Raw genomic sequence first — 144,179 nt, forward strand, 5'->3', positions numbered from 1 at the left:
TTGTAGATCATGTCATTGAAGCAAAAATCATTTCTAGAAAAAATGTAGGAAATCTAATTTACATTCCAAGAATGTCTTTGTCTCTATCGCAATCACCTCGGCCTTTCAAACTTATCAAAAGACAAATTCCTTTAATTGTCTCATATGCTATGACTATTAACAAGTCTTAAGGGCAATCACTTAAAAACATCATATTATACTTGCCTAAACATGTATTTAGTCATGGACAAATTCTATGTGGCCTTTTCAAGAGTCTAGAGTAAGAAATGATTAAAAATACTAATACATGACAAAGAAGGAAATCCATTAAAGACACCATGAATGTGGGTAATACCAACTATTATACTACAAATTCTACTGATAAATAGTTAGAGATATACATTTGTGCTGACACTAATTAGTCAATATTCAAATTTCTGATTACATAAAACACTAATTTGCTAATATAATTTGTCACTAGGTACCACTTTACCATAATAGATTCTGTAACATCCCAATTTTTCATGTGAGTGGTAGACAATGTTATTGCTTTGTTATGCGACTGGGTAGTGTTTTTAGACTATTGAAATGGTAAAAAATGAGATGTTATCATAGAATACCTAGACATGGTTAAACTCTTAAGTTTTTAAGAAAAATTCTAAAAAAAATAAGGGTAATTCAGAGAAAATTCTCTAGTCAAATAATGGTCAACTCATTAATGACGTAGACGTTAATAATTGAATTTTGGTCTAGAAATAGAAATTATAAGTTTGAAAGAAAATTAGTATGTAGGCCTAAACACTGTTTTTCTTTCTTGTTTGTTTGTACGCATCCGTTGATGCACGTGGCACGAGGGCTATGCATGTGATGCAACAACAACAATCAAGAGGATTGGATAGAGATTAAGGAACCATTGGTTCTATTTCCTTCTGTGAGAAGGTGAGGTTGTGCTGAGGAAGTGGATGATGTACAGAGATACATTGGGGTGTAGTGGGCGGAAAGGTTCAAAGAACCTAGAGGAATTAGCGAGTGGTAACTACTTGACATTTGGTGCACTCATTTAGCACGGGTAACTCACAGGCCTCACTTTGCTACTCTTGACTGGCTTCGAACTATGCTTTTTGTTGGGAGATGAGGGGTCGATGTACAATGTATCTTTATGTAGCGATCGCTCTCGACTGTCATCCACATGATTTTGTAAGACCATCAAGACCTGAGAGGATTGATGACAGTGATTTGACCCAATGGTGAATTAAGAGTGATAGTAAGGATGCAAGAGTGTTGTTTGTTTATATAATCACACATAGTGGTTACGTAGATTGTATGTTTTCATTTTGTTTTACTATTTCCTATTGTTTGTGGCGTTCAAAGAATGGAGAACTCACCCCTACAACCAATAACTTTTAGGTACTCATGGTGCGAGTACACCAAGGCGTTTGCAGGCTCAATGTAGCTCGCAAAGAGAGCAGACCTTGTATCATTACACGGATTACACGTTAGTATGTTACACTTGCCATACTCGAGTCCACATAGTGCCAACTGATAGATCAGATACAATATGCATCGAGTACACCAAGCGACGGTTACAGAGGACCGAGGTGACCATTCAGACATATCGTCCAAGGAGATGGAGGAGTATTGGAAATTACTGAGGCAGTTGGAATCTACGTCTAAGGAGGAGAGTGACGATTCTCCTAAGGACACGTCTTAGTTAGTTTTACACTTCTAGTGTAATAAATGATTTGCTCTGGTCCTAGTTTGTTTATTGTTTTGATATATTTTGAGAGATATTTTCTCCACATACACTTGTATTTTGTTGTAGTAGGGATGAAAAATGTATTTTGTTTATCATCACACTATTATGGACTATATCTATATATTTCGTTGTGACACTACAAGTTTATCATCACATTATTATGGACTATATCACATTTTATTTTAAAAAAATTATAATAGGATGTTTTTATTATTTACAAGTAGCAGTAAAAAAAGAAGTGACACATATTTTTAAAATAAATTAAATTAAAACATTTACAAGCAATATTTTTAATTTAAAATTTGAGATATTACAAATTTGAGTCTAAAAAAATTATATATTGACCAACTTTTGTCAATTTAAATTATAAGTTTTTTTAAAAAAAAAGGTTTGTAACATCTATATTAAAATATTTAAATATAATTATAAGCAATATTTTTAATTTAAAATTTGAGATATTACAAATTTGACTCTAAAAAAATTATATATTGACCAACTTGTGTCAATTTAAATTATAAGTCTTTTTTTTTAAAAAAGGTTTGTAACATCTATATTAAAATATTTAAATATAATTATTTGTTAATTTATTATAATAAACGTAGTTAGGTAATCACTAACAATGTATATATATAGACAGCTATGTTACGCGTGCGTATCGGGGTATCGTACTAGTTTTGATTAAAAAAAAGAAACTATCCAAAAAGACCCTTTTAGCACATGTACGTACACAGCATTGGGGTTTATTGTTACGAAATTCCTGAAACGTCCTCTTCCGTGCGCGAGCAACCCTTCTCACTCAAAAAGTCACGGTTCTTCACATTCCTGACTCTCACTATATATACACTCACAGACACTAATTCTTTCTTCGTCTATGAATTTCTTTCTTTTCTGCGTCTTTACCTACCTTTTAGTACAACAATGACTCTCATGACTCCTCCACCGATGGATGTAACCGATTCTTTCTTTTACTTTCTTTCCTTTCTTTTCTGCTTCAATTCAATTCGATTGCATTCACCGTACACCGTTCTTGCATTTGATCATTTTTTCTTTTTTTGTGATTTTTCTATTGCGCGATTTCTAGGGTTTTTGATGTTCGATTTTGTTGTGTTGTGTGCAGCAGCAACAGCAGCAGCAGGAGCACGATGAGATGCTGGTTCCTCGCTCTGACTTGCCAGAAGGTCCTCAACCTATGGAAGGTAATTGTTGAATTTCGGTAATGCTTGTTGTCGGAGACTCAGTGAATGATCGTGTAAACTTCTATTGAATTTATTTTATTATTATACGCGAATTTAGTTTTTTTTTTTGTTTAAAGTTTATCGGAGGTGGCTGGTGCAATTTTTTTCATGAATGTTTGGAAATAGGAATTGGAATGAAAAACTGAAAATAAAGTGAAATATTTTGTAATTATAATTGAAAACCAAAACTATATTTTGTTTTTGAACCGAGTAGGTCCTCAGATAGTGGGGCTGGTGCCTGGCACCAATTGAGGTACAAGCTTGTTGTATGACAGTTAAGAATCAGAGGCCATGAGGGAAAGGGATTGAAAGCTAGAGAGCATGTGAGAAAGGAATTCTCAGAATATCATATTTGATTAAACATTAAGAATGAGTACAGCATTGCTCTTATTTACAGTGAATGGTTAAACACTAGAGTGGGCAACTGATTGCCAACTAATTAGCCCATCTTAAATAATAAACTAACTAATTTAACAACTATTACATTATTAATATCTCTGTTAACCTGTTTATAGGGTTGGTTGTGTTGAATGAGTGAATGTAATAGAAATGCAAGCAATGGGGGGATGGTGATGTTCTTGTCTTTTGTTCATTTTGTTGGGATTAATGTTGTGTATTGTCAAGAAGCATTGGAGTTTCTATGGTTATTGGGGCTTGGGTTGAAGCTTTATTTGAAGTGGTGCTTCATTTTGATTGGGATAGATGGGTAATTTGAATTTTGGGATTCTTTCTTTGGTTTTTCCACGTGGTGTGTGAAAGCGAAAATATTTCTTTTGGTGAAGATGATTTAACTCTGTTCTGATTTTTTTTTATTTTTATATTTGGCATAGCGAAGAGCCTCTGGGCAATGGGGTACGAAGTTTTTATATTTGGCATAACTGAGTAATGGCTAGGTTTATTTTTATTGTTTTGCTTCTTGGTTTTTTACCCTTTCAATTTCAACAGCAGACCAAGCAGAAAACATGAGTACAGTGGATGCTCCAACAGTGGATGATACACCAGCTGCGAGATTCACTTGGACCATTGACAATTTTTCTAGTATTCCCAAAAAATTATTTTCTGACATTTTCTGTGTTGGGGGCTATAAGTGGTATGTCCATTTCTACCCCTATACATCAATGCCTATGTTAATTACTTATGTGTATGGGTGCCAACTGCCAAGTAGTTATCCTTGTTACGAATGTTGGTTCTAACTAACATTAATTGAAATGATCAGGCGAATACTTATATTTCCAAAGGGGAATGGTGGTGACCATCTGTCAATGTATGTGGATGTTGCAGATTCAGCTACATTGCCCTATGGTTGGAGTAGATATGCCCATTTCAACTTGACTGTTGTTAATCAAATTCATAGTAAATATTCAATAAGAAAAGGTAATTTCTTTGCAGCTGTTATTCATTGAAAGCTTTTCTCTTTACTAAGTTGAATAAGTAACAAAGGAATTATATTCTTTTTATATGGGTTGTTATATGTTTGAGAGAAGTAGAGAACCAATATAATGGTTCTGTTTGTGGACATTAAATAATTTAAGCTAGGAACTGATGACCCGATATGATAGGAACCCAACCCTCAAGGTTCCTAAACCTCTTCAGGTTTATTCCTGAAAGCCCAAGAATAACTAGGCCCATAATTCACTGTATGCAAGAAGGTAGTGTGGGGAGTGGGGAGTTAGTTACAGAAAAATAATAAGAGTAATCTGTTATATAGGAAAGAGGAGAGAGGAAAAGGGTATTGGGAATGTTTAATGGAATTTTTAGGGGCCAGTGACTCATCTCTATGCTTGAGAGCTTCTGCTCTTTCTGTGATTTCTTCTTCTCAGATTCACATTGCAGTAAAAAATACTTTTACTGATAGTGTTAGCCTAGGTTGTCAAACTCGAGAGTTTATGTAAACTCATGGAGGCTCCATAAACTCGTAAGAGTTTACTAAATATAAAAAACTATATCAAAATATTAATAAATAACATAATAATTCAACATTCCAACTCCATTATAAAGCAAAATAACTATGTTTGTTAGTACATGGTTACTAGGTTATTATAATAATAAATTATTATTATTATAACAAGTTAAAAACCCACCCATTTAAAAATATGCCAATGAAATGTTGGACAGTCACAATTTGAAAACATTGGTCATTGGTATCAATCTTGTGAATGAGTTTACAAGGTTTTTTCAAGAAGACTATAAAAAATTATAAGTGCTAAAATATCTTATGAATAACATCAAAATTATACTTCTAGACTTCCAGTTAGTTCTTACATTTAAGCTATTTGTTTTTTTTTTGCTCAGCAAAATTAGGAGTATTATATATATATAGAATAGTACCAGTGGTACTAAGTTTACATATGATTAGAAAGGAACCAGCTTATCCAATGATGGGACAAGCTAGAACAATCTAATGTGTTACATAGTTCTACCATCACCTAGCCCCCCCAGTTACAGAATGTATCCCTCATGCTAGAAGACCATTGGTTAAAGTGTAGAGTGAAATCCTTCTCCATAGCTTTGAACCACGACCATAGTAAGTAATGCATCCTCCAGCACCTTACTTCCATGGAAGGTTGCATTTTGGAAGACCACCTTGTTTCTATGTTGCCAAATTGTCCATGTTAAGGCAATCCACCAGCATTTCCACCTTTTAGATTTGAACCCATCAGCTATGTCAGTTCCATACTGTAAGAAGTGGTGTCTAGGAATTTGTGGCATTGCTGTCTTCAAGTTAACCCAAGACATTGACTCCCACCATAGAGGGAGGGTTTTGGTACAGTTAAAGAATAAATGTGCAGCCCCCTCTTCAATATTTTTGCATAATGGGCAGAGCATGTCTTATTTAAGCTATTTGTTAACTTGTGTATATATTTTGGATTTAGGCCCAAGGTCCACCAAATTAGAAAAGAGAAAAACACCCTAAACCCTAAAGACCTGACCCAACACCACCTTAGTTAGCTAGTGCTGCCCAAGTGAAAATGAAGGTAACTTTGTCAGAGTTTCTAGACTAAGAGAATTGAGAGAGAGAGAGATAGAGAGAGAAAATGAAGAAGTAAAATATCATTTTATTGATTCAATGAACTTCAGATTTACAAACAGTGTATATAGACAATTCTGTTAACAGAATTGGCTAACAGCTAACAGAATTGGCTAACAACTAACTAACTACTTACCACTGACTAGCTTCTACTAGAAGTAACTAACTAGCTTCCACTAGGAGCTAGAGGAGACTGCAGTTGAATAACTGCTGCTCCTTATAATACTCTAATACCACCTCTCAAACTCAATGAGGTTGAGACTTCGGAGGAGGTTCAAGGACATTGAGTTTGGATCTCAAGAAAAGAAATCTGGTTGGAGATAGAGCTTAACGGAAGGAAAGTGGTAGAAGGCTTGTGCTGGGCTTCGATACTCAGCCTCAGTACTTGATCTTGCAACAATCTGTTGTTTCTTAGACCACCAAGATATAAGATTAGGACCAAAATAAATAGCAGCTCCTGAAGTAGATCTGTGATCATCAGGGTCAGACACCCAGTCTGCATCACAAAGGCCCTTAATGGGAATGGGAGGAGTGGCAGCTTTGAGAAGTAGGCCATGGTGTAAAGAGCCTTTGAGATACCTGAGAATTGTTTTCACTGCTGTCCAGTGAGATTCAAGAGGGTTGGCCATGAATTGCCAGACTTTGTTTACAGCAAAACTTAGTTCAGGTCTGGTTATAGTGGAGTATTGAAGAGCTCCAACTACTGATCTATAAAGAGTAGGATCTGAGAAGAGGTCTGCTCCTGTTTTAGTAAGCTTGCATCCAGAAACCATTGGGGAAGCAATAGATTAAGCCTTAGCCATTTTAGTTTTCTGTAGGAGATCTCTTATATATTTGCCTTGAGTTAGAAGAATAGAGCCATCAGTTAAGGTCTTGACTTCAATTCCCAAAAAATAATCCAGTTTCCCAAGTTGTTTAAGGGAAAAATTAGAGTGAATTTTGACAGTGAACTGCTGGACTAAATTGACAGAACTGCCAGTGATTATAATATCATCAACATACACCAAAAGATAGACGATATGAGAGGTATCTTTGAAGACAAAAAGAGATGGATCACACTTGCTTGCAGAAAAGCCAAGATGCAAGAGTGTAGATTTTAGTCTATCAAACCACTGTCTTGGTGCTTGTTTAAGCCCATATAGAGCCTTATTCAATTTACAAACAAGAGAAAGATTGGGATTTTCAAATCCAGGGGACTGCTGCATATAGATGATTTCCTCTAGAAAGCCATTTAAGAAGGCCATTGTTAACATCAAGTTGAAAAAGTTCCCACTTATTGGTTAGGGCCAAGGTGAGAATCAACCTTACTGTAACAGGTTTGATAACAGGGGAAAAGGTTTCACTGAAATCAGAACCAGCTACTTGATGAAATCCTTTTGCTACCTGTCTAGCTTTGTATTTATTAACAGTCCCATCTGCATTTTCTTTGACCCTGAACACCCATTTTCAGCCCACTGCTTTCCTATTGGGTGGAAGAGAAACCAAATCCCAGGTCTTGTTATTCATCAATGCCTCATGTTCTTGTTTCATTGCATTAAACCGTTTTGAATCAGCCAAAGCCTGCTTCACAGATTTGGGTTCATTGTGAGCAAGTAACAAGGTTGGATTAAGTTGGTAAATGAATTCCAGACTTTGATCTGGTCTGCATAGGATGGGAATTAACTGTAGGAACAATCTCCAATGCTGCACTGTTAGATACTTCAGAGGGAGACAAATCTGATGAATTGTCTTGCACAGAAGTGGATCCAGCATCAATAGTAGGACTCAGCATGGACAGAAGGACTAGGGATGGAATTTGAATCAGTTGTAGTAGGATTAATAGAAGTAGGACTAGCAACAGAAATGCTAGAGGGGGAAAGAGAAGCAATAGGTTGAGGAACAATACGGGTAGAGGGAATGAAAGAGATGGGGTTATTAGGATGTGAATCAGACTTAGAGGAAGACAAAAACAGATCTGAATAAGGAAATTTGACTTCATTGAAAACAACATCCTTAGAGATAAAGAGTTTTCCAGTAGGAGAAAGACATTTGTAACCCTTATGAGATGTGGAATACCCAAGAAAAACACACTCATGAGACCTAAATTCAAGCTTGTGACGATTGTAAGGTCTAAGGAAAAGGAAACAGGAGCAACCAAAGGATCATTGACCAGAACCATTTCCTTGACCGGAATACTGATTTTGACTAAAATTGTTAGTCTGAGTATTTCCTTGATTTGATGGGAATATCATTTTATTGACTCAATGAACTTCAGGTTTACAAACAGTATATATAGACTATTCTGTTAGTCTCTAACATGGCTAACAACTAACTAACTACTTACAACTGTCTAGCTTCTACTAGAAGTAACTAACTAGCTTCCACTAGAAGCTAGAAGAGACTGCAGTTGAATAACTGCAGCTCCTTATAAAACTCTAATACTTTGTGAGGCTGTGACAGAACACAAATGGAAGAGCAGGGTACTGGTGCGAAGGAGCTTGGATTGGGAAGCTTAAGAAAGTCACGGCGGTGGAGGCAATGGAGGAACGAATAGCCTGGGAGCTAGGGTACAACGTTTGCGTTAAATTTTTAGGAGACGATATGATTCTCCTCTCTGGGCTGTCGAACGAAAAAGTGCAGGAGATCATTAACATGGAGACCACTACCGGAAACACGCTCTTCTATGCCCTGGAGAAGTGGAGACCGGGCTGTCGGACCAAAAACCGGACTGTTTGGATGCAACTGTGGGGCTTCCCGATTGAGGTGTGGGACATGCAGCACTTTAAGACAGTCGTATCTACGGTCGGCGACGTCGTTGAACCTGACGATGACACTGAAGACCGCCGGCGTCTGGACAGAGCTCGCTTGTTGATTCGAACCCCCTCCCGCCGGCGATTTCGAAGGAGGTCCACGTGTGCGTTGATGGCATCACGTATAAGGTGTGGATGGTGGAGGAGGTTGGGGGCGATGTGGATTCGAACTCCAGACGAACCCTGCCGTCCGACGCATGGTCGGAGGAGGTAACGTCGGAGGAAGGCGGCGAGGAAGATCACCCTGATGAAGATAGCGACACAAGCTTCTCCTTCTCGCTGGAGCTGTCGTCGAAGAAGCTACCACTGGCTTCGAACCACTGGTCAGATGACAAAACCAGTGGTCATGACAGCATAATCGGACCTCAGCTCAGCCCGCTGGATATTAACCACCTTGACGACACATGCACAGATGGACCAGAGGACAAACCCAATAGCTCGTATAGCCCCAAACCAGCAAAGGCCGATCATACAAGCAGAAAGGATGAAAAGGCACATGAAAGCTATTGCACAAAAGGGGTAATTTCAAACAAAGAAAAAGCTGCTTCTCGGGAGCATGTTCACGACCCTGCAGGAAAAATTTTGAATTGTGAAGATAGAGAATCAGAGGCTCAGGGTCCTTATAAGGAAAACTTGGGAGATATAAGGCATGCACCCCTTCCCCTAAATTCACCTCCCCCGCAGAACCAAATTTGTAATGGGCCAACTGGCACCTTGGGCCCATTTCGGGAGAAGAACGGGAGTAATAAGGCTGGTCTCTTACCCATAGCCCATACCTTTAAAACAAATTCTGAAATGCATTCTAAAGTCTATGTTAGACAAAAACATACCAAAGCCAAAGCCCAAGCTCTCGAACCTGTGGAAGAGGAACCTCAGTTACTTAAAAGTGATATTGATGTGGAAATCATGCCTGCATCTCAAGATAAAAGCTCACAGCAGTGCAAGAGTGAAAGTGATTCAGGGAGGGGCTTAAAAAGCACAATTGAGTGCAACACAACAGTGATGGAGGAAGCCCAACAACAGTGGAATCTCGGGAAAGCCCTAGGCCTTGAGGGTGCCACAGACCAATCTATCCATATCCAAAATTTTGCCAACATGGAAATCCGTGATAGGGAGGAAGCTCTGCAGTTGGGAAATAAAAAAATTAACAGATGAATATCCTCTCATATAATATTAGAGGGATGGGCAGGGGCATCAATGGGCCTCTATTAGGCACCTGGTGGGCAAGTATAAGGTTGACCTTCTTTGCTTACAAGAGACAAAGAGGGAGTCCTTTGATAAGGCTTCTTGTCAGGCTTTGTGGGGTGATGCTGACCTTGTGTGGGAGTGGCAGCCTGCTGTTAATGCTACAGGGGGGTTGCTGTGTGTCTGGAACAACAATAATTTTCAGGTTGACTTTAGAGTCTCTGAAAAGGGCTTTATTATGTTAGGAGGGGTATGGGTGCCTGATATGCAAAGGGTAGTTGTGGTTAATATATATGCCCCCTGCGACATGGGGGGCAAAAGGCAGTTATGGCAGGAATTGAGTAGAAGGAAGTTGCACTCCCAAGACCTGTGCTGGTGTCTTGTTGGGGATTTTAACTGTATCAGGCATCCCTCAGAGAGAATGGGGAGCAATCGTGGTAATTCAGAGGCCAGCATTATGTCTGAATTCAATGATTGGCTTGCTGTTATGGAGGTTGAAGATATTCCTTGTGTAGGTTGAAGCGACAAAAGCCCGGGTCCAGATGGGTTTAACTTAAGATTCATCAAACATTTTTGGAAGGAGCTAAAACCTGAATTTTTAAGGTTTATTGCAGAATTCTATGTCAATGCTTCATTCCCTAAGGGCAGTAATTCCTCTTTTATTGCTCTCATTCCTAAGCTAAAGGACCCACAGTCTATTAGTGACTTTAGACCTATTTCCCTCATAGGTTGTGTTTATAAAGTCATTGCTAAACTGCTAGCTAATAGGCTGAGAGAGGTCTTATCTCACCTTATTGATGAAAGGCAATAAGCCTTTGTAAAGGATAGACAGCTGCTGTATGGGGTTTTGGTTGCTAATGAGGTAGTGGAGGAGGCAAGGAGGACCAACAGGTCTTGCATGGTCTTTAAAGTTGACTTTGAAAAGGCCTATGATTCTGTGTCATGGCAGTTCCTTTTCTATATGTTGAGAATAATGGGTTTTCATGAGAGATGGATTAGCTGGATCAAGGGATGCATTACCTTAGCTTCTGTGTCAATCCTTGTAAATGGAAGCCCAACCTCCGAGTTTAAGCCTCAAAGAGGCTTGAGAAAAGGGGATCTTTTGGCCCCACTTCTATTTGACCTGGTTGCTGAAGGACTAATAGGTTTGATGAGGGAAGCAATCAGCAAAATCTGCTTCCAAAGCTTTCTGGTGGGGAAGAATAAAGTGCCTGTTAACATTCTCCAATATGCAGACGATACTATTTTTTTTGGAGAAGCTTCTATGGAAAATGTCAAATCTGTGAAGGCAATGCTTAGATGTTTTGAGATGGTGTCTGGCCTGTGATTCAACTTTGCTAAAAGTCAATTTGGAGCTATAGGGAAATCTGAGGATTGGTGCCTATCTGCTGCTGCCTTCTTAAATTGTGCTCTGCTCAACTTTCCTTTCTGCTATCTTGGGATTCCTATTGGAGTTAATCCGAGAAGATTGGTGGTGTGGGAACCTATTATCAGAAAATTCGAGGCTTGGCTCAATAAATGGAAACAGAGAAGCATCTCTATGGCTGGCATAATTACTCTAATTAATGCTGTCCTAACAGCGCTGCCTTTGTTTTATTTGTCCTTTTTCGGGGCCCCTACAGCAGTCATTAATAGGCTAACTGCAATCCAAAGGAATTTTCTCTGGGGTGGCAGCTGTGAAGGGTAGAAGATAGCTTGGATAGCTTGGAGTAAAGTCTGTGCCTCTAGAGCTATGGGAGGATTGGGAATTAAAGATATTAAGGCACTTAACAATGCTCTGCTAATTAAATGGAAATGGCTGATGTGTTTCACCAATCAGACCAGCTTTGGAGCAGGATTTTATCTTCCAAATACAAGGGATGGAGAGGCTTAGACCAGGGGCCATCAAAGAGATATTTTTCCCAGTGGTGGTCTGACTTAAGGCTTGTTAATCAGCACCCGGACATGGAGGATGTCTCCAAGCATTTCTCTTGGAAGGTGGGTAGGGGATACCAAATTTTTTTCTGGGAAGATTCTTGGGTTGATGGAGGGGTTCCTCTTAAAGAGCCATTTCCAGAGCTTTACCAAATTTCTTCCCAAACATTTCATGTTGTGGAAGACATGGGGCACTTTTCTGACTATGGGTGGGAATGGAACTTCTCTTGGAGGCGTAACTTGTTTGACAGTGAGATGGGGGTAGCTTCAACTTTTCTGGACATTATTGCAGCTATCTCAAGAGGGTATCAAGAGAAAGAACTTGCAAGAAGCTCTATGGGTAGCAGCAACTGCTCATGAATCGCTGCTGAGACAAAAAGCAAGGGCTAGGTGGATTAAGGAGGGCGATTGCAATTCTCGTTACTTTCATCTCATGATGAATGCTCATCGCTGAAAAAATTATATTAAAGGGGTCAGAATTGATGGGGATTGGTGTGATGAGCCGCAGAAGGTGAAGGAGGAAGTTAGGAATTTTTTCCATTAAAGATTTCTTGAATCTGATTTCAGCAGACCTACTTTGGATGGTATAGCTTTTCAGACTATTAGTCAGCAGCAAAACTATTTTTTGGTGGCCCCTTTCCAGGAGGAGGAAGTTAAGGAAGCTATTTGGGACTGTGGGAGCCAAAGAAGCCCAGGGCCAGATGGATTCAATTTCAAATTTATAAAGCAATTTTGGGAGCTGCTGAAGCCAGATGTGCTTCGCTTTTTGGATGAGTTTCATTTAAATGGTGTGTTCCCTAAGGGTTCTAACGCGTCTTTCCTAGCGTTAATCCCAAAGGTGCATGATCCCCAATTTTTAAATGATTATAGGCCCATATCTCTTATTGGGTGCACGTATAAGATAGTTGCTAAATTGCTGGCTAAGAGATTGAAGAAGGTGATGTCGTCTATCATTAATGAGTCTCAATCTGCCTTCATTGAAGGAAGACAGCTTCTTCATAGTGTAGTCATAGCAAATAAGGTTATTGATGACGCTAAGAGAAGCAATCGATCATGCCTAGTGTTCAAGGTTGACTTTGAAAAGGCATATGATTCGGTATCTTGGAGTTTTTTGTTTTATATGCTGGGGAGAACAGGTTTTAGTCCGCACTGGGTTAAGTGGATTGAAGGATGTGTCAAATCCGCCTCTATTTCTGTTTTGGTGAATGGAAGTCCGACTTCTGAATTTCTTCCTCAAAAGGGCCTTCGCCAAGGGGATCCTTTAGCTCCCTTTCTCTTTAATATTGTCGCAGAAGGTTTGAATGGGTTGATGAGGAGGGCTGAGGAGGAGAATCTATTCAAAGGCTATTTGGTTGGTGCTAATTATGTGCCTATCAGCATCTTGCAGTATGCGGATGACACCATTTTTTTTGGTGAAGCTTGTATGGAGAATGTCGAAGCTATAAAAGTCATGCTAAGGTCTTTTGAGCTGGTATCAGGACTGAAGATTAATTTTGCTAAGAGTTCTTTTGGTGCTTTTGGAGTATCAGCTCAATGGAAGCACCTCGCGGCCAAGTATTTGAATTGCAGCTTGATGGCTTTTCCTTTTGTGTACCTGGGTATTCCCATTGGGGCCAATCCGAGGCGGGGTAGAATGTGGGATTCCATTATTCACAAATGTGAGAGAAAACTCTCAAATTGGAAGAAAAGGCATATCTCATTCGGGGGACGAGTGACACTGATCCAATCTGTTCTAACTTCCATCCCTATCTTTTTCTTTTCTTTTTTCAGGATTCCTCAATCGGTGGCAACCAAATTAGTAAAGATTCAGCGTGTATTCCTTTGGGGAGGGGAGCATGATCAAAAGAAGATAGCTTGGATAAGTTGGGAGAAGGTTTGCTTACCAAAAGAAAGAGGAGGGCTTGGTATTAAGGATGTCAAAGCCTTTAATATTGCCTTGCTAGGCAATTGGAAGTGGCATCTCTTAAACCATCATCAGGAGTTGTGGGTCAAAGTAGTGGAGTCCAAATATGGAGGGTGGAGGGGTTTGGAGGAGGGGGATAGGGCTGCCTGCCAGTCATTATGGTGGAGGGACTTAAAAAGGGTTGTTTGTCAATCATATCAAGGAAGGAGCATTCAAGAAGGATTCAGATGGAAGGTTGGTGCTGGTCATAGAATTAACTTTTGGGAGGATAGATGGATAAACCAGGAGGTGTCTTTGGCTGAAAAGTACCCTAGGATGTACCTTATTTCAATGCAGCAACATCATACTATAAGGCAGATGGGGCAACATAAAGATCATGGGTGGGAGTGGCACTTCTCTTGGAGGCGAAATCTGTTTGACAGCGAAGTAGATTCGGCAGTCAACTTCCTTGGAGAGGTAGAAGGGCAGATTATTCAGCATCAAGGTGAAGATGGTTGGGTTTGGACCGGTCACCCTTCAGGTATCTACTCATCTCAGTCTGCTTATCTCATGTTAAGGGAAGGGGGAGCAGCGGCAAGTAAGGACCAAGCCTTTGTAGAATTATGGAACTTGAAGATTCCCAGCAAGATAGCTATTTTCGGGTGGAGATTACTTCAAGACAGATTACCAACAAAATGTAATCTGCGAAGAAGGCAAGTTCAGATCTCGGATGCTTTATGTCCTTTTTGTGGTGTTAGGGATGAGGAGGTGTCCCACCTATTTTTTCACTGCACAAAGATTTGGCCTATTTGGTGGGAGACTATATAATGGCTGAGTATCACTACAGGCTTCCCTTCCAATCCAGCTCAGCATTTCCTTCAGCACTCCTTTGCTCAAGTGGAAGGGTTAAGAAGAAGTAGGTGGCAAAGTTGGTGGATGGCTGTGGTCTGGTCTATATGGAAGATGAGGAACAGAATTATTTTTTCCAATGATTCTTTTAATGGTAGTAAGCTTGTAGACGATGCAGTATATTTAGTGTGGACATGGCTCATAAATCTGGACAAAGATTTCAAACTTCACTTCAACCAATGGTCAACTCATATTAGAGAGGGATTTTTGTTTTAATTTTCAGTATCTCACAGTAGGAGATGTAGCAGTTCTCACTTATTGTAGCCATACTATGGTTCCTCTTCAAACTTCTGTAGTTTTATTGTGGGAACCATGAGTATGGATCTACCTTTTGTACGTTTTAGTACCTCTGGTACTTCTATCAATATATAATACTTTTGCTGATCAAAAAAAAAAAAAAATATTCACCAAAAAGGAGAAAGACAACTTGACAAGACAAGACATTCTGTTGTCTTCTACTACAAGATAAGCAGGAAAACTAAGAAAGCTAAAACAGAAAATCTATCAAGAGATACACATGATTACAACACTTCCCCTCAAGCTGGAGCATATAAATTGTATGCACCAAGCTTGGAACATATAAACTGAATCCTAGGCCCCCTTAAGGACTTAGTCAAAATATTTGCTGGCTGATCATTAGAATTAATGAACTCAGTGATAATTTCTTTGGACAGTAGCTTCCCCGAATAAAGTGACAGTCAATCTCTATGTGCTTGATCCTCTCATGGAAGACTGGGTTTGAAGCAATGTGAAGAGCAGCCTGATTATCGTAGTATAACTTCATTTGCACCACTTTGCAGAATTTCAACTCTTCAAGAATTTGTTTACCCACATAAGTTCGCATGTAACCATAGCCATAGATCTGTATTCAGCCTTTGCACTAGATCGAGCAACAACAATTCGCTTCTTGCTTTTCCAAGAAATAATATTTCCTCGAATGGAGACAGACACAATATCCTGATGTGGATCTCCTATCCATGGGATAGCCAACCCAGTCTGCATCACAATACCCAGATATTTGTGTGTTACCTTTGTCTTCATAAAGCAATCCTTGTCCTGAAGCTCTCTTTATGTATTATCTAAGAATACGTATAACAGCATTCCAATGATCAGCATGGGGGTTTTGCATAAATTGACTCACCACTCCAACCTTAAAGGAAATATCAAGTCTTGTAATGGTGAGATAAATGAGTTTTTCCACAAGTCTTCTATATCTCTCGGAGTAAGGATAAATTTCACTTTGATTTGCCATGAGCTTCAGATTCGGATCCATAGGGCTATCAACAGGTCTACAATTCTGCATGCCTGTCTCCTCCAAAATGTCAAGAGCATACTTCCTCTGTGAGATCACAACACCATCTCTTGACTGAGCCACCTCAATACCAAGGAAGTACTTCAAATATCCTAGGTCTTTGGTCTGGAAATGACTGAATAAGTGCTCCTTTAGCTGGGCAATCTTAGTAGCATCATTCCCTGTAATCACTATATCATCAACATATACTATCAAATAAACACATTTCCCAGGGGATGAATGACAATAAAAAACAGAATGATCAGCTTCACTTCGTTTCAACCCAAAGAGTTGAACAATATGACTGAATTTACCAAACCAGGCCTGAGGAGATTGCTTCAACCCATAGAGAGATCGACGCAGCTTACCCACAAGACCACACTCCCCCTGAGCAATAAACCCAGGAGGTTGCTCCATATAAATCTCCTCCTCAAGGTCACCATGAAGGAATACATTTTTAATATCAAGCTGATGGAGAGGCCAATGGCGCATGGCAGCCATAACAAGAAACAGACGGACAATAGTGATCTTAGCTACTGGAGAGAAAGTGTCACAATAATCAAGGCCATATATCTAAGTATAACCTTTAGCTACTAATCGAGCCTTAAGCCGATCAATCTCACCATTAGGTCCAACTTTAACTGCGTAGACCCATCTACAACCCTCAGTCTTCTTGTCAGGAGGAAGAGGAACAAGTTCCCAAGTATCACTTTGTTCAAGAGCCTGCATTTCATCAATCATAACCTGTCGCCATCTAGGATGACTAAGGGCCTCATGAATATTAAAAGGGACAAAATGTGAAGATAGAGAGAAAACAAAGAAAGAATATGAAGGAGACAAACGATGATAACTCAGAAAGTTATAGATAGGATGAGGATTACGAGAGGATCTAGTACCTTTTCGGATGACAATGGGCCAGTCTGAATTAGAGGTAGCAGGATTCATGACTTGAGGATTGATTGAAGAAGGATGAGAATCATGAGGAGAAGCTTCAGGTACTGTAGAACCAACAGGCGGAGATGGAAGAAGTGGTGGAGGAGCAACTTCAATCGGATGTGGTGGAGAAGATGGAACTTCACTGACATCTTGGTTTGAGGTACCTAGAGGACACAGAGAGGGAATTGGAAGAACAATCTGGATGGAAGAAGAATGGTCTATAGATGATGGGAAGAAGGGTGTGTCTTCAAAGAAGGTTACATTTGCAGACATATAATATCGCCTGGTAGATGGAGAGTAGCATTTGTAACCCTTTTGAAGACGAGAATAACCTAAAAAGACACACTTGATTGCTCGGGCAGAAAGTTTGTCTAAACCAGGAGAGAGATCATGGACAAAACAAGTACAACCAAACACTTTAGGTGGAACATGGAATAAGTGATCATGAGGAAAAATGATTGAGTGAGGAATTTGATTTTCAAGGGAAGAGGAAGGCATTCTGTTAACTAAGAAACAAGTAGAAGCACCACATCCCCCCAATGGTGTGTAGGAACATGAGAGGCTAACATTAGTGATCGTGCGGTGTCAAGAATATGACGATTTTTCCTTTCTGCTATACCATTTTGTTGTGGTGTATGGGGACATGTAGATTGATGTAGAATGCCTTTTGAAGATAAAAAAAGAGAAATCATGAGAGAAATACTCTTTGGCATTATCACTTTTGAAAATCTTAACTGTTTTTTCAAATTGGTTTTCAATCTCATTGAGGAAGGACATGAAGATAGACAAAAGTTCAGATCTGTTTTTCATTAAATAGACCCAAGTACATCTAGAAAATTCATCAATAAAGGTTACAAAATATCGAAAACCAAAAGATGTAACACGGCTTGGTCCCCAAATGTCAGAATGAATGGTAGAGAAAGTTGAATTACATCTTTGAACAGTTTGTGGAAATGATGACCTAACATGTTTTCCTAGTTGACAAGACTCACATTCTAGGACTCGAAGATTCTAGACTAGGGACCATCATTTTCAGCTTTGGTAGACTTGGGTGACCTAGACGATCATGCAAAAGTTTGGGATTTGAAGTTGCAGAACAAGAAACAGAAAAGTTGGACTTCAAGTAGTAAAGTCCTCGTGATTCACGTCCTTCTCCAATCAGTTGACCCGGGCCATGTTCCTGAATAACAAAGGAATTAGCGGTAAAGGTTACTGAGCAATTTAATGAACGAGTTAACTGACTCAATGAAATTAAATTATAAGGACATTGAGGAATAAATAAAAAGAATCCAACTTTAATGTGGAAGATAAAGAGACTTGACCACTTCCTTGAGTTGTAACTTTGGAACCATTAGCTACAGTAACAAGATGAGGAATTTTTGGAAAAGAAATGGATGTAAAAGAGGACTTGTTACCAGAAATATGATCAGAGACACCTGAATCAAGTATCCAAGGACTGGGACCGTCAATAGATTGAGAAATACATGCTGTCGAATAACATGGTACAGAGGAAGATGAAGCCTGACTGCTGGATTTCTCAAATTTCAGCTTCAAATACTCTTGATACTCTTTTTCAGAGAACTTAGACTCTGATTTTTCTGTCTGAGCTACCTGAGCTACTTTGTCTGGGAAGCCATGCAAGGAGTAGCAATTCTCTTGAGTGTGGCCCATCCTCTTGCAATATGTGCATTGAGGACGTCCACCTCTTCCACTACGACCTCTTCTGCTGTTACGACCTCTCCCTCTCCCACGAGGTGCAACCATGGCTGATGTTTCCACTGTATCAACTGGATTTTGTTCTTTCAGTGCATGAGGCACACGAAGCAACCTAGTGATAAGAGAATCCATCGATGGAACTTGATCTCTAGCAAGAAACTGATCGCGCACATGATCAAAGTTTGAATGTAGACTCCTCAAGATAAAAACCATGTAGAACTTATCTAGTTTTCTATTCACTTCCTCTAACGAGTCAGCCACTAGAAACCTCTAAGCTCTTCTATTGCAGCCCGAACTTTTCCTATATGAGCAATCATGTCATGGCTGGTTTGCTTGAGTGTTGTAACCTTCATGGTTGCATCAAACAAACTCTGAATATCATTGACAAAGATTTCTCGGGCCTTTTTCTAGAAAGAACAACACGTTTTGAATGATCTAAGGATCTCCAAAACGTCTGGCTCAGCCGATTGCCATAAAACAGCACAGAGCTGATAATCCAGCTTCTCCCATTCAGGTCTTTTATCAATTGGAACCGCCTCAACACCTTTCTCCAAGTGGTCGTGGTGACCTTGGCCGAGAAACCATAGCTCCACTGAAGCAGACCAAGATAAATAATTTTTCTAGTTGAGTTTTGCTGTTGTGATGGTTGGAGTTCCAGAGAAGGAGAGAACTGGACCAGCCGAAGCCATTTCTACTCAAGAACACAAAATCCTAAGAGTAAACGGAGATATAAGCAAGGTCGACACGTTTCGAGTGTCGAAACCAAAAACTGAAGGTTGGAATGGACTCAAGACGCGCCGACGAGACGACTGGCGTTGGTCTGGCCGGATTCCAGCGCCAGGAAGACGGCGCGTGGCGGCCACGCGCCAAGGTTGGTGACGGACGGCGGAGGCGCGTGACGGCGCGTGGGTGACCTGTTAGTCACGCGAGTTGTGGGGTTGGGTTGCGCTTCTCGAGGCGCACCAAACCCTGTTGTTGCCGGAGAAAATGGCGACAAACGGCGGCGGCGCGGACGAACCTGGCTCTGATGCCAAGTTGAAGCTTGAAATTGAGTGAGGAAAATTGTTTCTCACTTAGCTTACTTTATTACATTCAAACAACACATGTATATACACCAAAAAGGAGAGAGACAGCTTGACAAGACAAGACATACTGCTGTCTTCTACAACAAGATAAGCAGGAAAACAAAGAAAGCTAAAACAGAAAATCTATCAAGAGATACACATAATTACAACAACTCGTATGAGTTGACATGCGATTTTGATAACCATATAGCTATCAAGATAACCTGATCCGATGAACCAGAACAAGGTTTCACTGGAGAACAAAGAAAAAGAGAAAGAGAGTGAGTTTGCTTGAAACCAGAGTCTGGGTTGCCGAAAGTGATGGCTGCGAAAGGGGAGAGTGGGTTCAGCTGTTCAAGAAGAGAAGAACGAAAACGTAAGAGAAAGAAGAGAGCATTGGTGACTTTTCTCTTCTAAAAAGCCCTATAGGCTGTGAAAAAACAAAAAAGCCCTTAGCCTGCCCTTTGCAATGTGCAATTTTTTAGGGCTTTTGGGGCCACCTCCCTTGGTGTGGGCTGTAACACATGTCAGGTGTGATTGCGGTCATTACCACTGCACCATCAATCTTTGACGTGCTGGCTGGAGAATCGTGGAGACCCTCTACTCTGCCCTGCACTGTTGCTTTAGAGCTCACATCATAGGTGTGATTAACACTTGGGTTTTTCTATTTGGACCCTTAACAATGAAGAGGTACATGACTCAGCAGCATTTTAGTGTCTTCAAATTTCACATGCCTACTCTTGTGGTTTTCAATTTCTTTTTTGTGAGGACCTTATTTTTTGTTAGGACCTTTTAAAACTTCAGTAAACACTTGTGCAAGTTGTGCTGGACCTGAGTTCTAGTTTGTTAAGCCCACATTTTAATTCCATCATTATCATACCATATGACTATTCTTCTTGTACCCATTACAGAAACTGAACTATTCTTTTCAGTCATCGCCTCTACAATTCCTCCTTTCATGTCTGACAACTTAGTCGCTCAGATAACGTTCTATTACTTTTTTTAGTTCTTTCTTTTTCTCTAATCTCTTTCTAATTCTATTTTTTTTACCTTTGTTTCTTCCATAATTTTAAGTTTTGTTTTTCTTATTTTTTTCTTCCCATTCCCTTTTTATATAATTAATTGCTCTTTACAAATTTCTCCTATGTTTTTGTATTTTTTTCTCTAATTGTTGTTCCTCTAATTTTCTCATTCTCTTACACACACACACACATATATATTAACTGCTGTGTAACTTCCTCTATTTGTCTGTGACGCTATTTTCTATACAATATAGTGGATCTTTTCGATTTTCCAAACACACTTATTTTTTCTTTACCAGATTTCCCTGTGATATTCACAAAAGTTAGTCAGTTTATGTTAGATTTTGTCTCTTTGGTTTTCTACTTTAATTTTAACTTGTTTTTGTTTTTGATATTATCTTATCATCCTCTCTTGGTGCATTTTTTCTTGCTCCCTCCCTCTCTTCTTTTTTATTCAGAAAAATAAATTTGGTTGCCTTTTCTTATTCCAGATTCACAACATCAGTTCAATGCACGTGAGAGTGACTGGGGTTTCATTAATTTCATGCCACTTGCTGAATTGTATGATCCTGCTAGAGGTTATCTTGTGAATGATACATGTGTTGTTGAGGCTGACATTTCTGTGCGTAAAGATATGGATTGGTCATATGATTCAAAAAAGGAAACTGGTTATGTTGGACTGAAAAACCAAGGAGCTACATGTTATATGAATTCTCTGCTTCAAACATTGTACCACATTTCTTATTTCCGAAAGGTTAGCCAGTAGCATATAAACTTTGTAAGGTCTTATTTTTTTTAAAAAAGGTAACAGCTCATGTATAAAATTGTTTGTTCAGGCTGTGTACCATATGCCCACGACTGAAAATGATATGCCATCAGGGAGCATCCCTCTGGCATTACAAAGTTTGTTTTACAAATTGCAGTATAGTGACACTAGTGTGGCAACAAAAGAGTTAACAAAGTCTTTTGGATGGGATACATATGATTCGTTCATGCAGCATGATGTCCAAGAGCTTAATAGGGTTCTTTGTGAAAAGCTAGAAGGAAAAATGAAGGTACTGATTTTTCATGATATCTTCGTATTGTCTTCTTAAAATAGCTTTTACTATAGATACTTGTGTATTTTTATAATGTCTTGGAAGATTATTTGTTGGGGTTTCATCTTGACCAGGGAACTATTGTGGAAGGCACTATACAGCAATTGTTTGAAGGACACCATATGAACTATATTGAATGCATCAATGTGGATTATAAATCAACAAGAAAAGAATCATTTTATGGTATGATTTTTGCCTTTAGGATTGTTTACTACATCGTTTCATATCTTGGACCTTAAAGAATATTGGATATTTGGTTATAGATCTTCAGCTTGATGTCAAAGGCTGTAAGGATGTGTATGCTTCTTTTGATAAGTATGTGGAAGTGGAACGACTTGAGGGTGATAACAAGTATCATGCTGAGAACTATGGTTTACAGGTAAAACCTGAACATGTGTTTTTGCTTTTTGTTGTCAGGCTAAACTTCAGTATGTGCATTAACTTTTGTTAATTGTTTGATATCCCTTTTGTTGGTTGTTGTTGTTGTTAATTATTTTAGAATGGTTATTTTCCTTGAATGTGATTATGATTACACTTTCAGGATGCTAGGAAGGGTGTGTTGTTCATTGATTTCCCTCCTGTTCTTCAGCTTCAGTTAAAACGGTTTGAGTATGATTTTACGCGAGACACTATGGTAAAGGTTAGTATTAAATTCAAGAACCAATAAAATAACCTTTGCATTGTGAATTTCTCTTGCATTTCAACTATTTTTTTCCCACATTATATTTTATTCAGATCAGAAAGGAAGGATTTTTTTTTTTTTTTTTGCTGGTTGCCTTTATCCTTTTTTCTTCTATGCAGTTAAAGACACTTTGCTTATTATTAAACATACGATACACTGCATTTAATCTAATTTTATAAATTTTGTAAGAGTAAATGTCGTTTTGGGGTTCCCTTTGATTTTTATCAAGTAATCTGTTGCTCCCTATTCTTATTGTGGGGGTTGTCTCTTGCTCTGATCCAGGAATTTTTGTCCTATATTGTTGAAATAGGAGCATTTAATGTTTCCAAGTAGTTGAGTTAGTGTTTAGCTTAGTTCATTGTACCTTAGGAAGTTGTGACGTTTTAGTTGTTCTCTTGAAAATATTAGTAGTTATTTATTATCTTTGTAACCATTCATATTATAAATAAATTAATCTGCTGAGTGGAGAATACACCGAATCACATTCAGAAAATTTTCTTTCTTGTTTTCTCTCATATATCCTGTTGTATACCTTGTTTAGAACTTAAAAAGCGAGGTGATTTACTTGAAATTTGAAACATACGATATAGTTGTTTTCTGTCTTAGTATATGTGTATTTTTTCTGTCTTGCATTGATTATTTTTTTGCCATTAGACAGATACTTTTATGATAATTTTTTTCTTGGTTTATTATTCCGTTCGTAATATTTTCTTTTACTTTTTGACACCTCTTTTTGGCATGGCCATTAACTTGATTGGCATCAGATCAATGACCGCTATGAGTTCCCCTTGCAACTAGATCTTGATAGGGATAATGGCAAATATCTATCTCCTGAAGCAGACAGAAGTATTCGCAATTTTTATACACTTCACAGGTATCTTAAATAATGTATCTACTGTGTCACCAACCTTTTCTATGCAATACCTGATATGAAACTGCATGATGCAATACTGCATCAGGAAAATCTACAGTTATGCTTCTGCTTGAATTGGTGAAAATGGGAAGGTAGAACATTTGGAAAGAAAAGCTGCTTCATACTCCCACAAAAATTTAGTTTGAAAGTGGAGCACAACTCACTTTCACTCTACCCCACAAGGTTTTACCAAATCCTAAACAAGACAGTGTAACAATGACTCAATGAGTGAAAATCAAAACCTTTTTGTCCTATACTTTCCATTTTGCTTATTTCCCAACAATTTAAGCAAGTATAGCCTAAATCAAATAATTCATTAGTAGCCGAGTTCTGTTTTAGGCTTGAAAAGACTGCAGCTATTATGTGTTGAAATGAGAAATGGGAAATGGGAGAGGGAAAGAAAATGTGTTGAGATGATATATATATCTATCAACCTACCTACCGACTACTATATCAAAAGGATATAAAGTCATTTAACATTATACATTTTATTTCCTCATTTTTCTTCCCAACCAAACAAGAAGAAAAATAATCACTTCCTCTCTTTTTTCTGTTCTCCCAAACAAAAGAAGAGGAAATAATTTTTTTCTTTATCTTCTTTTCTTATACTTTCTTTCTTTCGTTTCCTTCTTTCTTCTCATCTAAACAAAGCATAAGTCTGTACTTAGCAGTGTTAAAGAAAAAGGGTTGAGAGAATTAAATTTAAAGATGCATGCCATCTTGTGTTGGTGAAGTGGGGTGTTTTGTTTCCTGTATCTATCAACCTACCTACCAATTACATGGACTAAATTTATAATTGATCTATTTGCATAAGATTGAAAATTTGAAATTAAATTTACATGTTATATTATATGAGTATTGCACTATTTCATGAGGTGGGGTAGCCATGAACTGTGCAGCTGTTTGCTGTTCCTAAAAGTTTTGCCTCAAATTGTTAATATCCATGTGTACCTTGTGTGCTCTATTTGTTTGCAGTGTTTTGGTTCACAGTAGTGGGGTGCATGGCGGACACTACTATGCTTACATTAGACCAACACTATCAAATCAATGGTACACTCTTTTTAAATCTTTCAGTAATGTTCATATCACTATTAATTGTGCACTTGATTATTTGTCATGAAACAATTAATGTGATGAAATTGATTATTGAGGACAATATTGGCCACTATGAAACAGGAAAAAATCAGAGTAATATCTATTGATGTGCTACAGTGCTAGTGATGCTAGAACAGAAACATGACTAGTTAATCACTCTGACTCAATCAATTTCATTGCCATCAAATTTATTCTGTTGTAATTTTATCATATTTATTATATTTAATAGATAGAAGGTTTGGAGGTACAGAGGATAAGGCTTTGAAATTGATAAACAACTATTTCCAGAGATACAGTGGTTTTGTAAGATTATTTAGATGATTTGTTGGGTATCATTAATCAATATTTTATTTATCTGTGATATGGTAGTATCAGAGGGCATTGTTATTCAGTGTTGTCAAATGGCGGCCATGGCGGAAAGGCGTGGTGGATTTTTGAAAAAACGCCACCGAATAGCGGTGGCATGGCGGGTTGCGAATGGCGGCGCCATGGCGGTCATGACGGTTATGGCGGCATGGCGGAAAATAGCGGATTTTTAGGTTTTATTTTTGCGATAGGAGTTGGGCTGACCCGACCCAACCCTACCCGCTATTTTGTTCAAAAGCGCAGCCCTACCACAATGGACAGCACAGAACGCAGCCCCTCCCATGCGACCCAGCTGCGACCCCGCACCCAGCCGCAACCCTGCACGCAGAAAGCAGCCCAGCAGCGACGACCCTGTGTTCCCTCCGCACGACCACGGCGAACGGCGACGGCGACGGCAACGGTGCTACAGTCTGCGACGGACAGCAACGTGGTCCTGTTTTTGTTTTCCTTTTTTTGCTGTTGTTGTTTTTGTTCTGTTTTTTTTTTCTTTCTGTTTGACACCCCCTTTTTTCTGTTCAGCCCTTTTTTTATGATATTTTTCTGTTTGACACCCCTTTTATTTTTTGTTCTGCTTTTTTTTTCTATTCAGCCCTTTTTTATGATATTTTTCTGTTTTACACCCCTTTTTCTGTTTTTATGCTTTTATCCTTTTGTTATTTTGAACTCTTGAATGAGTTTATTTGGTGTTGGTATTTGGTTATTATGAGAACTCATGAAACTTTTTTAGTTTATTTGAATGCAATCCATTATTTTTTTTTATTTTTTATCTATTGTTTTGTTAATATTTATATGTATATATAATTATATATATATATATATATATTTTTTTTTTTTTTTGTCCGCCATGACGTCTGCCATTTTCCGCTACGCCATCCGCCATATTTTTATGGCGGATTTTTGGCTTTCCGCCATGAACCGCCATCCGCCATTAACAACACTGTTGTTATTTGATTATCCCTTGTATTTTGTTCATTCTTTATTTCTGTTTTAATTAATCTCTGGCTAATATTGGAATGTCAGTCACAGTTGTGGATACTGCTCTATTTAAATATTCTCTTTTGTAATGACATTTTTTTCTCCTGAACCAAATTAAAGATCACACTGTTCCAACATCTGTGTTAATGGCTTGGCAATATATTGCTGTGTAAAACTGTCCTTGTACCTTGATTAGTTAGTAAAAGTTTCGTCAACTGTGTTTATGGTTTTGGGATGCCTGTGTGAAAGTGTCGGTATATCCTGACCACACACTTTGATGTATTTATGTTCTTATATTTTAATATCCCCATATTGTCGCTGATTTAAAATTTGAAAAGGAAAGCACAACTTGCTTGTTTTGGTGATCCAATATTCCAAAATGTCTAAGCTGTTAGGCAACATTTGCTTCAGGTTTAAATTTGACGATGAACGAGTATCAAAAGAAGATCCAAAGAGGGCTTTAGAAGAACAGTATGGTGGTGAAGAAGAGGTAATACTCAGTAAGCATTTGTTGGGCTTGTCTCTTATATTTTTTCTTGATAGTTGACTTGGTGGAACTTTAATTTTTTGACATCATCATGCCCTTTTTTGTTTGCTTCATTTTATTTTTATTTTGTTAACAGTTACCTCGTATAAATCCTGGCTTCAACCACTCTCCTTTTAAATTTACAAAACACTCGAATGCATATATGCTTGTCTATGTACGTGAGAGTGACAAGGATAAAATAATTTGTAATGTGGATGAGAAGGACATTGCTGAACACCTTAGAGTAAGATGTTTGATTCATTGATGTCATATTCTTTTTTGGCTTAATTGAACTTTTGTTCCCTTAATATTGACAATTCATAAATCCGCCACCTCATCTTTTTTCCTTTTTGTTAGTTTAATCCCTTACTATTTTAATTTAACATCCAATATTTAATAAAATTGTTGACGTGACAGTGCAGTAGAGTGCTGTGTTAGCATGTATGTGCTGATTTGATAGCATAATAGTGTCATGTAAGCATTTTTGTTAAATATTGGGTGTCATGTTAATGGATGAACCAAAATTGCACTATTAAAGTTGTGGGAGAATCAAATTTGCGAAAAAAGAGAATGGATTGTGAAATGACAATAGTAGAGGGACTCAAAGTGCAATTAAGCCTATTTTTTTAAAACATATTTTCAATGTAAAAATGCTTCCCTTTAAATTTCAACTGTACATTTTAGATGAGATTAAAGAAAGAACAAGATGAAAAGGAGCTGAAGAGGAAGGAGAAGGCTGAGGCTCACTTGTACACCACCATAAAGGTTACAACTCTATCTTTCTTTTACTTCTCTGTTATTTTTGGCCCCGTTAAATACTTTGTATGATATTGGTATGCATAATTGATAAGTTGAGATTCAATATTAAGTTATTGATTCATTGGTCCCAGGTTGCTTGTGATGAAGATCTACGTGAACAGATTGGAAATAATATACTCTTTGATCTTGTGGATTATGATAAAGTACGAAGTTTTCGTGTTCAAATACAAATGCCTTTTATGGTTTTCAAGGTAAGAGCTTTGGTTTTATCTTGTAGTTACCAATTGGCATACTATCTTTTTTTTTTTGCTCGGCAAAAATATATACTTTGTATTAGATGAGTACTAGAGGCACAAAATTTTACAATTAATGGTGCCAAACACATGGTTCCAATATCAGACTTGAAGTAGTCTAGATAGGAACTAGAGTTTGGAAATCAGGATTACATATTGTGTAATTACTGTAATGTGTAACCCTCCACTAACAAATAAAACCTAATCTGAGATTGCTCGACCAATGATTATAGCTGGTCCCAAAATCCTTCTCTAAGTTGCGAAGCCATGTCCAAAGTAGAAAGGCTGCATCGTCCATGATTTTGTTGGCGTTGAATGCGTAATTGGAAAAGAGTATCTTATTCCGCTGTTGCCATATGGACCATGTCAAAGCTAACCATCAACTCTTCCACCTATTGACCCTCACACCCTCTGCCAATCCATAGATAAATTGGAGGAAATGATGCTTTGGGATTTGCGGGAAAGGGCCCACAATTTTTACCCAAGACATCGATTCCCACCATAAAGGGGTGATTTTGCTGCAGTGAAAAAACAAGTGGCCTGCGTCCTCCTCCAATCTGTTACAAAACAGGCACCTCCTATCATTTACTTCCACTTGGCGTTTGTGGAGGTTTGCTCTTGTGGGTAGACGATCCCTAAGTAACCTCCAGGCGAACGCTAATACTTTACTTGGTGCCTTTACCTTCCACAATTCTTCAAAAGCTGAATCCTCTGTCCCTTCATACAGAACCTCCCTCATCATGCTGTAAGCGCTTCTTGCAGAATAATGACCACTAGAATCTGCCTCCCACACCCACGCATCGCTTCTTTGTGGATGAATTTGCTTACTGTCCACGTCATTTAGAAATGAGATTGCCATGCCTACCTCAGTATCGAACAACGGTCTCCTCCAAAAGAACTCCCATTCCCACTCATGACTGTTGGACATCCACTCCAAAAGAACTGTTGGTTTCAGGATAGCTCTTTCAAAAGAATTGTTCATGACTGCTGGACATCCACTTATCTAGGAGGGTGGGGTGGATTCGTGCTTAAAGAGAAGATAAAACGTCTCAAAAGAAGATTAAATGAATGGAACAAGGAGCATTTTGGGGACACCTTTAAGAAGTTCAAGCAGATTCAGGAGGACCTAAGTAGGTTGGAAGAGACTACAATTGATAGACATCTATCCCCCGAGGAGGTCTCGTCTAGAAAGCAGCTACAGGAAGCTTTGTGGGTAGCCGCCCAGTCACATGAGTCTCTTCTCAAGCAAAAAGTTAGATCCAGGTGGATTAAGGAAGGTGATTGTAACTCAAGGTTTTTTCATTTGCTGATGAATGCGACTCGTAGGAATAATTTACTGAAAGGTGTCATGATTGATGGGTCTTGGGTTGATGAACCTCAAAAGGTGAAGGAGGAGGTCAGACTGTTTTTCCTTCAGAGATTCCAGGAATCTGATTTTCACTGACCAACATTAGATGGAATCAGCTTTCAGACACTCAATCAGTAACATAATGAAATGCTGTTGGGGAGATTTCAAGAGGAGGAAGTAAGAGTGGCTGTGTGGGATTGTGAGAGTGAGAAAAGTCCAGGTCCAGATGGTCTCAATTTTAAGTTTATCAAGAGCTTCTGGCACACCATCAAGCCTGACGTCCTTCATTTCCTGGATGAATTCTACGTCAATGGCCGATTCCCCAAGGGATGTAATGCATCTTTCATAGCTTTAATCCCTAAGAAGGTGGACCCACTAGTCCTGAATGATTATAGGCCTATTTCACTAATAGGTTGTGTCTATAAGATTGTGAGTAAGCTGCTGGCCAATAGATTGAAGAAGGTGATGTCTTTCCTTATAGACGAACGACAATCAGCATTTATAGGAGGTAGGCACCTATTACATAGTGTCATTATAGCAAATGAAGTGGTGGAGGAAGCTAAGAGAAGTCATAAACCTTGCCTGGTGTTCAAAGTTGACTATGAGAAGGCCTATGACTCGGTTTCATGGGAATTTCTGAAATATATGATGAGAAGGATGGGGTTTTACCCCAAATGGATTCAGTGGATTGATGGGTGCCTATCATCTGCGTCTGTTTCAATTTTGGTGAATGGGAGTCCATCGGCTGAATTTATCCCTCAGAGAGGCCTTAGACAAGGTGACCCACTTGTGCCACTCCTCTTTAATATTGTTGCGGAGGGACTAAATGGTTTGATGAGACAAGTTGTGGAGAAAAATATTTTTACAGGATATCTAGTGGGGAGCCAAAAAGTGAACATCAGCCTGTTACAATATGCGGATGATACAATATTTTTTGGGGAGGCGGCAATGGAAAACACTAGGGCAATCAAATCAATCTTGAGGACCTTTGAACTTGCATCAGGTCTTAAAATAAACTTTGCAAAAAGTAGTTTTGGTTCAATTGGCATGCCGGAATCGTGGAAGCGAAGTGCGGCTGATTTCTTGAATTGTAGTTTGCTGTCTATCCCTTTTGTTTACTTGGGGATCCCCATTGGGGACAACCCGAGAAGATGTCAGTTGTGGGATCCTATCCTTAAAAAGTGAGAGAAAACTAGCAAAGTGGAAGCAGAGGCACATATCATTCGGGGGGAGAGTTACACTTATACAGTCAGTTCTAACTTCTATTCCCATATTCTTTCTTTCTTTTTTCAGGGTTCCTAGAAGGGTGGTAGAAAGAATGGAGGGTATTCAGCGCCGATTCCTATGGGGAGGTGGACCCGAACAAAACAAAATTGCTTGGGTCAAATGGGAGACTGTATGTCTTCCAAAAGAGAAAGGGGGGCTGGGAATCAAGGACATCAACAGCTTCAACCTAGCATTGCTTGGCAAATGGAAGTGGAGTTTGTTTCAAAATCATAGTGATCTATGGGCTAGAGTGCTGGAGTCGAAGTATGGTGGATGGAGGAGTTTAGATGGAGCATTACGGGATTCTAATGATTCTATATGGTGGAGGGATCTGAAATTGGCTCTCCATCACCCGCAACAAGAGATGGTTCTTCACAGCGGAGTGGTGTGGAAGGTGGGGTGTGGTGATCGAATTAAGTTCTGGGAGGATAGGTGGATCGATGGTGAGTCAACACTACTAGCCAAGTACCCGAGGCTATATCTCAACTCATGCCAACAGAATCAACTCATGCAGCAAATGGGAGATCATAAAGACACAGGATGGGAATGAGATCTCAAATGGAGGAGACACTTGTTCGATAGCGAGGTATCTATGGCTGACACTTTCCCACATGAGGTGGGACACATTCGCATCCATCCTCATAGTAGGGATGATTGGGTCTGGAAACTAGACTCAAGTGGTCAATACTCAGCAAAAAGCGCCTATCATGCATTGAGGGGACACATAACAGAAGGGGAAGAGGTTGCAGATTTTGAAGAATTATGGAAGTTGAGGATCCCGTCTAAAGCTGGAGTGTTTGTTTGGAGATTACTTCGGGATAGATTGCCAACTAAGGTAAATCTGCGGAAGAGGCATGTCGAAATTAATGACTTACAATGTCCATTCTGCAGGAGAATGGAAGAGGATGCAACACATTTATTCTTCCACTGCAGCAAGATTACACCCCTTTGGTGGGAAGCTTTGTCTTGGGTCAGAATCCTCAGTGTATTCCAGCAGCTCCCAAGGCAACACTTCTCCCAACATATGGCTGATAAGGTGGAAGGAATTCGGGGTAATAGATGGAGGGCTTGGTGGGTGGCTTTTACTTGGACTGTGTGGCAGCTGAGGAACAAGATCTTATTTTCAAATGGCACTTACAACGGCAACAAACTGATGGAGGATGCTATATTCTTACTTTGGTCATGACTCAGAAATTCTGAGAAAGATTTTGTAGTCCCCTACAACCATTGGTCTTCTAACCTTAGGGATGCTTTTGTTCTTAGTTGAGGGTAGAGGTCATACTTAGTGGTAGCTATACTATCTGATTTCCAGTTTGGTTCCCATCGAGTCTGCTGTGTAGTTTGATCTCTGGAACCATTTCACTGGATTTATTGTAATCATGGTACCTCTGGTACTTGGATTAATTTCTTATATATAAATATATCTTATCTTTGCTGACCAAAAAAAAAATTCCCACCCTAAATCCTTGCAAACCCCCATCTGCTGAATGGTGTAATTTTGCTAATTAGAAATGAGATACAACCTGAGATATTTTGTTGCTAATGCTCCTCCTCCAGCAATCCATTCATCCTCCCAAAACTTAATACTGCCACCACATCCCACCCTCCACACTGTGCTCCTCGCTATTGCCTCCCCATGATCCGGATGATGAAGGACCAATTTTAAATCTCTCCACCAAGTGGATTCTTTGTTGTCTCTAGGTGCCTCGTGCAGACTCCTCCATCCTCCATACTTGGACTCCAATACTTTAGCCCATAGTGTGCCTTGCTGCTGAAATAAATTCCACTTCCCTTTTGCAAGCAATGCAATATTGAAAGTGTTTATATCCTTGATTCCCAGACGGCACACTGTGTCCCATTTTACCCAAGCTATCTTGTTATGATCCTTAGATCCTCCCCATAGGAATTGTCTCTGTAAGCGAACCAGCTTGTCCATCACCATTTTGGGAACCTTGAAAAATGAAAAGAAATATATAGGAATGGATGTTAAGATAAATTTTATGAGAGTCACTCTCCCCCCAAAAGAGATGTGTCTTTGCTTTTATCTCGCTAATTTTCTCTCACACTTGTTAAGTAGAGGATTCCACATGAGACTCCTTCTTGGATTTGCACCAATAGGAATGCCAAGGTAGGTAAAAGGAAAGGACAACAAGCTATAGTTGAGATAATTTGCTGCTTCAAGTTTCCACTGCTCAGACATGCCAAATGCACCAAAACTGTTTTTTGCGAAATTAATTTTGAGTCCCGAGACAAGTTCAAAAGCCCTCAATATTGCTTTGATTGCTTTTATGTTCATCATGGTAGCCTCCCCAAAGAATATTGTATAATCTGCGTATTGAAGGATACTGATGTCCACATTATTTGAACCCATTTTGAATCCCCTGTACAAGTTTCTCCCCACAGCTGCTTTTAATAGCCCATTTAAAGCTTCAGCCACAATATTGAATAATAGGGGTGCTAATAGGTCCTCTTACCTTAGGCCTTTTTGCGGGATGAACTCATGCGAGGGACTACCATCCACCAATACTGAGGTAGAGGCGGATTTTAAGCATCCCTCAATCCACCTAATCCATTTGGACCCGAAACCCATTCTTCTCAGCATATATAACAGGAAATCCCATGACACTGAGTCGTAAGCCTTCTCGTAGTCAACTTTGAATACGATGCATGGTTTCTGGCCTTTCCTCGCTTCATCAACCACCTCATTTGCTATGACCGTGCTGTGTAGTAAATGCCTTCATTGAAGGCAGATTACCTTTCGTCAATGATTAAAGGCATGACCTTCTTCAGGCGGTTGGCCAGTAGCTTTGCCACTATCTTGTAAATCCATCCTATGAGTGAAATAGGTCTGTAATCGTTCAGAATTTGTGGCTCTGACACCTTAGGAATGAGGGCTATAAATGATGTGTTGCAACCCCTTGGGAAACATCCATTGGCATAAAATTCATCCAGGAATCTGAGGACCTCAAGTCTGATTAGATACCAGAATCTTTTGATGAATTTGAAATTAAGACCATCTGGACCTGGACTTTTCTCGCCCCCACACTCCCACACCGCCCTCTTTACCTCCTCTTCCTTGAAATGTTCCAACAACATATCATTTTGATGACTTTCTATGGTCTGAAAGAGTATACCATCCAGTCATGGTTTGACTTGTTCTGGTTCTTGAAATCACCGCATGAAGAATGATCTTACTTCCTCTTTGACCCTTGCCGACTCTTCAATCCAAGATTCATCAACCAACACTTCTTTTAAGCAATTGTTTCTACATCTGGCATTCATTATCAGATGGAAATATCTTGTGTTACAGTCTCCTTCTCTGATCCATTTGGACCTTGCCTTTTGCCTAAGTAAAGACTCATGTGATTGAGCTGCTCTCCACAGTTCTTCCTGAAGATGGTTCCTGGTCTCCATTTCAAGAGGGGTTAGATGTCTGTTTACTGAATCAATCTCTAACTTGTTCAACTCTTCCTCGAGTTTCTTGAATTTCTTGAAGGTGTCCCCAAACTGTTCCTTATTCCATACCTTCAGCCTTTGCTTCAATCTTTTATTTTTTTCTTTCAACACATACCCTCCCCATCCACTTTGCTGAGTACCGTTCCATGACTCTTCTACCACTTTCCTGATTGATATGTTCGAGAGCCAACAATCTAGAATCCTAAAAGGTTTAGGACCCCAATCAACACATTTGGATGTGAGCATAATTGGACAGTGATCAGAGAAGTTTCTATTCAAGGTGTGCTAGGTACTTGCAGGCCATTTGGCTAGCCATTCAGGTGACACCAGGAATCTGTCCAACTTACTCCTAGCGGTACCATTCGGCCTGAACCAAGTAAACTGACTACCCACTCATGGCACTTCCTCAACCTCCAAGTCTCCAATCCATTCATTAAACTCATTTATGTGGCTTTCTCCCCACCCCCTAATACAGATGCCCACTCTTTCTGACTCCAATCTGATGTTATTAAAGTCACCCTGGATACACCAAAGCCCCCCTTGATTCTGAATTTTCAGCTGTTTAACATTTTTCCATAGGACTCTTTTGTTCTGGATATCACACAGTGAGTATAATGTGATGATATGAATTGGTTGTGTCTCCTGCTGCCATTTCCCTACCAACATTATGAATCCTTGTCCTATGACCTTCCTTTCTAACTTGAAGCTGTTTTTGCTCCACAGACATAGAATTCTGCCTGCTGAATTCGATGCTTCTTGTGCTTCCCAACTGACTTCAAAATTCCCCCACAATGCTTGGCCCATGGATTTGTCTATAACCTCCTTTTCTGTCTCTTGTATACATATCATGTCTATGCTTTGTTTGTTGACCAATCTTCTAATTGCTGGCCACTTGATCCCCCTCCCCAACCCTCTAACATTGTATGTGATTATATTCATTGTGAACCCCTCTTACATTCCAATTTGTGCGCTTCTTCTTGATCTCTAGTCTCCATGTCCAATATTTTTCCTGCGAAATCCCCTTGCGAAGACCCACTAGTGACCCCCAATGATTTTACCAGCTCCCACATGTCTGCTGCCTCCTGCTTCTTAGAGTGAATAAAATCTGCCTCTTCATATTGGAATTGTGTTGGTCTATCTTCGATGTTTACTGTGTTTGCAAGTTGTTCCGAACCATATTTGTCTTCAGCACCATCCGTTGGCTGGGATAAAGTTGGGGTGATTGGCTCTGGATCCAATTCAGCAATTAAATCTGGTCCATGTACAAGGCCCGGAGTAAATTTCCTTTTGGAGCTCCTTTTTCGCGAGTATACTTGCCACTTACTTGTTGATGGGCTTAAAATCTGTTGTGGGTGTGTGATATGGGAGGTGCGGATAGAGAGGCCCAAAACATCAGCTGAGTCCCCCTCATGATCACGTGACCCATTTAAATTTGAAAAATGAGTCCCCACAGTCTCATGCTGCGCTTCCCCTTCAGGCTTTCCTCTTTCAGACTCCAAATCCTCCTTTGAATCAGGGATTGGAATCCCGATTGTGCCTGCAACGCCAATTCCGTGAAAGTTCCCTTGTCGCTCACATGCGGGGTAGGTGGTGCCAATGTCCAATGGGCATGTACCGATGTTCGATGACTGTCCATTATCCGTTGGACTTTTTGCATGGTGGATAATGGCTTTACCCTTTGGGCTAGCATTATCCCTTTGCCCGCTGGATAAAGTGGCTTCAACGGGATTCTGGGTTCCGGATGGGGGAGCTTGTGCTCCGGCCGTCGTTGCGGTCACGGTGGGTGCGCTGACCGTCTTGTCGTCGTCGAACTCCTGCGCTTGCATGTGAGACTTCGATCCCGCCGGCGAGACGGTGCTATTTGGGCTTTGCACCATGGCGTTTGGCAAAGTTGTCGTGAACTCCGCCTCCTCATCGGTCATCCACGCGCTACTGTTGACCCCCTTTGGCGTTCCGGCGTCATTGTCTTCAGATTCTAATTCTTCAGATGAATCATATGCGCTCCCCTTCCGGCCATAGCAGGTGTCCGAGTTGCTGCCATTTTCTTCTACAACGTGCACAATATACACCTCCCCGTGTATGTGCACGTTGATTGTGTGTTGTATGTACAGCTGCCACGGGGTTTTAATGAGAACCCGTACCTTATCCATCCTTCTAACCAACTCAATGGCGTCATCCACATCCACCATGTCTTCGATCGCGGCCACTACCTTTCTAATCTGGTGCGTGTCCCATGCCGTGAGTGGTAAACCCTAGCAGTAAACCCATGTCAGTATGTATCCTATGCGCAACTTAGGATTCCATTTCTCCAAGGAATGAAATGGAGTAGCCCCTCCCTCTTTTTCCTCCTCCATCATCTGCTTTGCACCTTTGTCGGAGAGGCCATGTAGCAAGACCATGTCAGCACCCATATACTTCAGCGATATGTCGGCGCTGATATCCCAATTGATGTAAGCTCCATTGGAGCTTGTAGGCCTAGGATCTTCATCAATGAATTCCTTTGCTTCTTGGAAGATGAATGGCAGCGGAATGGAGAAGAAAGAGGGAGAGAAGATGCCACTTCAAGGAGAAGATGAGTCTAGAAGAAGCTCACCACCACAGGAGGCCATGGATAAGAGCTTGGAGGAAGGAGATGAATGAAGGGAGAGGAAGAGAAGATCACGGAATTTTGTGCTCTAAAAGAGCTCTGAAATCTGAAGTTTAATTTTCAAATGATCAAAGTTCAAAAAAGTGCACACACATGACCTCTATTTATAGCCTAAGTGTCACACAAAATTGAAGAGAAATTTGAATTTCTATTCAAATTTCACTTGAATTTGAAATTGAATTTGTGGAGCCAAATTTTGGAGCCAAAATTTCACTAATTATGATTAGTGAATTTTAGCTATGGTTCAACCCACTAATCCAAGATCAAGTCCAAGATTCTTCACTAAGTGTACTTAGGTGTCATGAAGTATGTAAAACATGAAGGACATGTACAAAGTGTGACTATATGATGTGGCAATGGGGTGTAGCAAGCAAATGCTCACCTCCCCCTCTAAAATTTAATTGGATTGGACTTCTCCCAATTCAATTAAATTTATTTCTCAACACTCACATCAAATATTCACTTAATGCATATGAAATTACAAAACTACCTCTAATACAAAAACTAGTCTAGGTGCCCTAAAATACAAAGGTTGAAAAATCCTACATTTCTAGGATATCTTACCTACATTATGGAGTCCTAAATACAAAACCCAAAAATAATGAAATCCTAATCTAATATGTACAAAGATAAGTAGGCTCATACTTAGCCCATGGGCCCAAAATCTACCCTAAGGCTCATGAGAACCTTAGGGTCTTCTCTTGCATCTCTAGCCCAATCTTCTTGGAGTCTTCTATCCAATGCCCTTGGGGGGTAGGATTGCATCACCAATATAAGTCATCTTCGACCCTGGCTAACATGGCGAGATTTTTCAGTCTTCCCACCCACGCCTCATTTGCCCTCTTCATCAGCAGTTCCGGGATATCTAGGTACACTGATGACCATGATCTTCCACTATTGCCGTTGGCAGTGCCTACGACTCATTGGTTAGTTCTCGCTACTACCTCCGCATACGACCCATGGTGCGTAATCGAGGTAGGCTGTGCATAACGAGACTGCTTCTTCCTTATGCACGTCATGCCTCACTTTGTTCGCTTCTGAGATTGGCTTAGTGACTTTGTTCCTTCCGAATTTTGGGGTATTAACATGCATCTTGAGCCCGCCAAAAATGATATTGTCTAGTTTCCACTCCAGCTTCTGTGCGTTCTCCACACCTTCAAATTTGACAAACCCGAACCTCCTACCATGCTTGTTCCTATTCTTAGAAATGAAGATTTCCCTTACGGCACCGAACGCTTTGAAATGATGCCATAATTCTTTCTCCGTCGCGTCATCAGGGAATCGGGTAAAGTAAAATGATGTTATGTTTTTTCTGCTCCTCCAATTAGCTCTACTGTAGCTCTGTCCTTGCCCATGCCTATTCTCGGCTTGTCTACGATGAGGATCCTCTCTCACCTTCTCACTGTCGCGCTCTTTGGTTTGATTCCTATGCTTAACTCTCACCCACCCATTCTCACCTTCTCTCTCGCTCTCTCGGTCTCTCCCACTCTCCTTCTCTCTCTCACTCATCTCTCTTGAATACAAAATCTGATTTCCTATCTGCATGACATTGACTGTATTGGCATACTATCTTTAATTTGTTTGACTATATGCGTTTCAATTCTTTTCATTTGGCACGCTTGTTTTGCATTAAGGTAATGGTATAATAAAACTGGACCAGAATATGAGAAAATTGAATAGTCATTATTGCAAGCTATCAATCCTTGTACTATTGTTAGCATAGAACAATGAGACTTGAAAACAAATTTTTATTTCTGAATGATCTCTGAAACGGGAGGGTTTCCTCAGCAAGAAACAGACCCAACACTACTGAGACTGAAAAATAAAGATGGGAAATGGAGCACTACTCCTTAAGATATTGGGAAATTAGAAAATAAGAAAATATGACCATGGACTGAGAGACTATCCCTCTGCTCGACCTTCAACTGAAACCTTTTTCTAAAATTGAAAACAGCTACAATCTTCACCCACTAGATACTGCATTTATTGCTGATAATCTGATTTCCTAGCAAAACAAGTTGTTGCAAGTGCTTATATAGAACATTGAGTTATGGCCCCTAGCCACTTGTAAACTAATTTGGTTCAAATAGTTGCTCATGCTCAAAGAACTAAGGTTTAGGGAAGTTGCATAGATGACACTCATTTGTTAAAAATTTGGAAGCCCTCCGTATTCTCTCAAACCCAATATCTTAATAGAGACATTAGCACTAAATTCGTCAATTCAAATGATCAACTGGTGGATGTCCTCACAGTAGGTTCTCAAATTTGTTATATATATAAAAAGCTCGAGGAATGTGATCTATATGCTCCAACTTGACAGGGATTGTTAGAAATTACATAAATATTGTAATTAAAGATTTTATGAGTTGTATGCAATTATGTAACTTAGGGTAATGTTATTTATTGCATTTATGACTCATTAAAAATAAGAGCTTCCACTGGGTAAATTCCACATGGATTTCATCACGTCTCTTGTTTTTTCTAACATTTTTGTTTCCCTTTCTGCCTCAGCTAACCATGTGACTGTGACCCATTTGACAAAAGTTTAGGAGTGACATATATAATAATTGAATGTGTTCTATACTGTTGGCTCCACACTTGATTCTTAAATATATCTCTTCTATGTTCATTGTGTACTTTCTCATCTAAGTGATATTGTTGATTGACCTATTTTAGCTTCTGATATGCTATAAACGTATTTTAAATTTACCTCTCATTTTTCTGACAAAAAAACTTTTATCAGGAAGAAATTGCCAAAGAGTTCGGTATACCCATCCAGTATCAACGTTTTTGGTTGTGGGCAAAGCGCCAAAACAACACATATAGGCCAAATAGAGCACTGACACCTCAGGAAGAAGCACAATCAGTAAGTACATGAAAGAACTTCCAATGCACTGTCTTTCATAAATAGCAGGGTTGACATGTCTTAATAAGCTTGATATTAAGTATAATAACTTCATTAACCTTAATTTTTTTGTGATTTTGAAGACCAATGGGTCTGTGTTCTTCGATGTTGTGGTTGCATATTTTAATGAACCTATGTCCCCAACATGCCTTGTGTTCGCAAACATGAAACAAAAATATTTTTTCTGATATCTTATAATATAGAATAGGATAGTTTCATTATCAATAAATAGTGTGCTAAAGTTGTGGAGTGACCTTCCACTGCTGCTGGACTTCTGTTGTGTCATGTTTTTCAGCTGTGGCAGTAGCAACTGTTATCTTGACAAATTTTGAATATCACAGCTGTTACCTTAATCAGAAAAATCCCATCTTTACCCACCTGTTTGTTTTTCTTTTTGATGATTTTTTGATTTTCCTTGTTTTTGCATCAGAAACTTTTAGGGTTTTTGTTATGATGCAAAACATGCGATGTGACCTCTATTTCGTTTTTGGCTATTGACCCAGCTTCCCGCATCATTGTGGGCCAACCCTGGCATTTTCCAACACACCTACTGCTCTCTGCCTCTCTGGCATTCAGATCTCTGTTTTCCATTTGGTCTCTGTTCATGCATCAAAGCACACTTAATTTAGTCTCTGTCCATGCATCACAACCCATGTCGTTTGGTTTCTGACTGTTTGTATCCATTGCTTGCAAGTCTCTGTTTTATTTATTTTTTATTGTGTCCTTCATGCTTTACTGTTCATAATTTATGCACTTTTTAAAAACTTTTCCCAGTTTCTGCTTTGGTCTTTGTTAAGTGTTAACATATGTAATGTGGTCTACTCATCCAAAAAAACAAAATCTAATGTTTTTTTACCTGTTAATTCCATTTTTCGATTTCATTCCTGTGTTCTTATTCTATTAATTATGATAATGTCATTTGTTTTGAGCATTTATATATGCATAGTATAAATTGGTTATCTCGTATCTACAATCTTCAGGATAATGGCCATTGTGCTATCCACTATCCCAAAATAGCTTTTTTGTAATCAGCCACTCCAGAGTGCTCTGTGAAAAACTATTCAGTGTTATTATGTTTTGACCTATTCTGTAGTTTATTATTATTTTTTAAATAAATATGATGGAGCTTTGGACTATGATTCTTGGGATGTAGTATTATGAATGTAAACTACTTATCATATAAGCCAGATGCTTTTCTATCTTTTTGAAGTTCCAACCAGTTGTATTCTTTCTTTCCAAATTTCATTTGAATATGACATAATAATTGTGGTCAATAACAGTAGATGATAAAAATGACGTCTACTACTAATAAAGAAATGAACGAAAGATAGTGAGATTGGAAGTTTCATTTTTTAAAGTGCTTTCTCCTATATCCTGTATATTTTGTGATTATTTTTCTAATAATGATTTGTGTGATATGTTTGTGCTGTGGCAATTGTAGGTTGGACTGCTAAGAGAAGTTTCCACTAAAGCAAATAATGCAGAGCTGAAGTTATTTTTGGAACTAGAAATGGGGCAGGTAATAATTTACTCAGTAATTTGGTCTTCCTGGATAGTATGGTTGTGACCATTAAAACATATATATTCTTCCCTACCCTTCTAAGTGAGCTACAACTGACATGGATTTGTTACTTATAACTTGCTCAATGAATCAGGATTTGCGCCCTATTCCTCCTCCTGAGAAGTCAAAAGAGAATCTCTTGCTTTTCTTTAAACTTTATGAACCTTCAAATGAGAAGCTTCGGTACTTGCTCTGCCTATTACTTATCAGAGGTGAATCTGCATTTTACTAACAAAATGTATTTTCCTCTGTTTCATCAGGTATGTTGGGCGGCTTTTTGTGAAGAGTAGTGGGAAGCCAGAAGATATATTGGTAAAACTAAATGAAATGGCTGGATATGCTCCTGATCAAGATATAGACATGTTCGAGGTTAGTCAATCTGCATCTCATGTACAATTATGTTCCATTGTTGCAGTATCAATAAAGTGCAATAATGCTTTCATTCTGTTATGCATGCTCAGGAGATAAAATTTGTGCCTAATGTCATGTGTGAACGGGTTGACAAGAAATCCACATTCTTTGGGAGTCAGGTATACATTATGAGTGACTATCATTATATTGGGTTTCCATTGCTTTCGAGTATGTTTACTTTATATTTCTTATTCCGACTTCAGGCACATATTACATTGTTTTAAGTTTATAATAACTAATAAATATTCCCACCTATGGTTGTGACTTTTGCTTGTACCGTTATAATTTGAGCAGCTTGAGGATGGTGATATTATTTGCTTCCAAAAGTCCGTCCAAACTGGAAGTGGAGAGCGATATCGCTATCCAGATGTTCCTTCTTTCTTGGAATATGTGCACAACCGTTTGGTATGAACTGTTTAAATTGCTTATAATTTCTTGTTGGGTGTTGAATTCTATGTAAATTTGAACTGTTGTGTCCTTAATTTCAATATCTCCTGCTATAAGAAGGAATCATACTGCATCAATTATGAAATATGAGTTCTTATCCTTGGGTTCTCTTGATGTGTTAACTTTCCTTGAAAAGTTAGTTTCTCATCCAAGTGGTTATAAAGTTATTAGTCCCCTTTGCATATATAATTTAATCATCTGTAACTATAATATGTAATATAAAAATATAAGTAATATGCTAACAATAAAATATAATTGTATTAATTAATAAATTATGAGACTGCATATTTTATCAGGTAAGATAAATTGATATTAAGTTTTAAAATTTGTAAAGACACCCTTTTAATTAAATAAATTTTTTGAAAAAATTATATTTATTAGATAAGTTAATATGTAATTGTAAATTATATTCAACAACAACAACAACGCCTTATCCCACTAGGTGGGGTCGGCTACATGGATCAACTTCCGTCATAATGTTCTATCAAGTACCATACTTCTATCCAAATCATTAAGTTCGAGATCCTTTTTGATAACCTCTCTTATAGTCTTTTTGGGTCTTTCTCTGCCTCGAATTGTTTGCCTTCTCTCCATCTGGTCTACTCTCCTCACTACAGAGTCTACCGGTCTTCTCTCTACATGCCCAAACCACCTAAGTCTATTTTCCACCATCTTCTCTACAATAGGCGCTACTCCAACCCTCTCTCTAATAGCTTCGTTTCTAATTTTATCCTGTCGAGTCTTACCACACATCCACCGCAACATCCTCATCTCCGCTACACCTACTTTAATCTCATGTTGGCTCTTGACCGCCCAACATTCTGTTCCGTACAAAATCGCCGGTCTTACCGCAGTCCGATAAAACTTTCCCTTTAGCTTGATCGGTACCTTTGCATCACATAACACCCTCGATGCTTTTCTCCATTTCATCCATCCTGCTTGAATGCGATGATTCACATCCCCTTCAATTTCTCCATCATCCTGTATTACAGACCCAAGATATTTAAACCGTGTGACTTGAGGGATAATATGGTCTCCTATTTTCACCTCTGAGTTAGAAACCCTCCTTTTGTTGAACTTACATTCCATATACTCCGATTTGCTTCTGCTTAGGCGAAAATCATGTGTTTCTAGATCTCGTCTCCAAGTTTCCAACCTCTCATTCAACTCCTCCCTCGACTCTCCAAGGAGGACTATGTCATCTGCAAAAAGCATGCATCTCGGCGCTATCTCTTGGATTTGTTCCGTGAGGACATCCAGAATTAAGGTAAAAAGGTAGGGGCTAAGGGTTGACCCTTGATGCAAACCAATTGTGATGGGAAAATCGTCTGACTCTCCACCCTGTGTCCAAACACTAGTCGATACCCTATCATACATATCTTGGATAGCTCGAATATATGCAACCCTAACCCCTTTCTTCTCTAGAGCTTTCCACAAAATCTCTCTAGGCACTCTATCATACGCTTTCTCCAAGTCAATAAAAATCAAGTGCAAGTCTTGTTGGTCCATGCGATATTGCTCCATCACCCGCCGTATTCATTAAATTATATTCAAGAGAACCCAATAAACCCAATAAATTATATTCATTAAAGTTTATTTTAATTTTGATTAGATATATTTATTTGTGTATATAATCATGTTAGTTTATGTAAATAGCAAAAAAAAAAAAAGAATTGTAATTTATGTAAATAGCTACAAGAGTAAAAGAATTGTAATGAAAATAAAAGAAACATGAAAAAAATGTTACTGTAGATGGATGGGTAATATTCCCGAGTAGCTGACAGGTGTCCAAGAAAACCTTCTTTAATTAGAGGTCGAGTCATCACTTATATATGGATGGGTAAACCTCTTCCTCAAGAAGCCAATTGAGGAAAGCATTGTTGACATCAAGATGGAGTGATCACTTATAAGTGAGAGCTAGGGTCAAAATGATGTGAACAGTAACTGGTTTAATGGCTGGAGAAAAGGTCTTGGTGTAGTGATAGCCGAACTGTTGATGAAATCCTTTTGCCAAAAGTTAGGCCTTGTATCTATTTACTGTACCATCAGGGTTTTCTTTTATTTGAAATATCCATTTATTGCCAATGGGCTGTCTGCCAGGAAGTAAGGGAACAAGGTACCACATGTTAAATAAAGTATGGAGAAAAATTTCTGGGCATTAAGGTTCGTACCCTGGTCTGATACCATGTTGAATTTCAGTGGTATAGAGAGAGAATTGTAACTTAAACTAACAGAATATTAACTGAATTAATTATGAATTGATTGAACCATTACAGGAGGTTGAATCATCCATATATAGATGATGTAGGACAGCTAACTAACTAGGCCCAAGGCTCAAACAGTTGTTACTAGAACAAACAGTATTCAGTACAAAATAGAGAAGGTACATGTTATACAACTAACTTTAATACTTTAGAACCATGTGTAGGAATTCTCTTTAAAGATTAAGCTATAAGGTGAAGGCTAATGGTAGTTTTATATCTTAAACACTCGCTGATAAGATGGTGTCTAGACTCCATACTGGAAAAGCCTTTTTGGTGTTCAAGTTGAAGTTTGTGTTTTCCTAATAAAATCACATGTTTTGTTGATATTCAGCTTGTGGTTTATTTTGGGGAAGCCACTGATGATTGTTTCTGTGCACATTGGATGTTGTGTTGAATTCCTAATAAATGAGTTGTTTTGATCTTTCCTCATTTTTTTTTCCAATTATGAAAGACATAAAAAGCAAACAAATTCTTTAATTGATTTCATTAGACTTCCACGTGTAAAAATTAAAATATTCAACATAGTGTCACGGTCTCAGTTGCGACTAAAGAGTCCTGCTTTGTGGACATTATTTCTGTATTGTCAAGTAATTTGACCTATTCTTGTGATTCAATTATTGCCCTTTTATTATGTTAATATATTATCCTTTTTGGCCTTGAAAAAAAAAAAACTATTTTGATCTATTCAATTATTTACCTTGCTTTGATATGCAGGTTGTTCGCTTTAGGACTTTGGAGAAACCAAAGGAGGATGAATTTAGTCTGGAGCTGTTAGTTTCTTTTAAATCTATTATTCTCTTTCTACTATAATCTTATGATTAAAGTATATCTGATAGTTCAATTTTGCTCTTTGATCATCTAGGACAAAGCTTGACACTTATGACAATGTTGTAGAAGAAGTTGCTCAACATATTGGTTTGAGTGATCCTTCTAAAATTAGACTCACATCTCATAACTGCTACTCCCAGCAACCTAAACCACAGTCTATCAAGTACCGAGGAATGGAACATTTGTCAGACATGCTGATTCACTCTAATCAGGTCTGTTGTTTTCCAGTGCAAAATTTTTGCAATTGATTTTTTTACATTCTAAAATATTTGCATAATGTTGCACGGACTTCAAGTTGTTTGGGTTTTTATGCATAAGCTTCCAATATGCTAAATTGTTGCCTTTTGGTTTTGTTTCTAGACTTCTGATATTCTATACTATGAAGTATTGGATATCCCTCTGCCAGAATTGCAATGCCTAAAAACTCTTAAAATTGCTTTCCATCATGATACCAACGATGAAGTAAGCTCTGTTAGTCGTCACTTTCAATTTTTACTCAATAATTTTCCACCAGTCTTATACTTCTAACCGAGTTATCCTTTTTCAGGTTGTGATTCATACTATTAGATTACCGAGACATAGTACTGTGTCTGATGTAATTAATGATCTTAAATCAAAGGTATGATGGTAAACCCACATAATCAAAGTTGATAAATTTTGTTGAGGCACATGGATTTATAGACACATACTGTAGACACATTGAAACATACCTTTTGGCTTGCCTGCCTATTTATTTTTTATTATTATGTACTAGAGAGGTTTTAAGACGGATAGTTACCATTAATAATTTGTGTGAAAGCAATTCAATTTTAGAACTTTTCATATGCTTATAGTGTGACTTTAATGCAACACACCAAAAACTGGAAGCCTAATGCTATAAAGCTTTTACTATGTGAATGGTTTTGGGATGGGTCAATGCCCAAGACTCCTCCCCATCTGCAACACACATAACACATCACTTAAATTTTGTATACAGAAACTCACTAAATTTATAGGATTTTCTGTTTCTCCATCCCATATGGAATAATGGAAGAACAGGAAAAGGCGCATTGGAAATTGTTGAATTTGTGGAGTTATAGGCATTGGCGGATAGAGAACAGAGAAAGGCACTGTATAATATTCTATTATATAATCAAATGTATTACAATCTGTTAATGTGTGTATAAAACGTAGAGCACTAATCCGTATTTATTCTAATTGTTATTGTCATCATATCTCCTTATCTTATCTAAATGTTTTTACAAAGGGTTCTGCTAATTAGTTAGAATTATGATTAGTATAATAAGGCTTCGTGTTTTAGGTTTTATGAACATTATGTCTTTATATATCAATTAATATCAATTAGTGTTTCATTTTCTTTAATCCCTCTACCTCCCCATACCTAAAATCACATAACTGCAACATTGATAACAGAGTATTGCCATCTGCTGCGACATGTCCCATAGTTTCTTTCAGGGTGTAGAAGTCCAAAGATAAGAGAAAATCTAATGATGAAACTGAAATTTTCTTAGAATGAAGCATGTTATTAGAATGAATGTATAAAAATAACTGTTACAAACAGTTATTGCAGAACAGTTAGGACAGTTAGTATAAGCTAACTACTTTTCTTTCACTAACAGAATTCTGTTAGTTAGTTGTTAGTTAGTTTAACAGAATTCTGTTAGTTAGTTTGTGATTAGCTTCAAGGTCTAGAGGTTTATAAATACCTCCTTTGTGACTGCATTAATGACTAACTTTTCTGAATCAATAAGATCAGTTTTCTATTCTCTGTTTTTGTTTTTTCCCTGCTCTTAAACTACGATATGGTATCAGAGCTCGTTTTCACATAAAATTCACTTTCCTCAATTTACTGAGCTTCATCTTCACGATCATGGCTTCTGCATCTCAGTTTTAATTCACATTCATTTCCGACAACAATAGCAGAAAAATTGGATGATTCCAATTATCTACACTGGCGACAATATGTTGAGCCAGTCATCAAATTGCATAAACTGCAGTGGTTCGTGGTTAATTCGATTGTTCCACCTCAATTTCACACAGAGGATGATCGGATCATGGATCGCGTTAATCCTGAATATGAAGCCTGGGAAGTGCAGGACCAAATGTTGCTTGTTTGGCTTCAGTCAACACTCTCGAAGTCTGTCCTTTCTCGCATGCTAGGCACGAACCACTCCTATCAAGTATGGGAGAAGATTCACGAGCATTTCAGTCTTCACACCAAGTCTAGGGCACGTCAATTGTGAATGGCAATGCGTGCTGTCTCACTCAAAGGGAAAATGATGGACAAGTACCTTCACAAAATCAAAAACTATGTAAACGAGCTCGTCGATGTTGGAGTTCCGGTTCGCCATGAGGAGCATGTTGATGCTATTTTTGAAGGTTTACCTTAGGATTATGCACCGGTTCCCACCTGATCCACGGAATTTTGTGCTGATCAGACGCACCCCCCCATAGAAAGTTCCTTTGTAATCTAATTATCTTGCCTACCACCTGCCTAGGGACCCTGAAAAAAGATAGAAAATAAATTGGAATAGATGTTAGCACGGAATTTGAGTCACTCTCCCCCCAAAGGACAAATGCCTTTGTTTCCATCTCGCCATTTTTCTCTCGCATTTAGTGATTACGGGTTCCCAAGTCTGACATCTTCTAGGATTAGCACCGATAGGGATGCCAAGGTAAGTAACAGGAAAAGACATCACTCTACAATTGAGATAACTGGATGCACCATAAGTCCACTGATGAGGTACCCCAAAAGCCCCACAGCTACTTTTGGCAAAATTTATCTTTAGCCCCGATGCCATCTCAAAAGCACGAAGTATTGCTTTGATGGCTCTTACATTCTCCATAGTCGCCTCTCCCAAAAATATAGTATCATCTGCATACTGAAGCAAGCTAACCTCCACCTTCTTTGAACCCACTAGGAATCCCTTATATAGTCCTCCATCAATCGCCTTTGACATTAGGCCACTCAAACCTTCTGCAGCAATATTAAATAAAAGGGGTGATAGCGGATCTCCCTGTCTGAGCCCTTTCTGCGGGTAGAACTCCTTGGAAGGGCTCCCATTAACGAGGACCGAGATGGAAGCTGATTTTAGACATCCCTGAATCCACTGAATCCACTTCGGACCGAAACCCAAACGCCTCATCATATAAGCCAAGAATTTCCAAGACACAGAATCATACGCCTTCTCATAGTCCACCTTAAAAACCATGCATGGTTTTTGACATCTTTTAGCCTCTTCAACTGCCTCATTTGCAATCAGCACACTATGGAGCATATGTCTACCTTGTATGAATGCTGACTGACAATCACTAATGATGCCTGACATAACTCTCTTCAGTCTATTAGCCAACACTTTAGCAAGAATCTTATATGTACACCCTATGAGGGAGATAGGCCTGTATTCATTAAACCCTTGAGGGTCCGCCACCTTCGGGATTAAGGCTATGAACGATGCATTCAAGCCCTTCGGGAAGACTCCATTGACATAGAACTCGTCAAAGAATCTAAGGAAATCTGGTTTGATGACTTCCCAAAACTGCTTAATGAATTTGAAATTAAGCCTGTTCGAGCCCAGGCTTTTATCACTTCCACAGCTCCACACCGCCCTTCTTATCTCCTCCTCCTGAAAGTGCTCCACTACCATGGCATTCTGCTGAAAATCAATGGTATTGAAACTGATCCCATCCAATGTTGGTCTGTCAAAATCTGTTTCCTGGAACCTCTGAGAAAAGAATCTCCTAACTTCCTCTTTGACTTCTGTTGGCTCATCCTTCCATATTCCATCAACCATCACTCCATTTAAACAATTGGACCGCCTCCTGGAATTTATCAGCAAATGGAAGTATCTCGAAATGCAATCTCCTTCCTGAATCCACCTAGATCTTGCCTTCTGTTGTAACAACGACTCATGAGTTTGGACTGCCTCCCATAACTCTTGCTGAAGCTTCTTTCGAGGTATCCGCTCGTTATCGTCCAACTGCCTATCTGCTGATTCCTCTTCTAGTTTATTTAGATCTTCCTCTATCTTCTTGAAACGGCTGAAAGTGTCTCCGAACTTATCTTTATTCCAAGTTTTTATCTTCTGTTTTAGAGCTTTGATTTTGTTTTTTAATACATGACCCCCCATCCACTCTGAGGGTTGGACGACCAACTTTTGGACACCAACTTCTTGAAAGAGTTATCAGCTAACCAGCAGTCCAATAGTCTGAAGGGTTTTGGGCCCCAATCAATACTTTTGGATCTAAGTAATACGGGGCAGTGATCCGAGAAATTCCTGGCCAGCGGTGTTTGGACTGACCCAGGCCATTTGGAAAGCCTCTCTTGGGAAACGAAGGCTCTGTCCAGCTTGCTTTTAGCTGTATCGTTTGGTCTAAACCAAGTAAATCTCTTTCCCACCCAAGGCGCCTCTTCTAACTCCAACTCCTCTATCCAATTGTTAAATTCCCCAATGCTCCCATCCAGCAGCCCCCTCTGTGAGGACCCCAATCTTTCTCCACGAGTCCTGATGTTGTTAAAGTCCCCTAGGATACACCAATATCCACTCGGATTCTGGTTTTTCAGCTGAGAAACTTTATCCCACAGCACCCTTTTATCTTGCAGATTACAAGGGGAGTAGATATTTATGACACGCACTGATTGCGATTCTTGGCCCCATTTCCCTGACAGCAAAATGAATCCTGCTCCAGCTATTTTACTCTCCACCTTAAAAGAATTTTGATTCCATATGCAGAAAATGCCACCGGCTGAATTTACTAATGGAGCATCCTCCCAAGAGAAATCAGAATTCCCCCATAACGCCTGGCACATGATCTTATTAATACTTTCCTTTTTTGTTTCTTGTAAACATAAAAGGTCAATACGATGCTCTTTAACCATTCTTTTGATTGTTGGCCATTTAACCCCCCTCCCAAGCCCTCTTACATTATAAGAGATGATATTCATGAGATCATTCCCCTGTCTCCCAACCTAGCTACCTCTACACCATCTCTAACCTCCATGTCTGACAGCTGTTGAATATAATCTCTTTGAGATGAACCTGTTGTCAGCCCCAGTTCATTGATCATTCTCCACACACTTTCTACGTGAGGATCAGATTTTTCCTCCTGGAGCTGATTTTCGTGCTTTTTATCTGATGATGGTATTGCTGTTTGCATTTGGTAGTTAGCTGATCCATGTCCGTTATTATTCTGCTGAAATGGCCCATTTTGAATACGCTCTGGGCTTGAGTCATCTTGATTCGAAGCAACATCAACAATGTGGGCTTTTGCTTTTTTGATGTTCCCTTTACGGGAATATACTAACATAGGGGTTAAAAACGGTGCAGTCTTTAAAACTGGGCCTATGTTTTGATTAGAGCATGTTTTAAGGGGGGTGTCAATGGCATGGCCCAGCTCCACCAGCCCCGTCATCTCCTTTCCACGTGACTTGGGTGAGGGTAATTCAAAACTTCCTTTATCTTCCTCGTACGCGTCTCCTCCAACGTTTCTTGTCTCCCCCCCTATATTTCCATTTTCGTTCAAACTGTCCTTGTCGACAGAGCTGACACTCCGCCCTAGGTAAACTTCATCCTCTAAGTTGCTCCTCCTTTCTCCCTGCGACACTGGTGCCTCTTCCTCCTTGCTCTGCATGCACTGAGCACCTGTCAACGTTTTGTTTTGTTGTTTGACGACCCATCGGACAATAGCTTTATCCTGTGGGTCGTGTCCTCTACTCTGCGAAGTCTCCTCTCTGTTTTTGCCCGCGCCGCCTGATCCCGGCGACGGTTCTTCTGTCCGAGCCAGCTGATTGAGTTGCCGTCCGTCCTCCGCGCATCGCAACCTCTTCTCGTTGCCACCCCTGTCAACTGCACCATCAACAGTATCCATTTGGACTCGAGCTCTCCCTTGGGTCTGTGACAGCGAACTATCGCCTCTCCCTCTGTGGGTCTTGTCGTCACACCCCGACATCCCTTCCACCGCCGTGTCCTCCATAGCTTTTGCCTCCAAGGTCACTCCCCCCGTTGGTGCTCTTGTGTCCTCCATCACGTTCATTGCTTGAAATTTGTGCCGCCACCCTTGCATTTCGCCTGCAGACCCTGCTTTGTCATCGCCTTCATCGGAATTGATCTCCTCTGATGAGTTGAGATCATACTCTCTCCTTATCTGCCTCCTGGCTCCTATAGGCCCACTCTCCTCCGCTATGTGCACCGAAAATTTCTCCCCCTGTATCTGGACATTTACCGTGTGTTGGATCAACGATTTCCATGTCGTTTTGATTAGTAACCGCGTAACATCGAACCTCCTTTGTTCCTCTATACTCTCTTCAACATCCACCAGCTCACCTATACCCGCGACAATCTGCTTAATATGGTTCATATCCCATGCCACCAAAGGTATTCCCCAACATTGGAGCCAAGTTAGTCTAAAGCCAGGGCGACGATTTGGATTCCACTTCTCTATTGAGTAGAACAAGTTTCCCCATCCTTCATCTTCTTCGTTGAGCATTCTCTCTGCTTTCTCTTCTGTGAGCCCCAGTAATAAGACCATATCATCACCAACGTATTTTGGTGATATGTTCTGTCCATTATCCCACCATATGTCTTCTTCTATACTATCGAAAACTGCTAGGTTTTTCAACCTACCCACCCAGGCCTTGTTGAGCCACTGTTTGCCCATGATCGGTATGTCAAGACTCACTTCAGAAGTGGACTTGGAGCTTGTGTATTCGAGTGTGTCTGGTATTCTCGTCTGTGCTGGTGTTCGGATATTCCAATTGAGTACCTCCGCATACGACCGTCGCTGGACTCCCATCTTCCTTCCTGATATCCTGCCCAGGTACATTTCTCTGCTCCCTTTTTGAGTTTGTCTGGTCTCTGCTCTTCCCCTCTCTACTGTTTGTTGTTCTCCCTTCTTTGTTCTCCCATATTTGGGGACGTTAACATTCATCTTCAATCCTCCAAACACCATATTGTCCAATTGCTGTTGAAGCTGGTGCATGTCTCTCACCCCCTTATACCTCACGAAATCATATCTCCTTCCTTGGTTGTTTCTTTTCCGGGGTATGAAGACCTCTCGCACATCTCCTTTCTGTTTGAAATGGCTCCACAACTCTTCTGCTGTTGCATCTTCAGGGATCCTCGTAAAGTAGAAAGAAATGACGTCCTTATGGTCTCTCCAATTCGCTCGCCTGTATGATTGACGCTGTCCTGTTGTTATCCTTTCAGTAGTCAGACGGGAACCCTCTCTCGTTCGTAACCTGGCACTAACTCTCCTCTCTTTCCTAATCCTAACTCTCTCCCACCCACTGTTTCTCTCTCTACTCTTTCTCTCCATCTCTCATTCTCGTAAGGTGATGCAATTAGTAATGTGACAGCAGTGCATATGTTGTAAAGGCTATTAGTTTTCTCTAAATTGCACCCGAGTACTTACATTCTGTTAGAAGTTAGTTAGAGGTAGTTAGAGTTAGTTTACATTCAGTTGGAATTTAGTCAGAGGTAGTTAGAGTTAGTAGTGGTTAGTTTCTCAAGTCAGAATTCTTTAAATACCTCTGTTGTATCGAACTCATTGAGTTTTTCTTTCTGAGCAATAATATCAGCTTTATCTTTTTCATTTTCTCTTCCACTCTCACTAAGTTTATCGAAAAGTCTTCAACTGATAGAATTTATATTTCTAAGGATGTTTTGTTTAATGAGTTTAAGTTTCCATATTTAGATCTGTTTTCCTCTCCCTCTAGTTCAACACAAAATATTACTTCCTATTTTAGCCTCAATCCTGACCTATCTCCTGTTTCAGCCTTTACACCTTCACTTTCCCAAATACCTTCCTCCAATTCCCTTTTAGTTCCCTTTGTTCCTCCTGGTTTCTCTGCTACTGCCTTAAATCAAACCTCATCTGAATCCACCTCCGCTCACCCTCAATCATCCAATACAGTGTCATCTAGTGAATCTATATCAACTGCACCCTCTCCTACTCATCCTCAATCATCAAATACTATGTCTCATAGTGAATCTGTGTCTGCATCAACTCTAATTCCCATTAACACTCATCCTATGCAAACTAGGTCTAAATCTGGAATACACAATCCTAGGCTGCATCCTTCATTATTTCTTACTCATTCTGAACCTAAAAGTATAAAGCAGGCCCTGGAAAGTTCAGAATGGTTTGCAGCTATGCAAAAGGAGTATAATGCTCTAATGAGAAACAGAACTTGGGATTTAGTTCCATTATCAGCTGGTAGACAAGCTATTGGATGCAAGTAGGTCTTTAGAATAAAAGAAAATGCTGATGGTTCAATCAATCGGTACAAAGCTAGACTAGTTGCTAAGGGATTTCTTCAAGTTCATGGCTTTGAATTTCATGAAACATTTTCTCTTGTGGTAAAACCAGTTACAATTAGAGTAGTTTTAACTCATGCTCTCTCACAAGGCTGGGACTTATTTCAGCTTGATGTCAACAATGCATTTCTAAATGGATTACTTGAGGAGACTGTCTATATGTCTCAACCTGCAGGTTTAGAAGTTGAAGGAAAATCCTTGGTTTGTAAACTTAACAAGGCTCTCTATGGGTTAAAGCAAGCTCCAAGGCAGTGGTTTGATAGGTTAAGGTCGACACTAATACAGATTGGGTTTGTAGGAAGCAAGTGTGATCCCTCTTTGTTCATTTATACACATCAACAACACACTGTCTACATTTTAGTTTATGTACATGATATCATCATCAAAGGAAGTTCTAACTCTCTCATTCAACAGTTAACTTCAAAATTGAATACAACCTTTTCTCTCAAACAGCTAGGTCACTTAGACTATTTCTTGGGTCTAGAGATTAAGTATCTCCCTAACAGGTCTATTTTGATGTCTCAAAGCAAGTATGTCTGAGATCTACTTCATAAAACTCAAATGGCTCAGGCACACTCTATCTCTACTCCTATGGTTACAAACTGCAAACTGTCCAAACATGGGGCTGATCTATTTCATGATCCAACTCTCTATAGGTCAGTAGTGGGTGTCCTGCAGTATGCTACCCTTATTAGACCTGAGATTAGTTATGTTGTTAATAAGGTTTGTCAGTATATGGCTAATCAATTGGATTCTCATTGGGCTGTGGTCAAAATGATATTAAGATATCTCAAGGGTACTATATTTCATGGTTTATTCCTTCAACCTGCTTCTGTTTCAAAACCTATGGCACTCTATGCTTTTTGTGATGCTGATTGGGCATCAGATATTGATGACAGACATTCCACATCAGGAACAACTGTCTTTCTTGGCTCAAACTTGATATCCTAGTGGTTCAGGAAGCAGAAAGTCATGGCAAGGTTGAGCACTGAAGCTGAATATCGAAGCTTGGCCCAAACATCTACTGAATTAACCTGGATTCGAACCCTTCTCACAAAATTACATGTTTCTTTTCAAACTCCTGTGATTTACTGTGATAATCAAAGTGCAGTGTCCATAGCTCACAATCCAGTGTTCCATAGTAGAACAAAGCATATGGAAATTGATGTCTTTTTTGTAAGAGAACAAGTTCTGGCCAAACAACTCTCTGTTGTGCATCTTCCTGCCTTAGATCAATGGGCAGATGTCTTAACCAAGCCACTTTCCTCAACAAGATTTGAAGTACTACGGGACAAACTCAATGTGAAGCATTTTTCTTTAGAAAAACCTTCCCCTTGAGTTTGGGGGGGGGGGGGGGGGGAATTAGAATGAATGTATAACAATAACTGTTACAAACAGTTATTGCAGGACACTTAGTATAAGCTAACTACTTTTCTTTCAATAACAGAATTCTGTTAGTTGTTAGTTAGTTTAACAGAATTCTGTTAGTTAGTTTGTGATTAGCTTCAAGGTCTAGAGGATACCTCCTTTGTAACTGCATTTAAGACTAACTTTTCTGAATCAGTAAGATCAGTTTTCTATTCTGTATTTTTATTCTTTTCCCTGTTCTTAAACTTTGATACATGTGTATGCGTGTGTGTGTACAGTTAGTTGGAATCATAACTAACATAAACAAATCAATATCTTTCATGCCCGTTCAGCATGACAGAGACTATAACTTGCAGCTATTACAAACACAAGCTATTATTATTACAACTTATACTCTAACGCAGGGGATCAGTATTTTGGACGTGCAAAGAGATTGGAGAGTTCTTTTACTCTGATTACAGATTACTTTTATAGCACTGCTGTTGTTATTGTATTTGTTGTGGTTTTTTCTGGTCTGTGAATTCCTTAATCATTAACCTCTACCTTTTCTTTCAAATTCTAATTTGACTTTGTAAAAAATGATATGGTTTTGGGTCACATTTTGGTGGGGTAATGTATGCATACAGTTGTGATTTCTGCTTTATGCTAAATTTAACTAACATTTTTTGTTTTGTGAGACAGGTAGATTTATCACATCCTGATGCAGAACTTAGATTGCTTGAAATTTTCTATCACAAGATCTATAAGGTGCGGAGAATTTAGTTTTTTAATTTCACTTTCAGATACAAGTATTATCGTATTAGTAGTGAAAATGATTTCTCTTGCTCTTCATGAGGTGAAAAGTGAATTCATATGGTATTCTTGAAAATGTGATCAGGTGCCCAGGTGTTTCAGGCTTATCATTGAAGCCATACAGCTAGTCCGTAAAAGAAAATTGCAAACATAATTCAAATAACACAAACATGGTTTTAAAAGTAGTGCCAATATTTTAAAAATGATTGAAAGAGAGCATACATAATGATTAAAAATGTGAGTGAATAACTCTTAATAACTGTATCCACTGGGTTGTTAGTTGTACTTTTCACTCAGTTGTAACTGTCACTTTCAGACAGTTGTAACTGTCACATCAGTCAAGCTTCTGTAGTATATATGGATGTTGTCAACAGAAGCTCTTCCATTTTGTAATAACTCATTAATCAATCTCATTCTTCTCTGTTTTTCTCTCTATAGTAAGTGCAGTTAATAAAATGCAAATTGAATTTTGGTGTCATGAGAAACAAAGTTCTAATGCATAAAATAACAAAATTAAGCAAAGTCCCAAGAGAAGTATACAAATGACTTCTCTTTTATTCTAAAACTTTACCCAAACACATGAACAAAGAATGAAGCAACATTGATTGGCTTATACTTACTTGATTTGTCTGTTGAATTTTTTATATCTTTCCCTCTTATTGGTTGATAACGCATCTGGCACAATGAAACAGCTGTGCCTTGTCTGCGAGTTTTGGTAGTTAATTTACAAGTCATTTTATATGAATAGTCTTTTCAAAGTAATATGCTTGAGTGTAATCTTGCATCGAAATGCTGAATGTATTAGTGGGCGAGGCTTGAATTAGAATTCAACTTGTACTTCGTCTAGAGTCCTAGTATAAATGGAGTTTTGAGTGTTATGTATTGAAATGTTCCGAGTAATTAGTATAATATTGTTTTCTTTATCTCATATCTGCTCCTGGGGAAAATAATGAAACCCTCGACTTATGAAACCTTGTAGACCATATGCTTGAGCTGTCTGAAATTCTGAATGAGTACATCAAATATAATCCTTAGCTTGATCTAATTGTCTAATTTAATATTGAATTTTTCAAAGTTTATCTTTCTTATCTCAATGCATTGACAAAATATTACATTGCTAATGGTAGCCTTTTAATTTAGGCATTTCAACCTGCTTAACCTACTTCCAGCAAGTTATGTCTGGCTGTTTGCTTTCTTTCTAACTATGAGAAAATGTTCCAAATTTTGGGTAGTTTTGTTCATACTCTTGTGATCTATCTTTTGCAGATTTTCCGTGTCAGCGAAAAGATTGAGAACATTAATGATCAATATTGTGCTCTACGAGCAGAGGAGGTAAATATTTGTATATATGCTGTTTTATATTAAAATAATGTTTAATAGTTTGGATAAGTTGTTATCTATTAGTATTTTGTTGGACCTCTAGCTATCCACATATATGCTAGAAAGAAGAAGCATGGGTTTAAGTCTGAATGAGTGGGAATGGGGATTATTGTTACAACAGAATAATGAGAAATAATGATGAGCAAGAATAGATAGGATCATAGTTTGTTGTCAGTTGTATAACAGAATGCAAGAATAAGATAGGGTTATGTTCTTTTATAACAGAATTAGTCTGAATGAGTGGGAGTGGGGATAAAAAGTTTATAGATCCAATTAAGTATTAAATATATGAAATTAATCTCCTCTTATTTATTTCTTCGTTTATTGCTTTTTCTTTTTTTACAATTGTAATAGAACAAGTTAGGAAAGGGAAAGAATAAGGGTTAATTTGGCCTCATTAAAATTTGCAGTGAAACTAGGGATCTACTCCAAGCTTCAATGGAATTAAATTATTAATTTAATTCCATTTCTATTAATAATAGAGTGAAAGCAGAAATTTAAATGGAATGGATAGGGTGGGGGCAACAATATAATAAAAAATACTTAATGAAAAAAACTAAAATACTGTATGGCAAGTCGAAACAAAATATAGTTTGAGAAGATAAGGGAGTTTGTTATTGGGTAGTTAGTTAAATGTAGAGGGGAAGGCTAAGGGAAGGGGGATAAAGAGGTATTTTAGTTGGAAAGGGGGTTGCAGTCCCTTGAAATGCTGCTTATCCTGTATTTTCGTTTCTTTTTTATTCCATTATCAATTCCTTGTATGGTCTAGTTCTTCCATTGTTCACCAAATATTAGTCGCAGGAAGGGGATTTTGCTATATTATAATAATTTCAGTAAGACATCAGTTTGCTTGGTTAACGACGTATTTGAATACAGATGTTGAAATGACATAGCCCGCTCATGGAGCCTGTTCAAAGCTATCATTTTTATAGACTATATTCCATTTGATCTACTTTTCTTACTTGAGAGAAGGAGCTGGAAGCATAAAGGTGGAGGAAAATCAGGGACGTAGTATAAGGGAGGGAATTTTCAGACAAAAATTACAAATCTGGAGATGAAAAACTAGATCAATTGGCGTCATTGGGCTTGTCAAACAACAAGCATTTTTTGAAAGACCATCCTCCATCTGATATACTTGTTATATTTGAGATTAGGACCTGGAGTTACATGGTAAAAAAACATAAGGACATGGAGCGAGGGAAAAAAATAATAAAGTTTTTTGACAAATATATTATAAAGATAAAGGAAAATGAAGAGCAGGAAAGTGATGCGACATTTTTCAGACAACCATTCTGTTTTTGTTGGGGACCAATGATACTACTCATTACCGGTTAACTGTGTTTTGCCAAATTGGAGAAGATACTTGTAGTATGCATTGACATCCTTGTTGGTTCTTGGTTTATAAGTTTGAAAAATTGCATATATTATCATTATTTTTTAGTTAATATTTAAAATATTTATTTATGGTCACTTTAATGGTTCCATAATTGGTTAGGATACTCCTATTAAGAGGGGGTCTATTTTAGTGGGAGGACCCAAGTCTCTTGAATTACTTGTAGGATTTGTACTGTTCTTTTTTTGTTAAATGTAAGTTTCTTCTATTCTCCTTTTCTGATTCAGTTTGTATCAAACTAGTATAAGTGCTTTCTCTAATGGAGAGTGTTGGAGGGTTGGACTGTGGACAAAGACACGCATGAGATTTGGTTCAACCTGCAAAACACCCATCATAAAAAATTAGTGGAAATTATGGGAAAAATGGTTGACTGGTTGGTGCAAAACGAAGAATTATGGAATCTTACCAATGAGGAAAATTGATTTGGATACGACAAAGTACCCGGCAATACCATTGGAGAGAAATGGCAGAATTTGAAGATACCCATTTTTAATAGAGAAGACGCTTACAGTTGGGCTGGATAAACAAGTTAGATAAATACTTTCATGTTAAAGGCATTACTGATGAAGAGAGGATCCCTTGACAGACAATAGTTATCGTGGTGGCTTTTGAAGTACAAATGCTCGGTTGGTTGGTTATACTAGTGGGAATCCTAAATCCTAATCCATCTTGGCAAGGGTCCAAGAGCACTGTAATTTGGAGATTTCAACTTTCAATGATACAGAACCCATCAATATTGGAGCAAATTCACTCAATTGATAAATTCATAGTGAAGTTTGAGAGTATTATAGTTTGAGAGAAAAGATAAGAAACAATAGGTTGAGTGTAATCTGATTATGATAAGCTTACATAACAAGATAGTACACATGTTTCTATATAGACAGTTACACAGATGTTAACATCTCAACTAACTCTAACTAATTAACAGAAAAGAAGCAGTTGAACAAACTGCATACTTATCTCTAATAGAGAGATATGCGAGAGCTTTGAGTGGCGTGGAACAAAATTTGATAAGCATGTTCTTAAATGGATTAGGATGGTGCTTTGAGTGATGAATTCATAGTGAAGGTATTTTGGCTGAAGTCAAGCCTTTACGAACGTAACTCATTATTGGAAATGATTAGGATGGTGCAAATGGTTGAGAAGTGTATCAACCAACAAGATCAGGTTGTTCTTATAGAAGCACATCCATCATTAGAATTGTGATAGTAGATGCAACTTCATTGAGGAGGCCAAGGGAAAATGAGAAACTAATGGGAAAAATCACTAGTGGCTGAATTGGCAATAGCATGGGAAACTTGAACCAAAATGAGGGGTTCAAAAAGATTGACCAATGAGGAGTGGTAGGAGAAGTACAAGAAAGGAATGTGTTTTTGTTGTAATGAGAAGTTTAATCTATACCACATTTTAGAATTTGGGCATAGAGTCTAACCTAATCCCACAAAATTGACATGAATGGTCGGGATTGCTTGAGCTTTACATGTACTACTTAAGCCTTATCTTTAGTTGATGTGGGATCTTAACTTCTTAAGAGTTCACATTTTGATGGTTGCACACTACGATGCTTCACTCCACCTTTCTAGTCAGTCCCTTCATAGGTAGTCTTTTTCGAGACATTCAAAACCAACTTTGATAGGCCGCAATTAAGGCAGGGTAGAGGTGACCACAATTAAGACGATTTCCCAACACACCCCTTTATGCCCAGGGCAATGATCTTGGAGTGTGACAATTAAGACTCTGATACTATCTTAGAATATGGGTTTTGGGCCTAACTCAACCCTACAAAATTGGTAGCCTTTTCGAGATGACCCACGACTCTTCATTCAACCTTTCTGATCAACCTCTTTGTTGATAGCCCTTTTCGAGACGTTGATGACCTACTTTGATAAACTGCAATTAAGGAGGGCTAGGGGTGACAACAATTACGGTGACTTTCCAACACCAAATATGTAAAAAAACAAACTGTTCCACATGCTGTTTTTATAAAACATGGCGTTGAAGGTGATTGTGGAAAGGTTGAAGAGGTAGAGAACGAAAAAAAGAGTGAAGACTCTACTAAGGCAACATGAAGAGGTTGGAATAGGCTAAGGTGAGCAAGGCTTTTCTTAGAAAGCCTATCTTATTTAAAAATTCAAGGCTTAAGCCTAGTCTGTTACCTGTCATAGACTTTTTCTTTTAGGCCTAACCATGTCTTTTCAAAAGCCTGTCTTGACCTATTAGCCTAGTTAAAAGCTTATTTCATATTGTGTGTGTGTCTGTATTATACTGTAATATGTATGTGTGGCTTTTGGGGTTGAGTTAGGCCCAAACTCACATTCTAAGAGTGGCCATACAAGACAAGATATAGAATGGTTGTTTATGAGGAGAGATTGGTGTAATACCGATTGAGGAAAAGATGACAAAAAACAATTAAGGTAGTTAGCATATGTACCAAGAAGAGTAGTTTGCAAGGTTTAATTTTTGGGAATAGAAGGAGGTTAAGGACATTGGAGGAATTTGTCAAGAGGGATCTTATGGTATGGTTTAATTTATGGTAAATTATATCACTGAAACTTTGGTCTTTAGCAGAGTTGAAAACTTCATAACAAATATCCAATTAGTCAATTGGCCTATTGAGATCTAATTTGACATTCATTACAACTTAAAAGCCAATTTTGCAGGAAAGCTTCTATAGGATCTAAATTTATCCTTCAATAAGCTTTTATCAACTTGACTCTTTATGTAGGTCAAGAGGCTTAACATTTAAAAAGAAAAATAAATCGTATATTTAAATACATCATGACAAATTTAATACTCCCTGCTGTCCTATATATAGAAACAAGTTACTCGTTCGTCAAGACCAATAAAAATAGTTTAGTTAGTTAGTTTTAATTAATAATGTCAAATTTAAATTTTATTCAAAACATACCCTTTTAAGGTATTTTGTTTGAGAAGTAGTTGCATTTAATGACATGAGAAACAGTGTAATTTATATTTTTAATAGACCAATAAATGCATGAGAAATGAGTAGTTACCTCATTAATGGATTTCACAACATGAAGGGTAAAAAAGAAAACTAACAATTAATACATCTTAAAGTGGGTCTATGTTTCTTATAATGAGGACAAACAAAGAATACCCTTTTGTTTCTTATATAAAGGACTGGAGGGAGTAATTTTTTTTTTTTGATCAGCAAAGATAATATATATATATATATATAAGAGGTACCAGAGGTACAAAAGATACATAGTTTTGATAGTCTATTCCTTTGGTTCCAAATATCAGACTTAATACAATCTCGATAGGAACCAAAAGCTGGCTACATAAATGAATCTATAGACTACCTTCGCTGATAGCAAAACCTTCTCTAAGGTTACTTGACCATTGATTAAAATGGATTACAAAATCTTTCTTGATATTTCTAAGCCATGTCCAAAGTAAGAATATTGCATCATCCAACAGTTTGCTGCCATTGAAGGTGTCGTTGGAGAACACTATGTTGTTCCTCTGCTGTCATATGGTGCATGTCAGAGCCATCCACCAACACTTCCACCTGTTAATCCTTATGCCATCATTCAAACCATTTACATGTTGAAGGAAGTGTTGCCTTGGTTTTTGTGGGAAAGCACCTAAGATGTTCACCCAAGACAAAGATTCCCACCATATTGGAAGGATTTTGCTGCAGTGGAAAAATAAATGAGTTGCATCCTCCTCCTTGTTCCTGCAGAACAGGCATAACATATAATTAATCTCTACATGTCTCCTTCGCAGATTTGATTTTGTTGGCAATCGATCTCTAATTAACCTCCATGCGAATATTGAAGTTTTGCTTGGGATCTTTAGCTTCCATAATTCCTTAGAAGCTCCATCATGAGTCTCCCCTATTGTTTCCCCCATCAATAGATTGTAAGCACTTTGTGTCGAGTATTGGCCACTTGGGTCTGCTTTCCAAATCCAATCATCTCTTCTAAGTGACTGGATTGGATTGCCTTCAACATCTCTTAAGAAACTATCAGCCATGTCGATCTCATTATCAAACAATGATCTCCTCCATATAAAATCCCTCTCCCACCTTGTATTCGTGTGAGCTCCCATTTGTTGGATGAGCTGATTTTGCTGACAAGATATAAGATATAGCCTGGGATATTTTGCTATTAGTGATACCTCAACAGCAATTCAGCTATCCTCCCAAAACTTGATCCTATCACCACACCCAACCCTCCACACTATTCCACTTTGAAAAGTATTACCCTACCGCGGTTGATGGAGAGCCATTTTTAGGTCCCTCCACCATATGGATTCGTTGGTGTCTCTTGTTGCTTCATCCATGCTCCTCTAACCACCATATTTCGACTCCAATACCCTAGTCCATAATTCTTCTTGGTGCTGAAATGGACTCCATTTCCATTTGCCAAGCAATGCAAGATTGAAGGTGTTAATGTCCTTGAGGCCCAATTCCCCTTTTTCTTTTGGGAGGCACACGGTCTCCCACTTAATCCACACAATCTTCTTTTCCTCAATTTCGCCACACCATAGGAATTTGTGTTGTATACTCACCAGCTTGTTCATCACTCTATTAGGAACCTTGAAAAATGAAAAGAAATAGATATGAATAGATGTTAAGACCGACTGTATAAGGGTCACTCTCCCCCAAAGGAAATGTGTCTTTGCTTCCACTTTGCTAATTTTCTCTCACACTTGTTAATGATAGGATCCCACAACTGACATCGCCTTGGGTTTGTCCCAACAGGTATGCCCAAGTAAATGAATGGTATGGACAACAAGCTGCAGTTCATGTGTTTTGGGAGGCACACGGTCTCCCACTTTATCCACACAATCTTCTTTTCCTCAATTCCGCCACACCATAGGAATTTGTGTTGTATACTCACCAGCTTGTTCATCACTCTATTAGGAACCTTGAAAAATGAAAAGAAATAGATATGAATAGATGTTAAGACCGACTGTATAAGGGTCACTCTCCCCCAAAGGAAATGTGTCTTTGCTTCCACTTTGCTAATTTTCTCTCACACTTGTTAATGATAGGATCCCACAACTGACATCGCCTTGGGTTTGTCCCAACAGGTATGCCCAAGTAAATGAATGGTATGGACAACAAGCTGCAGTTCATGTGTTTTGCAGCATCATGCTTCCACTGATCTGGCATTCCAATTGCTTCAAAACAGTTTTTTGTAAAATTAAGTTTGAGGCCTGATACAAGTTCAAAGGTCCTCAAAATGGCTTTGATTACCTTAGCATTCTCCATTGATGCCTCATCGAAAAATGTTGTGTCATCAGCATATTGTAGGATGCTGATTTCCACATTATTTGAGCCCATTGAGAATCCTCTGAATAGATTCTTCTCCACTGCTTCTCTCATCAATCCATTTAGAGCTTCAACAACAATATTAAACAAAAGAGGCGCTAATGAATCCCCCTGCCTAAGTCCTCTTTGTGGAATGAATTCAACCGAGGGGCTTCCATTCACCAATACTGAAATAAGGGCAGATCTTAGGCATCCCTCAATCCATTGGATCCATTTGGAACAAAAGTCCATCCTCCTCAACATGTGTATCAAGAATTCTCATGAGAATGAATCATGTGCCTTTTCGTAGTCTACTTTGAACACCAGGCGTGATTTTTGACTTCTTTTAGCTTTTTCAACCACCTCATTTGCTATGATCACGCTATGCAGCAAATGTCTGCTTCCTATGAATGCAGATTGTCTTTCATCTATTATGAGTGATAGTACCTTCTTCAATCTTTTAGCTAACAACTTAGCCACAATCTTGTACATGTAGCCTATAGTGAAATAGGTCTGTAATCATTCAGGAGTTGTGGATCAGCCACTTTAGGAATTAGGGCTATAAAAGATGCATTGCATCCCTTTGGAAAAATTCCTTTAACATAGAATTCATCCAGAAACTAGAGAACATCAGGTTTGATTACTTGCCAAAACTTCTTAATAAACTTGAAGTTTAGTCCATCTAGGCCTGGAATTTTCTCACTCCCGCAATCCCATATAGCCTGTTTTATTTCATCCTCTTGGAAACGCCCCATCAACATATCATTGTGTTGTTGTCCGATGGTCTGAAAGTGGGTTCCATCCAGCCGAGGTCTACCTTGCTCAGATTCATGAAATCATTGCAAGAAGAACAATTTTACTGCCTCTTTCACTCTTCCCGATTCATCAATCCAGGATCCATCAATCATTAGTCCTTTCAAAGAGTTATTCCTGCGATTCGCATTCATCATCAAATGGAAGTAACGTGAGTTGCAATCGCCTTCTTTAATCCATCTTGATCTCGCCTTCTGCCTCAGTAGAGGCTCATGTGATTGGACAGCTAACCATATTGCTTCTTGTAGTGTCTTCCTGGTCAGCAATTCTTGGGGAGATAATTGTCTATCGATTGTATCTGCTTCCAGCTTGTTTAAATCAACCTCAATCTTCTTTAACTTCTTTTATTTTTTCTTTAAGCACAAAACCACCCCATCCCCATTGCTGATTGGAGGCCCAACAATCCTGAACAATTGTCTTGAATGACCTGTCATGGAACCAACAGTCAAGGATCTTGAAAGGTTTGGGACCCCAGTCTATATATTTAGACCTGAGCAGAATTGGGCAATGATCCCCTATCCAAGGTTTATTTTGTACTTCAAGGTCATTTAGCAAACCATTCAGGAGATACCAGAAATCTGTCCAGCTTGCTCTTGGCAGATCCATTCGGTCTGAACCATGTAAATTTTCTCTCCACCCATGGCACCTCTTCTACCTCCAAATCTTCAATCCACTCGTTGAACTCCTTGATGTTGCTTTCCTCCACCCCCTTCTGACAAGCACCCAATCTTTCAAATGGATTTCTAATGTTATTGAAATCTCCCAGTATGCACCATAGACCATCGGAGTTTAAGTTTTTCAGCTGCTTGACACTATCCCATAAGGTTCTCTTGTTTTGAATATCACATGGTGAATAGATGCTGACAATATGAACTTGTTGTGCCTCCTTAAGCCACTGTCCTACCAACAGTATGAAACCACTGCCAATGACCTTCCTCTCCAATTTGAAAGTTTTCTCACTCCATATACATAGAATCCCTCCTGCTGTATTAGATGCAGGTTGCACTTTCCAACTTACTTCAGGTTCCCCCCACAGTGCTTGACACATTGTCTTCTCAATTATCTCCTTTTTTGTCTCCTGAATACATATCATATCTATATACTCTTTCTTGACCATTCTCCTAATTGCTACCTATTTCACCCCCTTCCTAGCCCTCTAACATTGTATGTTATAACATTCATGGGGTAGTATTCCTATTTTCTGATCTCTCTGCCTCTTTCCTATCTCTTTCCCCCATTGCCCTTATCTTGCCAATAATTTTTCCCTGCTCTGACCCACATGTTGCCCCCAATTCTTTTGCCATATTCCATAGAGATGTTGCCTCTTCCCACTGGTCTTTGTGAATTTGCATTCTCAGCTTCATTATGTGTTGATGGTCCTTCCATGTGAACATTGGTATCACTGTTACCACTTCTGTCTTGGTCTTTGTCCACGTTGTGCTGCTGCTGTGAGCCCTTAATAGGTGGTTTTGTAAGTATGGCGGGATATTCATCATTTGCAGAACCCATCTTCATTTGCTTTTGGCATCTCCTATTTCGCAAGTATACCTGCCAGGCACGAATGGGTTCCTTTTTATTATTTTGTGGGCTGAGACCGGACTGTTGTGTTGCTTCTTCGGGGGTGTGGATAGAAAAGCCCAAACAATTTTTAAAACCCCCCTCAGCCACCCGTGGGTCACGTGGCTGTTTCCCATTCAAAATATGTGCCCCCGACACGTCATAGCACCTTCTCAAGTCATGGTTTCCGTTTTCGTGTATAACCTTCTCCCATTCTGTCGAGTTGATGTTCCCAACGTGCTGTGCCTAACCATTGTTGCGTGTTCCCTCATCTCGGAAGCTGTCAGCTGTCACCATCCACCTACGCTCCACCTGTTCTTCATTGCTACCCATTGTGGTATCTGCTCTGCTCCCTTTCTGACTGAAACGTTGTACCCACGAGCCACTGTTTTTACCATGTGGTCTTTCGTTTCCGTTTAGACCACTGGGTAATGTCGTGTTCCCTTAGATTGCATACCCGGCGTTGAGATTGGAGGTGGTCCTTTGCAGCGCGTGATTTACCGGCACCTCTTTGTCTTGCAGCTCATCTTCTTTCTCCAACGCGCATAGCATCTCCGGTACCGGAGTTTCGTTATCACTTTCGTCGGACTCGATTTCCTCCGATGATCCCCAAACACTCCTTCGTCGGAAGTTACATGTTCCGGTGCTATACCCATTTTCCTCCACTACATGTACTCCGTAAACCTCCCCACCTATTTGTACATTTACCGTGTGTTGGATTGCGGGCCTCCACGGCGTTTTGATGAGTACCCTTGTCCTGTCCATTCTCCGAACTTCTTCAACGTCGTCGTCCACCTCCACCATATCCCCAATAGCAGTCACAATCTTCTGAATTTGCGTCGTATCCCAAGCTAGCAGCGGAATACCCCAACACTGGACCCAAGTGAGCCTGTATCTTGTACGCAACCTCGGGCTCCATTTCTCTAGCGAATGAAACAAGGAAGCTCCACTCGTGATTTCTTCCTGGATCATTTGTTCTGCTCTGGCATTAGTGAGGTCAAGTAGCAGAACCAAATCATCCCCTATGTACTTCGGTGTTATTTCTGCACCGATATCCCATAGTAGGTCATCTTCAACTCTGTCAAACAGCGTGAGGTTTTTCAATCGCCCCACCCAAGCATTGCTGAACCACTTCTTCTCATCCATTGGGATGTCGAGGTGTACCGATGAGTGTGAACCTTCGCGACTGTAATGCTGGTTGTGTGGTGTCCACATTTGCCCTAAGTTCCTGTTGTTCCTCTCCACCACCGCTGCATACGAGACTGGATTCATTGTTTGCTGAGGTTGTCTTCGTCGATTTGCTTCATTATCGTGTCTCTCGTCAAACCCCTTTGCTTTGTCTTCTGGTGCTACTTTTCTCGCCATCTCTCTCCCATATTTTGGGATGTTGATGTACAACTCTAAACCACCAATGACGATATTGTCTAGCTGCCATTCTAAACTGTGCACATCATTCACCCCTTTACATCCCCCCACTTTTTGAACTTGTACCACAGGTCCTTCTCAGTTGCATCTTCTGGGAATCGCGTGAAGTAGAAGGATGAGATGTCATTCTGATCCCTTCAGTTTGCCCTATTAGAGCATTGTTGTTGTCCATCCCTGTTCCCGGCATAGTTCCGTCGGGGATCCTCTCTCGACCTCACTGTATCACTCTCTATAAACTTTCCTCTGTTCCTAACTCTAACCCACCCACTGTTTCTCTCTCTACTCATTCTCTCACTACTGGTGACGCACCACTATATTTAATGAGGGTTGTTCCATGATCAGTCTATTGGTTTACAGCGATACAAAATGAAGAATTGTAGGACCGGAGGGAGTATAATAACAATAATACAAAAGTTTATATGGAATCCCATAGGTTCTATGTCTTTCCTTCATGGAGGAGTATGTACTCAATCTTAAAGAAATAGGGAAATTGGGATGTATGCCATCTAGAGTACCGATTGAATAGAACCACAAAATTGGAAGTGAAGAAAGTCCACCAGGAGAATAGTCCCAATACCAAATATCAGTGGGGAGGCTAATTTATTTGTCCAACACTAGACCAAACATAGCTTATGCCGTTAGTGTGGTCAGTCAATTTATGCACGGTTCTCGTGAAAGGTACCTGCAGGCTGTTGATAGAATCTTCCAATATTTGAAGACAAGCCTAGGAAAAGGATTGTTGTTCAAGAGTGAGGGTACATTACCCTTGAAGGTATATGTAGATGCAAATTATGCTGGGTCAGTTGTAGATAAAGATCCAACTCTGAATACTGAATGGCTGCTCAATCTAGTAGTAGCAGAATTTCGAGCTATGACACATGGTATGCGTGAGAGGTTATGGATAAAGATTATTCTTGATAACCTTGAAGTAAAATATGAAGACATGCAAGGTTGATTTGCGATAACAATTCAGCTATTAGAATTGTTCATAATCCGGTCCAACATAACATGAATAAGTATAGTGACAAACACTTCATCAAAGAAAAGTGGTCTTATAGTCATAAGTCACAACACATGTTCCTACAGGATTCCAATTAGTAGATGTATTTACTAAGGAGCTCCCTACAACAAGATTTTATCTATTTATTGGAAAGTTGGAATGATTGATATTCATTTACCAACTTGAGAGGGAGTGTTTTAAATATTGTAGATATTTTAGGATATGAAAAATTATCCTTTTGTTTCGTGATATTTATCTTCTTTTATATTGTTTCCTTACTTCTCTTCATGGCCTCAATGTTAACCCTAGTGCTTGTATTAAAATGTATCGAATGTATCAAAATTCCTTTTCTTTCAACTACAAACATCCCTATTTGGGGCTTGCCATATGGAAGAAAGGGTTAGGCTCCACCATTAGTACAGAATATTTGTTAGGGAATATGGCAAAATTGCCACTCCCATGATAGATTTGTGAAAAAGGACAGTTTTTTTTCCAGATAGAATTTAAGGAATTGAAATCTGCTATATATAGCTATTTCAATTTTGGCAGTTCCAAAATTTCCAAACCATTTTTGTCTTCAGTGTCATTTTCGGTCTTAATATGGTGTTATGACTCTTTTTCCTAGCACATTATTCTTCATTTTTGAATTTCCTATTGCTGCAGGTTCTTGAAGAAGAGAAAAACCTTGGCCCGCATGATCGGTTGATCCATGTTTATCATTTCTTGAAAGACACAACTCAAAATCAGGTGTTTTCCTCTAAATCTGTCTAATATATTAATATTTTTTTCTTTCTAAAATTACTACCTTAAAATTTTTTCTAACATTTGTACTTTCTTTTCTTTTGTGTTGGTGTTTTTTGAAAACAGCAGCAAGTTCAGAACTTTGGACATCCTTTTTTATTGGTTATCCATGAGGGTGAGACATTAACTGAAGTCAAATTGCGAATACAGAAAAAGTTGCAAGTTCCAGATGAGGAGTTTTCAAAGGTAAATATTACTAACGTGATTGAATTATGTGCTCCTGCTTTAGGCATTTTGTTCCTGTTATGCCCATTTTAGTCATATCAAATAGACTAATAATTTCTTGAAGTTCTGTCTAGTTGACTTTTGAAACACTTCTGACTTAACAATATAATTTTAAGTGCAGATAGTCATTTTTCTGTGATATTGAAGCATGTTACATAGTGATATTTTGAAACATTATTGTGGCCTTTCCAAATAGGTATAAATATAATCTAAATTGTTATTGCAATATAAATACATAGTGGTATTTTGAAAAATTATTGTGTATAACTTTAGAACATACTTCATAGTGCATCAAATCAAAGTAAGACATACATAGGTTTGTATAATTACAAATATTTTCTACTTATTGAATTTTAAAATACTTCGTAAATGTTCCGATATTGTGTTTCTGCATTTCACCAAATCTTTTGGGTGGAAACATCTTATGGCTTTTCTAAAATATATTCTCTTGCTTGGTTCATCAGTGGAAGTTTGCATTTTTGTCATTTGGTCGTCCTGAGTACCTTCAAGATTCAGATATTGTTTCAGCTCGGTTTCAGGTCTGTCAATCTTCTGTCTTCTCTGTGATTTTACCTTTTGGTTGTGATTGGTTGATTGTTTGAGTTTGAGGCTGTCAATGTAACTTAAAAAAAAGTACCATTTTTGCAAAATTAAGTTATATTGTTTTATCTTTTAGAGGAGGGATATCTACGGTGCATGGGAGCAATATCTCGGACTGGAACACACTGACAATGCTTCAAAAAGGTCGAATGCTGCCAATCAGGTATAATATTATCATGAAACTAGCTCCTCATTTCTGAGGAATGGGTGGTGGGTGGGTTTGTTTGCCCTATCATGAAATGGGTATATTCACATGGTGGATGATGTCAGTGAGGAGGAAATTTATCACAGAATCTTTAAATTTTAAAATTTAAAATAAAAATATGTACTTAATAGAAAAGGAAGAGCTCATCTGAAATCATGATCTTGACGTGAATCCTATTTCATGATAGATCTTTGCTCCTAACTACCCTCCCCCCAAATGGCAATGGCAAAAATAGGTAGATGATTGTAATGTCACTGTAATTAATTTTATTGCGGGTTTCAGAAGCCTACAATGATTATTTCTTAATTTTGCAGAATCGTCACGAGAAGGCAGTAAAAATCTATGATTAGAGAAACGTTTCATCTTGACCAGTCATTTTAATGGCACCATATGCCAGCTGCACTTGAAGCGTTCTGAAGGAGAGAATGGAGAAGCTACCAATCTTCTAAAGGGTAGTCTGTTGAAAACCATAATTTTCTTAGCTGAGATGGTGGGGGGTGGTGTATAGCCTTCAATAGTGATTAAAACTCGTCTTTTGAGCAAACAAATCTTTGGTTGTTAGGAGGTTGAATTTGAAATTCCCTTGTCATTTGGTACATAACATTTTGGGGTTGGGTTTTGTATAGAAGGTATAGGAATGTAGGTATAGTTAAACTCTTTTCTATGGCCCATTTCACCATAGTGGGATCTTTATTTGCTTCAGTTGGTGAAGCTCCGCGAGGATGGGGAAATGTGTAATGTTTCTACAGGAGCTAACATGTAAATTTCCCTTGTGCCTTTCTTAACCTTGGTTTTGTTTACCGTACTTATTGGTGTTAAAGGAAAACATTATTTTTTCCTAATGTTTCTCATCGTAGAATAGCTTATCTCAATTACCTTTCCTTATTTTTGTTACCGTATGTATCGTCAATTACCTTTGATCATGCTGATTTGCTCTTGTGCTGCAAACAACCTCACCTGTGTTATATGCTTGAAATAAACGTCTGGTTGGAGTGTTTTAAGGTTTGAAGTTATTATTCAGAAATTAACTAAAGAATGACATTGTCGAATTTGGCACAAGTTTTAAAAAATATTTATGAACATTGTTGATTCTCGAATGTGATATTTTCATGTTTTCCGCTTGATTTTTATTCTCATGAATGGCAACTTGCGAGTAGGGTGCTTATTTATTTATTTAACTTTTTTTATATATATAGAAACGTTATCTTGTAACTCATCTATGAAAGGGGATGTTAATAGATTTGTTAAGAGTAAAACTAGGATTTGATCCATACAATATTTCTTTAGCTCCACACGGACTATCACACGGACTATTTTTATTATATAACTTATTTCTTTAGCTCCACACGGACTATCACACGGACTATTTTTATTATATAACTTATAAATATAAATCAATAATAAACATAAACAAAAAAAAATATTTTAAATTGAATAGATAAAATATTTTTTTCTTTAGTACGAAGGAAGATCAATCATGAAAGGAGGCTCTTCAAACTAATTAGTAGAAGTGAATAAAATAATTTTGACTTTGGTTTTCACCTAGCCTAATAATTTTTACTTTGATCCTACCCTAACACTAACCAATAGTAGTAGAATCTAATAATTTTCACTTTGGTCCTAACCTAATGTCTTCCAATCAAGAAAGGAGGTTAGGACAGTCCTAGCCTAACACTAACTAATAGAAGTGAATTCATAATTTTGACTTTTGGTCAGTCCTAACCTAGCTTCTTCCAATCATGAAAGGAGGCTAGGACGATCCTTGTCTAACACTGATAGTATAAGTGAATTCAATAATTATGATGAGTTTTAACCTTGTCCCTTCCTATCAGGAAAGAAGGCTAGCTTCTTCCAATTGGAAAAGGAGGTTAGGACTAAAGTCATTGATTGTATATTAGAAAGACGAGAAACATTGTAGGCAACTTTACATTTTCAATCAGTATAAAGAATGGTGCTACATAGTAGTATGAAGGAATGTTGCTACATGGTAGTATGAAGGAATGTTGCACGAATCCAACTGTTAAAAAAAAAGCTGTGAATGTTACACAAATTCCTTTTGACCCACACAACATTGAACCATCAGTGTTTCCTTTAACCCATTACCTATTAGGTGATGCGCATGGCACTGTGCGTAATTACCCAATACAGGGAATCACATACTAGCAACATTCGAGTGCTGCTAGGTGCACCTAGCATTTTTGCTGGTGCACCCAGCAAAATTTTTAAATGCCAAAAATGCCCCTGGGTTTTTTTTCCTTATAAAAGCTTCTTCTTTTTTTCCTGCGCTTCACAGCTGCCATTTTTGTTCGTTATTTTTCTCTGTTTTTGTGGTTCTCGTGTGGCATTGTCTCGGGTTCGTTGGTTCGTTGTGAACGGTTAGGTGCGGTGAAGGTGAAGGTGCGTTGCGGTGGTCGACGACGGCAAACGAGGTATGCAGAAGGTGGTGGCTATGTCGCGGATGTACGAATTACTTACGGATCAACTTGATCCGTAACAGTGACTTACGGATCAACTTGATTCGTAAGAAGAGTAACTATTTTTAAAGTGTGATGTTTTTTGAATTCAGTTTCCATTTTTAAAAAAAATTATTAATTTGTTTGTGTGTCCATTTTTTGTTTGCGTTGGTTAGATGGACGATGATGAGTGGATGTATGAAATAATGTTTGAACAAACGGATATGGATTATGAAAATGAAGAAGCATGTGGTGCGAATGAACCACATGTTGATTGTTCGGATGCGTTCAATACTTCTCAGGTTATAATTGATGTAAGCTCCATTGGAGCTTGTAGGCCTAGGATCTTCTTCATCAATGAATTCCTTTGCTTCTTGGAAGATGAATGGTAGCGGAATGGAGAAGGAAGAGAGAGAGGAGACGCCACTTCAAGGAGAAGATGAGTCTAGAAGAAGCTCACCACCATAGGAGGCCATGGTTAGGAGCTTGGAGGAAGAAGGAGATGAATGAAGGGAGAGGAAGAGAAGAGCACGAAATTTTGTGCTCTAAAAGAGCTCTGAAATCTGAAGTTTAATATTCAAATGATCAAAGTTAAAAAAATGCACACACATGACCTCTATTTATAGCCTAAGTGTCACACAAAATTGGAGGAAACTTTGAATTTCAATTCAAATTTCACTTGAATTTGAAATTGAATTTGTGGAGCCAAATTTTGGAGCCAAAATTTCACTAATTATGATTAGTGAATTTCAGTTATGGTTCAACCCACTAATCCAAAGTCAATTCCAAGATTCTCCACTAAGTGTGCTTAGGTGTCATGAGGCGTGTAAAGCATGAAAGACATGCACAAAGTGTGACTATATGATGTGGCAATGGGGTGTAGTAAGCAAATGCTCACCCTCCTCTAAAATTTAATTGGATTGGGCTTCTACCAATTCAATTAAATTTATTTCCCAACACACACATCAAATATTCACTTAGTGCATGTGAAATTACAAAACTACCCTTAATACAAAAACTAGTTTAGGTGCCCTAAAATACAAAGGCTGAAAAATGCTATATTTCTAGGGTACCCTACCTACATTATGGAGCCCTAAATACAAGGCCCAAAAATAATGAAATCCTAATCTAATATGTACAAAGATAAGTGGGCTCATACTTAGCCCATGGGCCCAAAATCCATCCTAAGGCTCATGAGAACCTTAGGGTCTTCTCTTGAATCTCTGGCCGAGTCTTCTTGGAGTCTTCTATCCAATGCCCTTAGGGGGGTAGGATTGCATCAATAATGTTAATGTTTGTCACAAATTTAATAAAATGAATACTGGTAGAAAACTTAAATTATGTGGATTGCTTTGTAGGCGTTTGAGTGCCGAGAAGATGTTTTGCGTTGGGCTCGATCCGTTGCTCATGAAAAACGGATTTGTGGCGGTGATTTTAAGGTCGGACACAAACATAGGTAGTAGAGGAAGGACTACGTTTGTGTTAATTGGCTGTGAAAGGAGTGGCGAGTATAGGTGTAGGAAAAAAGAATTTATCAAAAGAGACACTCGGACTAGGAAATGTGAGTGTCCCTTCAAGCTTCGTTGCAAGCCAGTGGTTGGAGGAGAAGGCTGGATGGTGAAGTTGACTTATGGAGTGCATAATCATGAATTGGCCAAGTCATTAGTTGGACATCCATATGCAGGGCGATTGACTAAAGCTGAAAAAACACTTATTACTGATATGACGAAGTCCATGGTGAAGCCAAGAAACATTCTGCTAACTCTGAAGGATCACAATGCCAATAGTTGTACGACCATTAAACAAATATACAATGCAAAAAGTGCATTCCGTTCTTCCATAAGAGGAAGTGATCTTGAAATGCAACATCTGATGAAGCTTCTTGAACATGATCATTATATTCATTGGCATAGAATAAAGGATGAAGACGTGGTTCGTGATATCTTTTGGTGTCACCCTGATGCAGTGAAGTTTGTCAACACATGTAATTTGGTGTTTTTGATAGACAACACCTACAAAACAAACCGGTACAGACTCCCACTGCTCGATTTTGTTGGGGTCACACCGACTGGGATGACATTCTCTGCCGATTTTGCATATGTGGAGGGTGAACGCATTAATAATTTGGTATGGGCTTTACAACGCTTCTGAGGCTTTTTTTTAAAGCGTGATGCCCTCCCTGGAGTTATTGTCACTGACAGAGACCAAGCATTGATGAATGCAGTGAAGGATGTATTCCTTGAATGCACAAATTTATTGTGCAGCTTTCACATAAACAAGAATGTGAAGGCCAAATGTAAATCACTAATTGCGCAAAAAAATGCTTGGGATTATGTCATGATTGCTAGGGATGTCTGACTGATTGTCCTTCAGAACAGCAGTTTGATGAATGCCTGAAGAAGTTCGAAATGGCTTGCACACCTTGGTCAATGTTTGTTGACTATGTCAAGGAAACATGGATAATACCACACAAGGAAAAATTTGTTTTTGCCTGGACTAATAAGGTGATGCACTTAGGAAACACAACAACAAACAGGTATGAAACTGTTCAATTATTTCTATTAATATTGACGAATTTATGGAATTGTATTATTGTATATGTTTATTTTTATTTGTGTATCTGAAATGTAGGGTTGAATATGCTCACTCGTCTTTAAAAAGACTGTTACAAAAATAGCATTGGAGACTTATGCAGTGTGAGGGATGCCATGAACAACATGATTACGTTGCAGCACACGGAGATTAAAACATCATTTGAAACAAGTACGCATGTCGTTGGACATGTGTTCAAAAAAACCTTATACAGGAGGCTTCTTGGAATGGTTTCAAGGTATGCTTTAAATCATATTGCTGCTGAATTAGAGCATGTTGACTATGCTGGCAAGAATCCCTCAAGTTGTGGTTGCGTGGTGAGAACCACGCTTGGTCTTCCTTGTGCTTGTGAGTTATCCAAATATGTTAGTGGTTGCATCCCACTAGATTCAATCCATATGTTCTGGAGGAGACTCAGTTTTTCTGACCAAGGGTTATCTGAGCCCGAGGTGAGCATCAAGGAAGTAATGGAAACAATATCCAAAAGATTCAAAGAACTTGATGTTTGTGGCAAGTTTACTCTGAAGATTAAACTTTGGGAAATTGCATACCCTAATCAGAATTCGATGTGTCCTCCTCCAGCAAAGGTTAACACAAAGGGAGCACCAAAGTAAGCTATGAGCAGGAACCCAAGGTCAACAAAGTGCGATCCATCTTACTGGGAGTATGTAGATGCCTTTGAATCTATGCAAAATAGCAATTCATCGGTGAGGCGTACTGCATCATCCTTTGAGCAACCGAATCGAAGAAAGATGATGCCCATGTTGGACCAGTTTCAGCCATTTATGCACGACTTCATTGATAAGATTGTTGATGTCAAAGCTGATGGTAACTGTGGATATCGGTCTGTTGCCTGTTTATTAGGTATGGGTCAAGACTCTTGGTCGGTGGTCCGCAACCATCTCCTTAAAGAACTTTCCAAATTCTCAGTAGACTATATCAAGCTCTTTGGTGGCACAGAGAGATTTGAGGAATTAAGGATGTCACTACTTGTTGATGGGTTAACCAAGGTATGTAATTTATGTATTTGATTTTTAAGACTTTACTTTGAAATTAAGTTTGACGTGTATATTTGTTTCATTCAGGTGACTATGGATAAGTGGATGGATATAACAAACATGGGACATGTCATTGCATCAAGGTATAACGTAATCGTTGTATCCTTGTCTAAGAAACAAAGCACGACATTCTTTCCTCTTAGAAGTCAACCGCTGGTAAATTCTTTATTGCATCATATAATTTGTATCGGTCATGTGTATGACAATCATTTTGTTGAGGTACATTGTAGATATTAAGTGTTTTTTTATAATTATGCAATAAGTTTTGTAGGATTGAGTTAACACTTTTTTCGCATGTACAACAGGTTTATTTAAAAGAACATTGTCCCTTACCGTCTGTAGCATTGTTATGGTCTAGCAATTGTCATCCGCAGGCGAAGTCGTGGCCAAATCCATATATTTGCAGAATGCAGCATTACAAGAGCTTCGTGATGTTCAAGAGAGACTATGTTGACATAAATGATGATTGAACATGTAATTTATAATGACTAATCGTTTTGAATTGGATATTCACATTTATGTGTCTTTGTATATTTGTTATGTCCACAACAAAATTATTACTTAATTCTAAAAAAACATGTATGATATATCGTTGTCTGAGTTGACAACACATTGTGAAACAACGTGTATGATAAATTTTTGTCTGCATTAACATAAAGCGCGTGAAAGGACCTTGCACAGCATGACTACCCATGCAGATCTGATGCAAGCTAAAGCATGTCACGTCATTGGTGTAGTTGACAACACATACAAAAAGCATGTGCATGCGTATTTTTAATCTTTATAAAATGCAACACTGATATTAAAACTCATCTATATATATGAAACAACCTAACACTGTAAAAAACCACAAGTTTCAGTCGTAACCCAACTCTTACAAAAAAACTATGGCATTCTTGGGAGAGACAAGCAGTCAGACAGTTGTGAACTCCACATTAGGTTTTATTTTTCCAAATGAATCTATTGTTCACAACGACAGTGGTGTTTCCTTTCAAGCTTCCACTCCAGTTTCCATTCGAGTACCTAACAGGTGTGATTTTGAAACGTTAAAAACTAGAATACACAATACCCTTAAGCTAACCGACAAGCAATTTTTGGATGAAATTTACTACCGGTAGCCTTTCACATATGCAGGTAATCAATTTCGGTTTCAATGTATGTAACTAAAAGATGATGCTGATGTTAACATAATGTTAATGTGTAATCATGAATTTTTGTTTGTTGGTCCGTTTGAGTTATTATGTAGCATTGCTAGAACCCCAGATGGTATTTTAAACTTACTTCAAGCTACTATGACCCTTACTCATGATGCCCTGCTATATTTTTTTTTTTGCTCAGCAAAAATAATAAAGTATATTAATTGAGTACCAGAGGTACTAGGAATACATATTGCAGTCCAAATTTGGTCCCATGACAATTGGCATATTCATTAGACCAAGAATATGAACTATATATAGAGTATTACAGAAATCCTTAGTACTAGAAAAATGCTGTAGTATTCTATCCTACTCTATTGAGAAACCCTGCTCTAACATTGGAAGACCAGTAGTTATAGTGGGTGTTGAAATCCTTTTCCAATTTTGTAAGCCATGTCCATAATAAGAAAATTGCATCATCTAGGATTCTGTTAGCATTGAGTGAACCATTGGAGAAGATAATGCCATTTCTTTGCTTCCAAATGGTCCATGTCAGTGCCAACCACCACCATTTCCATCTGGTAGACCTCATTCCCTCTGTCACTTCGTGTATGTGTTGGAGGAAATGTTGTCTTGGGTGATTTGGGAAGGCACTAGACAGATCTACCCAAGACAAGGATTCCCACCATACTGGAATTATCTTGTGACAGTGAAAAAATAGATGACCTGCGCTTTCCTCCACCTCGCTGCAGAATGGGCATGTTGCATCTTCAACCTGAATCTATCGTGTTCGCAAGTTTGCTCTAGTTGGTAGTCTATCTCTAATTAACCTCCACACAAATATAACAATCTTAGGCGGCAGCTTAAGCTTCCATAGCTCCTTAAATGCTCCATCCTGTTGGTGTTCAACTATTTCCCCCCTCAACACATAATTAGCAGATTTTGCCGTGTATTGCCCACTCGGTTCTGCCTTCCACTCCCACTTATCACCTATGTGCGGCTGAATTGGGTGATGTGCAACCTCCGATAGGAATGAAACCGCCATCTCTATTTCATTATCAAACAATGGTCTTCTCCACCTAAAATCCTATTCCCACCCCACGTCTTTGAAGGCCCCCATGTGTTGAATACTCTGGTTTTGCTGTGTAGAGATACTAAACAGCCTAGGGTATCTTGCAAGTAACGTGTCCTCTTCACCCATCCATCTATCCTCCCAAAATTTAAACTTGTCCCCACTTCCAACCCTCCATGATGTTGTAGAATTCATTATGTGTTCGTATTGTGGGTGATTAAACATAAGCTTTAAATCCCTCCACCATGCTGATTCACCCCTTCCTGAAGTTACTTCACTTAAACCCCTTCAACCCTCATATTTTGAGACCAATACATTAGCCCATAGCTCCTCCTGGCTCTGAAATAAACTTCATCTCCATTTGCCCAATAGTGACACGTTAAAAGAATTAATGTCTTTGACTCCCAGCCACTCAGCTTCTTTTGGCAAGCACATTGTTTCCCATTTTACCCAAGCTATTTTACTTTGCTCATGATCCCCACCCCATAGGAGCCTTCTCTGTATTCTCCCTAGCTTGTCCACCACCTTCTTAGGCACCCTGAAAAAAGATAAAAAGTAAATAGGAATGGACGTTAGCATTGACTTTATGAGAGTCACTCTCCCCCCAAATGACAAGTGTCTCTGCTTCCATTTTGCTAACTTTCTCTCACACTTAGATATGATAGGGTCCCATGTCTGAGATGATCTCGGATTTGCTCCAATAGGAACACCAAGGTATGTGAAAGGGAATGTCAATGAACTACAATTGAGGTATTCAGCGGCAACATTTTCCCACCCATCTGACACTCCAAAAGCACCAAACCCACTTTTAGCAAAGTTGATTTTGAGGCCTGATACAAGTTCAAAAGCCCTCAACATTGCTTTGATTGCTCTAACATTTTCCATCGATGCCTCCCCAAAAAAGATTATGTCATTCGCATACTGAAGCAGGCTAATTTTCACCTTGTTTTTACCACATAGAAATCCCCTAAACAGCCCCTTCTCAATAGCTTGGGACATCATTCCACTAAGTGCCTCTGCCACCATATTGAAGAGGAGAAGAGATAATGAATCTCCTTGTCTAAGCCCTTTCTGAGGTAAGAACTGTGCCGAAGGGCTACCATTCACCAAAACTGAAATGGATGTTGATGTCAGACAACCCTCCATCCATTGGATCCATTTCGAACAGAAGCCCATTCTTTTCAACATATAAATTAGGAATCCCCAACACAATGAGTCATACGCCTTCTCATAGTCCACTTTGAACACCAGACATGGTTTTTGGCATCTTTTGGCTTCGTCAACCACTTCATTTGCAATCATCACATTATGTAGCATGTGCCTGCCTTCTATGAATGTTGATTGCCTTTCATGTATGATAAAAGGCATAACCTTCTTCAATCTGTTTGCAAGTATCTTCGCAACTATCTTGTATGTGCATCCTATCAATGATATAGGTCTGTAATCACTCAACATTTGAGGGTCCGGCACCTTGGGGATCAGGGCTATGAAAGATGCATTCAACCCTTTTGGAAAAATTCTGTTGACATGGAATTCATCCAAGAATCGAAGGATGTCAGGCTTGATGCTATTCCAAAATTGCTTGATGAATTTGAAATTTAATCCATCCGGCCCCGGGCTCTTGTCACTCCCACACTCCCATACAGCTCTTTTTACCTCCTCCTCTAGAAAACACCCCACCAGAGTATCATTTTGCTGACTACAATAGTCTGGAAGCGCAACCCATCCAATGTAGGTCTTTTAATGTCAGTTTCTTGAAACCGCCGTTCAAAGAACAACCTGACTACCTCTTTGACTACCACTAGTTCCTCCGACCACACCCCATCAATCATCAGCCCGTTCAGGCAATTATTTCTTCGACTGGCATTTATCAGTAGGTGGAAATATCTAGAGTTATAGTCACCTTCTTTGATCCATCTGGACCTCGCTTTCTGCCTTAGTAACGACTCATGTGATTGAGCCGCCACCCATAGATCCTCCTGAAGCTGCTTCCTTATCATCAACTCCGAGTGGGATAATTGCCTGTCCTCTGTGGCTTCTTCCAACTTATTTAAATCTTCTTGAATCTTCATGTATTTCTTAGAAGTATCCCCGAATTGCTCTTTGTTCCCCTGCTATATTACAATGGGAGGTGAAACATGTCACACCAAAATGAGTTTGTTGGTTACTCGTTCACAGGAAAAAATCCCAAAAAGTTTGACATTCCCATCGGATGTACCATGGATGAACTGAAGGATTTGATCAAGCAAGTTGCGCTTACTGGGATTCCCCCTTATGGTATTGATGAAACACAAATGGTAAGACGATTGTTTTTTTGGAAACCAAGTCACCATGAGTATTCAGAAAAAAGTTATAAAATTTGAAATAATTGAACTCAAAACCAATGATGACGTGATGAAGGTGTTGATTAAGTCTAACTACTGGAAAAAGATTGGGCCAATAAAAATTTTAGCTATTTTCAGTAAACTTGTACCGGAAATGGAAGACAAGTTGTCCTTATCGCAAAATTAGCATGAGTTAGTTGTAGTATTTGATGCAAATTTAATTTCGTTCGACTATGTTGAAGTTAATGTACTGTTTGAATTCATGTATCGCATAATTGTTTTTTTTTTTTTTTTGGAAATGGAAGATGAGTTGTCGTTCTCTGTTAAATTTGATTTTATTTTAAATATAAAAAAAATAACTACAACAACCGAAAAAATAACAATTAATTATTTAAACTCGAGTAGTTCATTTTTTTTACAGAAACTACTATAAAATTAAAATTTAATTAAAATACATTTTGTCATCAATTAAAAATAATTTAATATTGAACTAATTAATAATATTTAACAAAGTACATTTAACTGTGATGCAAAATATGGAAATGAAGAAAATAACTAAATTATATGAGTCAATTATTAATTTAATATGCTTTATAATTCTTCAAATGAGAAGGTTTTATTTTTTAGTCTCTCAAATTAGAAGGCTTTATTTTTTAGTCTCCTAAAATAAAATATAAATGTTACGCCTAACTATAAAATTATAAAATATAAATACGGATTTTTATCTGAGGAGAGAAATTAAAAAAAAATATTTTTTTAATTTGACAGAATAAAATTATAAAAAAAAAATTTAATTAGAATTTTTTTAAGCATGTGTGTCCATGTTTTCAACTTCTTTATTTCAATTTCCATTTTTTGTTTAATTTATTCTTTTCTACACCCTTTCCACAAATAATTCAAAATTAGATTCATTAAATTAGTTGTAAGACTCAAGATTTTGTGGTTCTTAATAAATTTAATCCAATGAAAAAGTTGTGTTATAACATTTTCTAACTAGAAATATCTACTTTTTACTCTTTAAACATCTTAAATAAATCTCACTACAACCCATCATTATTTTTACTCTTAACAACTTGAACAAATTACCACTCTTAACAAATTACTCTTACGCATAATTATAAAATTATAAAATATAAATACGGATTTTAGGCCTCTCCCTTTCACAAAAAAAGAAAATAATTTTATTTCAACACACTACTAATAAAATAATACATGTAGTGTAAAAGATATCCTATATTGTTATTTTATTCAGAAACTTCATATATATATATATATATATATATATAATAAATTTATTAATTTTTATAATAATTATATTTAAAGTTATATTAAAAATTACTTTTTATTAGTTGGTAAACTAAGTTAACTAGACCATTTTAATAACACGCGTGTATATAGACACAAATGTAAAATATGAGATAACATTCTAGGTTTTTAATTTGATAGAATAAAATTATAAAATTTTATAAGCTAGATTAGGCAAAGGGAATACACAATCAATGGAAATAAATAAAACTAACATTACTAATGGAAATAAATAAAACAAACATTACTAATGAAATGGGTTCAAGTACAATATCTGTATATACATCGAATATCAATATAAAATATGTAAATAAATTACGTCTGATCCGTGCGCCGCCTGCGTCGAGACCTAACATATACTAGCTGATCCTGTGTGATACTCCTGGCCATCCTGAGGCATTCTTCGATATCCTCATGTGTCGATGAGCCTCAGAATAATTAAGAATGGGGGGTTGAATTAATTATTCCTAAACCTTTACTAATTAAAAAATTACTCTTCTAAGGCTTTTACTAAGTTGTTAAGAGAATAAGGAGTAGAAGAGAAGCTTAACAGAAAGTAAAAGCGGAAATTAAATGCACAGTGGAAAGTAAAAGAGTAGGGAAGAAAGAGACAAACACACAAGAGTTTTTATACTGGTTCGCCAATAACCCGTGTCTACATCCAGTCCCCAAGCGACTTGCGGTCCTTGAGATTTCTTTCAACCTTGTAAAAATCCTTTTACAAGCAAAGATCCACAAGGGATGTACCCTCCCTTGTTCTCTTTGAACCTAGTGGATGTACCCTCCACTAGAACTGATCCACAAGAGATGTACCCTCTCTTGTTCTCAGTCAACAACCCAAGTAGATGTACCCTCTACTTGTAGCACAAAGGATGTACCCTCCAATGTGTTAAGACAAAGTTCTCAGGCGGTTAAACCTTTGAAACTTTGTGAATGGGGATACAAAAGAATTCTCAGGCGGTTAGTCCTTTGAAATCTTTTGTATAAGGGAAAGGGAAGAATCAAAAGAATTCTTAGACTGTGTCGTTTTGAATTCTTTGACAAGGGAGAAGGGAGACACAAAAGAATTCAGGCGGTTAGTCCTTCGTTCTTTTATGTGAAAGAATGTGACTCTTCACATTTGAATTTGAATTTCAGCGTTCAAAGGCACTGGTAATCGATTACCAAAAAATTGTAATCGATTACAGCCTTTTGAAATTAATTGGAACATTGTAAATTCAGTTTGAAAACTTTTTCAAATCCATTTTGCTACTGGTAATCGATTACAACAATCTGGTAATCAATTACCAGAGAGTAAAAACTCTTTGGTAAACATGTTTTGAGAAAAACCATGTGCTACTCAATTTTTGAGAAAACCTTTTCATACTTATCTTGATTAAGCCTTCTCTTGATTCTTGAATCTTGAGTCTTGAATCTTGAAGTGTTCTTGATTCTTGATTCTTGAATTCAACTTTCCTCTTGAATCTTGAAGTGTTCTTGATTCTATCTTGAACATCTTGAACTTATTCTTTGATTGACCTTTGAGCTTTTTGTCATCACCTTTGTCATCATCTTTTGTTGTCATCTTTGTTATCATCAAAACATCTTTGAATCACTCTTGATTCACCATGAAGCTTTGCTTCTACAACTTCAACTCAGGATGCTCCTGAATTGAAGTATAAAGGAACACAAAATTCGTTAAAATCATCATTTAAAGGAAAACTAATTTCAATCATAAAGTATAATTAACAAGTAACTAAAAATAAATATTATAAATACCTCTCTCGTCCATATGTTGCAAGCAACGTGATCCGCATACTGGATCAGCACGGATGGGTTGCTCGGACCACCCGGAAATCCCTCATGCTCATCCTCATCAGCTTGCACCTGTGTCTGCAGGAATGTCTGCCCCAGTGTCCTCTACATCAGCTGGTGCCATCGGGTCATCCGAAAATAAGTCATCCTCTACATCTGGTGCAGGGACCACTGGCTCATTATGCGCCACAGTCACAGGTACTCGCTGCCTCCGTGCGGATGTTGTAGGTCATCGACGCTGCGGAGCCTTATCAGAATCATCACGATCTAATCCTCTAGCAGTAATGTGACCTAAGGCACGACCTAATCCTCTGGTCCTAACCATGATCTGCAAATCAGTACTGCAAATTCCATCACTGATTTCATTCACTCAAATTTCATTGGTCTAACGCAAATTTCATCGACTCAAAGACATGCAAGTTATCAGGATTTCATTGGCTGTAGGGCTGTCATTCAGTCTATTATTTATTTGCAAAGTTGTCGGCATTACATTTATGTATTTGAAAAGTTTAGTTTAAATGTGTATTTTTTAGAAATTTTAGACAATTAAAAATCTATCAAACCAACCAGAATATATGCCATTCCTCGTACATTTATAATACTACATGTATTAGAGGTATGCACCATATTCACCAAGCAGAATATATGCCATTCCTCTTACAATTGGTAGTGGCTCAGTTCCTAGGGTTTCCTTTGAGAGGAACAATTCTTGAGTTTGCAAGTACGTGGTATATATGGTCCTATGCCACCTAGTTCCATTTTCCTAAGCAAGAAAGAAAGAAAGTACCAATGGTGGGGGAGAGGTCATTGATGGAGTTAGAGTTGGAGATGAAGCTGAGAAGAAGACTACTCTTGCCAACACCAAAATCACCAATCAACAAAACCTTAAAGTAGTAATCGTAGTTGCTACTTTCAACTTTTGAAGCAGAACCCATGTTTTCTTTCTTTCTTTTTGTAGCTTCCAAACTGACCAAGGTTTTTTAAGTTAAGGTTTTTTAAGTTTCTCTCTAAATTTAAAACTCTTTAAAATATGGTTTTTTTTTTACAGATTTAAAATGTATTTTTTTAGCATGGACAATGACTGATTTTTTATCCTAGATTAAATAAATATTTCGATATTCTTAACTAATTTTTTTCCTCTAATATTATTTACCTATAATTGAGGGCAATCAGATAAATATGAAGGCATACTTACATGTGACTATAGCTTTGGTTAGCTTCTTTATACTGTTTTCAGGTATGAATAAATCTAACCAGGAATGCATTTCACATGGATAAGGATTTGTAACAGATTTTGGGTACCCATGGTACCATGATAATATATATTTTGTTTGCTTTTTTTATATATATAAAAATATCTATTTATCCACATTTCACTAAAAATGTTTTATGCAGACATGTTTGTCCTAATCATGTTACTTTTGAACTTAATTTGCTGAGGTTGTCTGGGTGTTTGAATCAGTTTTTCGATACAACATTCAGTTCTAAGTGGCAATTACAAAAAAGGCAATTACATATTTGCATTAAATCAAATTGAAACAATTGATATTCTCCAAAATGACACTATTTATCAAATATTTAGCATACATTCAGAGGTGATCCTAATAACCAAAATTCCTAATTTAAAAAACAAAACTCACAATGTATCAAATATTTGAAATTTTTTAAAATGAAGATGTGAGTCTTACGGATCAAGTTGATCCATAAACTATCTTTGAGTAGTTTACGGATTAAGTTGATCCGTAAGCATCTTTCGGATCAACTTGATCCGTAACATGCTTACGGATCAACTTGATCCGTAACACTCACATCTCCACTTTCAGATCAGCATTCTACACTATCGCCGGCAACAATGGTGGAAATGATAGGGTCACGACGCATACCTCGACGGTGGACAATGACGAAGCTCCCTCGACAGTGGAAAGCGGCGTTGCTCTTCGTGGAAGCCTCCTCAATGCACCACGACAACCTCCTATTCACGGCAACAATGGTGGCAAGATCCTCAACGAAGAAGAAGAAGAACCTCTTCCCGCAACCTCCTCTTAACGGCAATGAAGAAGAAGAAAACGGAAACGGTCGGTGACGTGAGAGAGTCTCGCGTTAATGCAGGAAGAAGAAGCAAAAAGCCTGTGAGGAAGAACAGAAGAAAACCGCAGGAAGAAGAAAAGGAAACACAGGCAGGGCGGGAGAGAGAGAGAGTCTCGGGTTAATTTTTAAAAAAATAAGTGAGGGGTATTATGGCCTTTTCACTACAAGTGCTGGGTGCACCTAGCAGCACTCCAACATTCGCAGCTTCATAAGCTCTATGTTGAACCATCCTAATAATTGACGACCCATTAGAAGTGGTCGTGTATCTTGATTCATCACACTGGTGGCACAAAGGATAGAGGGAAGCATTCAACATGACTCATCTTGAAAAAAATTAGTATTCTTTTGAACTTAGGATGGAAATCAAACAAAATTAATGATAATGTTTCCATATCCCGACTACAAAATATTAGGTTTGCTATACTTTTTTACGATTTTTTTAGTATATAACATCTGGGTGTAAGATGGAAATTTAAGAATGGAAGTTTAAGATAAAGAATATTATATATTGAATTAAAACTAAGATAATCATGTTAAAAGTATATAGTAATTGAGAAATATAGTTGACTTGGAAATGAAATAGTATTGTCAACGTATAGGGCCGAAAATGATGGTTTTGATGCGCAAGTTGAGGGGAAAGAAAATATTGAAGTGGTTTGATCAGGGTGGGATTTTTTCAAAAATTTCTTTAGGGAAAAAATAGAAGGGATGGAAAGGAAGGATATTCTTCTTTTGCCCTTTACTTAAAAGCTTAAATACACCATCCAAGTGCATTGTTCATTTGCATTTTTCACGCGTTTGTTCCTCTCCTCCTTCTCCTCTGCGAAGCTCTCGTTCTCTCGTGATGTGTTTTGAATCAGTGGCTCCTCCGCATACGTAGTTTCTCCTCCGCGTGTCTCCCTCCTTTATTGCCGTGAGTAGTGTTGCATCGTCGATGGTGAGTTTTTATTTTTTGGACTCTGTATGCACAATACGGATTGACAATCTATATGGATCATAATGGAACGATGACCTCAGCCTCCAACAAACCCGTGAATGGTGTAATAACAAAACGAAACAGGAATGAACCAATAAGAAGAAAGAAAAGGTAAATTGGGAATTAATGAAAAAGACTGAGTATAGAAGAAATTTGTCTGGTGCATAAAGCAAAGACCACATTTTGATTGGTTTGGTTTCCTATTTGCTGCCTTAAGATGTTGAAAAAACATCAACGCCAGAGCAGAGAATGGGAGAAGTTGAGAGCTTTGTGCTAGAATCAGGAAAGAACTAAAGTTTGTACCAATAGAAAATAATTCTTACCTTGAAAATAAAAGGAAATAAAAAAGAATAGATAGGGGATAAGGTTATCGAAGTCAAGGTCCAACCATTCAAAAATATAATTTCAATGGCGCATTTGATCAAACAACATTGGTAAATCGCAAATTTGGTTCCCCTGGGAACCATTACTCACATGGCAGAATGAAAATTAGACACAAATCATATGTTAGCACAATCTCCATATCCCATCAACCATATCAAGATAAAATATTCCAATGTTTAGAAAAGTGGAAAATAAGCTACAATAAAAAAAAACTTCAGAAACAGGAAATGAAATTCGGTGTAGCCTTGAAGAGTGAATAACATTAACATTATCGAATAAAACACATTAAGCAAAAAAATAAAATTCATTGTTGCTTTGTCAGGAACCATATAGAGTGCTAAAGAAGGATCACTTTCCACACACCAGGGTCAATGAGGCAAGGAAAATTTCAGAAGGAGCAATCACTTGGTTGACTGCTGAGGAATTGCTCAGCGTAGGATAGGTTGGCGATAGTCATTAAATAGCGATCGGGATTGTCAAAAATAAAAAATGAGATGAATTAAGAAGACAATTACAAAAAGAAGGGGAGGTGAGAAAGTTGAAGATTAAGACAAAGAGGAAAAAGACGTGAAAGGGAGAAAGATATTAACCTTTGTCATCCATCATGCGACACCACCATCTTTAGCAGGGATCCTCTACAAACTGACAATCTCTTTAACATCGGTTCATGTGGAATCGATTTCATAACTTCTATTTTTTTTTATATTTTTCATAACGTGATTTAAAAAAATATATATATTATGAGTTATTTCTTTTAAATTGTTGAAACTGAAAATAATTTTTAGTTTGAGAAGAATTTGTATTATTTTTGTTATTTCTTTTAATTTTATTTATAGTTTAAAATGAAATAAAAATGATTTAAAAGAAAGTGTTGTTAAAAAATAATTTTAAGATAATACTTCTACTAAATTATTTCATTGCTTATTCCTATGTATTTTCATATTCATAATGTTTTGAGTAATGATATTTTTTATTTTTGTAGATTATAATATGTTTTACATAGATTTTTCTCAATGATTTATGAGTCTATTGTCCAATACAAAAAAAATAAACTTATATAAAAACTTTAATATAAAATAGATCTATAAATAAGTTAATAGACTAAATTAAACTTAAATGAAACTTAAAAATAAAATCTATAGCATATAATACAACTTTTTAAAGTAATTTCTTTCATATTCATAATTTTATTGTGTGTCTATCTCTTTTAAATCACTTGTTTATTTTTATTTTCATCTTTAAATTAAATTTTAATATTTTTATAGTTAAAAATAAACTTATATAAAAATTTTAATTATTCATTATAAAATCAAAATATAATTTATTTATTTAAATATATGTTTGTTTATTATGACTTATTAAAAATATTTATTTATTATATTTTTAAATTAAATATAAACATTTAGCTTATTAAAAATAAGTAAAAAAATAGAAATGGTAATAAAAAGAAAAAAAGAATCTAAAAAATGAGCAAAAGAAGATAAAAAAATATAGCAACAAGTTGAATTGAACTAAAATATTTAAATTATAAAATATATATAAAATCACCAACAATAGAATAAAATATTTAAATTTGAAACAATAAACAAAAATTTGAAAATACAAAGAATACGACATAAATTTAATGTTGTTGGCTTGAGCCTACACGGTGAAGGAATATTTTGTTTGAATGACCTGGGACGTGACACACGGAACATTGCTTTGGTTGACCTGATTCTCGAATACCGATTTAGGTGTGTATAAGAGAGGACACATAATGACCCTTAAAATTTCTTTTCTTGTTTGGATTGGGGCAAATCATTGATGGTCAATACACTTAATTGCACAATTCTAGAAACAATCATTTGTATATGTTGGAGACACTTTCCAATGTATATACAAAGATGTATGTAGTTCCTGTACTCATGGTGAGCATGCTCACAACCATCAACAACATGAGAATAAGGCATGCATAATTTCTAGAATTTGCTAGTCACACCACGTTTCTTCCAACTTTATCGTGAAATCTCCAATAGGTTGAACCTCTCTAGGGTTTATTGTCTACTGGACCAAGAACTATGTGTCATGTCAATGGAACTCAAGAGCAATGTGAGCCTTTGCCTTTCTTCGTACGACTTCGATGGCTTTGTTAAGTACTTGCGTATAAACTTGGCCAGATGCAAATCTTGCTATGGCTTCTCTCCCTCTATTGTTGAACCATGCATTACACTTTAGAAATTTTGATTTTACAAGCACACTTATTAACAGATTTCTTGATTTCTTGAGTATCGAGTTAATCAACTCAACAAAATTGGTGGTCATGTGCACGTATTTTCGGCCACCATCCAATGTGAGAGTCCATTTTTCTTGTGGAATCTTGTAAGGCCAATTAATTGTTCGATGAACATCTGCCTCCTCCCTCAGAATGTTGTAGTAGCAATTGAACGTAGGATACACTACTAAAAAAACACTCTTTTACGATGCACTTCTTAAAAAATGAACTGGTGGCATTTTTGTAATTATCGAACTAAAAAAAGCTTGTACGACACACATTCTAAGACGATTATTGAAAACTGCCTTAGAATGTGTGTTGGTCATAAAAATTACGACGAGTTTTATCAAAACAATCGTTATCTTAGGGGGTCTTATCCACATGCTGTGGTGTCCCTTGGCATTCACGGTCTTCTTATCCACACGCACAACCCCTCAACCTCGAAAAATGAGCAGAAGCAGCGATGAAACTGCGGTGACTGAAGAAGACCAAGGGCCGCGGGTTCGGGCAGGACACTGACGCCAACTGCAACACTCGCCTCTCCGGCACCGACTTCGACTCTCTAACCACCGATGGTGGCCCTAGCCCTTAGAGATGTTAGTAATCCCTTTTCCCTCCTTCCTCTTAGGGTTAGGATTTTGCCTCTTTTTTTATTATTTAATTTAATAACTATAATATTGAATGGGAAACGAGTGTAAGCGAGAGGAGAATGATAATGATGGTGTCTCTCTCTGTGCCTTTTGGGAAGGTCACCTCCTCCAGAAGAAGGTGGTTTGAGGGTTTGTTGCAAAGCGAAGAGTTATTGTAGTCGTTCGTGGCGGCGTGAAGCGGGGACCCAAGTGCTCTTGATGTGGGTTTGGCAATCGAAGTCGCGGCTCTTGCAGCACGTCCTGCACCGCATATGAGGGCAATCTTTCTTGGCTTGGTTCCCGCAGTCCTGACAGCTAATCCCTCCTCCTACTACGCTACCAAGCATGAACCTGGATCTCGACCACGACTGATCGTCCGAGATGGTCTTGCTGGGCCCAACGCCCAGTGCGGAGTAGAGATCTTGGTGAAAGAGAGGTTGCGGTTGAGGAGGAGGGCCCTGGCCTATGAGTTGTTGCTGGTTCCATAACTCAAACCCACCACCTCGATGGTCAGAGGAAACATCGTCATTTTTGTTGTTATACCAGAATAAGGTATCTGAAGGAGGAATTTGGGAGAGAGAACCACACAACAACTAGGGATAGTTTCTTTTTTCTTTTTTGCTCTTAAATTCTTTGGTTTTTGTGTGTGCGCGTGTGTTGTGTTGTTTTTGTTCTCTCTCCTTGTATGCTTAAGATGTTGTGTGGTGGTTGGTTAAAGAGTGGAATTGATTAGAAGGGTTGTGGTTGAGGACAGAGGAGAACCAGTATCGGGGGAAGCAGCCTTCACCTTATTCTCTCTCGGCTAGCGGCACCAAGGCAATGTGCATTAATAAAATCCTCAATCACAAAAGCATTGCAAACGCCACCATGACCTTCTCTGTTGTGCTGCCTCTCTAATTTAAGTTTCCCATCCCATTCTTCTTTTCCTTCTCTCTGTCTCTCTCTCTGATTCTTTGCCAGAGTTTATGAGAGAGCTTTTTTTTGGTTCTGACCACTTCCCCTTTTGTGTCTGTGGCTTGTGGTGTGGTTAAGAAGATTTGCATTTGTTCACTATAATACTGAACCAAGAAATTAGAAGATTATCAACCTAGGTAATTATGCAGATTACAACATGACTAATACTGTACTGGTAGAGAGTCTGCTTAGTGCTTATGCCTTGGGACTTCATATTTTAATTTTATGATGGTATTTTCTTCCTTAACATGTTATTTAGTGTTTCATCCTTGACTTGTAGCAGGGTATCCATATATGTTTAGTACAGATTTAATTGGATATCATAACATCTTCATCTTCTCCTTTTGTTGATTTCACATAGATGTGAAGGAGATTCGAGGTATTGGCTTGCATGTTTCCAGGCTTGAAAGTGCATAAGCTTCTAAACAAGGTATCTCTATTATTCACGACGATTTTTAACCAGCTGGGCTATAATAATAAATTTTTTTGGTTGTGCAAATAGTTAAACTTATTGGTAATGCCTGTTACTGAACTAAATAGAAACAAAATTTTTTAAGCTGAGATCTGCAGGAGCAATAGTGGCCTTAGATTTTGAATCTGTGAAAGATGGTGATTTAACTGTAATGTCAAATGGAGCTCCTAAGAGGACTTTCAAGTTTGATGTTGTCTTTGGTCCCCAAGCTGAGCAAGGTATTGATGCTTTCATGCCATGAATTCTTTAAAAAATCCCCAACCTGAGAACAAGATTTTGCAAATCCAATCCAGCTTTACTATTGTTCTTTGCTGGAGCTATGGCAACCTTGTTACATTCGGAGTCAAGGCGCTTATACTCTTGGTGGTGGGACAGCCACATTAGCCCAAAGAATTCAAAATGGCTTTAGGAGAACCTTACAGGTTTGTATTTTTCCTTCCTCTATATCTTCAATTCAATGTCTACCATTGTGCTAGAAGAAACTGAATATATTGCTTAGTAAACTTTTCTCATAGAAAAACCCTGTAAACGTGTATATTTCCATTTTGTTTTAGAAAACATTTGCTGGAGCTGAGAATTTGAGATTAGAATGGTGGTCCTTACATTTCATTATGCCATGCACACTAACCTGTCACTACTAAAAAAAAAGGCTTTCTACATCGCTCCATTAACATCGGTTATTTCAAAAACTGATGTTAACGAAAGCACGGTGGCATTTTTGTAATTAAATGGAGTTACTTAACATCGGTTTTAGCAAAACCGATGTTAACTACTTCATGTTAACATTGGTTATTTAAAAAACCGATGTTAACATGATGTTAAGATGAATATGGTAACATCAGTTTTGGCAAAACTGATGTTAACTTCATAGAGTTAACATCGGTTTGGAGAAAGTTGATGTTAAGGAGTTGATCTTAACATCGATTTTCTGAAAAACCGATGTAATCTATTTGATGTTAACATCGGTTATCCTTAAAAAACCGATGTTGTTATGTTTATAAGTTAAAACTTGACATTTCACAACCCGCGCGCTCGAAAACCTTGCCCTCCTTCTTCTCTTTGTCCTCCTTCCTGAAATCGCTCTTCTCTTTCTCCTCCTGCCTGAAATTTACCAAAAATCGCTCCCTCGACACCCACATTGTCCCACATTGTTTTCAATACTATCGGAAACCCCTCGCTCGAACCCACAGAACCCCCTACACTGCTCTTGGAAGTGTGGCTCGAAGAGAACCCTACATACACTCTTGGTACTAGGGTGCTGAAACACTCGTGGGTGCTCAAAGCTCAAAGCTTTCTCCGCGAGGTACGTAGGTCAACTTCGTGTATGCTAAGTTTCCATGGGTGTTCATGTTTTATTGATGATAATAATAATAATACATCTTCAGTTGCAGTATTGTTGATTAAGGTACGAGGAAAGCTTCAAGTTTTGTGCCATTTTGTTAGATCTCACTGCCATTGTCACTGTTTGGGTTCGAGGTAAGCTTGGTCTCTTTTTCATTTGTAGTATAGTTTACTCTTTTTCACTGCCATTGTCACTATGTGTAAAAGTAATATAGTTTACTAATTTGTCCTGTACTTTTTTGTTCAATGTTGTAAATAGTGGTTAGATATGAAGTGACTAATTGGGTTAGTGAAAATTGATTGGGCAGGGTCTGAGCAGAAAGCTGGTCCATCTATTGTCTGCGTTGCTTTTTCTAGTTTCTTCGGCAATTTTCAGGTATCCCATTTCTTCAATTTTTGAATCTTTGATACTAGTTTACGTGTGTGAATTGCAATGCATTGATTGTTGGTGTTGCTACAATGTTTGAATGTTTTGATGTAATTGCTAGGATAGCAATAACTCCGGTAAGGCTACCTACTTTGCTGCTTTTGTTCCTCTGGTCAATTGCTTGAGTCTTTTGGTCAATTGTGTATATTAGAGTTGTAGGCAATTGATGAATACTAAAGAAATGCAGAGAAAATGCTTGACTCTTTCTCATCATGCTGACTAACTAGTTTGTAGGTTCAATATCCTTTAGACTTGATAGCATCCCATATCCCTAGCCCATCAGAAGCATAAGGATAGTCCTCGATCAAAAGTCGAACTCCATGGGGAGCAGATGGATCCTTAACAGCAACTCCTCTGAAGGATCAAACCTTGCTTCATGAAGATCGGCTAGTCTTTCCACTAGGCTGCCATTTGTACTCAGAAACAACATTGCTAGCTTCAGAGCCTGGCCCATGCTACATGAAACTTGCTATCCCTTTCAAGAGTTCCATATCAAACTCGCTCATTTATTATTATCTTTTTCAAAATCTGCTACTTTCACCATTGCATGAGAATTTAAAAATTCACCACATTCATTGTTTTGATTGATGTTTAACGTTTCTCCTCCTCCATCTCCATCTCCACCTTTCCTTAAAAGCTTTGAGATTTTAGTTGATACTCTTTTGGTTGTCCTTTGTAAATACATCAGTTAACTTCTTTTTTTATTAACCATGTAACTCACCCCATCATATTTTAAGCATGTTCCATGTTTCAAGTTCCAATCCATTGATGAATAGCAAAGAGTAGTAACACCCTTTAGGAAGGGTAACTTCGTGTTTATCGCTCAACCACGAAGTAGCCTTTAGTTGTACCTACGAACGGCGTGGTAAAGAGCTAATTGCTCCTAGCATCTTGCTCATGCATGTTCGTAAAATAGAAGTGCCTTACAGTGAGCAAATTAAGCCCGGAGATAGGGTGATAAATAAAGAAGAAAAAGAAACAAGTTATTAAAGAAGTAGCAAAGACCCAGAATAAAACGAAACCAAACAAAACTAATCGTCCAACATTAGGTTCTCCAGTCACAATAACACTAATACCATTGCCAAAGAAAGTTGGAAAACATTGGCTTATTGAACTATATGGTCTAAATCCAGATTCAATTCTCAAACCCCAGAAAGAAACTTAACACTGTCCTTTAAATGACACTATAAAATAGCTAACATACCCTTCACCAATGTCCAATGTGATAAAGAAGGAACAACTCTACTCTTTCTTAGCCTAAAGCCCTTTTTCTTCTTATGTCATTGATGACTTTTTATATGATGCATTCATGTGTTCCCCCATTGTATGCACTAAGTGATTTCTTTGGTCTCTTTAATTTACTGTCAAACACAAAACTAGAGCTGAATCGGAACAAGAAACTGTTTCCAACACCAAAGACTAGAGCTGAATCCAAACAAACAGAAACAATCATGGCTAGAAATATAAAAAATAAATTAAAATAGAATTAGATTGATGGAAAATTTGGGATTGTTATTTGTTCATTGGCGAGACTGAGAATGAGGTGACAAAGTTAATTTCTGGCTTATCAGACCAGCCTGGGCTTTGAAATAGGCTAGGTGAGACCTTAAGAATTGGTCCATAACAAGCGTTGGTGCATAAGAGGTAAAAACCTTGATTTATTTTAATCACTAAATTGATAAAATTTACATTTTATAAAAACTAATTAAAAGTGTAACTTTATAAAATTTGGCAAACAAGCCAAAGACTAGAGAAGGTAGGTATATAAGTGACTTACATACTAGGAAAAGATAATAAATTAATAAGTAATTATTGAGTCATTAAATTAACCCAGCTAATATTCTTATTAACCTAATTTTTATTTTTCTCAACTTCTTCTAACTAACCTAATAATATAAGGCTATGTTGAACTCCTTGTTAATTTTATTTTGCTCAACTTCTTCTAACTAACCTAATAATATAAGGCTATGTTGAACTCCTTATTAATTTTATTTTGCTCAACTTCTTCTAACTAACCTAAAACTTGAATAAATAATGGACCTAAAATTTTCTCAATATTTGTGTTATTTATGTTGAATTTAAACCTGTTTAACTCCTTATTATTTAGAACCACAAATGTTGATAACTAATTATTGTTTAATAAACTATTGTACCCAAAGATATATCACTATCATTTTCTTTATTAAGTAAGTGGTAGCAAAGTACTGTGTCATATCTAGTCTTATATAGCAAGTAAAAAATTACTTGAAATATAGGTATGATAAGTGATGACTTGAATGCATATGTACTTGAAATATATATCCTTCGACTTTTCGTGTAGTGTCTCGTTTTGGCTTCTTTCTTTAGTCTTAAGGTTCTGAGTGTCTCTTGCTGGAAGTGACGAGGTCCATGGGTCTGCTGAACTAGTAGGTGGGGGTGGTGTATGATTTGTTAGATTCAGACTCTTTTCTCATTTTTAAAACTATTTTGAAATTAGTATTACCAAAAAAAATTATTTTGTTTATATTATTCTTTAAACTTGTTTAACAAAAATAGTTTAACAAAATCAAACAGACCTAAATGGTAAGTTTTCTTTTCTTTGTTTTGATGTTTGAAATTCTTTCAAGAGTAATAATATACAATTTTTTTTTTATTTCAAACATCCTACAAATATTTTTCATTTCTCTTTATCTTGGGTGTTTATTGAAGTGTTTAACATAAAAATTGATTTGTGTATCATTATTTTTTCTTGTTCAAATTGAAAGAATCTAAAACTTTTAAATGAAAATGGATAAGATTTGTAGCTTGAGACGATAATATTTATTTGTTTTTTTTTCATAATTTTATAGAATAAATTATCAGTAAAGTAGTGTAACAATATTTTTTTTTATTTTTTACTTTTAAGACTAGATATGACACAGTAATTTTTGGTTCCTCTGATCATGTTTATATCCACCCAAGCATGAAGGAAGTAAAGCATTTGCTCAAGGCTCCCAAAATAACTAATTTGATCATTATTTTCTTACTTGTTGTCCACTCTAGCATAATCAATTAGAGAGAGAGAGAGAGAAGTCTATGTATCCATCATCAAGGTAGTAGCAGTAGTAGTAGGAACACCCAAATGGTAGAGTAGTGAATGAAATTGGGGAGAGGAGAGGACGAAGGGCTTGTCCTTTATAGATGTTAACCTCCTGCCCCTAAGTCTACATAACTATTAGAAGTTGTTAACCTACTGCACACATCACACACACACACACACTAGAGTTCAAGCTCCATACAATTCTCAACTCTTTTAGCCATTGGGAATGTAAAGGGCATGGGTCTGGCTTGCCTTGGGCAGTAGCCTTCTCAGAGAGAGAACAAAACCAACCATTTCTCCATTTGAACTGCAAGTTCAAGTATAACCAAGATAAGAACTTATATATCTAGTGAATCCAATATTTATTCCACTAACCTTATCATTTACCTCCTTAACTGCCGTGGGAAAGTGGGCTACAACTCGAGAATATGCACATAAGCGCTCTTCCATGGCTTATTCAAATGTTAACCCCTTTTCACTTGTTGCTGCTGATGCCAGTTCTGTTATAAGGCTGGACAACTGAAAGTGCAAACATCAGTCAGTTCTCATTGTAGTGTTAACATTTTTAGTGTTGCATACGTTATCAATATTAGCTCTAGATGTTTGTCAAAAAATCTCTACATTTTCTTCCTTATCTTGTTATGGCCAACATTTTATGCCCAAATTTGTATGACAAACATAGTTTATTTACAATTTATAGATCGTAGATTTCGTTCAAGGCAACAAATCAAGTTCAATATCAGGTCACCCATTTTGGACAGAGCTCCTTTACTCCAGGAACAACCCTTCAAGCAACTTTAGTTTTCTGAAGAAACTTTTTTCCTTCTTATTTTATTCTCCTATATTTTTTTTGAACTGGAAAGATATATTATATTGATAGATAAAGAGTACCAGGGGTACTATATAACAACACATGATAGTAGCTCTCCTGTAAAATAACAAAAGAACAGTAGCCCAACAAAACCACCACAAACCCAACCCTACAAAGCAAACTCTATATAAAAGCTATAGACATTGCTGAGGACCATTGGTGAAAAGGAACATTGAAATCCCTTTCCCACCCTTTCAGCCAAGACCACGTGAGGAAAATTGTACTGTCTATCAGCTTAGAGATATCAAAAGGCTGATTATGAAAGACCAGGTAATTTCTAAGCTTCCAGGTTGACTTTGTAGCAGCCAGCCACCAAATTTTCCATCTTTGAGAGGTTAAGAAAATCAAAAAGGACATCCTATAGCTTCAACCTCGAAGTTAAGCAAATCAAAAACACTTAAATCCCATAAATTAAAAAGAACCACCCCCAACCTAAATGAGCACAACTAAACAATTCCCAAGTATCTTATAGTTGCTATCAAACTAAATAAACTACAACTATAATGATCCTCAAAGTACAGGCTCTTTAACAGGTCACAAGATTAACAACTTTGTGGATGTGCTGTATTTAAGCTGCTTGAACATCTCACAATAACATAAAACATATCCAAGAAGTAAAGCTTATTCCATGTTTGCCCATATCTAAGAAGCTTTAGGATATGTAATTGATATTTTATGATATGTAAGTCATTTGTTTGTTTTTCCCTTTTATTGCCTTAGTACCATCCTTTTTGCATTATCTCATATTGCTTTTTTTTTTGTTTCTTCATTCTGTATCAGATTTGACAGTGACTGGAAAAAGATTGAAGCATTTGTTGTATCAAAGACAGTCATCTAGGTAATTTCAAATGCAAGTTGTAACTGGTTATTTACATTAGCTGTTGTTTCTGGGCTGTTATCCATAAATGTTGTGGATTGAATTAGGCATGTTATAGTTTTTGAAGTGTGTTTGATTATGTTACATTAAGGATTTTGGCCCTTTCCAGATAAAGAATTGGTTATTGGACATGAAATGCCAAAAAAGAAGAAGATTTCAGGACATGAAGTGGTTCCATTTGTCAAATCACCTATTTTGTTGTCCCTATGTGGCTATTTTTGTCCCTCTCCTTCTCAACTACAATTTCCACCTCAGAATAGCTCTTTTTGGAGCTTTATTATTATGCTTAGCACTTAGGTTTCAACCAGTTCTTCCCTTTAAGCAAACTTTGCTCCAAGCAATTCTGAAAACTCTTGCTTCCTTTTCCAAATTCTTCCCTTCAAAAGTTAAACAAACTTCAATTACTTTCGTTCTGTTGTTGCCACAGGATCTGCACTAGAATTTTGCAGTGTTAGTCCTTAGATATTTGGATTTGGGTCTAGTTCAACCCCAAAAAAGCTTTGTCAAATTTGGTATTACCTTCTTTCTCTTCTTAATAGTAAAAGGACTGATATGCCGAGCTGCAGGTGAAGCAGTCTTCTGAAACTTTGCTCCCCTTGTAGGAGTTATAGTGCCATTAAGTTTTATGCTCTTTCTAGACATGGCTCTATGGAAGTTTTTGGATGATCTCTTCTCGCGTTTTCTTGGCCAATTGTCAAGCTCCTCACTACTACTAACTCTTCTTGAAAGCATCTTCTCTTTGGTGTTAACCTCCAGCTCTTGCTCCAATTTTGATTCTTTGAGTTCTCTTTGAGCTATTTTTGTTTCCATCTGTATTTCCTTCTCGCTGGCCTTGAGAGCTTCAATCCATGCCTCAGCTACTGCTACTTTTTTATCAGCAATTTCTTCTACTGAGGCTGCATGATTTGTTAGATACTCATACTCAAATTTTGAGATAGTGATCATGGAACTATGTTGTGCTGTTAAAGCTCTTTCTCTCATGGTACTCTTAGTAAGAGTTTTCAGCTTCTCTAAGTCAGGAGGAGAATAAAAATCGAAATGTGTTGGGCCAAAATCTGAATGCCACCCCTCACCCATGTATACCAAAACCTGCTTTATTCATATTTAAATTAGATGAGGATTGAAGATTTTTTTTTGTGCTTTTTTTTCTCCTTAAATGTGAATTAAGATGCACATTCGCATCACCTGAAGAATTTTCTGGACTGGTCGAATTTTTCTTGGATCAAAAACCTCGTTGGTGGGACCAACATTCAATAGTATGTCTGGTTTCTTAACATAACCACAACCACCATTGGCTCTGAACATTCCTTCCATGTACCTAAGATGGTGCCCACCACCCTTCAAGGAAAAGAAATTGCAAGTGAACATGAAACCTGTTATGATTTCTATTCATAATGCTAAATTATGGAAAGCTGAAATCGAATTTCTTAGCATTGCAAGAACTAATAAGAATGTAGAAAAGATTCTCATGCGGTTTTTGCTCATGACTATGGATCTGGCCTTTTCCTCAACAGCAGACACAGGTTCTAATTTAGGCTTTGCTATCAAAATCTTGAAATTGAGATTTTGAACTGTTGAGTCTACTTTCCCTTTCTTCTTCTTCAACCTATATGTCTCAGCAATGACATGTTTCAACTCATTTCTTATGACATCCAAAGAGGCCATAAACTGGAAACCTTGTTCTCTAACCAAAGCTAATTCTTTCCTAGCTGCCTCCAATTCTTCTGTTATAGTTTGTAACACTATAGAGTCTTCTGATTCCTTCCAATTGCTTCTAGAAATGTGCAGTTTATACAGCTCTTTTGTGTATTTATATTTGGCTAGTGGAACACCCTCATATTTGAGGATGTCCCCATTCCTGTAAACTTTAATTGGAAAGGATAATGATTGTGGCTTATCGTTGCCATTCTGTTTATTGTTGTTTTAGGGGAGTTTCCATTTCTACTATGTAGAAGAACTTAGCAGCCATGTTATATTCTTGGTCTTTATTTTACATATATTCTTGTTGTACCTTGTTTACTCTATTTTGGATAATAACTCATCCTTCATAGTAGGACTTTCCTCCTTTTCTCTTGTAAAAGTTTGCCTTTTCTACTAAAGATACAACCCAAAAAAAGAGAATTTGAAATTGAAACCACAATGATAGTAATTAATGACTAACAAACCTTAAGGACTTGATACCTTGGAGAAAAGAAATAGAAGCAGGAGTTATTGTACTAACTCTTGGATTAGGGGGATCTTCCTTCTTGATGTGCAAGCTACTACCAAGAGCTGGATTGCTATCAATAATTGCAACACTCAACTGCTTTGTCATTGGATTACTTGCTGGAATAAAAAAATATTAGCCAGATTAAGAGGTTATAACATTACTCTACAACAGCAGCATCATAAATTAGGTTATTATTTGTGTTCATTGTATGTTTGTCTTAATGCATGTTCGGATAAAAGCTTATTATAAGGAAATAATAACTTTTGTTGACAGCTTCTAGGGAGTTGTTTTGAAAAAAGGAAAGGAAAAAAATGATTTTCCAGATAAAAGTGTTCCCAGACATCATGCTTAGCCCGCTTCATGACAAATTACAGAATACAAAGTACAGACATAAATAATTATTACCTACCCAAGAAACAAGATAAAGCCATGCCAACCATGCCTCCTCCAACAATAGCAATATCGTATTGTGGAATAACTTTGCTAATAGCCTGCTTCTTCTCATGCTCCTGCAAATTTTCAAGAATATAATTTTGCAATTTTCATTCAATATAAACTAGAATAATATGAAAATGCATAGAGATGCAAGGTGTGGAAGAAGTGATGACACTAGACAAAGATTAAAAAAAAAGCTGAGAAATGAGTAATCACAATCATCCCTTTAATCAATGTTAGAAGAATAAACTACTAAAAGATAAAATAGAAGTAAAAACCAGAAATTAAAAATATGATGCTACAAGCCTATAATCCACCTCAAATCATTACAAGAAAAGGATTGTATCATCATGTCACATAGTATTCCCTTGGCTGTGGCTTTGATTTAATCACAGAGCTTGTTCAAGGAAGTGAGGGCAAGTGGCGCAACACAGTAATGATTTTAGTGTTTGTTAAATTGATAGAGTTTGTTGATCATGGGGGTGAGGGCTAGTTGCCCAAGTTAAAAATGATTACAGTCTGTTCATGCATAGAGAAACTCATTTGAGTGAGTAACGACAAGTTGTCCAACTTTGGTGTTTTGTTTTAGTTTGTTGTTGATATGGCTTCAAAAGTGTCAGAGAAAAAATAGTGGTTGAACAAGATAGTTGACTAGCATCACAGGTTGTAACCCCTAAAGCATGTATAACCTTGATTAATTACTATCATTGTGGTTTAAGGGAATACAGAGACCACCTTCTCACTACCAGTGGGAAGGATTTCTCTTTTACTACCCACACTAGAATCCCATACTTCTAATGTAGGACTAGTGTCATACCCTGTTGGATCCTAACATTGGATCTTGGTTAGCATGTTGCTTTTGCTTGTATTATTATAACTTTATAACGATATTTACATGTTGGTTAGCATCTTGCTTTTGCTTGTATTTTTATGACTAGTCTCACAACTGTTGATGTCGATATTAGTATGTTATTGTACGTCATCAATGTAATTTGCTATATTAACAACTGTTGTTCATGCTGAGTGAACCTTAGATTCCCGTTTGAGACTGAATGCAATGATTTTTGCGGACAGTTTGCATTAGTCATTGTATTTAGTCTTGAATTTTCCGTTTGTACAGTTTAGGGAGACTAGTATTTTTATGTTAGATTCATTTGTTAAGGTTATTATTATTTTGATTAATTTGATCAAATTTCGGTACAATGCATTACACGTTGTTCTCTGAGTGCATACTTGATTATCGGGAAATTAATTTCACCGATGTCATATCATGTACTTGGAGACCAATGCGAAATTCTGCCGAAATTTAGTCAAAATTTTCAAAATAATGCTAACCCTGACGTTTGAAGCTAACATAAAAGACAGTCTTCCTAAATGGGATAGGGCCACACCTATAAATAAAAAAGTGATATTTTCATGCATGGAATTGCTTAGATGGATCGAAGTTGGATGAATGAAAGTCGCATGAGCCCAGAATATGAGGATGGCGTCGAGCAGTTCTTGCAATTTGCTTCAGAAAGAGGTCGACCAAATGAAGAAAGAAAATATTATTGTCCTTGCATCAACTGTTTGAATGGAAGATGACAACTACTGGACGACATACGGGACCATCTATTGTGTGATGGGATTAAGAAGAATTACACGACGTGGATATGGCATGGTGAAGTGACAGACATGCAAAGTGGGTCCCAATCTAAACCATTTGATGTAGAAATAGGAGATGGCTTGGAGGACATGATTTGTGACCTTGGACAAGAGTCTTTCCAGCAAGCACACGCCCCTGTGTATGAAGGATTACAGAGTGATTCAAAGAAGCCTTTGTATACGGGGTGTAAGAATTCCTTAACCCTGTTGTCTGCGGTGTTAAGTCTGGTTAATGTGAAGGCCAGGTATGGGTGAAGCCTTTGTATACGGGGTGCAAGAATTCCTTAACCTTGGACATAGAGCAATTTGAACTTTCCCAGTGATCACCAAAGGCTTCTGCATCAACATTGACACTCTTCACCGTCATCATGCTTTATGCTTCTGTGCTGCATAAATCTCAGATTTATTAGAGGTTGCAGCAGCACAGAAGCATAAAGCAAAAAGGGTGGAGAGTGTCAATGCTGATGCAGAAGCCTTTGGTGATCACCGGGAAAGTTCAGATTGCTCTATGCATTCTGAAGCTGAAGCACTAGAACATATGAAGAAAAGAGATAGAGGCCATCAAAGTGTGTCATTGGAGAATAAGACAGGAGATTCAACTATGGTCAAGATGAGTCAGAAAAATAATAATGCTGATGTCGACAACTGCATGATTCTTGAAGACCATGAAGGAGAAGAGCATTGTTGTGGCAAAGGAACAAATGCGAGGAGTGTTTCTTTTTTGCCACGAAGCCAAGAGAAGATAGGAGATTCGGCTAAAGTTATGATAAAACAAGACATGAAGGGAGGAGAGCATAAATATGGGTTTAACAACAATAAACGTGAGAAGCCAAAGAAGGTAAGGGTGGTGGATGATGAAACTGGAGACAAACATGAGTTGTATGAAGTCCTAAGGATGCCATCTAGATGTGTATGTTTCAAGATATAGTAAAATTTGCTATGTACAAAATGATGCCATCTAGAGTTGGTCTCTAGCTTTGTTGGGTGAAGACATGAAACATATAAGCTACATCTTCATTGTCTTGAAGTTCCAGGTATTCATAATGAAGAGTACCATCCCCTGTGTATACAAAATGTCGATAAATGATATCAGTAACTTGTTTGGTACCTCTAGCTCTTATACATGCAACATCCTCAATTGGTTAATCATAGTTGAAAAAACAACTAGCTCAGCAACATCAACAAACCCTGTTGTTGCTCGCTCTGCTGCCTCTCTTTTCTAAAACAGAAGGTTCATTTTGGTTTAGGAATTTTTAACAAATTAAATATAGACTTTGGGTGCCTACCTCTCTCAGGCTGGAAATTCATTCACTCAAGACATGTAAGTGTTGTTATGAAAGATCCTGTTGTGACTCACATTACCTAGAAATTTCTAGGATAAGTGGAGAGCACCTATATTTTGCCCACTTGCTTCACATTCATGCTCTCTTTGCACGCTTTGTTCACCGAAACCATAGTCTTCTTTTCTCTCAAATCTTTCTTCACTTTTTCAAACCAAAAACCACCTAATTGAAGCTTTTGTGCATTTAAATGTTGTTTGAAGTTTGGGAATTTGCCGGGAAATTTGGATCCTTGTTCTTGCTTGGTTATGGATATTGATGCTAAAAATCTCATGGATTGTGCTCTGGTAATTACCTTTTGAATCTGAAATTTGATTATTATTGTTCCTAGTTTGAATTGATAACTGTTTGGATATGGAATTGGTTATTATTCTTTCTAGTTTGAATTGTTGTGAATTGGTTATTATTGTCTCTGTTTGAACTTATTGTATGTGGAACCTAGGTGAGGAGAAAAACAACCAAAATTTTCATTTATCAATTGATATAGCGGTTATGGATGGGAGAGGTTGCACGATTGTTACTGGCATCTGTGGCTTGTCAAAAAAATTCCAGTTGTGGGGCTGTTGCTTTGGTGTGACTATCGTGGTAATGAACAGGGAAGGAAGAGTGTACGGACTACATTTTGGGTTGGGCATTAACAACTTCAAGACTCTGTTCCTCTTGAATAGACATTTAGGTTGGGTTGAGAGTTGGTTCATCACAAAACTAAATTAAGGTTACAAATATTGATAATGATTATCTTCTTGTTTCTAGTGAGGTAAAGGAGGCATATTGAGTTATTAGAATTCCTGTTCCCTAATTCTTCACAAACCATATTTGCGGGTAGATATGTTCTTTGAACGAGCTGAAAAGCTCAAGAAAGTAAAACTCAGCACATAGTAGTTTGTGCGGTGTGTCCCTCAGACGTTATTTCTGGATTTTATCTTCTATAAAATTGTTTCTATGAAAACAAAATGTCAGTAATGTTTTAAAATACCATAAGAAACAAACCATAGATATGTAGTCTATAGATGGAAGGTCTAGACTAAGCTTCAAATAAGGAAAATTAGATTACAGATGCAGTAGAGTTTAAGCTCTACAAGTAAAATGCTGGTCCCACAACTATGTTAGAGAGGTTTTGTAGCCACGCTGTGGCACTTTCTTAAAAGTAGCCAATATGAGATTGATGTAGAGTGGAAACTAACACATCCATAGATATTAATTTAATGGTTATTATATCGAGTTTGAGACTACGAAATAGCATAATTACTCAAGTTTTCGTCTTTGATTTCTCTTGTGTTCTCATCTTTTAATGTGATTGCTAATGTTAAAAGTGAAATTGTTTTCATGCATACAACTTATCATTTTTCATTAACTTTCCAGAACTAACGATCATACTTAATTGCTTATTAATTTCAACTTTCTTAGATATGAGATTGTGCGCATCTGGTGATGTTTACATTAAGATTTTTTTAATTAATACTAAAAATAATTCATTATGTCATTATCATTTTGGAGTACTTCTAGAAAGAAAGGCAAAAAAAAATAGCAAACAATGATTGATCCCACTTTGACATCCTTTAAATCCCATGGAAATGTAGCTTTGAGTGCACACTATGTAATCTTCACCTCTCTACGATTATTGTTATTTGTGCTACACAATAATTTTCTTTCATGTCTTGAAACAAATTTAAAGCACAAGTATCACAAGACATCATCAACCTCAATTTATCAGACTTTTGATTTATCATACTTTTTATCTATTATTACATCTTATCCTGTTTTGAATCACAATTAAAAAGCACAAGTAAATCACTTATGACTTATCCTCTTTTGATTGATCCTTTTTTGAAAGTGCACACACACACACACACACACACACACACGGAGAGAGAAAGAGACACACAAATACAGAGAGAGAGACACACACACACACCTACAATAATAAAGCATGAGCACCCCCAAACCCCACTATTCCAAATTACTTACATAAAGAACTCTTGATGTTGATATTATTCTGTAATCGAAATTTACATTTTGTATGTTGTTGTATGTTATTGTATAAAGGATTATGGCTTCTCCACCTGCCTCCCCTCCTCCTCCTGCTCCTTCCGACACATCGGCTTCGCCGTCTGCTGTGAAGCGGACACGCAAAGCCTCACGTTTATGATCGTTGTCTACTAGACCACCTGGTGCTAAGAGACCAGTGGTCCATGTTGATCCTGCTACCGGCAAGGTCGACAGTCCCCACAGGAAGAAATTAAGAACATATTTGGGGATTGTGGCGCGTGATAAGGTGGACGTCACTTACGAGACCTAGAAGGAGGTCCCTACTGCTCAGAAGGACTTGATTTGGGAGGATATTCAGGTATTTTTATTTTCTTATTTGATGTTGTTTAATTAATAGCCAAAAAATACATTATTGTAACAAATAAACCTTATTTGATGTTGTCAGGCAGAATTTGAAATCCCAGAGGCTTCTGACAGTAGGACGAAAAGGAAGTTACTTCAGACTGTGGGTGAGAGATGAAGGCAGTTTAAATCAGACCTCTTGAGGAAATGGGCTCTTGCAACCGATCAGGACGGTGTGGACGACACTGTCTGTGAGAAATACGGCATAAGCAAGGAAAAATGGGCCCAGTTTTGCTAGACTCGCAGAGACCCTTCTTGGGAGGTATGTTCCTTGCCATTTAAGTTGTTTTTCAAAAAACATTAACTTGTTATACTTCATTCTAGCAATTTGAAAGATTATTGTTTTATTTTTGCAGGATGTGCGCAAAAAGGCACAGGCCATCTAGAAGCAGAACACTGCCCCCCACCTTTTGTCTCGTAGGGGTTATGACTATTTGGAGCAGAAGCTCCTAGCTGAGAAGACGAAGAAGAAGCTGGAGGAAGCTGCACAGTCAGGAAGCCTTGATGGCGTCATCGACCCTCCATCCCTAGTTAGACACCACGTGAAGTGGAAGATGGCCCGCACGAAGAAAACAGGGGAGATGACGACTAAGGCCGCGAAGGAAATCGCTGTGAAGATTGTAAGTCATTTTCAACTAACCATTAGAATTATATTTCAATATTTTGTGAATGCCATGTACAACTGTGTGTTTTCTATGCAGGATTCCTTTGAGGAGCAGGCGACATAAGGATCCTTCGTCCCCCATGGACGTTAGGATGTTCTCACAGCTACTATTGGATGTCCAGAGCACCCTGGACGTGTCCGTGCTGCTGGAGTCGGTGTCACCATCAAGCAATACTTTGGATTGGCTCCACGGATGTCCCACAGCTCTTCCTCCCTGCCTCCTGAAGAATTGCAGCAGTTGACCCAGCAAATCAGGGACCAGCTAGAGGAGTCCATCACAGAAAAAGTGATGCGACAGCTCATGGCATCCTTCAGCCAGATGCAATCCCAGATTCAGTCCTAGATGCAATCTCAGGGACTTGCACTGCCTCTCGAGCCTTTGGTTGGTCCCTTCGGTCCTCAAGTAAGCACAAAGGGGAGTTGTCTTGATCCCTCAGGAAACGATCCTAAGACAGGTGACTCAGATAGGTGCGGCTTGTACATCGAAGCAGATCCTGCCAGCCTGGTTGCCCTGGGGAGAGTTTATGAGGGATCCACTATTGTTCATAACACTCCTTTGTTGCCTGGCCAAGTAATGGTGGGTGTGGAGGAGGTTACAGATGCAGATGCTCCAGTTCCTGTACCCACTGATGAGGTTTCCTTAGTGGGGCAGGCACTTCACACCTTCCTTGCTTGGCCGACACATCTGGTCAAGTCTTTTTCACAGCAGGTACTTTACTCTTACTATATGTTTCTTCTTTTTAAATTAATTCATTCAGCGTGCCTCAAATTAGGCCATTTAACTTTGTTTGATGAACAGGTAGCTGTGTCTCCGGCAAAACCACCTCCAAAGCCCGATCTTCAGGTCGATGATCCGCTTTATCTGATGACATTGACCATCCCAGAGCTTTTCTTGAGGCCTTATCAGGTTACATGGGATGCCACCGTGTTCGGGGTCTTTAATCTAGATTTCCTGCTCTACATAAAGCACGAAGACCTCTCCGAAATTGCACACGATGGTCAATGTCTCAGCATATCAGTGTTACAGTTGTGGATTCTGTAAGTCATTTTATATTACTTTTAATTACCTAAGTTATTGCTTTCAATTCATAAATATTTAACTTTGACTTAACATAAACAGACATCTCACTGAAATAAGTATGCAAGCGGGGAATTATGATATCTATGGATTCCTCGAGCCACAGTCCATTCAAAGGTCTGGGCAATCACAGTTTGAGTCTGAAAGTTACATAAAGACTTGGATGCAGAGTTCAAAATGCGATGTCTATCTTGGAGCCTACCTAAATGGGTAAGTCACACAAAATAACTGAATTTAATTAATGTTTACTGATATACTAACCCATATTAGTCTCCACTGCAGCGGACACTGACAGATGGTGGTCATCCTGCCCAAGGAACACCTAGTTGTCTGGTTTTAGTCATTGCATAGCAGGCCAGACAACTACCTTAAAGGGATTATTAACAGGTTAGTGTTCTTTTCAATACATTTGCATTGAAATACCTCAACGTACAACACCAGTTTTTAATTGTTACTCATCTGGAACAGTGCTTTAAAAGGTCTTGATGATGCTCCAGAGCCTAAATCAAAGGCTCTTGCTAGGTGGATTGTCGTCAAGGTACGTCATTTACATAAAACTTCCACTTATATATATTTCTTATGTGTTTGTACACTAGTTGTTTAATTAATATCCAAATTTCATTATGTATTTAGTGTAATAGACAAAAAGGAAGTACTGAGTGCGGCTACTATGTCATGCACTGGATGTCTACCATCATTTTAGGAACTTTTAGGAATAACTGGGAAGCGGTACGTTTATTTCAAACAAATTCGATTTTTTTATAATTTGTATTACATTATTAACTTATTATGATTTATTTCATCATGCAGTATTTTAATGATCCTAGACCATTGGAGCCAGAGAGATTAAAAGCGAATCCAGTGGGCACAATATTATCTCCGAGTTAGAGATCAGACCTAGGATTTAGGGACATTAACTTTAGCTTAGTTTACTTTGGTTTAACATTTTTGACATTTCCTATGTAATTTGAACATTGAATTCATTTGTTGATTGTTCTTTATGATAAATCAATTATTCAATGTTTATTATGATTAAAACTGCTCGAAAGCAGAATAAAATGTTTATTTGCTGTGAATTAGGTCTGAAATTGCATTTTACAGGTACAATTTTGGGTTTATTGTAAAAACAGAAAGTTTATATAAAAAAAAACTTGAAAACAACATCGGTTATTAACAAAAACCGATGTTAATATAGTAAACAACATCGGTTATTTACAAAAACCGATGTCAACATGCACCTTAACATCGGTTATACTAGAAAACCGATGTCAACATTTACATATTAACATCAGTTATTTATACATAACCGATGTTAACGTTTGTATATTAACAACCGTTAATTGTAAATAACCGATGTTAACGTTTGTATATTAACATCGGTTATTTATAAATACATTAACATCAGTTATCTATATATAATCGATGTTATATACAAAGAACTACACCAAAATAAGTGTATGCATCATCAACGTTGACATCGGTTTTCTACTGAAACCGATGTTAATGTAATATATTAACATCGGTTTTGGTAGGAAACCAATGTTAATATATTACATTAACATCGGTTTTGCTAGAAAATCGATGTCAATATATAAGATTAACATTAGTTTTACTACAAAACCAATGTCAACGTTCATCATGCATACACTTTTTTTGCTGTAGTTCATTGTGTATAACATCGGGTATTTAGAAAATCGATGTTATTGTATTTATGTTAACATTGATTTTTCAAAACCGATGTTAACAATAATACATTCAACATCGGTACTTTCAACATCGGTTTTAGAACCGATGTAGAATGCCGTAAATAACCGATGTTGAAAGTGTAATTTCTAATAATGTGTGGCTCATTTTCTTACGTCAAATTTCATCAAAATAAAGTGACATATTTACACTAACAAAATTCATAAAAATCCATGGTTAGGTAATCTTTAGGTGGTGTTATTAAGTGTTTATACTTTATGCAGACATGGATGCCAAAGTAAAAGCAATGATAAAGCTTATTGAAGAGGATGCAGACTCATTTGCAAGAAGGGCAGAGATGTACTATAAGAAGTGGCCAGAACCGATTACACAGTTATAATTTGAAGGGTCATGACTTTTGAATTTGAATTTTAGGAGTTTCATTGCTGGTAATCGATTACAGACATATGATAATCGATTACATGTTGAAAATTCAAATTCAAAACCCTTTACAACAGCTATTTCTCAACCCTGTCTTCTGGTAATTGATTACCAGAGCCTTGAATATCTTGAAAGCACTTTTTTTTAAGGCAAGACTTGATCTTGAGTTAATCTTGAAGCAAGACTTTGTTTGTTGAAGCAATCTTGTATTAATCTTGAAACAATGCTTATCTTTTGAAGCAACTTTATTTGATTCTTCTTTTGACATCATCAAAATCATGTATACACACAATGGATCCATATTGGTTGGTGGGATAAGGATTACTAGATGGAAGTGCTGGTGGCTGGCTGTAACTTGGACCATTTGGCAGAAGAGAAATAAGATCATCTTCTCCAATGAATCCTTCGATAGCAACAAAATGATTGACGAGGCTTCCTTTCTATTATGGACATGGCTATCAAATTTGGAGAAATATTTTTCAGTACACTTTAATAAGTGGTCCAGTAATATTAGAGAAGGTTTTTTGTATTAACAAATTCAATTCATGGCAGGGTGTAGCCTGTTTGGTTCCTATCCAGACTCTATTTTAATCTGATTTGGAACCAAATCACAACCATTATATATATACCTTTGCTGATAAAAAAAGATGTTGGACTATGCCTTTTAAATTTGTGATTAAAAGTAAATGTGGTTGGTGCTGTGGAATCGATCGAATTAAGCATATACTATTAAAATTTCCTTATTGTATTGGTAAATGTTGCTCCTTTAGTTGAATAAAATATTAGTTCCGAAATTTGTAAAAGATGGCATGTTTCTAGCAACTTAGCAGCACCACTTAATTGTTTGACTAGAAGTTACTTTGAATGACCACTAATCATTCTTAATTGCTTTTCTAATCAAATAGTAGTATTTTTCTTTTCCTAGACGAATCAATGACTTGAGAAAAGACATCGGAGTCAGCTACAAGGAAGGATCATATGGGTGAGGTAAAGCGGAGCGCAGTTTATATATCAGATATTCATTAATAATATTTTGTAATTTTATATATATGTGAATTTGGATAATTCCAAGTTTAATTATGATCACACATCCATCATTGATTAATTGGTTTGAAATTAGTTATTTAATTTAAGTGCTGTATTTTCATTTTATTTGTTTAGTTAATTTAAATTTTGTGTCCTTTTAATTACTCTCTAATATTAATGTGATCCTGATCTAAATTTCTTTGACATGCATGCAGGATGTTCTACTTTTTCTTTGAATCACGAAATAGCAAGGATGATCCAGTTGTCATATGGTTGACTGGAGGACCAGGGTGTGGTAGTGAATTGGCTTTGTTTTACGAAAATGGCCCTTTTCATATTGGCAACAACTTGTCTCTTATATGGAATGATTATGGTTGGGACCAGGTAACGAGTAATTTCCATGTTTCTTTTTTCCTTTACGGAGATAATGTGTCACTGGTGGTACAATCATAAAGCATATACAATATAAAGTCCATTTTTCTTGTAGAAATACAAAGATATCATTAAATAATTTCTTCTTTTTTAAATTCTTTTAAATATTATAATTTTTCAACTTTATAATTATGTTATTTAAATTAAAATTAATAATTAAATGAAAAGAAGGTAAGCTTTTAAATAATTAAAAATTCCATCAGTGTAATATTTTTCACTATTAATTAATCAATTAAAAATTATCTTGTATATGATTCTTAAAGTTTTTATTTTAAACTTACGTATGTATATGTACAATGTTATTAAACTTACGTATGTATATCTTTTACTGCAACGCCACTTAACTTATGTATATGTACAATGTTATTTAAAGCTTGCTGCCCATGAAGATATTAGATGGCATTGTATGAAGGCATGTGCACGTGTATTTTTTGCCCTTCACCTTTTTTTTATGTTGATTTTCAGATGGGCTGCAGCTTCTAATGATATTTCACTAAATGCAATGATTTTTCCAGTTGCTTTGTATTTTTGGCAAATACCACACTTTATGGCCCTAACCTATTTGTGTCGTGATGACCTGCTGGAGGCCAGGGTATGTTCTTATATCTTTGTTTATAGTGACAATTTTTTTTCATACAACTATTTTGGTGCTCTGTAATATTCAATATCTGCCTAAAGTCCTTGTTCATATAAACAAAGAACTTAATGACTCTAATGCAATGTCTGATTCAGGATAGCAGTATAACATTTTTTTATGAAATTACGATCTAAACTGCAAGGACCTAGAATTTTTTTAAAATGTATAGACATCTGGATTTGACCAAATTTATATAAACATTTAGCATACACATTGTTCTCATTAAACATGTTGATTTGATGTGCTGATTGCTGCACATGATGGATGACTACACTCTTAATAAACTTTTCATTCAATTACTTATGCTCCAAACTACACAATATCCTTTGCTTATTGACACTTGTGTGTTTCCATTTCAAATTTAGGTTTAAGATGTACTCTCTTGCTGATGCATCCGGGCATAGAATATCATTGGTGACTTTAAGGAACTCTATGTATCTAATCCCTTTGGGGTTCTTGGCTTATGACTGTGAGTAGATGTTTCCTTCTTCTAGAAATACTTCATTATTGTTTTATATTATTTTTTATAAGATATTTTATATTGTTGTGATCCAATCATAAATCATTCCATATTATTAGTTTTTTTACAATAAATACCTTACAAATTTTATTTTTTGATTAATTGATTAATTAGGATTCATACCTATTAATTATCTGGTGCTAGTATTGATAGCATGCTTTGATAGGATTCGTTAGAAATTTCATTTCAAGTAAAATCCTCATCAAGAAATCTTTCTGAGGAAAAGATTCTGGCATGTGCCGTTTTGTGGAGTTGTATGAATATTTTAATATTTTATAATTAATAAAATATAGCCTTCTACATCGGTTTTGGAAAGACCGTCGTAGAGTTAAAAGATTTCTATATCAGTCGTTGACAAGTGATCGTCGTAGAATTAAAAACATTCTACATCGGTCGCGCAAGTAACTGTCGTAGAATGAAATGTTTTTTACATTGGTCCTTCTGGCGTGACCGTCTTAGAAATATACACATTCTAAGATGGTTTGCGTGACTGTCGTAGAATAGCTATCCCTTTTTACAATGCGGTCTACGATGATGGTCTTAAACTGATGTAGAAAGCCCCATTTAATCGATGTAGAAAGTTGTTGTTGTAATAGTGATATGTCCTTGAATATGCTAAGTAGTTATAAACATACAATTTAAATATTGTGAAGAATACAAAATTAAGTGATATTTAATATGAAGAGAAAGAAGTTTGCATACACCCATATTGATAATTAGTTTTTTTGTTGGCATTGTTCTTGAACTTCATGTAATTCTATGCAATGTGTCGAATGTTGGAAAATAAAATAAAAATGAAGGAAAATAAATACGAAGAAGATGCACAGTCTTGAATTAAATAACAAAATAACAATAGCAAAATAAATTTAATTGACAACACATAAATAATGCATTATATCATACAATGAGTACAAGGAAAAATTAAATCAAGGGAAGGAATTAAATAGCCTGGGTTGAAGCGCGTAAACGCTATCCTTAGAGAGAAAACGCTCCCACTGCACGGGTAAGAAATTCTGATTGCGCTCCTCTCCCAAGATACGACAACCCGTTGGTTCTGATTGTGTGCAGCGAAAGGATCCCCAAACCTTATGAACATCAATGCTCTTACTCTCAAGAAATAAATTATTTTATAAGAAAAGAAATAGAAAATTTTGGGAGAAAGGGATGAGACTGTAGCTCTTTCATATTTTTAGAAAGGAGGAAATAAAATATATAGGCACAGATCACCTTAAGCAACAAACAAAATATGACCGTTGGAAATATGACCGTTGGAAACTAACCTACAGTTATCAAAACAAATCTAACAAACTAGTTGACTCATTAAAACAAAATCTTAAGAAAATCTAAAATAAATATTTTATTTTATAAAATGGAATTAATATATATTTATAAATTTTAAATTAAAACACAAATATTTACCAACATACAATTTAAATATTGTGAAGAATACAAAATTAAGTGATATTTAATATCAAGAGAAAGAAGTTTGCATACACCCATATTGATAATTAGTTTTTTTGTTGGCATTGTTCTTGAACTTCATGTAATTCTATGCAATGTGTCGAATGCAGAACACATACACATAATTCTATGTAGTCCATCAACTATTACATGTTGAATAGGAACTTTTTATTAACTCGTACCTGTCTGAAATTAAACACAAACCATGTAAGATGACGTGCTTTTTTAAATTTTGGACGAAAAAGAGCCATGCTTTCATTGTTTCACTCTCGACAATGACAAAGGCTACTAGAAGGATTTTATTGTTATCATAATATATTATATCTTTTTAATATTATTTTATTTAAATTTTTTGTTTATCTAAAATTTAGATAATCTATTAATAAAAATACATACTAAAATTAAAAGGAGATACTAAAATTTTAAAGCACTCTAATTTAAGAATTGATAATAACTAAACCCTAAATTAATATAACTAAACACAAACAATAAAAATAGTGAATATTAACTATTGCACCCACGTCAATAAAAATAATAATAGCTACCATAAAATAATGCAGTTTATAACTAATTTAAAATTCTAAAACCCTAAATTAATATTAACTTAACAGTTATAATTTATTAAACAACTAAACCTTAAGATATTATTATGTAATGAATTATTTTAATTTGTAAAACACTAAAAAAATAATTTAACAGGTATAATGATTTATCTAACTAAACTTTAAATTAATAATAATTAAACACTAAAACAAAATTAATTTAACATGTATAATGAATACTAACTATTGCACCCACCATACAATATAATATATAATATATTTAAATATTGAATAGTGAAGTCGTAGCAATGTCAACGACTTTGAAGGGCCATGAATAGTGAAGTCATTTGTAAATTTACTACTTCAACATGCAAAAAAAAAATAAAATTGGCTACAACTTTAAAGTTGTAAAAATTAAAAAAAAAAGATAACTGAAATCGTAAAATTATTTATGACTTCAGTTAAAAAAAAAAAAGTCGTAACAGGTGTTACGACTTCTAACTCAGAAGCCATAACCCTTGTTACAACTTATACCCTTTTGGGAAATTATTTAAAAGTGACCCTCAATTGGAAAAATGCAAAAAAAAAAAGAAGACCCCATCTCGGTATAAAAGCCTCATACATTTTAGGGATAATTGGTAGGGTGTTGATGCTAGACAAGTTAGGGAACAAGGTTCACCTGATGTATCTACCCCTGTTAACAGATCTTGATTGGATTGGCCAATACAACTAGGCTTTGACATGTTTAGCACATTTGTATAGAGAAATGTGTAGAGCAATTTATCCCACATCCAAAAAATGGGACAATGTACATTGTTGTTATAGTCTTGGACATGGTATCACATGTCATTTAGTCAACCAAGGGTCGAGTGCTAGTCGTCATATCCACCTGTAACTAGGTAAACAAAATTTTCTTACTAAAAAAAAGTCCATTTTTGGTATTATATTTGACTCTAAAGTATTACATTTCACTAGATGGAGCGACAGAAGGCTATGGTTTTCAGGAATCCCGCGTGGTGATATTATAGGCTACAGATCAAGATTCGACAACATGCATAACGAGGAGGCTAAACCATTTGTTTTTTGTTATATTTATTCAAATGTCAATTACATTATTTTTAAAATTACTAACGCAAGTTAATTTTTTAGTTCCATTGGATGCCTTACAGAAGGTTTTAGTTATTTCTACCAGAACATGCATACAAGGATTCTAAAATATGGAGTGCTTGTGTCACTTTAATCTATTTTCCAAAGGTAGTGTGGTAGCAAATTGTCATACCCTAATTTCGTCTAGGGACTATCATTCATTGATGTTTTGATACCTGCTAGCCGAACTGTGTTGTTCGACACTAGTTACTATACAAGACGAAAGATCGTTCGATGTTTTGGTCAAGGATGTGAAAGATACCAAAAAGGAGGGGCAAAAGGATCTTTTCAGGGAGTTTTCTGGACCCTAGCTCGCCTAGGCTAGCCTCTGGCTCCCCTGAGCCCCCAAATTGCTTAGGGCTGAAGGAACCAGCTCGCCTGGGCGAGCTAATTACTTCAGGATGAAGCATCAACTCACATGGGCGAGCTGCTATGATCCTACCATCATGGAGCATTGAGAGAAATAAGGGAGAAGAAAAAGAAAGAAGAGAAAACTATAATGACCTGCCTTGTCGCAACGATACCACCACTCTAAATCGCGAGAAATTTCAATTTTTAAATGAAAACTCCCTTAATTTGCTTATGAAAAATGAAAGTATTTTTTTTTCTCGATATACATTCGACAAACAACGCACCATTACTTTAATGAATACATACATACATACATACATACATATATATATATATATATATATATATATATATATATATATATATATATATATATAGTAACTCAGTACACATCATTCACATAATAGAAAGTAAATTTGTTCATATATATAATTAAATTTGATGTACATCCTCAATTCAACAAAAGAATTATGGAACTAGCTATGGAGGAGTTGATTAACAAAATACAACTCTCTCCCAAAATAATCCCAACGTTATCATGTCGGCTCCACAAAAGAATCTCACTTATCGTACTTTACTGCTATCATTCTTCTCCCACGAACAAGAGTTCGTGATCATCATAGGTACCAACCACACGGTACAAAAATTGTGAGGGGTGAGTTTATTATAAAGGAAATTAATGTAAAGATCAAATAACCATAATTAGTAAGAAAACATTAACAAATATCATAAGCTTACACAAACATTCACTAGTCCAACACACACTCAACAAATAGTCATCATCAATCCATAGTTCCAATTAATTATGCTCAGTATGATGCATGCACCTGACCTCAACTCTCAAATGCAATGTAGTACCATCCCCAAGGAAATAGCCTAAGCGTGTCCACACGACACTCTCACTTAGGAAAACTAGGCAGTAAGTATCGAGGTCATCCTGTCGTGCACAGGCAACTCCCCCCCCCCCCCCCCCACCCGCCACGGTGATAAGCCTGAGTATCAAGGGAGTTCCAAACCGAGTAACATGCCCCCAAGTACAAGTATACCTCCTCATGAGAAACTATAAGTACTTATTGACAAAGTTTATACTATTTCCATGTCATATGAAGTATGAAACATGGGCACCATCAAATGCATTGACCGTAGATAATTAAAGATTTTAAGCCATCCCCCTCCAGAGATGCTTAAAACTCTTTAACCACTCTATTTCCCCCACCAGGGACATCCAACAAGGTCACTGCACCCCCCATGTACATACACAACATACAACGTATGAAACATGGGCACCATCAATGCACTGACCATGGATAATTAAAGATTCTAAGCCATCCCCCTCCAGAGATGCTTAAAACTCTTTAACCACTCTTTTTCCCCCACCAGGGATATCCAAGAAGGTCACTGCACCCCCCATGTACATACACATCACACAACATATGAAACATGGGCACCATCAATGCATTGATTGTGGATAATTAAAGATTCTAAGTCATCCCCCTCCAGAGATGCTTAAAACTCTTTAACCACTCTATTTCCCCCACCAGGGACATCCAACAAGGTTAATGCACCCCCCATATACATACACAACATACATCATCACAGTGTATATTCAACATCATCAAAATTTCATCTTAATATCACTCTCAACATCAGCATCATCTCAATGACATTATCAACAACAACAACATCATCTCATATTAACATAATCATAAATAACAACATCAATTCATATTGACATAATCATCAATAACAACATCATCTGATATCAATATCATCATAAACATTAACCGCACCTCATATCAATTAATGTCATCAATAGCAACATCAACAGTAAGTCGCACTCTGCATATACATACATCTATAGTTCATGCCTGAGATTCACACTTCCCAGGTCTTCAGACCACACAAGTCTAATAGTAATGTTATTGATCAATAATAGATATATCGCATCCCATTAGTTAAAAACATTGTTTTCTTGAAAACCAGCATGCAATAGGGACAGGCATACATCCCCATAGTTAGGTTCCCTGACCCCAACTATCGAATTAAAAGTTGTAAACTATGATAAACTCCCCTCATCTATCGCGAGCTCTCCTTCAGTTCCTCTTTTTGTCGCTCAAAGATCTTCCTCGTTCACGCTCGTCAATTCAAATGCAAGGCTCTATATGCCAAATTGAAGGAAATTTAATATAGATTTTAGAAACAAGGTTAATGACAACATTTGGAGTCAAATACCCCTATCAAAACATAAAGGGCTGAGGGGTGTTTCGGATTCTACTAAAAGGAGACATCATTTTGAAATTATGTTCACGTTAATGTGATCGGGGTTCAGTGAAGGTCACGAACATTACATCAATGCTATAAAAAGATAACTTTTACAATGTCTCATTTTCAAGGTTTTTCAAAGGAAGTATAAAAACACCCTATTACAGTACCCAACACACAAAGAGACACTAAGAGGAACTCAAACTAACTAGGAGAAGGGCTCAGAAATCAATATTACCTCAGAGAAGCTTTGAAATGGAGGATTGGGGGAATTTTCTCCACCGAATCCTTGAGGAGGATTCTAAGGATTCCACTCCGATTAAGATGTTCCTCTTGGTGTGGTGGTTCGGCGAAAAGCAACGGCGGCTCATGGCGGCCATTGGTGGTCGTGGGTGGCAGAGAAGAAGGTGTTAAGGTTTGGGTGGCGTTTTGGAGAAGAGGAGAGTGAAAAATCGTGTTTTTCACGCTGAGGAACATATTTATAATCTGCAAATCTCGCTTAGCGAGGTCGTCTCGCTAAGCGGGAGTCCACTTTTCTCACTCAACGTGCAAATTCTCACTTAGCGCAACTTCCTCTGCATTATGACTTGCCCAACAGGCCAATTCTCACTCAACGCAATTCCCTCTCAGGTTGGAATTGCGCTTAGCGCACCCTTCACGCTTAGCGAGACATCAAAAGTTGTTATTTTCAAAATCCCAATAGTCAGACTGTGCAAAAAGTGTCTTTGGAAGCTCCAGACAAAATTTGAAGATGATCCAACGGTTAACGACTCTAGGATCGCGATTTTACTAAAATAGGTTTGGGTAAAATCTGAAATCTCATAATTTCAACTTAGTTAAACAAAACTCCACATAACTCAGCATCCACATCAAGAAATTCACACATGACTAATTCAAGCCATACCTCAACTCATTCAAGTCAACCATATAGTCAAATAACACGACAAATACAATTAAACATTGATTTATAACTAGTAATATTTCAGGGTGTTACAAAACCGAAGCCGAGGCGCTGCGAAATCGCAATTGTGATCAACCTCTACATCGTTCTTCATTCGTCATTCAGTTAGTGTTTGTTCTTAGAGTTGTGAACATGATCTATGCATCCTTAGGGGTTCTCTTTTTGTTGTTTTGTGCATATTCATCTCTTTCTTCTATCATCGGTAATCCCTTTTCTTTTGTAAAGTAAATTTTAACCAATCATTAGCGTCGTAAGTCATCTTTTAAAGACATTGAAAGTTAATAAACAAAACCGAGATAAAACCAACATATAATTGAGTTTCTCTCCATCAAAGCCACTTGAGATCATTCAAGGTCCAATGCCTTAACGACCTCTTCTTTGTTTTCAGTAATAAAAATGAATCTTTCAAAAGCCTAATACCAATTCAACACACATAACTTTCTTGCTTTAAAGAACTACATAGGTCTGAATTCCTCATCGCACCTGAGGATACATAGGAGCAAGGGCAACACCCTTGTGGACTTCATTCATTGACACATTAGCATTGTTGGTGTTTAGGACTATACTATTTCCAAATGTAGACGGGCTAGTGGATCTAGCAACGATTGACGCCTTTCTTGCTTATCACCACAGCAAGGAAAACCATGTCATCACTGTTTTGGAGGATGCATATGATACATTCGACTTGAGGTACGGGAAGAGCAATGCAAGAATTGTCTGTTGTACACATGCTCTTTATGTATGGTTGGTATCCCACGTTTTTTTATCATGAAGGAAGATCTGTTTGTCCGTCATCACATGTGTTCTGAAAAGATTAAAGCAAATTGGGAAGAACTCTTGGCAGGTATGACGGGAGCGTTCGTTAGTTGGTTCCCACAATGGAAAGAAGGAAGGGCAGAACTGTTATGCTCATGAGAAGGATTCCCAAATATCCCCTTGATAGGGATGAGGGGTTGTATTAATTATAATCTCGTCCTGGCCATAAGGCAGCTAGGCTACCCTATGAGAGGTGCACCGTCAGAGGAAATCCTCGCGCCTTTCATCGCGTGAGGTTTCAGCGAAGCCAATGTAAGGATACTTCAAAAAATCTGTAAAGCGAGGAATAGAGTGGGAAGAAAATATAAGGAGCTTAGAGGAAGTAGCAATGGCATCATCGGCAACTATCACAAGTGGTTGAAGTCTAGAATGCAAGGGATGACGTGGCTCCCAAAGCTAAAAAGTATAAGTGGGAAAGAGGTTGAAATTCTTGAGGAAAACGAAGAAGTGTAAGCTTTGAAAGCAGAGCTCGAAAGGACAAGAGTAGTGAAAGAGAAGCTAAGGACGACAGTCACTAGGGTCATGAAAGAGTGTGATAAGCTAAAATATATCCACTTGACCATGGTCGAAGTGTTAGAGTGGGAAACAAAAAGGGCCCGAAAGGAGGAATGGAGTAGAAACAAGTTGCGGGGGGCTCTGTAGGGGTAGCAGTAATGAGCTTAAGCTTAGAAGGGCCGAGAGGGGCGAATCGAGGATGGAAAGCATGGCGTTAGAAGGTAAGTTAAAGGCTTGTTAGAGGTCGAAGAGAAGTTTGACGGAACAGTTGAGCAAAATAGAAGAGAATATGTTGATAATCATCGACCAATATAAGGAGAAGGTGAACCTAGCTACTAGTCATGAGCAGATGCTGGAAGATGAACAGGCAAAGGTATCGGCTCTGCAGATTGAAAGGGAAGCGAGAGAGAGGGTGATAGAGTTGTTACATGGGGAAAATATGAAATGGATGAGTAGATTTGCTCTTACTTTGAATGAGAGTCAAGAGCTTCCAAGGTTGTTAGCCAGAGCCAAGGCAGTGGCTGACACGTACTCGGCTCCTGACGAAGTTCATGGTCTTTTCGATTACTGCCAACACATGGTCGAACTAATGACCCGCATAATTAGGAGTCGCCAAGGCATCTATTTTGTATTTATGCTTTGACTCTGACAAGATGTGATGAACTATGTTGTTTTTAATGAAAATAGAATTTGATTCGACCCTATGTTCTACGGAATATTCTGTGTGAATTCAATACTTCAACGACCTATCATTTTCATGCATTCACGTTTATCCAATTGTCGCATTACTCATTGCATTCTATTTTTAGCAGTCATTGTCATCATAAAAAAGTAACTATAGTAACCAGACCCTTATCAAACACGTGCCAAGGCTAAAATCATGAGCGAGATAGAGGAAGTTCAGGAATAGATGAAGGCCGACATGGAGGCCATGAAAGACCAAATGACCACCATGATGGAGGCCATGATGAGCATGAGGAAATGATGGAGGTCAATGCAGCTGCGGTTGCCACTACAAGTGTCGCCACTGAGGTAGATCCGACTCCCCCATTGGGTGTGAATCAAGTAAGTCGTCCAGTCCCAGACATGGTAGGTCAGGGGGGCGAAGTATTAGGAAGCACAAGTGGCCCCCATTTCACGCAGGTCCAGAGCAAGCATCATTTCCCGCTGTATGGCCTGCCTCCCAACTATGCACCACCCAATGCTCTACATGTGCCCGAGGAGAACATCAACCACTCTGCCCTTATACCCCTTGAGAGCCAACAACCTCAATCTGGGCATGCACATGGCCCTCAACCCATGGGGGAGACCTATGAAGCACCCCGAGACCACAATCTGGCCGAATTTGAGCCTTACCTCGGATGTTGCTGAGCCGCAATCATTTGGTGGCATGCCCCAGCCAAACACCTTGGGTGACCTTCAGTATCGCCCATAGCCGCAACTACAACCCTTATATTTTTCGGTAGGAAGACTGCCTCCTGCCACAATGGAAAGGGAAAAATTTGATCATCTATAAGAAAGGCTGAGGCCCATTGAAGGAGGTGGGGACTACCCTTTTGCCTATATGGCAGAACTATGCCTAGTACCCGATGTCATCATTCCTCCTAAGTTCAAGGTGCCAGACTTTGACAAATACAAGAGGACTACTTACCCCAAGAACCACCTGAAGATGTATTGTCAGAAGATGGGGGCGTACGTGAAGGATGAGAAGCTCTTGATGCATTTCTTTCAAGAGAGTTTGGTCGGGGCAGCTAATTTGGAATCTTCCTAGATTCGTTCTTGGAAAGACTTAATGGTTGCCTTCATCAGGAAGTATCAGTACAACTTCGACATGGCTCTGGATAGAATGCAATTGCAAAACATGTGGAAAAGGGAGCATGAGTCCTTCAAAGAATACGCCTAGAGGTGGAGGGATTTGACGGCTCAAGTAGCGCTCGCAATGATGGAAAGAGAAATGATCACAATGATAGTAGACACTTTACCTGTGTTCTACTACAAGAAGATGGTGGGGTACATGCCCTCAAGTTTCACGAATCTGGTATTCGCGGGCGAATGGATTGAGGTAGGCCTAAGAAGAGGCAAATTCGATTATGCTGCTTCAACAAGTGCTGACAATAGGAGGACTAGAACATGTGGAGCTAAGAAAAATAAGGGAGATGCCCATGCCATAACCACAGCTCCCACATGGCCAAATTCCCAACAAACCCCTCACAACCCCACGTACCAATATCCCCCTCACCAACACAATTACTCAGCCAACATCGTATCTCCTCCCTGCCTGACGCCCATTCAACCGAGAATGCCCACTCAACCACAAAGAACTCCCCAACATCACCTACAAAGTCCATTCCCTGCATAGCCCCGACCAAATGTAAATCCCAACCCCAATACCATCACCAACCCAAGAAGGAACTTCCTAGAAAGAAAGCTCGTGGAGTTCACCTCGATACCAATGTCGTATGCCGACCTACTACCATATTTGCTCAGCAACCAATTGGTTATGGTGAGCCCCAAAAACGTCTATCAACTGCCATTTCCCCGATGGTACAATCCCGACACCACATGCGCCTATCATGGTGGTGTCTCGGGGCACTCTATCGAGCAGTGTGTAGCACTCAAGCACAAGGTACAAAGCTTGATTGATGCTAGATGGCTGACATTTCAAGAGGATAGTCTAAATGTGAGGACTAATCCACTTGCCAATCATGGAGGCTTGACAGTGAACATAGTGGAACGATGGGAGTCTCAAGGGCTGAAGCGAATAGGGGATGTGTCGACTTCCTGGCGGTTCATATTGGAAGCATTGCACGAGGCTGGTATAGTTGACCTTAACGGTGACAAAGGAGATTCGTGCTTAATGCATCTAGGGGCATTGCACGATGTGGAAACATGCCCAATAGCTAAGGAGCTACCACAGGGAATGATAAGCAGGGGGCAAATTGAAATCTGCAGCGCAAAGAAGGATGAAGGGGAGGTATGCATGCAGTTAGGTGACAGAAACCTGAGTAAGCTTAAGCCTTTGGTGATCCACTTCACCAGGGACATTACCATCCAAAGGTCCCGAGGCTTCTAGCCCTTCACAGCAAAGACGCATGCACCCTTCTCTTGCAAAAGTAATAAGGCAGTGCCATGGAAATATGCCGTACAGGGACCCAATGGAAGGAAGGACGCATCCATCGTACGTGTTGGGAAGGACATGTCATCTGCTAAGATTACAAATATTTTTGGTACGAGTGGCATGACTCGTAGCGGACGTATTTTTGTTGCTCTAGAATTACCACCAAGGTCAAAAGACAAGGGGAAGGCGAAGGCGGAAATAGGTGAGAGAGAGAGAGAGGGCGGGCCTAATTGCGAATGATGAGGCCCCTGTTGGAAAAATGGCAGAGGAAAGAGATGACTTGAGCAAGAGGGAGATATCAGCTGAGGAGGTGAATGAATTTCTGAGAATCATTCAAGAGAGTGAATTCAAAGTGATTGAGCAATTGAATAAGATTCCAGTCAGAATATCTCTATTAGGGATGCTCATGAACTTCGAACTTCATCGGGTGTAGTTGGTCAAAATTTTGAATGAAGCCTATGTAGCGCAAGACATATCAGTGGAAGGCTTCAGGGGGGATAGTCAACAACATCACTGCCAACAATTACCTGACTTTTGCTGACAAGGAAATACCAGTTGAGGGGAGGGGACACAACAAAGCTTTGCACGTGTCTATCAAATGTATGGACCACATAGTGGCCAAAGTACTCATTGACAATGACTCTTCCCTCAATGTCATGCCCAAAACTACATTGGATAAGCTGCCATTTGACGCATCGCACATGAGGCCAAGCTCCATGGTGGTAAGGGCTTTTGATGGTAGCCGACATGACGTGAGAGGGGAGATCGATCTCTCGATTCAAATTGGGCCACACACGTGCCAGATAAATTTTCAAGTAATGGACATAAACCCCGCCTACAGTTGCCTGCTATGTCGGCCTTGGATCCATTCTGTTAGGGTGGTCCCATTAATGTTGCACCAGAAATTGAAGTTTGTGGTGGAAGGACAGTTGGTTAAAGTGTTAGAGGAAGAAGATATACTAGTGAGTTGTCCATCTGTAGATGCAATTGGCTTTGATGTTTTGATGATGATCATGATGATGTGTTGCAATTGATGCAAATGGGCTTTTCAAGATTAAAATTCAAGAAAATACTTCAAGATTACAAGTCACAACATCAAGATGATCACTAGAATATTAGGAAGGGAATTCCTAATTGAATTAGCAAAGGTTTGGCCAAGTGATTTAAATTAAAAAGTGTTTCTCAAAGGTTTTACTCTCTGGTGATCGATTACCAGAGGATGTAATCGATTACCAGTGGCCAAATACGTTTTATAACAGCTACAAAAATTTGAATTCGAAATTTTAGACTGTGTAATTGATTACACAATTTTGGTAATCGATTACCAGCAGTTAGTAAACGTTTTAATTCAAATTTTAAAAGTTGTAATCGATTACACAATTTCTGTAATCGATTACCAGACAGGATTTTCAGAAAAATAATTTCAAGAGTCACAACTTTTCAAAGGCTTTATTCATGACCACCAATGGTCTATATATATGTGACTTAAACACGAAATTGCTAAGAGATTTTCAGAACAACAAAGTGTTTATCCTCTCAAAGAGCAAATTCATTTTATCCTCTTAAGAATTCCTTGGCCAATTCAATTGCAATTCATTAAGGAATTATTTGAGTGCTCAATCTGTAAAATCCATCTCTTTCTAGAGAGATTTGTTCTTCTTCTTCTTCTCATTCTCTAAGGGATTAAGAGACTGTGAGTCTCTTGTTGTAAAGGATCTCTAAACACAAAAGAAGGATTGTCCTTGTGTGTTTAGAACTTGTAAAAGGAATTTACAAGATAGTGAAACTCTCAAGCGGGTTGCTTGGGGACTGGACGTAGGCACAAGGGTGTGGCCGAACCAGTATAAAACTGAGTTTGCATTTTCTCTTCCCTTAATCTCCTTTATTTATTATTGCTTTATATTCATATTCAAATTGTTTCATTTGAATTAATATTTAAGAAGATTGTCATTAAGGGAATTCATAACTTGAGTAAAAAGTGAAATAGATTTTTAAATTAGGGAAAACAGTTTGGAATATCTTAATTCAACCCCCCCCCCCCTTCTTAAGATATCTGAGGCCACTTGTCTAACACCATCCTCTACACCCTATGTTGAAGCTGCAGAAGAGTCATTGGAAACATCTTTTCAAGCGCTAGAAATTGTGAACAATGCTTATGTGGAGGCTCCTCCGGTGCAATCGTGTCTATCTAATGCCTCTTTGATGGTGTCCTGCGTTATGCTAAGGGATGGGTACGAGCCTGAAATGGGTTTAGGCTGGAGTAGTAATGGCACAACAAGCTTGGTGAGGTTCGTTGAAAACCGTGGAAGGTTCGGTCTGGGTTACGAGCCTACACATGCTGACAAAAGAAGGGTCACCTTAGAATGGAAAGAAAGAAGCCTAGCGCATTTACAAGGGTGGGGACCGCAGATGGAAAGGGTCCTTGTGTGCCACATTAGCAAAAGCTTTGTCAGCGTGGGATGGATGCATGAGAATCAGGTTGTTGTGCTATACAAAGAAACCAACCAAGAGTAGCCAAGTTGGGTGCAGCCGTGCTCCCCGAGTTTCGAATTGAATAATTGGCAAATCGTGGAGCGACCCGGGATTTCGGTGTCAAATCCAATGTAATCTAGTAGTTTGAACCCTTTTGCTGGGCCTAGGCTTTAGGGTATGCTTCTTTTGTTGGGCATCCCTCTTTCTTTAATGTTCCCGCAATTATAAATATACAACCCTTTGTTATTTGATATGTTCCCTCCCACACTTGCATCCATTTTCATTCTTCTGCATATTTATTTTCATTGCGATTAAATGATTTGATGCAAATCCAACGATGAGTCCTGTGAAAGTAGTGATACCGAGGACCTGGATGTTGACTTTGAGCAACTAGTAAATCAAGCTAAGGAGGAAGAAAATGAGGATTGGGGACTTCCCCCAGATTTGCGAAGAATGTTGGAGCAAGAAGAAAGGGAGGTGAAGCCGCACCAAGAAGAGACAGAGGTTGTGAACTTAGGCATTCGCAGAGAGAAAAGGGAGGTCAAGGTCAGCACTTGTATATCCGTGAAGGTCCAAGATGAGTCGGTGACTTTGTTATGAGACTACCAATACATCTTCGCTTGGTCTTACCAAGATATACCTGGTTTGAGCTTAGAAATCATGCAGCACAAGCTACCTCTGAATCCTGAGTGCTCCCCGGTAAAGTAAAAATTGAGAAGAATGAAACCTGAGATGTCCCTAAACATAAAGGAAAAGGTGAAGAAGCAATTCGATGCCAGTTTCTTGGTCGTTGCTCGGTACCCAGAATGGGTCGCCAATATCGTGTCGGTCCTAAAAAGGACAGGAAGGTGCAAATGTGCGTGGACTATCGGGATCTAAACCGAGCAAGTCCAAAGGATAACTTTCCTTTACTGCACATCAATGTTCTCTTAGATAACATGGCCAACTTTGCCCTATTCTCTTTCATGGATGGGTTTTTGGGTTACAATCAGATAAAGATGGCACCGGAGGATATGGAAAAGACAAACTTCATCACTCTATGGGAAACCTTCCGCTACAAGGTGATGTCATTCGAGCTGAAGAACGCTGGGGCAACATACCAGCGGGCCATGGTGGCATTATTCCATGACATGATGCATAAAGAGATCGAGGTCTACGAGGATGACATGATCGCCAAATCAAGGACGAAGGAGGAACACCTGGTCAATTTGTGGAAGTTGTTCAGGCGACTGCGTAAATACATGTTAACGTTGAATCCCGCAATGTGTATGTTTAGGGTAAAATCTGGAAAATTGCTCGACTTTTTCGTTAGCCAGAAAGGAATAGTGGTGGATCCAGACAAGGTAAAATTAATCCTCGAAATGCCCGAGCCACGTATCGAGAAGCAGGTTCGAGGTTTCTTGGGAAGGTTGAACTACATAGCGAGATTCATATCACAGTTAAGTGCCACCTGCGAGCCTCTTTTCAAATTATTGCGTAAAAATCAATCTGTCCAATGGGACGATGATTGTCAGGTGGCATTTGAAAGGACTAAATGATGTTTGATGAATCCCCCTATGCTCGTGCCACCAGTGCCCGAAAGACCTCTTATCCTTTACATGACAGTATTAGATGAGTCGATGGGGTGTGTGCTGGGACAACATGACGAATTCGGAAAAAGGGAACGGGTCATATATTACTTGAGCAAGAAATTCACAGCATTCGAGATGAACTACTCTTTGCTAGAGAGGACGTGTTGTGCCTTGGTGTGGGCAGTTCATTGTTTGAGGCAGTATATGCTAAGTTACACTACTTGGTTGGTGTCCAAAATGGATCCCGTCAAGTACATCTTCAAAAAGCTTACTTTCATGGGAAGGATAGCTTGGTGGCAGGTTCTGTTGTTAGAATTCGATATTGTCTACATCACTCAGAAGGCAATAAAGGGAAGCGCCTTGGCGGGTTATCTAGCTCAACAACCCATCCAGAATTCCTTGATGAGGATATCATGACCTTGTTTGAGGAGGATGTCGAAGATGAGGACAAGGATAAGTGGATTGTGTGGTTTGATGGTGTGTCTAATACACTAGGCCATGGGATAAGGGCAATATTGGTTTCCCCGAATAAACAATATATACCTTTCACGGCTAGTTTGTGCTTCAACTACACAAACAACATATCGGAGTACGAGGCATGTGCCCTTGGTATCCGAGCAACGATCGACTTTAGGGTCAAGTTACTCAAGGTATACGGGGACTCGGCATTGGTGATTCATCAGTTGAAAGGTGAATGGGAGACCAAGGACCACAAATTGGTGTCTTACCAGGCTTACATCAGGAAATTGATGGAACTATTTGATGACATATCATTTCATCACATTCCTAGAGAGGAAAATCAAATGGTCGACGCCCTTGCCACTCTAGCGTCTATGTTCAAAGTGAGCTCGCATGGAGATTTGCCATACATTGAATTCGGATGTCGTAGTGAGCCTACACATTTCTGTTTGATAGAAGAAGAGGAGGATGGTAAGCCTTGGTACTTCGATATCAAATGTTACATTGAAGACAAGGAATACCCACCTAAGGCCTCTGACAATGACAAGAGGACATTATGAAGGTTGGCGGCCGATTTCCTCTTGAGTGGAAATATCTTGTACAAAAGAAATCATGACATGATGTTGCTTCGATGTGTGGATGCAAGAGAGGCCAAACAAATGCTAGTGGAGGTGAATGAGGGATCCTTTGGTACGCATGCCAATGTACATGCCATGGCTCGAAAGATTCTGAGGGCGGGGTATTACTAGCTCACCGTGGAGAACGATTGTTGCGTTCATGTGAGAAAATGCCATAAGTGTCATTCCTTCGCTGATAATGTTAATGCCCCACCTGTAGCATTAAATATGTTGGCAGCACCGTGGTCTTTCTCAATGTGAGGCATAGACGTGATCGGGGCCATCAAACCCAAGGCTTCAAATGAGTATCACTTCATTTTAGTCGTCATTGATTACTTCACCAAATGGGTGGAAGCAGCTTCATATGCGAGTGTGACTAGAAATGTGGTGATTAGATTCATTAAGAAAGAGATAATTTGTAGATATGGGTTGCCCAAGAAGATCATCACTAATAATGCCACCAATTTAAACAACAAGATGATGAGGGAAATATGTGAGGATTTAAAAATCTAACACCATAATTCCATGCCTTATCGGCCAAAGATGAATGGGGCAGTTGAGGATGCCAATAAGAACATCAAGAAGATCATTCAAAAGATGACCATATGATACAAGGATTGGCACGAGATGCTTCCCTTCGCACTGCATGGTTATCGGACTTCTGTACGCACATCTACTGGGGCGACCCCGTTCTCTTTGGTGCACAAGATGGAAGTTGTGCTCCTGAATGAGGTGGAGATTCCTACTTTAAGAATCCTAGCAGAGTCAGGATTGGAAGAAGCAAAGTGGGCCCAGGCACGCTATGATCAATTAAATCTTATCGAGGGTAAGAGATTGGCTACGATGAGCCATAGGCGACTATATCAGAGCAGAATGAAAAATACTTTTGACAGAAGAGTGCACCTGCGTAAGTTCAGCAAAGGGGATCTTGTTCTAATGAAAGTGTCACAGGTTCAAAAGGATCACCGAGGTAAATGGGTCCCAAACTATGAAGGACCGTTTGTTGTGAAGAAGGCTTTCTAAGGAGGAGCTTTGTTGCTTATGAACATGGGCGATGAAGAGCTGCCTTCACCTGTGAATTCCGATATCGTCAAGCAATATTACGCGTAATACTTAGGGCAATTCAAAGGCTCAATGTTTGGACCTCTTCAAGGACTCATTAGGACCTCCAAGTTTTAAGTTTTTTGTAAACAATAATCGCAACGTTAATAAATATGGATTAATGATTTGCATCTCTCCCTCCAGTGTTGTGTCCTTTGCACTTTTTATTGCCTTTAAGCATGAATGTATACTCTCATTCTTTCTCACTCACGCGATCGGTATTTCGGAGCCATTCGGCATATTCAGTAGGGGTGTTGTAAGAGTTAAGTAAAATTTAACACGATAATGAAAAAATCATAACACTCATTTAATTATTATGTTTAACGTTCGATCATGAACATCCATGCATCTGCATCTTATCATCAAAGTGTCTTGCAAACGCAAAAATGAATAAAGAGTCATTTTTGGGTGATGGTCAGCGCCACACCAATTTGGGTAAATCCTAGGGGCAAGTGAAAAGGTGATACAAGCATCTCGTAGTATTTCTTCACATTTGCATTTTAACACTTTTTTGTCAAAGCATTAGGGCAAGTGCCAACGGGTGCTAGGCCCATGATCAGATCTTCTCAAGATCAAGGAAAAAAAGGTATGGAGGTTGAGATGGTGACGCCCTGACCACAACCCCATGTTTGGCTAAAGACATTAAAGAAGCGCTCCTAGGAGGCAACCTAGTATCTCTAACTTTGCTCTTTAATTTTATGTTTCATGCTTGTTCATTTTCTTGAATTATCTCATGAATTCGCCTAAGTTTGTACATAATTATAAGGTTTAAAAGGGAAATATATATAATAACAATGATAACAAAAACTTTGCAAAAAAAGAAATTCAGCTCGCCTGGGTGAGCATAACCAATGAAAAAGATAAAAGGGGGGGGGGGGTGAAATCAGTTTTCACCCCATCTGATGCAATCCTACCCCCAAGGGCATTGGATAGAAGACTCTAAGAAGATTGGGCCAGAGATGCAAGAGAAGGCCCTAGGGTTCTCATGAGCCTTAGGGTAGATTTCGAGCTCACGGGCTAAGTATGAGCCCACTTATCTTTGTACATATTAGATTAAGGTTTCATTATTTTTCGGCCTTGTATTTAGGGCTCTATAATGTAGATAGGGTACCCTATAAATGTAGGATTTTTTAGCCCTTGTATTTTAGGGCACCTAGACTGGTTTTTGTATTAGGGGTAGTTTTGTAATTTCACATGCATTAGGTGAATATTTCATGTATGTTGGGAAATAAATTTAATTGAATTGGAAGAAGCCCAATCCAATTAAATTTTAGAGTGGGAGGTGAGCATTTGCTTGCTACACCCCATCTAATGCAATCCTACCCCCAAGGGCATTGGATAGAAGACTCTAAGAAGATTGGGCCAGAGATGCAAGAGAAGGCCCTAGGGTTCTCATGAGCCTTAGGGTAGATTTTGAGCTCACGGGCTAAGTATGAGCCCACTTATCTTTGTACATATTAGATTAAGGTTTCATTATTTTTCGGCCTTGTATTTAGGGCTCTATAATGTAGGTAGGGTACCCTATAAATGTAGGATTTTTTAGCCCTTGTATTTTAGGGCACCTAGACTGGTTTTTGTATTAGGGGTAGTTTTGTAATTTCACATGCATTAGGTGAATATTTCATGTGTGTTGGGAAATAAGTTTAATTGAATTGGAAGAAGCCCAATCCAATTAAATTTTAGAGTGGGAGGTGAGCATTTGCTTGCTACACCCCATTACCACATCATATAGTCACACTTTGTGCATGTCCGTCATGCTTTACACGCCTCATGACACTTAAGCACACTTAGTGAAGAATCTTGGACTTGATCTTGGATTACTGGGTTGAACCATAACTAAAATTCACTAATCATAATTAGTGAAATTTGGCTCCACAAATTCAATTTCAAATTCAAGTGAAATTTGAATAGAAATTCAAATTTCCCTCCAATTTTGAATGACACTTAAGCTATAATTAGAGGCCATGTGTGTGCATTTTTTCAACTTTGATAATTTGAGAATTATACTTCAAAGTTCAGACCTCATTTAAGGCACAAAATTTTGTGCCCCTTCTCTCCGTCTCCCTCCATTCATCTTCTCTTACCTTCAAGCTCTTATCCATGGTTTCCTATGGTGGTGGGCTTCTTCTTGACTCATCTTCTCCTTGAAGTGGTGTCTCCAATCATCATTCTTCCATATCCATTCCGATGTCATTAAACTTTAAGAAGCAAAGGACTCCATTGATGAAGAAGATCGATGGCCTACAAGCTCCACATGGAGCTACATCACCATCTTCCCCTAAAAATCACCAAAAGCTTCATAAGAACCCACGGGACCTCCATTGTTGGAGAAACTTCAAGCTTTTTTCTGCCCATTTGTCTCAATTATTCTTGCATTCCATTCATCCCACTCAAGTAAGTGCCACCTCCATCTAATTTTGTCTTTTCCTTGTGGTGTTTGGTGCTTTATTTGTTGCTTTCTTTGCAATATTTATGAGAAGTTATGTGCAAACCCTTGATCAAAATGCTTGGATTGGTGGCTGCAATGGGTGGCTCTAGGCCTATCCTTGATTCTTTTGTAAATTTGCATGTCATATTGCTCATTATCCCTCATTTATACGTGTTTTAACATGTGCACACCAACTGTTTGATGAAATGCCACAATGGTTATCCCATGTGTTGTTTTGAAGTTTGAATAAGTAATGAGCTTTACGCATGTCCAACCATAATTTTAGATGTATGATTGACTTAGATTGATAGATTAAATGTCAAGAGCATGAATTAAGCTTGGAATTTTAGACATTGCTTTAGATGCAAATACATGAGTTACATGAAAGCTTAAAATTGTTTGGTTCAAATTGGTCTAATTGTTGGTTAAACTTGTTGCAGTATGATGGGTACATTGCACCTAAATTGCTGTAGGATGTCAATTTCTTTCTTTCAAAATAATGCGCATTGAGTTGTGATTTGTTTTATTAGTTGTATGGTAACACATGCAATTAGCAAAAACCACACAAAATTGATTGACTTCTTGCTTGCTATACTTAGGATAACTAAAATAATGGTTACGTATTTCATGCAAAAATAATTTTTCATGGATGTGTCTTTGTAGGCAATGGCTCTGAAGAAGCTTCTTGCTAAAAGGGCTAGGAAGGCCACCATAGGGGAGGGATCCAGTGTAGCCCCGCAAGCGGAGATTGAGTTTGACGGACACCATTTCTGAAGCGAGAAGCATCATCGCCATTTAAAAGCGATTAAGGATTGGTCTTTCCTCAAAGAAAGACGGTCCAACTAAGGGAAGGAGAGTACACAGAATTCCAAGCGGAGGTTGCCAGGAGGCGGTGGACCCAACTGACAGAGCCCATGGCTAAGTATGACCCTTATTTATTCATGGAGTTCTATGCAAATGCCTGACCCATAGAAAAAGGAGTCATGGATAAGCGTTCCTGGGTGCAGGGCCAATGGGTCTCTTATGATGAAGATGCTATCAACCAATTCCAAGGGCATCCTATGGTCCTAGAGGAGGGGCAACATTGTGAATACACCAAAAGAATAAATCAGGTGTCAAGTTTTGATTAAGAGGCCATAGGCCAGGTATTGTGCTCCCCGGGACAGGATTTTGCAAGAAGCATGACAGGAAGACGGGTGTGGATCATGCACACTAGCATGACCACCTTGACCCAGATTTGGATGACGCTTCTCCTTGGCAACATCCTTCCCAGTGACCATAATTGTGATCTCCCGCTCCCTAAATGTCAGTTGATCTATGTTATCCTGACCCAGATCAGTGTTCATGTAGCACAGCTTATCTTGGATGCCATCTACCATTTTGTAGGTATCGCACCTCCAAGACACCCAGTGGACCCAGAAAAGTCCAACAGGGCACTGGGATTCCCAGCATTGATCCTAGGTCTCTGCCAGTCCTATGGGGTACTGGTTACGCCCACGAAGTTCATCCGACCTACCATTAACAGGTATTTCATTGAGAAGTATTGCATGCCAAGGCAGGCATAGTAGCAGGGACAGGACCAGCAGCAACAATCGGTTGCAGACTTACCATCGCCACCTCCACATCAGCCACCATCTCTAGAGTCCATCTCTGCTCACATACAGATGATGGAGCTCTACATGCAGCATTTGGCTAACCAGTAGGCAGTGAACCATAGGGGTCAGGTGCAGTTGAATGATAGCTTATATCAGTATACACTGCACCAGCAGCGCTGGGACCCCAGCCCTTACCTGTGGCCTACTCTCGAGCAGTTCAGGGCCACCGTTGCATGGCCTTGGGATAGGCCAAATTTTTCGGCAAGGGGAGGTCCCACCGAGGTCCTAGGAGATAAAGATGGAGCTGAGGAAGACGAAGACATGGTAGATGTGATGGATTTCTTCCTTTGAGGAGACTTAGCCTCTTGACCAGAACCTTCCATATTTGTGAACTTGTTTTTATCTTATCTATCGCTTTCAGTATTTTGTTATGCTATTTCGTTGTGATGATTGTTTGAAACACAAAAACTAAACCAAAAAAAACTTACGCGTGCTTTCATTTCTATTTTCCGTGCGCCCTTTGTTCTTTTGATAGTGTAGTCTCGGATTACAATTTTGCCTAGGTTTCAAACTTTTTCTAAAAGAACTAGCATGCTTTTAAAAAGAAACAATCACCAATTTTCTGTGGAAAGTTTGCGGATCGAAACACAACAAAAAGGGGTTTTTTGAAAAAAAATGTGTACCTAGAGGGTGAAAATAATGAAAGACTTTCCCGAATGGAAAAATGGACTCGGATGTTTTGCATGGACTTGATAAAAGAATAATTGTTGGAACACTTATTTGATCTAAATGGAACAGACCCTAAGCCTTAGTGATTGCATGACCACAAAGTTTATGTTGAGTGTCGGCATGGGTATGTTCTATAATTAATTTTGCATGAATTTCTAATCATCATAACATGTGATTCATGGAAGTGATATGGGCATTCCTTGTTTTCTAAGCCATTGACCAAACAATTGTCCCAATCTACATGATTTTTTGTCATCTGCAAGCCTTTTGAGCCAGACATTCAATTTTTACCAGAACCTTGACCTAGGATGGAAGTTTCCTACCTTACCCTAGGATAAGAGAGCAGGGGTATCTTCCAAGGGAGATTTCTATCATCTTTTGGTTAGTCATGTTCATAAAAAAATGGGAGAGAATGAAGAAAAAAAAGAAAATAAATCATTCAATCAAAAAAATAGAAAGTAGCAAAAGGAAAATAGAAAAGAAAAACAAGTTCTTTGGAACAAACAATGTCTGAAACATGTACAGATTTGTTGTAAAGAGTAAAAAGGAAGAGGAACAATAGTAACTTGGTTAAGACATGAGGGAATAGGAAGTAATCGCCCGTTTAAGTTACTAACCAAATCTTTGTTCCTACTCTCCTACACACACAAAAGGGGGGGGGGGAGACCAAAGCAATCAAAACCAAAATTTCCTACATAGTCCGACCTTAAAAAGTCCTATTGATCCATGATTATTATGCATATTGCCACAACCTACCCTTCGGTGGGAAAGCAAGGCGAAATAAAAAGCGTTCATCTCCAAGGGAGAAAACGAGCGGAGTCACCACCAATGTTTATTTGAGGAAAATGTTAGAAAAAACCAAAAAGGGGTCTGTGAATTTTAAGAATAAAGGTTCGGGAGTTGTTTACACACGGGGAAGGTATTAGCACCCCACGTGCCCGTCACAAGGGATGACAACCTCTAATCGAGTGTGCAAAACATGACTTCAAAATTATGTATTTTCCCTTTTTATGTTTATTATTTTTTTGGGGTCGACAAGGGTATTGCCCTTGCTCCTACGTATCCTCGGGTGCGAGGAGGAATTCAAACCTACGTAGTTCTTTAAGTCTGAAAGTTTGTGTGTTACATTGATTTTTTATTTTTTGAAAGGTTGATTTTAATTGCGAACAAAATTCGTTTAAGGCTTTGGACCTTGAAACAATGTTTTAAACTTTGAAAAGCGTAGAAAATTGTTAAGGCGTTGGACCAGGAAACGACCTCAACTGATGTTTAATGAAAAGCGGAGAGAATCGTTAAGGTGTTGGACCTTGAAACGATCCCAAGTGATGATTAATGAAAAGCGGAGAGAATTGTTAAGGCGTTGGACCTTGAAACGATCTAAAGCAATATTTGATGAAATGAAGAATTTTATGAATTGGTTTTATTTTGGTTTTGCTTATTAACCTTCAATCTTTTTTAAAGATAACTTGCGGTACTAATGATTGGTTAAAACTCACTATACAAGGAGAAAATGAGATTACTGATGATAGAAGAAGGAGATGAAGATGCACAGAACAAGAAAGAGGACCCCTAAGGGTGCATAAATCACATTCAAATCCTTAAAACAAAAACTAACCGGATGACAAACGAAGAACGATGTAGAAGTCGATTACGGTCATAATTCGGTAGTGCCTCGGCCTCGTTTTTCTCTTCTTTCTTCTTCTTCTCTTTGATTTCTCTCAATGTTGGACCTTGGAACCCTTCACTCAGCCTCCCTCACGCCTATTTATAGCAAAAGATGGCATTAGGGGTCATGGTAGCTCACCCAAGTGAGCTGGTTACTTCACCCCTAAGCTATTTGGGGGCCCAAGGGAGCCAAAGGCTAGTCTGGGCGAGCCAGGGTTCAGGAAAAAGCTTAGAATGACCCTTTTGCCCTCCCCTTTGGGTATTTTTTGCATTCTTGATCAAAACATCGAATGATCATCTATTTCGCACTATAGCTGGCGTTTAACACTGTAAGTCGACTAGCAAGGACCAAAAGATCAATAAATGATAGTCGCTTGACGAAATTAGGGTATGACACATATTATCCTTGATTTGATGGGAGATGACTTGCAAATTCAATTTATGACATATCTATGATTTGAAATTAAGATGAAACAATTCCTTGTGTGAATATTTATACACCTTGTGTTGTTTTCCTTTATTCGGTTAGACCCGGTGTTTCTTCTAATGCTCCGTTGGAAACAAAATGCAAAATTCTTAATCTCATTATTGATTATGAGAAATTCTATATGTATACTTTCATTCCTCAATCATCGCAATTTTTTTTTAAAAAAAATGTGTGTTTGATCTGATCGGTTTGGGGGTTTGTTTCTTTACCAAGCGTGTTCGCATTTTAGTGAAAGTTTTCAGAGACTTCAATGTCTTCTGTCTTTACATTTCAAGACTTCAATGTCTTCAGTCTTTACATTTCAAGACTTCAATGTCTTTAGTATTTACATTTCCAGACTTCAATATCTTCAGTCTTTACATTTCAAGACTTCAATGTCTTCAGTCTTTACATTTCAAGACTTCAATGTCTTCAGTATTTACATTTCCAAGACATCAATGTCTTCAGTCTTTACATTTCAAGACTTTAATATCTTCAATCTTTACATTTTAGAGACTTCAATGTCTTCTGTCTTTTACATTTCCAAACTTCAATGTCTTCAGTCTTTACATTTCAAGACTTCAATGTCTTTAATCTTTACATTTTCAAGACTCCAAGGTCTTCAGTCTTTACATTTCAAGACTTCAATGTCTTCAGTCTTTACATTTCAGAGACTTCAATGTCTTCTGTCTTTTACATTTCAAGACTTCAATGTCTTTAGTCTTTACATTTTAGAGACTTCAATGTCTTTAGTCTTTACATTTTAGAGACTTCAATGTCTTCTGCCTTTTACATTTCAAGACTTCAATGTCTTCAGTCTTTACATTTCAAGACTTCAATGTCTTTAGTCTTTACATTTCAAGACCTCATTGTCTTCGGTCTTTACATTTCAAGACTTCAATGTCTTCTGTCTTTACATTTCAAGACTTCAATGTCTTTAGTCTTTACATTTCAAGACCTCATTGTCTTCGGTCTTTACATTTCAAGACTTCAATGTCTTCTGTCTTTACATTTCAAGACTTCAATGTCTTCAGTATTTACATTTTCAAGACTTCAATGTCTTCAGTCTTTACATTTCAATACTTCTATGTATTTTGTCTTTACATTTTAGAGACTTCAATGTCTTTTGTCTTTTACATTTCAAGACTTCAATGTCTTCAGTCTTTACATTTCAAGACTTCATTGTCTTCAGTCTTTACTTTTCAAGACTTCAATGTCTTCAATCTTTACATTTTCAAGACTTCATTGTCTTCAGTCTTTACATTTCAGAGACTTCAATGTCTTATGTCTTTTACATTTCAAGACTTCAATGTCTTCAGTCTTTATATTTCAAGACTTCAATGTCTTCAGTCTTTATATTTCAAGACTTCAATGTCTTCAGTCTTTACATTTTAAAGACTTCAATGTCTTCTGTCTTTTACACTTCAAGACTTCAATGTCTTCAGTCTTTACACTTCAAGACTTCAATGTCTTTAGTCTTTTACATTTCAAGACTTCAATGTCTTCAGTCTTTACATTTCGAGACTTCATTGTCTTCAGTCTTTACATTTCAAGACTTCAAAGTCTCCTATTTTGTTGTGCAAGACTAAAACGTCTTTTGTTTAATACTTTTGATACTTCATGCCGATATTCATTTATTCTTTTTACAGGTTTCACTTCCTTGGTTTTCACCAGTTGCCGGCCGGATAGCAAGTTCGCTCGAATGAAATTAATGTCCTTATCTTTACTTATCTTTTCATTTTCAATAAAAGATAAGTAAAGAGGGACAAATGTTCGACCCTAATTTCGTCCGGGGACTATCATTCATTGATGTTTTGATTCTCGTTAGCCAAATTGTGTTGTACGACACCAGTTACTGCGCAAGATGAAAGATCATTCGAAGTTTTAGTCAAGGATGCGAAAGATACCAAAAAGGAGGGGCAAAAGGGTCTTTTTAGGGAGTTTTCTGGACCCTAGCTTGCCCAGGCTAGCCTTTGGCTTGCCTGGACCCCCAAATTGCTTAGGGCTGAAGGAACCAGCTCGCCTGGGCGAGCTACCATGATCCCAAATGCCATTTTTTGCTATAAATAGGCATGAAAGGGGCTGAGGAATGGGTTCCAACATTAAGCATTGAGAGAAATAGGGGAGAAGAAGAAGAAAGAAGAGAAAACAAAGTCGAGGCGCTGCACAATCGCAACTGTGATCAACCGCTACATCATTCTTCGTTCGTCATTCGGTTAGTGTGTGTTCTTAGATATTTGAACATGATCTATGCACCCTTAGGGTTCCTCTTTTGTTGTTTTGTGCATATTCATATCCTTCTTCTATCATCAGTAATCCATTTTCTTTTGTAAAGTAAATTTTCACCGATCATTAGCGTCGTGAGTCATCATATAACTGAATTTCTCTCCATCAAAGCCACTTGAGATTGTTCAAGGTCCAACGCCTTAACGACCTCTTTTTGTTTTCAATAATAAAAATGAATCTTTCAAAAGCCTAAAACCAATTCAACACACACAACTTTCTTGCTTTAAAGAACTACGTAGGTCTGAATTCCTTATCGCACCTGAGGATACGTAGGAGCAAAGGCAACACCCTTGTCGACCCCAAAAAAATAAAAAAATATATAAAATGGAAACTAAATAATATTGAAGTCACATTTTTGCACACTCGATTAAAGGTTGTCGTCCCTTGTGACGGACGCGTGGGGTGCTAATACATTTTCCGTGCATAAACAAATCCCGAACCCTTGTTTTCAAAATTTGCAGATCTCTTTTTTTTTGTGTTTCTAACGTTTTTCTCGAATAAACGTTGGTGGCGACTCCCACGCATTTTCCTTTTTGGAAGACGCTCTTTTTATTTTGCCTCGTCCTCCCGTTGAAAGGTAGGTTGCGACATAAACTGATATGGTCATGATGACATGAGAGGACATTGTGACACAAATTGGACAGAGGAACATCAACGGTGAATTGCAATTTGGAAGAAATGACACAAATATGTGTTAATTGTCCAACAATTCTAGAAAAGATTGAACATATGAGTCACTACATGAATTGGTACCGAGAAAATTCAAAAATTTGCCTAACACAGTTTACAACTCATCCAAACGTTGCTGCCACATCTTGTTCAGCTTCAAACATGGAAACTGAACAACATCCTCTACAACAAACTAGTCGTTGCCAACATGCATGATGAAGGACTACAACCACATGCTCAATCATATGAATGCCACAATCTCATCGTTGCAAGAAGATTATGGGTACAATCCAAAGTTATTCAATGTTAGTAGAGAAGACTTTATGAGCAACCTCATAGGTACAGATCTTCGAATACCAGAGTCTGCTTATGCATACATGCAAAGTATGCCCATACCTTTGTTTACATCTTTCACCAAAGTATTGTCGATAGTTCTTCCACTAATGACTTCGTCCAGGAATAGCAACTTGTTATTTGTAATGAACAACTTCAACCACAAGAACATGGACGAGTACGTTGACAACCAATAAGAAACAAACAACCTCTCAAATGTTGAACTGGTGGACACAGACGACATTGATTATATTTGTTAATTATGTCCTATTATGATGATTATCAGTTTCCCCTTATTAATTGAATGAACACTAGACAAATGTTGAACTGGTGGACACAGATTACATTGATTGTATTTGTTAATTATGTCCTATTATGGTGATTATCAGTTTCCCCTTGTTAATTGAATGAACACTAGACAATGCATTAATTGATTGAAAATTGCATTTTTCTGATAGGAATTGACTAAACATTTATTTCTTCGAGATTATTTGACCCCATGTTGTTTCTCCCTATATGATTTGACCTCATATTGCTTGTTTCGAGATAATGTGATTGGACAATGCTTTCTATGAGACGATGTGACTAGATAATTTTTTTTTTGGAATAGAACAAAACAATCGTAATTAATTAAGACTCAATCTAATTTGTTTATATTGTTGATGCGATCTCAGCCATTGGTATAAGTCATGGTTGAACAGTAGATCATCTAATATATATAACAGTAGGGATTTGATACAACTCAACACCTTTGTCTGATATTCATCATATTGCTTAAAACACGAAGAATGTATCCGCTCTTGTGTATTACAATACTGACATGATTCCATCAAATGAAGGGATAATGTTTGAATGCTCTAGTAGTCCTAAAGTCATCAGAATAAGTGGAGACATGTCGCTTGCTACCGTAGGGAAAACAAATTTTGTCGCCAACGAAGGTTGCAAAATTTTAATAAATGTTTTTTTTTTTTACCATCAACCAATCTACCTAGGTGACGGTTGTGTTGAATACGACTGTATGAAGTTTAAATGTGATGTTGATGTGGGAAAAATGTTTCTCATCTATTCAAAATTTAGTACCAAAGGTTTGATTGAGTTGAATAAAACTTTTGCGCATTCTTCATATGAAATTCTTGCCCTGCTGCTCAAATCAAGGAAACCAAGAAAGACTTATGAGATAATTGTTCTACTGTATGATGAATATGTATAGTCATTGCACAAACTAATTGTTGTTAATTTTTTAGAATAAACTTGTAATTCATCATTAAAATTTTGTTGTTACTTTTTTCTTTTTGTAAGATTCTCTACTTTAATCGTGTTAGTTCCAGAGGATTATGATATTTACCTAAACTTTGTTTATCTAAGTGGTCTTCTTTTTTCATCTTCTTCAATCTAGATAAACTTGGTTTCATTTAAGAATTAATTTTTTTAAAATACTATTCCAGATAAATCATAACAAAAAAAATATTTAACTAAATTTAATTTCATATGATAACTTACAAATAATCACTAAAAAAAACTTATAAATAACATTTAATACGTGAAAATGAAGAAATACAATAGAAAGGTGTTGTTGCCATCTCTTTAATTTCATTTCTTTTAATAAAATCAATTATATCAAATATGGAATAGAATAATCACACGTCTTGTTACATTTTGTTTTAAAATGTTTATCGAATGTATTTTAAGTTTTAGGACTTGTTTGCATGTTATTCTTAAATTAAAATGTCTGTTGAAAAACAAATGTGTTTAGAAATTCATAATAAGGACGAAAGTTATTTAAAAAAAAAGAGTCATTTTAATACTTCTTTAAATAATTGCAAATGTATTATAAAGTTACTTTTTTAAAAGTTAAATAAATGAGTACTTAACCTTAATTTTTAATATATAAATAAATATTAAAGATTAATTTAAATACAATATAAATCAATATGATAATTCATATAATTTTTTTTAGCTACATTGAGTTTGATTTATCGATTAATTGTTTTTTTAAAATACAGGACTAGATAAATTATATTTTTTATAAATTAATATACATAAATCAGTAAGACAAAAAAAATTAAAACAAAAAAATCAGTTAATTTCTTTACAAAAAATGTAAGGAAAAAATACAAAAAAAAAATTTTAAAAAAGAAAAAACCAAATAATTTTTTTTTAAAAAAACTCAGTTTATAAAAAACCATTTCTAAACTATGTTTTTAAAAAAACCTAGTTAAAAAATCAGTTCTCCAAGAACCAGTTTTTAAATTAGGCAAAAAAAAAATAATACAAAAAACACACTTTTGAAATTGTTTGACGGGAAACCAATTATTAAAGTGCGTTTAAAAAAATAAAAATAAAACTCTACAAGGGGGAGGGAACCGATTTCTCATGTTGCACAATGTTTTTATCATCTATCTAAATATTTTTCTACTTTTATTATTTGGGTAAATATTTATTTCATTTATATTATTGGTAAAAAAAAGGCAAGAAAAATAGATTAAGCAAATAAAAAGAGAAAGACAGAAGTGTACAAAGAGGTGAGATTTTGAATTTCAAAAATCAGTAAAAAGGATCAAAATTATACTATAATCAATTTTTCATACAGATTTTTTCTATTAATTTTGTAATTTTCTGGTGCAGTTTTCTTCAAATTTTATGCAAGTTCTTCTATAGTTTTGATAAAAAAAATATGTTTAATTTTTAAAATTTTTTATGAAAAATTTGTAGATTTTTCTTTGTATATTTTAATACAATTTTTTTTCTTTAAGAATGTTTAATGTAATAAAAAAATGTTTAATGTTTCTTGCAAATGTTTTAAGAAAAACTTATAGATAAATTTTCTAATTTTTTTATCGAATAACAGAAAAAGTTGTAAAATATAATTAAATAAAAGATAATTAACATTTAAACAATATCATTAAATTTTTATAATCATCCTTAAAAGATAATATTTAACTTATATATTGTAATTTTAATTATTTTGATCCTTCAAAAGTCCAATTTTTTTCTTTCAAGTTCCACACACTGGTTCGGTTGACTCGCCCCAATATGATCTAATCTTTACGACTCCTGAGTGAGTGAGTAATTGTGGTATTATATACTTGTGGTCCACGTCTCCAATGTTCTGTTTTGTTCTTCTGTGACATTAGAAAGGGTAAAAGCTATTGATGGAGATTGTCGATAATAATTATTCTCAGGACTTGAAGAAAAACGAGGGTTTTCAAGAAAGATTGGTGTCAATGAAAAAGTGGAGGTGACAGCAATCTTTCTTTTTTCTTTTTCTTGTTATTGGTATTTCTAGGTTTTTTAAAAAAGAATAAAAAATAATTTGTGGATTTTTTTCTTGTTGTTTTTCATTGGCTTTCTATGTTGGTGCATGTGTTTCTTTTTTCGGTTTTGGTTTACATTTCCGTTCATTCGTCTTGATTGGGTCTTATGTTGTTTCATAGTCTTTTAGGTACATTACATTACCTATATATGCTATTGTCGTTTTCCTTATTCAATTTCTTCTATAGCAGTTTGATGTGCATGCAAAGTGTTTTTTGATTTGTGGCTCTATTTTTAGGCTATCGTAACACGATGTCGTTTTCGATTTGCAAAGTTTCGATTTTTCCCTTGCTTTAGTAGTAGGGAACATGAGTGAGTGGTTTCTTTTTTTATTTGGGATTCTTTTGAAAATTTGAAAGTTTTGGAATTTTGCAGGTGAGGAGTATGGATTTGGGGTTTCTAGGATCATGGCATCCTGAACCAGTTATCCAGAGTGAGAAGCTCAAGTGGCATGTATGATATAACAATGTTTTGGATGATGGTGGGGTGAATTATCTTCAGGTGGTGAGTGTGTCAGAAGCTTTTCATGGTGATAATGAATGTTACTGCTATTCGCATGGGTCCATTAGGCCACTGCCTCCTTTGGTTGAGTTTGAGATTTGCGTTGATGTGAACTATAACAACATCTCTAATCAAGGATTCTTATCGGATTTCTTCATTTGAAGATATGATTTCATGAAGAAATTATCCAGCAGATAGGGTCTCCATAGCGGGACGGGTTCCTTAAGAAGAAGGACATCTTATATAAGAAGGAAGTGATTAACAATAAAATATTATTATCTAACATCAGCACTATCAGAAAAATACAGACGTCTAAAATATTCACATCTACGACATAGATCTCAAAAAACCGTTTTAGAAAAATTATAATTCTAACATGATTTTAAAAAAATAATTGTCATACAATATCTACCATCTAAGACGGTTTTCAAATAACCGTCTTAAAATGTGTTTATATTTAAAAAAATAAAATAAAATTAAGAATTTTAAGACAATTTTTGAATTAGAATATAAACATTTTAAGACGATTTTTTAAAGAATTGTCTTAGAATATCTTTTTTT

At 37.7% G+C, this 144,179-nt stretch overlaps 3 protein-coding genes across 10 annotated transcripts; 2 read left to right on the plus strand and 1 right to left on the minus strand.

The window, feature by feature from the left end:
* Nucleotides 1–2,489: 2,489 nt before the first annotated feature.
* LOC100337655 (ubiquitin specific protease 12) lies at nucleotides 2,490–70,542 on the plus strand. Of its 8 annotated transcripts, none has more exons than XM_006605237.3 (32): nucleotides 2,491–2,683; nucleotides 2,853–2,931; nucleotides 3,916–4,060; nucleotides 4,187–4,344; nucleotides 21,198–21,460; nucleotides 21,543–21,761; nucleotides 21,878–21,986; nucleotides 22,067–22,182; nucleotides 22,345–22,443; nucleotides 23,250–23,359; nucleotides 24,374–24,448; nucleotides 26,246–26,324; nucleotides 26,458–26,604; nucleotides 27,045–27,125; nucleotides 27,251–27,370; nucleotides 38,873–38,995; nucleotides 40,476–40,553; nucleotides 40,690–40,778; nucleotides 40,856–40,964; nucleotides 41,057–41,125; nucleotides 41,301–41,411; nucleotides 44,432–44,487; nucleotides 44,580–44,757; nucleotides 44,906–45,007; nucleotides 45,093–45,164; nucleotides 54,910–54,975; nucleotides 56,287–56,352; nucleotides 68,533–68,616; nucleotides 68,740–68,856; nucleotides 69,360–69,434; nucleotides 69,572–69,658; nucleotides 70,015–70,542. In XM_006605237.3, the coding sequence occupies exons 1-32, from the start codon at nucleotides 2,654–2,656 to the stop codon at nucleotides 70,048–70,050; spliced, it is 3,348 nt and encodes a 1,115-aa protein (XP_006605300.2). In that variant the 5' UTR covers nucleotides 2,491–2,653; the 3' UTR covers nucleotides 70,051–70,542. The 8 variants fall into 8 exon arrangements, with proteins under 8 accessions (XP_014627699.1, XP_006605300.2, XP_040868958.1 ...); XM_041013024.1 differs by having other exon boundaries at nucleotides 3,919–4,060; nucleotides 68,737–68,856; XM_006605236.3 differs by having other exon boundaries at nucleotides 2,856–2,931; nucleotides 68,737–68,856.
* A 25,925-nt stretch (nucleotides 70,543–96,467) lies between these two features.
* LOC102661598 (protein PLASTID MOVEMENT IMPAIRED 2-like) lies at nucleotides 96,468–99,731 on the minus strand. The gene is made up of 5 exons (XM_006606735.2): nucleotides 99,721–99,731; nucleotides 99,251–99,620; nucleotides 98,948–99,100; nucleotides 98,282–98,851; nucleotides 96,468–96,533 (listed from the first exon to the last, which is right to left on the minus strand). Exons 1-5 carry the CDS (start codon nucleotides 99,729–99,731, stop codon nucleotides 96,468–96,470), a joined length of 1,170 nt encoding a protein of 389 aa, XP_006606798.2.
* Nucleotides 99,732–127,870: 28,139 nt separating this feature from the next.
* Nucleotides 127,871–128,476, plus strand: LOC102661746 (uncharacterized). Its single transcript, XM_006606736.1, has one exon. It carries the CDS (start codon nucleotides 127,871–127,873, stop codon nucleotides 128,474–128,476), a length of 606 nt encoding a protein of 201 aa, XP_006606799.1.
* Nucleotides 128,477–144,179: the final 15,703 nt, after the last annotated feature.

This window comes from Glycine max, chromosome 20 (genome assembly GCF_000004515.6).
Source record: "Glycine max cultivar Williams 82 chromosome 20, Glycine_max_v4.0, whole genome shotgun sequence".
Lineage (NCBI taxonomy): Eukaryota > Viridiplantae > Streptophyta > Magnoliopsida > Fabales > Fabaceae > Glycine > Glycine max.

Coding starts and splice junctions, on each gene's coding strand:
- LOC100337655 (NM_001251679.1), top strand. CDS start 2,654: ATGACTCTCATGACTCCTCCACCGATGGAT. Junction 2,932..3,915: donor AGGTCCTCAACCTATGGAAG/GTAATTGTTGAA, acceptor CAATTTCAACAG/CAGACCAAGCAGAAAACATG. Junction 69,435..69,571: donor TTGTTTCAGCTCGGTTTCAG/GTCTGTCAATCT, acceptor TTTATCTTTTAG/AGGAGGGATATCTACGGTGC.
- LOC102661598 (XM_006606735.2), bottom strand. Junction 98,852..98,947: donor CAGTCCAGAAAATTCTTCAG/GTGATGCGAATG, acceptor TGAATAAAGCAG/GTTTTGGTATACATGGGTGA. Junction 96,534..98,281: donor CTATTAAGAAGAGAAAGAAG/GTAATACCAAAT, acceptor TTGCACTTTCAG/TTGTCCAGCCTTATAACAGA.
- LOC102661746 (XM_006606736.1), top strand. CDS start 127,871: ATGACCTTGTTTGAGGAGGATGTCGAAGATGAGGACAAGGATAAGTGG.